The sequence below is a fragment of the Molossus molossus genome, unplaced genomic scaffold (genome assembly GCF_014108415.1).
Source record: "Molossus molossus isolate mMolMol1 unplaced genomic scaffold, mMolMol1.p scaffold_m16_p_1, whole genome shotgun sequence".
NCBI lineage: Eukaryota > Metazoa > Chordata > Mammalia > Chiroptera > Molossidae > Molossus > Molossus molossus.
Window position 1 is genome coordinate 185,769,369 of NW_023425344.1, and position 144,179 is coordinate 185,913,547.

The 144,179-nt window shown below is 42.1% G+C and overlaps 1 pseudogene; it reads left to right on the plus strand.

Annotated features, from left to right (window-relative positions):
- Window positions 1-38,555: 38,555 nt before the first annotated feature.
- LOC118621745 lies at window positions 38,556-96,628 on the plus strand (annotated as a pseudogene).
- Window positions 96,629-144,179: the final 47,551 nt, after the last annotated feature.

Consider the following 144,179-nt stretch of genomic DNA (forward strand, 5'->3'; position numbering starts at 1 on the left):
GTAGTATAACCTGAAATCTGGTATTGTGATCTCACCTACTTTGTCCTTTGTTTTCAAGATTGCTGTGGCTATTCAGGGTCTTTTTCATCCCAAATACTTTTTGAAGTATTTGTTCTAGTTCTGTAAAATATGCCATTGGTATTTTAATGGGGATTGCATTGAGTTTATAGATTGCTTTGGGTAGTATGGACATTTTGATGATGTTAATTCTTCCAATCCATGAACAAGGTATAAGCTTCCACTTTTTTATACTTCCTCTATTTTTTTTTCCCCCCAATGTCCTGTAGTTTTCTGCAAATAGGTCCTTTATATCTTTGGTCAAGTTTATTCCTAGGCATCTTACTTTTTTTTGTTGCAATGGTAAATGAGATTTTTTTTTTTTTTAGTTTCTCTTTCTGTGAGTTCATTATTGGTGTATAAGAATGCTGTTGATTTCTTGATGTCACTTTTATATCCTGCTACTTTGCCAAATTTGTTTATTAATTCTAGTAGATTAAATTTTTTTTCTTTATTGATTTTTTAGAGATAGAGGAAAGTAGAGGGAGAGAGAAATAGAAACATCAATGAGACAGAACATCGACTGGTCACCTGTAGCATGCCCCCCAGTGGGGATTTGGCCCACAACTTGGACATGTGCCCTGACTGGGAATCAAACCTGTGACCTCTTGGTGCATGGGTCAATGCTCAACCACTAAGCCACACTGACAGGGCAAATATAGTAGATTTTTATTGGAGACTTTAGGGTTTTCCATGTACAATATCACATCATGTGCAAATAATGACAGTTTCACTTCCTCCTTTCCAATTTGGATCCCTTTTATTTTTTCTTCATGTCTAATTACAGTGACTAAGACTTTCAGTACTATATTAAATAAGAGTGGCAAAAGTGGGCATTCCTGTTTTGTTCCTGTTCTTAAGGGTAATGCTTTTAGTTATTGCCCATTGAGTATGATGTTGGTTGTAGGTTTTTCATAGATGGACTTTATTATATCAAGATATGATCCCTCTATTCCCAGATTGCTGAGTGTTTTTATCAGAAATGTATGGTGGATTTTTTCTAGTGCTTCTTCAGCATCTATTGATATAATCATATGATTTTTATCTTTCTTTTTGTTTATGTGGTGTATAACATTTATTGATTTGTGAATATTGTACTAGCCTTGCATCCCTTGGATGAATCCCAGTTGGTCATGGTGAATAATTTTTTTTCATGTATTGTTGGATCCGATTTGCTAATATTTGTTAAGGATTTTAGCATCTGTTTTCATGAGGGATATTGGCCTGTATTTTCTTTTTTTATAGTGTCTTTATCTGGTTTTTGAACTAGAATTATGCTGGCCTCATAAAAAGAGTTTGGAAGTCTTCCTTCTTGAATTTTTTGGAATAGTTTGAGGAGAATGGGTGTTAGTTCTTCTTTGACTATTCAGTAAAACCCCCCCTTGAAGCCATCTGGGCCTGGGCTTTTGTTTGCTGGGAGAGCCTTGATTACGTCTTTAATTTCCTTAGTTGTTGTTGGTCTGTTCAAGTTTTCTATCTCTTCCCTGTTCAGTTTTGAGAGACTGTGTGTTCCTTAAAATGTGTCCATTTCGCTTAGATTGTCTATTTTATTGCTGTATAATTGTTCATAGTTTTTGTTAACAATCCTTTGTATTTCTGTGGTGTCAGTAGTTACTTCTCTTTTGTTTCTGATTTTGTTCATTTGGGTCCTCTCTCTTTGTTTCTCGGTGAGTCTAGTTAAGGATCCATCAATCTTGTTTATCTTTTCAAAGAACCAGCTCTTTGTTTCATTGATCTTTTAACTTTTTTTTTTATTTTTTGGTCTCTATGTCATTTATTTCTGCTCTGATTTTCACTATTCTTACCTTCTACTTGCTCTGGGATTTTCTTTTTGTTTGCTTTCTAGTTCTTTAACTTGTGAGGCTAGATAGTCAATTAGAAATTTTCTTGTTTCCTGAGGTAGGCCTGTAGTGCTATGAACTTCCCTCTCAGAACTGCTTTAATTGCGTCCCATAGATTTTGTGTTGTATTTTCATTTTTATTGGTTTCCAGGAAATTTTTAATTTCTTCCTTGATCTCCTTGGTAATCCATTTATTGATTAATAACATGCTACTTAGCCTCCATGTGTTCAAATATCTTTGCGTGTTTTTATTGTAATTGATGTCTAGTTTCATGCCATTGTGATCTAAGAAGATGACTGATATGAAATCAGTCTTGTTGAACTCGTAGAGATTTAGTTTGTGTCCTAACATGTGGTCTATCTTTGAGAATGTCCCATGTGCACTTGAGAAGAATGTGAATTCTGCAGTTTTGGGGTGTAATTCTCTGTAGATATCTATTAAATCCATTTGATCTAGTGCATCATTTAGAATATGTGTTTGCTTGTTAAGTTTTTTGTTTAGAGGATCTAGTGATGTCATTGGGGTGTTGAAGTCCCCTGCTATGATTATATTGCTGTCAATTTCTCCTTTGAAGTCCTCCAGAAGATTTTTAATATATTTTGGTGCTCCTATGTTGGGTGCATATATGTTTATCAAGATTATACTTCCTGTTGGATAGATCTTTTCAATATTAAGTAGTGACCTTCCTTGTCCTTAGTTAAGGTCTTCATTTTGAAATCTATTTTATCAGATATGAATATTGCTACCCCAGCCTTTTTTTTCTTTCCATTTGCTTAGAAGATTTTTTTTCCATTCCTTCACTTTCAACCTATGTGCATCTTTTGCTGTGAGTTGGGTCTCTTGTAAACAACATATATATGAGTCATGCTTTCTTATCCAATCAGCTTTGATTGGAGCATTCAGTCTATTTGCATTTAAGGTTATTATTGATATGTACTTATTTACGGCCAGTTTTGTTTATTGTGGTTATATTTTTCTTCCTATTTCTTCTACCAATTACAGTAATTTTTTAAACACTTATTGCAGTGCTGATTTGGTACTAATATATTTCCTTCACCTTTTTTTTTTTCTTTTTTGTCAGAGAAGCTCTTTATTTCACCTTGTATTTAGAATGATAGCCTTGCTGGATAGAGTAGTCTTGGATTCAAATCCTTGTTTTTCATGAGCTTGATTACTTCATGCCATTCCCTTCTGGCCTGTAGTGTTTCTGTTGAGAAGTCAGCTGATGAGAAGTCAGCTGATAGCCTTATGGGAGTTTCTTTATAGGTTGCCTGTTGCTTGTCTCTTGCTGCTTTTAGGATTATCTCTTTGTCTTCAATTTTTGGTATGTTAATTAGTATGTGCCTTGGTGTGTGCCTGTATGGGTTCTTCTTACTTGGGGCTCTGTGTGCTTCTTGAACTTGAATGTCTTTTTCCTTCACCAAGTTCAGGAAGTTTTCTGTCACTATTTTTTCAAATGTATTCCCTTGCTCATTTTCTTCTTCTTTGGGAACTTCTATGATGCAGATATTGTTATGTTTCTTATTGTCCCACAGTTCTCTTAAGCTGTCTTCCTGTTTTTTAACTGTTTTTTCTTTTTGGTTTTCTAATTGGGTGATTTTTTTCTAATTCACTGATCCAGTCCTTAGCTTCCTCTACTCTGCTGGTTAGTCCTTCCAATGTGTTCTTTATTTCTGCTATGTCATTCTTCATTTCCACTTGGTTGGTTTTTAATGTTTTTATGTCTTTACTCATGCTGTTGAGCTCTTACTCATGCTGTTGAGCTTCCTTATTATCATCCCTGGGATAACTTGCTTAACTGCATTTTATTTATTTCTTCTTCGGTAGAGTTCTCTTGTTCTTTCATTTGGGATTTGCTTCTTTATTTCACCATTTTGGCTGTCTCAGTGGGTTTGGGAGCCTGCCAAATTTTCCCTGTGTGTGTTGGTGTTCTGCTAATTGTGGCTCCCTCTACTGGGTTTGGATTAGTGTGATGGCAGGAGCCACGTTAAATACCATTGTCAAGTCTTACTTTCCTGGGTAGATTTGCAAGCCCAGGAAAGGTTCAGTTGTTCTCTAGCTTTTTGCCTCGAGGCTATTAGTCTCAGTTACTTGATGAGCCTTGGGTTGTAGCCCTGAGCTGAATGAAAACCTCACTCAGGTGTTCAGGGTAAGAGGATTTCCAGAGGGTGGGGCAGATGCTTGCTGGCTGTTAATGAGCTTCAATTCGCATTTCTCTCCTCTGGCTAGGTGGTGTTACATTTTTGAGGGAGAGGGGTTATTGCTTCTCCCAGGGCCTCTGAAAAGGGGCTCTTTGAGTAAGATGGCTACTCTCCTGTGAGGGAATGATTCAGCACAAAGCTCCCATTACCCTCTCACCTCTCCAAGCTCCTGAGTCTCCACACAGTTCCAGTTCAGTCTGCACTCCCTCTGCCTGAGTTCAAGGTGAGTAGCTGTAACTAATTTAGTGCTCTGTCCCAGCCCTCTGAGCTGTGGAGCTGGCTTGGATTTTTGACTCTGAGGGAGCTGCTCACAGCTAAAACAGCTGCTGTCTGTGGGCTCCCAGCCTGCCCTCTTGTGCCTCCACAGTTCCTACCAGGCTCGATTTAGTGTCCTTTTTCTGTCCCTGGTTATATGGGTCCTCTCCAGCTGCTTTTCTTTTGATTTTTACTGATGATTTGTTTTTATTTTAGTTGTAATTCCAGTTTGGTCCTGGGAGATGGTTTGTGTAGCTTCCATTCACTCCACCGCCATTTTGGAATCCAGTGTTTTGGATTTTTTTTTTTGGATAAATACCTAGAAGTGGTATGGCTGGGTTATATGGTAGTGCTATTTAAAAAATTCTGAGGCCCGTCCACACCCTTTTACTTAGTGGCTGTACCAGTGTGCAATCCCATCAGAAGTACAAACTGACAGTTACAGAATAGGCACAGGGATGTAAAGTACAGCACATGGCATATAGCCAATAATGTTTTAATAAATATATATGGTGCCAGGTGAGTACTAGATTTGCCCTGGGATCACTTTGTAAATTATATAAATGCCTATCCACTGAGGAACACACCTGAGTCTAATATAATATTGAATGTCAACTGTAATTGAAAAAAAAAAATTAATTTTAAATAAATAGAATACAGTAAAATAAAATGTAAAGCTATAATGAGGTCCTAAATGTAGGAAAACATGCAGCTGGATAATTTAACCACAGTAGTGGAGTGGATAGTTAAAATATATATTTATGTTTGAAATCAGCCAACTTGAATTTGCGTCCTAGTTTTGCCTTTTTCACAATTAGTGGCTTCCTTTGGCAAAACCGGGCAAAACTTATCCCACAAGATTGTCTTGAAGATTCTTTGTAGAATCATAAGTGCAACATAGGTGCTCGGTAACTTTCAGAACTACTCCCTTCTTCCTTACTTCCTGCTCAGGGTCTTCTTTTGCCTTCTTTGCATCCTGAAGCCTGGAACTTTTATGCCAGCCACTCTGTGTTTCAGGATCTAGCTGTGCTGGGGAGATAAATTCTTTTGTCTTTCTGGGACATCCCTCTGACCAGTTCTTCTGCATATACCATCCAGATGGAGCACTAGCAGTGGGAACCTCATGCCTCAGGCTAGGCCACTGATGGGGAAATTTTAGGCAACATTTCAGTATTATTTGAGTGGCATCAAAAGGGGTAAAAACATGGATGGACCTGGAGATCATAATGCTAAGTGAACTAAGCCAGTCAGAGAAAGACAAATGCCATATGATCTTACTTATATGTGGAATCTAATGAATAGAATAAATTGATGAACAAAACAGAACCAGAGTCATGGACACATGGTACAGTCTGACAGATGTCAGAGGGGAAGTGGGTGGGGAGGGCAGGATGAACGAAGGTGAAGAAAATAACCAAAGAACGTGTATGTATAGCCCATAGACACAGACAGCAATGTGGTTAGGGCCAGATGGAGGGGAGGACGGGAGGGTGGCAAAGGGAGGGAAAATGGGGGACATCTGTAATAATTTTCAACAATAAAAATTTATAAAAGGGGTAAAACCTCATTAAAGTAGAAGTCAGGAAATCTGGATATAAGTGTCAGTGCTCAGTGATTTCTGCAAATCCTGTACCTCATGGTATTCCTCATCTATAAAATGGAAAGATTGGACTGGAAAGTCTTTTATTGCCCCTTTCCATGCATACTTTAGTAAGAACCACTAACTGCCTGTCCACTAGACTGGCAATTCTGTGAAGTCAGGCACTCGGGCTGCCTGCTCTCTACCATGTCTCCCAAGGCCCAGCACAGTGCCAGCCACGCAGTAGCTGCCCAGTACAGATCTGTGGGATGAACGAATGAGAGTGGGCGCAACCTGGCTCCCTTGTATGTGCTTTTCTGTCACCGTGACCTTCACTCCACCAGCCTCCTGCACCCACTATTCCCTGATCACCCCCGCTACACCTTTTCCTTTTAGGAAGCACCAGAAACTCTTGCATTACAACGTTGTTTCATATTTTCCGTAAAGCTGGGCTGGAAAGCAAACTTTACTGTGTAATTATCCTTGTAACACTCTCCAGAAGACTTACAACTTAATCGAATTACCGAGATTTAAAAACATTAAAACAAAAATGAGCATGCTAGAGTAAATTAGGCTTCATAAATGTGTTCCCCTTTTATTAGAAAATATTGATTTCTGTGGTCGCCTTCTCTAAATTATTGAAATCTGAGTGACCTGCCTTAATTGGTAAGGAGAGATGTCATTGAGCAACTGCTATGAAAGCCAGGGAGTGGGTGTGTGGGGACGAAGAAGGAGACGAAGAGGAATGGGGAACAGAGCTGGCCACAGGATCAGGTGGAAGTCGTCATGGGGAATCTGACTCCTGCCTTTGTGAAGCTCTGTGAGAATAAGAAGACTATCATAAAATAATAATAAGTCTGAGAAAGGAGTGGACAAATAGAATGCTGAAAGGTGCAATATAAATAAAGAACCTTGGAGTTCCATAGCAAGAATGGGAATTCTTGTTTCTCAGGGAGGACAGTGTTTGTTTATGATACTACAGCTTGGCCTAAAAGCACTACCCCGGTTCTGCCCCTTTGCAGGATGACTTTGACCTCTGGGCTTTCAAGGTCCCGTTCTCACAGTCAGTGATGTCCGCTGTCCCTACTTCTCACGGGGCTCTTGTGTGGCTCGACCAGCCCCCAAACAACCCGCTTTAGACTCTGAGCTTCTTGGAGGTCATGGTAATCACTGTGGGGAAAGCAGAGTGGCCCTCGCTGGAGCCTTGTAACCACCAGTTTGGAGTGGCGAGCAGTGGCTGTGGCCAACCATAATGAAGCCCCACAGGGGCTGGTCGGAGGAGGCTGGAGGAGAGGCGGCTGCAAGCCTCGGAGTTGCTGCTGTCGATACACCATCATTCTCTCTCCCCCGGGAGGAGCCCCTTGTTACTGGAGAACTGGACAAGAGAGAGGGCTGAGTTTCTTGAATTAGGGCCAGTGGGAAATTCCAGAGGTGATGACCTCATGCTGCTCATTTGCTTTTGGGGGAAAATGAAAGCTCTCCCTCACCAGTAACCAAATCCTTCCGAGCCTGCTGAAATAGCCTGGCTTCTTTAGAAAACCTGAACATTGCTTCCCTTCCGTACCTGGATGAAGTTCAATGAGAAAGAAAAGATCCCCAGATAGTAATAACGACAACAGTAATAGTGGCTAACACGTAGCATTTCTTTACCAAGTGCCAGAAAATGTGTGAACTTTGGACGTGTTAACTCAGTTTATCCTTCCAAACCTTATGAGGTTGATACTATTATTGTTCTGTTTTTAAAATGAAGACGCTAAGGCACAAGAAGGTAACCTGTTCAAGGTCACAGAGCTAGGAAGTGTTGGAGTCTGACACTTGAACCTAAGTATTTGGTTTCGGAGTCTGGACTCTTCAGCACTATATTAAGAACAACCCCCCAAAACTGAACATTCGTGAAACACCTATTATGGGCCTAGCACAAAGCAGGCCTTGGGGCGGGGGGAGTTGCCTGTGAATCAGAGTTCACCTCCGGAGGTGGGTTAGGGGTGGGGAATACGTGCCCCCATTCGGGACTGGGTAAGTAACTGGTGGGGTTTCTGTATAAACGTGATGTAGAATGTTTAGATGGTGACATTAAGGCACACCAAGCACGGGATCTTTCTGACGGATGGCGCATGAAGCTGCCCCCGCCCCCACCACCCAGGAAATCCAAACCCAACAAGGCCTAGAGTACAAAGCAAGTAGCAGAATATCTGTAAAAGGGACGAGCCATGGGAGTGCTGGAAAGAGCTGGTTTCCAAGGTGAGGGCGTCCGGGGAAAGGTGGAGCCGGAGAAGGACCCCACGCAGCAGAGAGCAGAAGGCAGGCCTGCGGCCTCGGGAAGAAGGCTGCAAAGTGAAGACATTGTTTCCCGGGCAGGAGCCAGGATCCGCGGAGCGAGCAGAGCACATGCGCACTGGGTAGGCCTGGCACGCAGCCGTCCTTGTCCAGAGACGAAGGCTGCCCAAGGAGGCCCGGCGGGGTGGGCGAGGAGCCGTTTTCATACTTGCGGAGCTGCAGCTCCAAACCAGCCGTGGCTGATCCGTGGGTAGCGGGAGCCCAGCGGTATGATACGCTCCCGGCTTCAAATGACCATGGCCTGCACACTCTGTCTCTCAGTCTGTCACTCGAAAGAAGGGAGAGATCAGAGAAAGACAAGTTCTAAAGGAGATTTTTAGTTCTAATACACTAGATCCAGGGGGCTGCTCAGGGTCAACGTGCACGATGCTGGGGAAGGAGCAACTTAATTACCGGTATTTATAGCCCTGCCCTGCAAAGGTGGAATTTTATACAGCAGCTGTAATTTCCTTTCTCTGTAACCAGCATAGAATGTATTCCAATCCCCTGAAATGTGTTGCTTAACATGGAGAGTAGAACAGGCGGGAGTCATCTCTCCGCTCCAGGGGCCTCCCTCTACCGCCCCTCCCCCCATAGGGCTCACATCTACTTCCTGCCCCCTCTGGTCCTCTGCCCAGGACACAAATGATCCTGGTCATCTCAGAACAGTCTTGCTTGGTCTGTGTATTCTGGGCTGCATCTCAATAGGAACCGGGCACATCTGGCTACACAGCAGGAGTGCTACTACAAAGTGCAAAAATAAAAAACCACAAAAGATCAAAAGAAAAGCATCCTAGGCAAGAAATTACCCTTATCTTTATCTCCACGGAATCCATCAAGTGCAAGCATCTGAGAGATGGCAAGCAGTAGGATAACAAAAGGGAAGCTGGGAGGAAATTAAAAGCAGCCTCCAATCATTAGCCCCTGAGCTGGCCTGGTAAGGCCTAAAAGGCTCTGGGAAGGTATCCCACAGATAGATCCTTCATTAGGAATGGACTCGAGCAAAATAGACAACCTGCTGATCACCAGGCCCGAGGATGACAGCCTGGCTGAGCGGAGTTAAAGCAGGAAAGCCGATTTTATGTATACATTGCACACTGTTTCCCTCTTGCTTGGTGTGTGCTCTCTGCCTCGTCTTGGGGTTTGATGTTTTGCTTGGTGAAGTGTGGATAATCTTCATCTTTCTGCACCTACACCTAGGCCTAGAAACTCCTGCAGGGCGATGTCCCCACTGAAGCCCAAAGAACTCCTCTGTGGCCCTGTGACAGCTGTGAATACCTCTTCCTCTAATAGCAGTGTGTTTCTAACGTCGGCATCTAATCCCTTAACCGGGTCAAGTTTCTATGTATTTATGATGAAGCTAGCCTGCCCATGCTTAAGCAGATGTAGACATCATATTAGAAACAAAACCCACCAAAATTTTTCTGGAGTGTATTTTGTTTAGATTATGACCTGGGTCAGTTATGAGCTGATTAGACTCTTTGTAGTAGCAGTGTTTTATTCAAACTGGGATATAACTGATCATAAATGACAAAGAAGGTTTGGACTGGAGGTCAGAATGCCGACACTCTGATCTGTTATTTATATAGATGCCATGTGCTACCGCTGAGTCCATTTGTACCAGAGGCATCCACGTTTTTACAATCCTTACTGTTGATGCCAGGCTGCAGTGTTCAGTTGTGTAGAGAGTGCACAGCATGACCCCAGCAGAGCCATTCACATTTGTAAATGTTGTGGATGGCGCCCCCTGGAGTTGTGCGGTTTAAAATCTGCATGGTCATGTGCTCTGAGTTATGTCTGTTCTCATACAGGGACAAAGGCGTTAATCTATTCAGTAACATAGAGTAAGAATACAGAGGTGGCGATGCCACCGCTGCCTATCAAAAAGCACTCTGACAGAGGCAAATACATAAAGACAGAACTATTGCACTGACTGCCTTAACACTCTATTGGTGGTATGTAGAGAGGGCTGTTGGGAAACAGAAGAGAGTTATTAATTCTGCTTGAAGGAATGAAGGGAGACTTGACAGAGGAGATGACATTAGACCTTGGTCTGGAGGGATGAGTAGATATTACATAAAGTGAATAAAGAATTTCAGGCAGAGAAATCCCTGTGTAAAAAGATAATAAAGAAGACAGCTTGTAAAGGCCAGTGCTAGAAAACAATGAAGATGTGGGCACGGGCATGAAGGGGGGCGATGAAAGATACAGATAGAAGGTGGGATAGGGCTGGGTCACAGAGGACCCTTGTTGGACTGTTTGGACATGTAGGATAACATTTCATTAAGAAATAGATTCAATGCCGACTGCTTGGCCAGTTAAGCTCCAAGCCGAAAAATGACAGCTAATAAAGACTGTGTCTTGCCTGTGGAGGCAGTAATAAGAGCACAGGCACCGGGCTGGAAACGCATGTGTCATCACTCAAAGTTATCTCACCTCTGTACACTTCAGTTTCATTAGCTCTTAAAGGGGATTCATAACAGCGCCTGCCTCATAGAGTTGGTGTGAGTTTTACATGCGATAATCTGTGATGTAATTCATTTGCCACGGTGTCTGGTATTTTGCCATTGCACAGTAACTCTTCATTGGTCTTCTTATACTGTTGCTTGCTATACTGTTGCTGCTTTTCTTCCTGCCCTTACCCTCCCCTCTTCCTCTTCTGATTGTCATCATCATCATCGTCATTGTTGTACATTTCACAGAGCCTACAATTCAAATTTTCTCCCTAATCCTGCTCTGATTAGGTTATAAATAACTAGTCTCGTTTGAGTGGATGGTAAATCTCAGCTCATCTGAATATCTACTTGGCATGAGCAGCACTGAAAACATGAAAAACTAGGTAAATCCCAAGTATTTTTTTGCCTTCTCACATCAAGTAACACTGTTTTCCAAAGCTCCGCCCCCTGCTGGTCTACTCAGTGCGGGGCATGTGCACTGGTTACTGCTCACTGCTTTACCGTAATTTTATTTTATCACAAACTACAGCAAAAGTCAGTTTAAGCTATTTTGAAAGGAAATTTGGGGAAGGAGAACTGTTAATCTGGGATTTTGCCATTACTCTTCCCTTTGCCTTAGAGAGAAGGGGTCAAGGGAAGGGAGGGAGAGAGAGGGGGGGGGGGGATTAATACAATTGGCTTCCTTCCTAAGTAATACTACAATCCCTGTATTTAAACTGACAACACAGGCATCTCTCTGTAACATTTTAATGAAATAATGTTGGACCAAGTCTTTCTGCCTTTCTGATGACAACCCTTGGCTCACACTCAAAAACTCCCACTTTAGCTTTGACAAGATGAAGACACTTCTGAGAAACCAAGGACCCCCTGCCGCTTAGAGCTCCCTTTTTCTTTTCATGAGAACATTTGGTGTGTGACTTGAACATAATGTTTGGGCCCAACATAAAATGGCAGAAAGATAAGCCTTTCACCAGGCTTTCAGATCTCTTTCCAAAGGTGCACTCAACACGATATCTTTCTATTTAGAAACTAGTGTCCGTAATCCTAAAACCATTGCAAGAGTTACCTCTAAGATCTGATGAACCCACAGCTTATGCTGGGCTCCCCAGCTTTGACAAGCTGCAGACAGCTGGCCACGCAGGGGTTCAGGGAGGCAGCAGGGGAAGGAGATAGCTGGTGGTCAGAAACCCTTGAGTCTCGTGGCCATGAAGTCATTCCAGGAGTCCCATTCTCCAACAGTGCTCATTGAGGGGAGAGGGGGGTTGCCTGTATCATTTTCTACTTCCCTCACATGCCCACTCCACATACTGGGACCACCTTTTGGGGTATCTTCTCCCTTTGAACAGCCTTTACTGGATGTGCCAGGCACCTAGTAAGGAGTTCCACAGTGCCCTGACCTCTGCATCCAATGCCAGACCCTTTCATTTTCGTTTTTACAGATATATACTGGAAGCTGGAAGTTCATACCAGAGTAACTGAGAAATCATTGGAGTCTAGATTTATCCAATCAAAACTTTTGCCTGCTGCTACATGTCATCATTGAACGTTTCTTTACATTGCCCCTGAAGAGAGATGTGAGCTCCCTTAGAGATGGTTTTAGTCACTTTAGACTTTCAGGGACCACTCCGAGCAAACAAAACGATCTGTGGGTTTTTGACGGGGGAGCTACATCGTTGCTTTAGTCTGTAAGTGACTTGGGGGCTGCAGGATATGAGTGAGTGTTATAAACCAAGTGTGTGGAGCAAAGGAAGCCAGATGACTACCCTTTGGTTCCACTGATAAAAGTCCCCAAAGAGGTAGAACAAACTGATGATGTCAGAAGTCAAGGTGGCGGTTATTTTCCGCAGTAGGCAATGAAAGGGGCCCAAGGAGCTTCCAGGGTGCTGGTCATGTTCAGATTCATAACATGGAACTGGTGACATGGGGTTGTTAAGTTGGTGAAAATTAATCAAATCATCTACTTTTGATATATATACACTCTCCTGTATGTTTGTTCTAATTTAATAAAAACATTTTTAAAAGTGTATTGGGCTTAGAGCTCAAAGGGTTTTGAAGCAACTTCTTTGAATTATCTGACATTTTTATAATGTATTAAACTTTTCAGAGGAAAAAAAAACACAATACTAGTTTATGAAAGATAAAACACGTGAGAAAATTGCCCTCCGTATCTTCACGTTATTGCCATTGTATTCTACTGTGTTTTGCTCAGTGTGAAAATTTGAATCTCAGTCTGTTATTATGGTTTTAAGTCCTCCCGTTGAAATCCAAGAGTCACAATTCTCTTTTTTTCCCCCTTCTATTATATGACACCAATTATGATGGAAGTGGCTTGTTTTTTAACCTTCCTGATCATTATAGCAATCACTGATGCATTTTATCATATACATGAAAGGTTAGTACGTTCAAATTGTGTTGGATTACCAGCTCCTGCTAACGTAGGTGTTACTGCCGTAAGAATAAAAACAGTTTATACCCAAAAAGGAAATTTCCAAATATGTGTCTGACTAGAAAACCTCCAGACCAGGCAGTGGGTGGCTGCATCCTTTCTGGAGGCACTATCATACCATGAAAATAGCCTGCATTTATCGAGTGCTGATTATACACCAGACACTGTTGTGAGCATGTTGCATCGGGTTGGTTCCTTTATCAACCCTATGAAAGAGGTCTCTTATTAACTTTGCTTCACAGATGAGGAAACAAAAGCACACATGAGTTCTGTAACTTCCTTAAGACCACACAGCCTGTGAGAGATGGAGTTAAGACATGAACGTATTCAGCGTGGCTTCTGTCTTCTGTTCAAGGGCAAGTGTGTTATCCCCAAGGCTTCACCCCCTCACTCTCCAGTACCTAGAAAAGTCTGCTGGTATTTCAGGAATCGTTTAAAGGGAATAATAGGGAGGGCTTGACAGCCTTGAGGGAAGACAGGGGAGACAATCTCATAAATTAAAGGGCAGTGGCAATTCTATGAAGACAGTGTTGAGTTCATTTGATGGAGAGGAGAGAATAGGGGGGCAATGTAGGAGGCGGGAGAGGGAATGGCCTAACTTAGGGTGATTGTGTAAAGGACTTTGATACAGAAGGTGGGACTTGGGATGCATCTTGCTGCCAGGTAGTGCCCCCTGGGCAGGATCTGTTCACTGTGGCCAGTGCCAACCAAAACAGTGTAGGTCCAAATATTGTAGTCGGCCCAGGGTTCCCCTAATCCATGTGGACCTTCATTCTTTTTTTTTCTATTAAGGCCACAGTTCATGAAAAGCCAGTATCCACATGTTTTGTAAATCAAGTTCTTAGCCTAGGATGTCATTCTGGAGACCTTTTCCTCTGTAATGCTCATTCATCACAGAAGTGCCCCCAAAGTCCAGCTTCCTGCCAGGGGGTGACGATGAGCTCCTATCTCCATATCTTGCACGTGGGCAGAAAAGTCTGTGGCACGAAATAAGTGAACGATTATGTGATCGATTAATCAAACCCATGAATCAAGCCCATGCACCTGCTGACCATCCTGGTTGAGAAATCCTACATGCGTTTGCTACTCTCTTCCCTCAGTTAGGATCTGAACCAAATCTATGAAATCACATGATTCTGAAAAACACCCTTCTAGAAGTGTTGCAAATATCCGAAACATCAGGAAGAGTGGAATGAAGCCACGCTTCACAGACAGGACCCTTGGGTACGGCTCAGCGCTACTGTAGAGACCGATTCCCTCCTGCGCCTGTGGTGTCAGCTACCTTCTGAGTCTCAGGTGGCATTGTTTTCAGGTGACCTAATCACTTATAACTGGTGAACCACTAAAAAACACGTACGGACATCCTAAGCATTTGGAGGATAATGCTTGAGCCGCTACCACTTCAAGCTCATTTTTGCTGCTTCTTGCTGTATTGTGTGTTTGACGGTACTCATCACAGATAATATTTACTGAGTCCTTAATTGCTAGTCAGGCACTGCGTGGAGTGCTCTCCATACATTTTCTCAGTAACGACAACAGTCCTGTGAGTTAGGCAGTAATACTTCCTCTCATTCGTAGATGAGGAAATAGACCCACAACTGTCGCAAGTGGGGGTCAAGCTGGCACCCGCAGCGCTACCCGGGTCTGCCTGCGGCGATCCCAGGCCCTTGGTTCCCGTGTCCAGCTCTCAGCCCTTCACCTGTTGGACTCGGTTGGAGCTTGGGCTTCAGTGATTTGCACGTCAGAGCTCCCGCTCCGGGAGCACGCAGCCCCCTGCTTCCTGGCCCTACTGCCTGATGAAACCGAGGCCTGGCACCGCCGGTCACTTGGTTGGAACTACTTCCCGGCCTCCCTGGTCTTTAGGCAAAGAAGAAGTTAGACATACCCGGCCTAACATATGCCCTCGAACAAGAAATTTTAAAAGTTCCTATGTTTGAACGGACGGATGGAATAATATGGAAACTGCTTCTTTCTCTGTATTTGCAAAGGTAGGGCTGGACTTGAAGAAACAGATGGAAAGCAAAAACCGACTTCATATTTAGTTAGTCTCAAAATACACATGACCTAAGAGCTCCCTATTTAGCTCACCTCCCAGCTTTTGCTGCAAATGTTTGCTGATGCTGCAGCTTACCAAGTACAAATCCGCAGGGGCTCTGAGCCCCTCTGGTACACTCTTTCCCACGATTAGGTAAATGTCAGTGGAAAATCACCACGTATTTAGTGTTTTAATAAAACCACAATATTGTTTATTCTGTGGCCTCAGGTTCCAAAAGGGAAAGAAACAGCCACATTAAACTTTGCCCCTAAAACTCCAGCACCTTCCTCCAGGATACTTATAAATGTTATTCTGTTGCCACCCGAGCTATGTTTTCACTAGAACATCCTCCACTGCTAATTCTAGTCGATAATCATAGGACCGGCCAGGGTCATTTTCAGGCTCGAGGAGAGAAATAGAATCCAGATTGTGTGTCACCAGAAACATAACTTTAATTCCTAACTTCCAGCTCCTTGATGACAAGGTCACCGAATGCCAAACTTAGATTGCAGAACAGTAATTCCACCAAGAACACACAGGCATGAAATCCATCTCAGCTTCTATTTTCCTGCCTAGCCCTCAGCGGGCTTCACCACCACCTCCAACCTCAGTGTCAAGCACCAGCTTTGTGCATCACACTGTCTGGGACCCTGACAAGAATGAAGGGGTGAAGAACCCAGCGGTACATGACTTCACAGTGCCCGTCAGATCTGAGTGGCTCTGAGACATCACAGGTGCAGTTGATACAACTGTCCGCTTGCGCGTGTAGCAAGTTGTCACATAGACCGTAGGATCCTCACGGGCCAGGAAGGCTCCTCTGTCAACTCTTCTTCACCTGTTTTCTAGTGCTTGTGTGTTTGTAAAAGAAGTACGGACCCAATAATAGATACCTTGAAATGTAAATATAGCCTACATCTGAAACAGCACAAGGACATATTAATTCTCCTACATGACTATGATTAGCATCTTTTCAGAGAGGTTCTTTGTTAAGAAGGAAGAGAGAGCCCAATGGCTTTGAATATTGGAGACCTGGTGAGAGAGGAAAGGATCCTCACAGATGAGAAAGGGTGGAAGGGACGCGTTTTCCTACCTCACTTCTCCGACACACCTGTCCACGTGCAGATTGAATGCATGTGGAACAGGTGTAAAGAACATTGTAAGGTTTCTACATAGATGGTAAATAAATTGGGCATTCCCCAACCATGTGACTAAATGCCACTATTTAATTTATCACTTAGTTATTTACCTATTAATGTTCCTGATGCTTCCTGTTAAGTTCCAGGCTCTGCTTCATATCGTTGTGTATGTGTATGTGTGTGTGTGTTTACTTTTTACCAAAACTGTGTTTTCTATACTATAAAAGATCCCCTGACTTTTGAACAAAAGATTTAAATGGAAGACCTAACCATTTAGTTGCATAAAGGCATGTAATTGATCTTTCCCATTTTCCTGGGATTCTTAGGCATGGCCATGAGCAGGACAGGGCACAGGTTCACTCAGCTGTAAATATCTTGTCCATGTAACGACTAAAGACTGGACCACAGCAGAAATGAAGATCAGTGACAGAAACCAGTCTTTTTTTGCATGTGTGAGGGCACAGAATGCTGAATACTAGCAAATAAAAAGAAAACATTCATTGTGGCGACAAATATTGACTATCTTCCAATGTTAAGGACATGTAACCACCTCCCTGTATTATCCAGAACAAATTCAAGGAACTGGAACAGTCATTTGGAAGGACGGAAATAGAATCAGAATTAGGAAGTTGAAGGAGTGGGCGGGGGTGGGGCAGAGGCGGTGAGAAGTCCTCTCCTCTCTGCTTGCCCTTCCTCAGAGCTGTGAGCAATGAACCAAGCAGAACGTGGCGGCAGAGCTCATTCTTGGTTGAGGGCTGGGTCTTCTCCCCTCTTTTGGAGGAGCTCTTTAGTCAGCAAGACTGCAGTGGGTCTGTCTACTGTGTGCAAACCAAACACAAACTGACAAGATCCCAGCCCCCCAAACCCCACTGGACTCACTCTTGTCCCTCCACACGGGCCTCCCAAGGCAACACTGTCCTTTTCCCTCTGTCTAGGAGGCCTCTCCAAACCCCAGCTGTCAGTAGATGTGAAAGTTTGATTTGGCTGCTTCCACAACACCTAAGCCACACTTTTCAAGTATGAGGCTCTCCTGTGTGATGGCTGAGACCTTTTAGCACCTGCCCCAGGTCCAGGGTTATTGTGCAGACGTGACGGGCAGAGCAACCGAGGTAAGACACAGAGGTCCCCATCTCTGCCCCGCATGCCTTGCTTGTCCTGCCCAATCGGCATTCCGGGAACCTAGCGAAGGGGACACTGGCCAGATCTGGGCACCGGAAGCTGAGTGGAAACGGCGGGTGAGGACTGCAGCCATGTGCGCCCGCCTCCGGGTCAGAGTCAAGGCTGCTGCTGCAGCCCCGCTGCCCAGAAGCCGGGTGGGCAGCTGCCCGCCGCCACGTACTGTCGTCTCCTGTTCCCCACAGGGCACTTCCCACCTTTCACCTCGGAGCTCGCATAGCACTTGAAGTCTGGGCCACTCTCTGTTTCCTAACTATATCTTGTCTGCATTGCTCCTTGTGAAGTGTCTGGAAAAGCTAACTAACCATATTACGAGGCTGACAGGTGGAAGGCTAGAAGTCTCCAGGGGGTGCAGATGCTGTTAAAAGCAAAAATGTCCTGGCCCCCAAACCACAGGTCGGGAGGAGGCTGGGAGCAGCATGAGATTAATCAGAGGGTCGGGAAATGAAGGGAGACTTCGGTGCAGACAGCTGTAAACTCTCTGGAGGGCAGTTTTGAGCTGCCCTTTGCCAGCCAGGGACCCTCACTCCAACTTTCCCCTCCCCTCCCGTTTCTTGTCCTCCCTTCCCCCTCTGCTCCGCGTCCTTCTCTGCCTCTCCTGCCTCTCCACCTTTTTATTTTCTCCAGCACTCCATCTTCTCTTGAATATACCCCATCTATTTTTATTTTGTTCAAAGAAAATTACTTGTTTTAATTTTTTTCTTCCAGGTGCCCACTGCATTATAATATTGGTGCATATTTTAGTTACTTGAACTGGCTGGTGAGCAGAGAGCATGACTCCTGCCAGGCCAGAGAAGATTAAAAAAAAGGCAAATTCAGCTTCCCAACATTTCAACAAAGACTTGGTCTATTGACCCAGTTACCATTCCAATTCTTGTAAGACAAAGAGAAGGATGTGGATTAACAGATTTACAGAAGTCTGTTAAACATTAAATGAGCAGGGGTGCATAGCAAATAACAATTTCATTCCACTAAGAAATTAGGTGGAATAGGATCTAGACTGCGTTAAAAATACTTAAAAAAACAATAGACATTTTGTATCCATTTATGCTCTATTGTATTAATAGGAAAAAAATGAGTAAGAGTCCAATGCTGGTGTTTTATATGTACAAAAAAAGAAAAACCGAGTGCATTTCTGAATGAGTTTGAATCCACTCATGTTCCCAGCTGGTAATCTGTACTGTTCTCATTAATAATTGCAGGAGGTCACCCATGTATAGAAGGCAGTTGTCCAAAATGAATCTAGCACCGTGTCCTCAAACAGCGCGCATCATCAAAATGCACTTAAAAGTTTTGTGAATTTTTTTAGAAGAAAACTTTTTTTTTTTTAATTCTTACCCAAGGACATTTCTGCATCCATCTTCAGATAGCAGGGGAGGAAGAGAGAGAGAGAGAAACATCAGTGTGAGAGAGACACATTGAGTGGTCGCCACCCACATAACCTCCAGGGACAAACTGCAACCGAGGTACGTGCCCTTAGCAGGAACCTAACCCAGGTCTCTCTGGTCTGCGGGCCGACGCTCTAACCTCTGAGCCAAACCATCCAGGGCAGAAGAAAATATGTGTTGAACACCTGATCAGTTCCTCTCGGGGACGGGACTACCAGGTGACGGTGGAAGGCATAAGTGCTGCCCTGGCCGATGTATTCCCTTTGCTCAAGTTCCTCCTTCCAATCTCCACCTGCCCATCCTTGGACAGATCTGTCTTTTGGGGTGCATTCCTTTTAACTTCTTCTCTTCATCACAACCTTCATTTGAATATAATGAATTCAGCCTGCTGCTGGATGCTGAGCACAGCAAGAAACCCACATCGGCACCCCCCCCAACACACACACACTGCCTTCTACTTTCACGAAACTGAATGCCAGGCTGGTTTCACAATGGAGATGTTGCACACAAAAGTTGGCTCTGCCGCGGCGTCCACCCAGTGGTTATGTGAATGGTTGTTTATAACTCGTGTTCAGCTTTCTAGCCAAGCACTAGTGTCGCCGAAAATTGCTACTGTGAGAAAACCAAAATGCTATTTTGTAAGCCCAGACTGTTCATCTGAGTTTTGGAAAACTGCTCCCCTTTCTGCAGAGCTTGCTGCAGAAAGATAAACAACTCGACCCAGACAATGGCTAGCCGAGGAACAGTGACTCCTTATTCGGTCACATGTTACTGTGGGGACGGCGCTAGGCGTGTTTTAAACGCGGTTGCCTTCTTGTGGGGTGAAATATGTTAAATATCAGCAGTCTCCACAGATCCCCGAGTTGACCTTCTGTGGATTTGCTACTCAGAAATTGATCAGCCCTCTATTTTTACCCATGATCACATCAGAAGCATAATTTGGATATTACCCTCTATTGTTATTACGTTTTAATGTTCATTTCAACAACCCAGTTGGCTTAAAATGATCAGTAATGGGTGCCTGATAGCTGATGATCAGTGTCCCTGTTTCCCCCCTAATTATTTTCCAGACAACAACTTGCCTTCTAAAGAGGCTGCTGTGATGAGTAATTGAATGCCTGAAGATGTGTTAGGTTTCTGAGGGCAGAATACCATTTTAAATAATGTATTTGACCTGCCTAGAATTATTAAATTTCAAATGAACAAATTAATAATAAAATCTATGCAGGAGGATGGTAGTAATCTAATTTTTTCCATTTAGTCTGAATTTTGAATCAAATATATAATTCATTCAGTGATGATAAATCTGTGCCTTAATGACATAAAGTGATGCCAGGGATTGGCTGTCACCTTTGAAACCATCAGGAAATAGGTACAGTGGCCTCATGGGAAATTCAGTCATTCCTCGCAATGCAATCAGATGGAAATAGTAACGATGTCTGTCGCTGCTGCTGAGCTCCTCCTGGGCTGCAGGGATGAGAAATAGAGGGCAGTAGCTAGGGAAAGGAAACCAAGAAAGGATGTTTTATGGAGACTTAAGGATCAGAGCCTATGAGTCCTTGCAGGGAAGTGAAAAGGGTATGTGGAAAATAAGGCCTCATAGAGTGACAAACATTCCTTCATAAGTGAGAGGATCGGAAGTTGTTGGAAGATGTTCTAACCTCCTAACTAGTATGAGTGGATCCCCGAGTCAGGCAGGGAGGGAGCGGCTGGGTCTGAAAGTGGGAAGGGCTAGACGCCACCTGTACGACTGTACTTCTTAGACTGAGGGGAGCCCTGGCCAGTTTGGCTCAGGGGGTGGAGCATCGGCCTATGGACCGACGAGTCGCGGGTTCAATTCTTTTCAAGAGCACGTATGTGTCCCTCTCATGTCGATGTTTCTCTCTTTCTCTCTCCCTTCCACTCTTTCTGAAGATAAATCCGAGGGTGAGGATTTAAAAAAAAAAAAAAGAGTCTGAGGAAAAGATTAAGGTGTTTATGGACTGTGAGAGGAGTGAAGGTAAGTCCCAAAGCTGCTTAATTTCTTTTTGGTCAGGATGGTGTTGTCCTTACAGACTGATGTTTGAGAATCCTACATGGTTGCTGAGGCTTCTACATGTTTATAATGAAGTGTTTAGATGAAAGTTGACATATCCTGGGTACTTTCAATTGAATGTATTAATTGGAAATACCCTTAATGGGAGAAATGCTTAAAGACACACACCTGGGCCTTGAAAACAGTTTTAGAACCTCTCCGTAGGTTGATAATAGCAGCACAGGTCTCTCCTTTCTAGAAGCAGCACGTCCCCAGCAAGGGTGGCTACCAGAAGAACCGTGTTTAAAATAATTGCTGTGTTTCCTCTGCCTCCCTTTTTAAAACCAGACCCATGTTCTCAATGTTAAAGATCAAAGGATCCTCCTGAGCCAGCGTTTGGCCAACTGTTGGGTGTTTTATCCTGAGAGAGATCTGCACATCCTTGAACGTTTAGGGGCATCCAGTCTTTCCTCCCAATCTGCTCAATAATGCACTTGGCTGGGGAAGATAAGATTCTGCTAAATGAATACAGACTTGACTCAATCAATTCCGTAATCTGTAAAATGGGATCACTAGAAATGGTAGAAAAGTCTATTAGCATTACAACTCCGTTCCAACATTTAATGAGCTACTCACTGGGCCAGTTCCGGAATGTATATATTCTAGACAAACTGAACATTGTGGGAGCCATATTGACTCTGTCAAGTTAAGAAGTTTGTAGTCTTTTGGCAAGGGGTCTATCGGAAGACACACACCACATTTTCTACTATAATGATTCCCCTCTTCCTACAACCGGAGACTTTGTTTTAAAACAGATGGAAAGGGTGAATTGTGTTGGGGAGTCCTTCCTGGCTCTGTAACTGCCGTGGCCTGGGATATAATTTGCAATTCAGCTATGAAACTTTAAATTTATAAAGCCTTCACTGACACAGTTAAATGTGATTAAAGCCTCTTTCATTTTATATTGCTAATAAATTATCTAAATCTTTCACACTTTTTTCTGACTGAATTTCCTCAGCTTTAGGATACAAATAATGTGCTTGGAGGAACTACTTCGGCCTTTCTCAAAACTGGGATTTGCAAGGAAGAAAATATCTCTGTATATGAAATCATTTATTTAATCCATTCACTTAAATGTCTAAACTGATAGCCCAGTTTAGACATATCGGGAACCTCACTTTATAGAAAGTGCTGTCAAAGGCACTGAAGGAAATTTCAAAACAGAAAAGAAGCAGTCTTTGCCTTAGAAAAATGTATAATCTAGTTAGGGAAACAAGCCTAACAGATAAGAAAAGCATTTAATACTTGGCAGCATAAAACGAAGAAGCAATTGAAATGGGGGTAGAGTGAGCCCATATGTAATAAAGAGAGATAAAATAGAAAGGCAATTAAAATACAGATGCAACTAATCAGAGAAGCCTTCATGGAAGAGGTGAACTTTGGATGGGATTTTGATAAAAGATTAGTGGAGAGAAATCTTAAGTGGGATAAAAAGCCTTCACAACCAGAGACACGAAATGAAAAGTTCTGATGAGAGAACAGTTTTTCTTAGCATGGATAAATACCACATTTAGGAACGTGGTAAAGCCCTTTCACCTGGCATGTATTGGTTAACCAAAAAAAGAACATCAAAGAAGGGGATCATAAAATATGGAACGTATGCACCTTAAGCATTTTCACATAAAGCCTCTAACAGTACACTCAGTCAGCTTTTTTTTTTTTTTTCAACAAAATGACAGTGTGTTTTCTTGGAGATGGATTCAGTTGATTCTTCTTTCTAAAGACCCTCTTGCATTAACCACGCCCACATGTAGTAGTCTGTTTCCAGATTCAGTTTCTTAGAAGTGAGATTGGAACACTGAGACATTTGCTGACGAATATGATCACGTCCAGTCTCCTGCTGTGGTTTTTAGTCCCCCTGAAAATGTCTGCCGTTATCCCATCTACACAAAAATTGAAACTGTTTTTGTGAGTACACCTTCATAAATATCTGTACAAAACATCAGTGTAATTTCCCTAGCAACAACAATTCCCTTTATTTTCATATTCATATTTAATTGGCTAATTTGTTTGAATTCATGTATATAATTGTGATAATAACAACAATTATATTAGTGGGTTTAGGAATGTATGTGAGTGACTATTAGAAAGCAGTCAACTCGTTTTATGGGAGTGGAAGTGTATGGACTTACTAATGCTAACCTGCTGAATGAGAGGCTTCAGCATCTCATTATGCAGAGTTTAGAGAATAATGATAGGTTAAGTCAGTTAAGTAACGATCAGTTAATAGAGAGAGAGTCTATTGAAATAACTATTGTAACAAAAATTATGAAGGCAGGCTTAACGATGAGCCTAGATGTAGGAGTCAATGGAAAGTGACTCTAGGATTTGCAGTCAAAATAGCTGGAGGTCATCATATATCACTCATGACTCTAATCCTTAGTGATGATAAATAAAATGCTAAAAAGACAACGTTAAAATAGGTGCAATCAAAAAACAAGTTAAACATCTCTGTGGCCCAGACGCATAACAGAACTACAGAATGTGAAGTAAGCCAAGCTAAAGCTACCAGCCTGCTGGGCTCAGGGCCAAACATTCTTTTAGTAGATTTTACACATGGAACATCTGGTTCGACATTACTGCAACAGAGAACTCAGACTATGTCTACATGGTAAAAATCACAATGGATTATGGTGGATTTACAGTCTTCAAAATATATCATTTCAGAGCAAATTCACAGGTTCTGCCAAAAACTTGGGCAATCAAAGAAGTGGTATAAAATTCATTGGTTTAGCTCATTACTAAAAGCAGCCAATAAGAGCAATTTTTATTTTTAAGCCAAGATCCCTTTCACAGATCAGCCTGACCAAAGGCCTCATTCTGTGGGGTCACTCTCACCCAAATCAGTCTCTGGAGGGACACCTAGAGGATAGTTTCTATATCTAATCTAACCCGTGCCCCAGACTCAGGGATACACTAACCATACCTGTGTCACTGGGGCCCGGCCAGTGTGGCTCAGTGGTTGAGCCCAGCCCATGCACCAAGAGGTCAGCAGTTTGATGCCTGGTTGTGAGCCCCATCCCTAGTGGGGGGCATGCTGGAGGTGGCCAAATGATGATGTTCCCTCTTGATGTTTCTGTCTCTCTCTGCCTCTCCCTTCCTCTCTCTCTAAAATCAAAAAAAGAATAAAATTTTTTTAAAAACTCACTGGGAAGGTGATCTTTCTCTAATAGGGGTGAGTTGGGGGCTTTCTGAAAGATTTTGAAGTGCTATATGGAAGGTATCAGAGTTTATTGTAAATGAAAATGTTTTTTAGCCGAGGAAAGACAAAACAGTGACTACACTGAAAAAAGACAAAGCGTACATTGTATTTAAATGCAAAGTAGTGTGATATTAATACAAAATTAGGGGAGAAATGAGTTGCAAACCTCACCATGTTATAATCAACTTGTAGCCACCATGAACAAACCTTCTGAGGGGTGACTAATGAATCAGTGGGGAACATAAGGGCTAACTCCTCTCATGCGTGGTCATAAATGATCTTTGTCCTACCGGGCCCCTGTCTGTTCGTTCCCTCATGGAGGAGGTGTAGAACGTTTGCTCTGAGCTAGAGACTGTGCTTGAGGTTCGAGGAGACAGAGGTGAAGCAGACCCTGCCAATGTCCTGAGAATATTTTGCATTGTGTTTCTCTTTGGAAGGAAATAGTTGATGAAGTAGAGAGAGAACAGTTATCAAATCACTGCTGCCTGCTTTAAGGAGAACATTGCTAGATTAACAGAGCAAAAGAGACACAGGAATAGTATTATTATATAAACTCTCTTACAAATAAACAGTTACTACATGATGAATCAGGCTTTTAAGAGGAGATCACTGAGGCGTTTTTGCGCTAATGGAGATTTCTTTAGAAGTATAAACCGAGTCAAGAAACATTCATAGAGCTGTTATGAAACCCCTCCAAGTGCTGTTCAGCCCAGGTACAATACAGACATGGCTAAGACACGGTTTCTGTCTTCAGAGAGCCCACAGTTTGCTGGGGGGCAAGAGAAAAGCATGCGATTAGGACAACTCACATTGTACTTAACTGTTGCTTGGTAATGTCCTGCTACTATTTGGTGAAGACAGGTGACAGTCTAAATTTTACCTCTCACACTGATCCTGGGGACTGCCCCGTGTGCCTGTTTTGAGGAGAACAAAGTATTTTCCTCAGCCTCCTGCAACTCCTCAGCTCTGAATGGTCTTGGCTGATGCCCTGTTTCCAAGGACACGGAGTGTCATGATTCCCTGAGGTCAGAGAGGCCAGGTCCGAGTCTCCTCACTTCACCTCAGGAGGAGTTGTGGGCAAGGCTTGCAGCAGAGTTTCTGATGCATCTTGGGGATCCATTAGCTCAGATGGCACACACAGGAACTACGGGAGGATGTCGGGTAATAGTGCCTCCCACGCAGAGGTGAGTGGGAATCTGGGCTGTAACGGGTCTCGGACTCCTCCTACTGCCTGGCTACCGATTGATTTCTTAAACGCCAGCAGTGATGTTTCTTTAGGAGATGTAATCCTCCTCCTTGAGATCAAGCTTTCATTATTTTCACATGTGGCACTGGCCACGGCTCAGAACCCACAAAACTATAGAAATGCTTATTGAGTGCTTCCCTGTGTCAAAATAAGAGCTGAATGTTTTATTTGCTTTGCCTCACAAGAACCCTGCAAGTTAAATATTATAGGTATATCCATCTTATGAGGCGATGAAAATAGAAGCACAGAGAGGTTAACCCCTTCTCAGATTTGCAGATCTAGGGGTAAGTCTGGTCCAAACTCTGCTCTGTCCGACTCTAGAGGGAGAACTAACCACCACACTGAATGATCTCTAGCACACTAAGAAATTGTAGCACACGTTCAGTTTTCCATAACATTTTACCTTTGTTCTCAGAAGCATCTCTATGTATCTCATGATCCCAGTGCAGTCATCTGCTCCCACAGAGCACACACACAGACATATACACACTCTCACACATGAAGTCTATTTCCATGGTCTCATTTATAATAGCCTTAGTTATTTCTTATACCCAATTTCATTTGTGGCTGGGCCTTTACATGCTTTTATAAATGTTAAGAATTGCAGTAGCAGGATTTGTTTTCTTACAAATCAGAATAGGCACCTGCCAGCTTCCACACGGGGTCCCGCCTGCCAGCGACAGCAGTTGTATCAAAAGAACAGGAACGCCCAGTGTGTGCATGTTGAGCAGGACGCAAAAGGTGCTTTTAAACAGATTTGAAAAGAAACGAGCGCATTCAAAATATTTGCTGCCTTTCCGGGGCCTCTTCAGTACATGTGCTCAGGTTCGGGGCGGGGCAGCTCCCTTCTCATCCACCTCACCTTTCCCTGTCCCCGAAACGCCTTGATCAGCTTCCCACTCCTCCATCTGTCAGAAGTTCCCCTTCTCCTTTGAAATGATTTCTCAGCAAGCTGACCTCTGCAGATTTCCTCGGCCCCACCTGCTTGCACACGCTGTGACTCATTTGCACTAATTTGTGCAATGAGCAGGGAGCAGAGGCGGCAGAGACACTTGCCTGCAGAGGACTAATCAGCTACCAGCTGTGGCCGGAGGACGTCTGTGAGGAGAGCTAGGAGCTCCTCCCTCTGAGTCTCCTACCCCTGGGTTTTGATCTTGAATAAATGGTGGAACAGCAGACAACTCCAGCCCTGAGTCAGCCTCACACTGCCAAAAGCATACATAGGAGTGTACAGTTATTTTCCCATTTCTTTATTGCAAAATTAACATTCGATTACTGAAGGTTTTTTTTTTTTTTTCCCTTAGCAAAGAAAAAGAAATATGTTTCCTCTAGTCCTGGCAGATCATTTGTTGTTTTTCTCACCCCCCCTGCTTCTCCTGGGTGTGTTTGTGAAATGAGCGAAAGCTTATTTCTGGCAGAGATATTTCATGGCTTAGTTTCTCATCAAGATGATAAATCAGACTGGGTGCCTGAATAATTACATTCACGGAGCTGGACTGTAATTTTTTACTGCAGAATTCACGAGGCAGTGTTCTGACTCATTATATACAACAGTTTTCATAGCTCATGCAAATATTGCATCCAACTTTTGGAGAGATGAAGGGGTATTTTTAGGAATTTTCATCAATACTTAATAATGCAATTTTCACTACAAACAGAACATTGCAATAAAGAGTTCAGAGTGCCATTAAGTCAGGCAAGGGGCTCCATGGACCTGGTTTCCATTTACAATCCCGCGTCTCAGGGCACACGAGCATACATCTCTGTGTGGTCACCATAGACATGCACTGTTCTTTTCTGCTATAACGGCAACAAACGGGGCCCTGGCTCTGGGAACTGGGAGTACTGAATTCCACTCTAATTTTCATAACCGAATTGCTCTGTGAACTTGTAAAAATTAATTCCTTTATAACAGAGAAAAGCACCACCTGGGCTCGACTTGCTCTAGATCCTTCCTTGCAGCCTGCTTTGGCTTTGTCGGAGAAATGTAGCCATGTTCCTATGCCTCTGAACGGGGAGCATACAGGCACAGAGGTTCCTGCTCACTCCCCCAAAGGAAAAGAGCCATGTACATTAGAACTGCAGCAAAAAAAAAAAATTTAAAGAGAACTACACAATTAAGGTGAAGGCTAGGGAGCATCCCGAACCCCAAAGCGAAGGACCTGTGCCGCAGCGGGCACAGCATGTAGCTCTGCTTCCTAGGAGGTGAGGTACGAAACAGCACGAGCCAGGTAGCACTTACAGTGTCCGCAAGGGCTTTGGGCAGGGCCTGAATGGCAGTTTGAGAACAGGAGTTAGTCTACAACCGCAAATTCAAAGTCAGGTCTACTGCTAACTAGTTGTGTAGCATTGGGCGAGCCATTTAATCTCTCTGGGCTCCAATTTTCTCCTCTGGAAAGTGGAGTTGACCCTGTACCTCACAAGGGTTGATAAGCATTAAATAGATACGTTATATATGTAGAGCCCACAGTACAATGCCTGGCACAGGGGGATGTAATGTGTCAATAATTTTTGATGCCATATGTTCAAGGGGCTCAACATCTGGTCGAGCAGAAAAAATATCTGCACAGATAACCGTAATTTATGGTAAAATAACGTGTGTATCCGAAAAGGGGTGAAGATAAGACGCAACAGGAGAAGCCTCCAGCGGACATGGGGGCTTGGGGGAATCAATTATTGCTCCGTGGGAGAGGTCTGAGGGGTAGAATTAACAGTAAGCTAAGCAGCAAGAAACATTATAAATTGGTCCTTCAAGAAGCAGTGGCCAATATGAGATTAAATGTATGAAGATGTTATTAAGGGAAAGGCCTGTGAGTGGAAATGCAGGGAGAGGGGGAGGCTGGGTGGAATGGCAGACCTTGATCAAGACTGGCCCCAGGGAAGGAAGGTCCCAGACTGTTGTGCGGTCCAGTGAAAGCTCAGCAGAGCCGTCAGGAGTCCCGCAGCCCCAGCTGGGTGTTAGAGCAGTCTGCGTCTCGAGGCCGGGACCTGCCTTAGTAGCCCTGCCTACCCAGTCCTAGCCTGGGAGACACCTGGCCACTGGGCAGCCTGGTGCTGGGCTTCAGGGGTGGCAGCTGAGCGCCTTGTCAGTTACACTCCCAGCAGGTGGTGGAGGTCTGTCAGGTGTGTTCTTATGGCTGCCTCATCAGCAGTGGCACAGAGGCTAGAATTCCTGGGGTTTTGTTTGTTTGTTTTTGTTAATCCTCACCCAAGGATTCTTTTCCATTAATTTTTAGATAGAAGGGAGGAAGAGAGAGAGAAACAAACATCCATGTGAGAGAGACACATCAATTGGTTGCCTCCCACATGACCCAGACCTAAGCCGGGGATCAAACCTGCAACCCAGTTACATGCCCTTGACCAGGAATCAAACCCGAGATTCTTCTGTCTGAGGACCGATGCTCTAACTGCTGAGCCATCCTGGGTGGTTTTATCTATCGAGAATTAAATTACCCTACAAGGCAGCTGGGCTTGGCAGGAGGCAGGAACAGGTCTTGGTGAATCTGCAGACCTGCCATTTGGTAGCTCTGCGGCACTGGGCACGAACTCCAACTTCCTGAAACCTGTCTCCTCACCTGTAATGTGTACAGAATGAGAGCACAACCCTCGTAGGCTGTAAGGAGTGTGATAACTTGTTACCAAGTGCTTAGACCAGGACCTGCCTAAGTTCTGCTACTTAGAACAGTAGCAAGCAGTTGATAAATGCCATTATTATTATTTAAACTTTTGTGTTACTACTTTAAAGGTTGTTATTGTTCTGGGGTTGTACAAAGACCGTCTGGAAACAAAGCAGACAGGACGGTTGGAAAGGGAAGACTCAGGTACCATTTTCTGATCAAGTTTATTGAATGTACCACTTAAAAAAGTTAGAAGTGCTAGAGAATGTTAAAAGCAAAGAAACAATAAATATGTATCAGGGAAATGTGTTCTATGGATGTTATAGACATACTTTGCTTTTATGTGGATATTTTTTAAGGCTTGCCTGAGTCTGTTTACTTACTATTTATATCTACCTTTGTTTCATAAATTATTTAAGAAAGCTTACAAGATATATACAGTCCACCATGGTGTAAATTAAAATAGAAGTCAATGAGGAAAGTAGGGAAGGTGGACGCACAGCGGGTGAGGATACACAGGCACGGGAGAGATACAGACACCGCCACAAGCGGGAGACACTTGCTCCACACTTTTCAGGTGGAACCTCATTAGTTTCAAAGTCTGTCCAGTGAAAACCTGCCATTTACTTGGAGAAACACACAATTACTTGACACGAAACCCATCAGGTAAAATCCACTATTTCCTTAGAATAAGCACATTGATGATTTGATACAAAAGCCAGAACCAATTTCTTCAACAAGTCCAACCAAGGGACCTGTAGTGAATGAACACGTGTTTCAGCATCATCCTGACCACAGACACGGTGGATGCTACACAACTATGTTATGTGTTCTTAGGGGCAAGTTATTTAGCATCTCTGCCTCAGGTTCCTTATCTGTAAAACGGGGATGGTATTAGTACCTCCTTCGTAGAATTGTGAGGACTGTGTCAGTGAATGTATTCATAACGTGCCTAGAACAGGGTCTGGCACACATAAACATTTCATCAAGGTTTGCTGTTGCTATTGCTATCAATAGGGGCCTCAGGGAGGCTGTGACATCTCACCAAAGCCAAAGGCACGGCTCTTGGTGAACGTGCCCTTCTTCTACATTGCCCATTTCACGCCCTGCGCATGCGAAGGAATGGGCTCTCTGGAGGAAAAAGAGGCATCACTAAATCCTTTGATCTAGTTACCCCATTTCTAAAAAGGAAAATTAAATGTACTGAGAGGTTAACTATGGAGTTTTGGGTAAAAGAAAAAAAAAACTGGAAACAAACCAACGTCCAACATAAAGTAGTGACTACGTGATTTATCCTGTGCTAACTGGCAGCACAGCCATTTACACTATTCACGTGAAGAAATGGCGACATTGGAAGTCAAAAGTGTGTCACCCTGGCCAGTGGATTGAGAGTTGTCCCATGGACTGAGAGGTCCTGGTTCGATTCCTGGTCAGGGCACATGCCCGGGTTTCCGTCTCCCGTCCCCAGTAGGGGGCGTGCAAGAGGCAGCCAATCCATGTTTCTCTTTCACATCAATGTTTCTCTCTCTCTCTCTCCCTTCCTCTCTCTCTAAAAAATCAATAAAAACATATTTTTTAAAAAGTCAAAAGTGTTTTACTCTCTACCCAGTTATTTAGGCTGGGAATCTGGGAGGCACTCTTGAGTTCTTCGCTTTCCTTTCTCTCTGTATGTGACTCATTACCAAGTATTATTGCTTCTGCCCTCAAGATTAATTCCAAATCTATCCATTTTCCTTTTACTCTACTGCTACTATGATCTCCAAACGGACTCTTCCAACTGCGTCCTCCTTGCTTGGCCTCTCAGGGCAACCAGAGTGAGCTTCAATAAACATAATTTGTATCCTATCACTCCCTACTTAAAACTTCAGTTATTTTCCCAGGAGCTCTGTGAGATGATCCTCATATAGTCTTATCTGTCAGCTGTTTCCATAACAATGGTACCCTAAAGCTCAGTAGTGTAAGACAATCATTTAATCTTACCCAAGCATCTGCAAATCAGCCGGGGCTTGGCTGGCCCTGACTCCACGCTGCATGTTAGATCCATGTCTGGGACACCTGCCTCTCATCCTTCTGTTACCAGTGGGCTACTCAAGACATGCTCTTCCAACCCAGTGACAGCCTGTCCCAGAGCGAGCCTGATGGTGTCAGCGGGTTTTCAGCCTCTTGTTGCATCATGTCCGTGGATGACCCCTCGACCAGAGAAATGACGTGCTCCTGCCAGGGGAAGGCGGAAATGAACGTCTTCCTGAGGGTCATCTACCACACATGCCTTCACCCCTCCCTTCAGGTCCTCCCCTGAAACGAGCCTCATTGGTTTTATTCCGAGTTCTTCAGACAAGACAGGCTGTTTCCTGCCTCGGGATATTCTCTAATGCAATTTCCTCAGGCTCTCAGTCTTCACAGGGCTGTTCTTTCTCATTTTAGCTTAAATATCAATTCCTCAGAAAGGTCTTTCCTAGAGACAGAGATAGGAGGTAACCTGTGATTCTCTCAAGTATCCTTCTTCTATCATAACATTTTATCAGCTTATCTTTTTTTCCATTTTTACGGAAGTAACTTTGAGATCTTTCTTCCCTACTAGACCGATTTTTCCCTCCGACCTGTGCATTGTCTAAGACGTTAACTTACCCCTATGATTAGTAACGGGTGGTGGGAGCGGGAGTACTATTCGGATGCAGAGCGTAGGACTTTCGAAGGTGCGTGTGCAACTCGAGTTCTGCTGTCGCCCCGTTCTGTTCGGATCCTCCCCTTCCCAAGGGGGCTCGGCGGTGGTACGGGGGCTTTCTGTCCTGAATGCAGACCTTGCTTCCTCAGTTTACCACAGTCTGACCAATGTACCCCATTTTGTTCTGCTTCCTCTTCTGAATGTATTTCTTCTTAAGTTGTGAGATACTCTCAGTCCTCAACTAGACAGCCGCCGACCCCACTCAGCCACTGGCTGTCTTCTGCTCTCCGACCTGCTCTCGGGCCGGGGACTGGCTGAGCCACCGGCACACGGCCGGTCTGCTGTCTACCCTGCGGACCTTTCTTAAGATGGAAAACTTTCCAGATGCCGGAGTAGGTATGGCCTGAAGTTTATACCAGAGACCTCACTCAGCTCGAAATGTGTATGGTGCTGGTAATAATGAGCCTTCCAGTCTTCTCGGTGGACATTATGTGATGGTGGTAAGAGTCAATTCGTCAAACAGTGGCTCCTATTACTTGTCAAAAGACAATGTCAAGCGACTGCGGCGAGCCGACTCTCGCTGGAGTGCTTCAGTTCCCAGTCGCTGGATCGTAAATAAGCTCTCCCTGACTTGAATGTCCCGTCCACGCTAAATTGGACTGCACGTTTCACAGAGAGGCCCGAGATGAAATTTGGGGACAGAAACAACTATTGATTTTTTTTCTTTGTAAGAGGAGTGAAACTAGCTATTGTATGGTTTCTACACACACGCATTCTTGCTGGGTATTTCTTGTGGGAGTATCCGCTGAAGTATGCGAAGGTCATTAGAATAAAGGCTAGATTTTTTTTAAAGGAAAGAAAGGGAACTTTGATAGCTGGCATATTTTTGGAAGTATGGAATTTGGGGGCACCGACCATTTATATTCCCACTCGCTCTCACTGCTGTGGCCTCAATACCCCTGTCTTCGTAGATGTATTTACCCCTAACAATGCATTTTAAAATCACAACCATATGCTTTCTGAGCTCACACTTAATTTTCAGGGCTTACCCCTGATGCCTACTTCTTTATTCGATTTTTGAAAGAATTTGTAAAACTACTGTCGCTACAAACGTCTTCTCACCTGTTATTGAAGGCGCTATTCCCGGCAGGCCCTCCTTCCCCGGTCAAGTTCCTCCTCTGAATCACAGGGCACAGAAGATGCTGCGAGTGACAGTTTCCTCAGTTCTTCTGAGAGTGATGCCTAATTAGTACCATTCTAGTTGCACAAGGGAGAAATTAGTTTCTTCCAAACAAGGATGCCAGAGTAATGGCCTCCACCCAAAGATGTCCACTTCCTATCTCTGGAACCTGTTACAGTCCATGGGGAAAGGGACTCTGAAGGCTGATTAAGTTAAGGATCTGGAGACAGGGAGATGATCTGGGTTACCTGGGTGAGCCAGTCATCGCGGGTGTCCTGATAAATCAAAGGAGGCAGCAGGAGGGTCAGAGTAAGACACAGACGTGTGCTGCTGGCTTTGAAGATGGAGGAAGGGACCGTCAGCCAAGGAATACAGGCAGCCTGCAGATGATGGAAACCAGGGGAAGGAGTCCACCCGGGAGCCCCCGAAAGGAATACAGCCCTGCGGACACCTTGGTCTTAAGCCAGTGAGACACATTTCAAAAACGTCTGACTTCCAGGGCTGTATGATAATACACTGTGTCATTACAGCAGCAACAAGAAACGAATATGGATGGGTTAGGGCATTAGAGCATAATTCTGTCTGGGACACCCAGGGAAGAAGGCGGCCCCCAGGGTAAGCTAGCGCTTATAATGAAAATGAGGGGCATCTCTTGTTGCCATTGCTGTTCAGATGGCCACTAAATGTGTCTCTGGAGAGAAGTGTCTTTCTGGCAGGTCTGTGTTTTAATTCTCTTTGACCACTCCATGTGGCACATTGGGAAGTCTACTTTTATTAATTGATTGTAATGAAGAAACCTTGACTGACCTCCACATATGACTTCACAAGTTCCTAAACTTATCCGTAGAAGAAATGTCTCCCTAAAGGAAGTGGGAAAACATATATAGGCAGGGAAGAATTCTGGTATCTTATAAGTATTTCTAGTTGATTCAAAACCTGTATTATTCTAATGCCATCATACTCCTAGGCTTCAAGCACATGCTTTGATGTCCAAAACACTTAATTGAAATATTCTGCCATATTTACAAAGTGTTTTCTTGGACTCAGCTAACTATTCAGATCCCCAGGAACACTGTAGAAGATATTCAACATCATATTCACCTCAAAGGGCATGGAGGGAAACCTGGCCCCCCAGCAGGGCAGCCCTGGGGTTTCTCTTTGCAGAATTCTGTGCAGCACACTCCAGCTGCAAGGAGTTTAGGTCTGCGCTGGACAGGTTGCTCCAAAGCCTTATGCTGCCAAGAGCCAATAATAACAACAATATGGGGACAGTTTCTACAGTCCGCGCATGGGACATGTCAGTGACAAATTCAGCACATTCAGGGAGGCCCCAAGTTTTACCTTGTACCATGTATTTTATAGTTCATGTATGTACCTCCCAATCCAGGTGCACTTTATTAGTCATGGACCACATCACTGGTTAGCAGCAGCCGACACATCCCCCTATAACTGAGCAACCAAGCTGAAAGTTTAAGGCAGGTCAAATTTGCATGCAGAATGGAAAAGGTCTTGTTAACACTCTACCCGTAGATATGTTGGAAGCTGTCCAGTTTCCATGTGTAACACTGCATCATCATTTTTGTTATTGTACATAGCTGTGATTTTTGAAGATGAACATTTCTGTGAAGCCTTCTGCTTTACATGCATTGGCTTGTTCAGTCATATGAGCCGTATGAAGGTATAATTAATGCTACGTTTTCATAAGAACACTCATACTCAGAGAGGTTGAGAAAATTTCTTAATTAGCTTGCTATACTTGTATCCTTCTTATTGCCAAATCCAAGCCGTGGCCATTGTCAGAGACGCCTGTTCTGCGCCGAGGAGGACCTGCGCACCTTGGTGTACCAGAGACCTGCACGTCTGTCCACTTCGTTAGCCAAGGAGGGCACTTGCTGTGTAACAAATGTGCCCGTGAAACAAAGGCTGAATTTATACATGCTTGGTTTCTCAAACTCAAATGGAGTGTCTTTAGTGGTTTAAAAAAATGAAAGAGAAAAGAAAGGACCCGGAGGCATACAAACACTTCAGCGGTTTACAATGGTCTTTTCTGTTACACTCAGCACCGGGTGCAAGTATGCAGCCTGAATGCAGCCGGATCCCGAGAAGAGCGGATTTGTATCAAAGGGGAGTGGTGAATTGGTGGGGGGACAGCCGTAAACTTCCTGTGCAAAGGAAGGCTTCCACGTGCAGGTAGCGAGGGTCAGCGGCATGCACTAATCACTCCCTCACAAAGGCGGCCTTGGGTTCTTGCTGACATCAGTCGGAATCCTAAGTCCTTCTAGAGCATGTCAGCAGGTTCCTTTCCCAGCGGGATCACTGCCGTGTCCCCTCGCTTTTGAAATCTTACCGTCTTGACTAGCGGTTCGGTGGAGTTACACATGATTGTCTGGCTAAATCAACACGTGGCAAATCTCCCTTAGTTATAATTTGATTTAAATTAGCTTACCTTGGGAAGCTGGTCTCCGCATGTACAAATTGCCATAAAGAGCCTTCTTGGATGATTTACATAATTAAATGAAAGAATATTGAGACGTTACTGTGAAGGGGCAACCTATGATGCCTCCTTTTATAAGCAAAGAAAACGTGCCATTTTTGACTCCTTCCCTGTAGCCATGTTATACCAGAGCAGACTCATGGAGACTGCTGTGGGCTTACAGGTTCGTTGTCCTGAGACGCCAAAAATCATCACTATTCTTGATATTTTTTAAAAACTGAAAAATGATCAAATTCCTAAGTATGTAAAGGTAATGAGATATTACCATATATCTGATTTATAAAATTACATACATAATAGGTATTTTAAAATGTAGGACACCAAGAAAGACAAAGTGCTTCAATTACTTGTACTGTGGAAAATATGTTAGATGACATTGTTCCACTGAGCATGTGAGGGGGAAGAACTTTCCTTCCAAGAGTACTCTTGGGATTTCAAAAACACTTCTGCTCTGGGGGAGTGAGAGTTGGAAAATGTCATTGGAAAGGTGTGAAGTTTGAGATGCAAAATCTTCATTGGCTTTGACGATGAAGAAGTCAAGTGGAGCAGCTGGAGCCCAGGAAGCGAGCCCTGGTTTCCAACGGGAAGGCTGTGCAACGAGGCACACTGCGTGTCTTTTTACTGCTTCAGTCCCTCCGTGGATTGGCAGAAAGCTGTTTTATTCATTGTCACTTGGTATAAAAAGAGAGCATTCTTTTGAAAAAATAAAATATTTGGGTGTCATTCCCTTCTCCTGAGGAGAAGACACCTGCTAGGAAAGGCCCGTCCCGGAGGCACACGCCGTCATGTGCGGGACGCCTTGTTTCCGAGGTGGCTCTAAGTCCACTGCCAGACAAGCTACTCCAGAGGCCACGGAACAGAAAGGCCAAATGCCGGTGTTCAGATCAATTCAAAACATACAGCAAGAAGCCATGGTAGAGACACGGGCAGGTTAGCCCGACAGGGACGGGACCACACTCCCTGAATCTAATTTTTGTGGTGTTTGTACACCAGGTTGGCTACTCAATTTACTGGCCCCAGTACAAAATGGAAATCTGGGTCTCTTGTTCCAAAAGCAGGAAAAAATGTACCATAACAGGTACTAAAATACCAAGGTTTTCTTTGCATTTGTGCATCTCTTCTTCCCATACACATGCATCATTGCCTTGTTTGATCTCTCCTACAAAAGGCAGGTTCAGAGATAAAATTATTAAGAGTTTCAAGACAGTGACAAGAGAGCATGGGGCCCTACGGGTCCGCTCCTATTCCTCTGCCATATGAGCTTGTTTTCTTGATGGCCTTGAACAACTAGTAGAGGTTGGTGAAGGGTTGAGGGAAAAGCGGAAGAAATGGTTGACTCTGATTCGGACACATTTATTTGGGCCAAATTCCTAGGTCTCTGTGTAGACCAGCTTCTTAGGCCTAGCTGGGTATGTGGATCTCATGCTCATAGTAGAAATAAGGCTAGAGATATCATTCGGGGATTAGTCTGCATGCAGAGCTTCTTCAAAGCTATAAAGCAAGTAAAATCACATAGATATAGAGAGAAGAGAGTATAAATGAGAAAAAAAAAGCTAGATTGCAAGCTTCACAAGGGTGGATCACATGTTTTGATATGTTTTTGCAATTTGAGAAATGGGCAAAGAGCCTTACATGTACTAGGTGTTCGATACATGTTCAGAGAGTGAATAAACATGTAAGCAACAAGTTACTCAAAGGTACTGTTTTCCTCATAGACATTTCCCTAACTCCCTCTAATTTGGAGAGGGTTAACTTTCCCAGGAGAAATTATGCACGGATGTATCATATGCATGCTTATTAGAGGTGATTTTACTGTTTTATTTCTGTAAGTAATCAACCTGTGTCCCATGGCTTCCGTGATACTACTAGAGACTATTTAGTGTGGAATAACTCACTCGAATGTAACTTCAGCTTTTTCTAATTCTTTACCACTGTCATTGAAGATGTTGTAGCATAACTATGATATCATATCCATTATCTCTAGGAGAATCATGAACAATTTCCAGTGGCTCTTTGCTTTCCTGGTGAGATTTTGTTTGTCTGAAAAAAAATTGCCATTGCTGGTTTTCAATTCCTTGGGAAAGTGAAAAAAAATGTAAAAACAGAACAACAGTATTTTTCAAAATGTGCTTTACGTACAAATAGGCTGCTACTAGCTGATATCTCAAACTGTTACACCAAGTGAAAGGGCTTTAGCATCCGCTCTATCCCCAGCGCTAGCAGAAATCCCTAGCACTGTCTGTCTTCTGAAAAGTCTTTTCGTTCTAGCCATGGCATTTATAACTTGGCTAATTATGAAGGACAATTAAAAGATGATTAAGAACTTTTTCCCTCTTTGCCAGAATTCAGGAAGTGTTCCCTTTGTTCTCACCTATTTAATCATCTTTGCAGTCATTTCCAATCTAGCTTTGCTCCTTTTGACATATCCCAAAATAGCCTTTTTAATTCTGGCCGGAGATGTTCTTTCTTATCTGATCTGGCACTCTCTTTTGCTTTATTGGCTGCTATCAAATAAGATACCCTTTCAAACCACCTAAAGTCATGGGTGCCTCACTTGTGGTGCTATAAATCCCTGAACTCCTCCCGTCTTGGGGGAATCTTCAGAGCAGGACCCACAAACCTAGAGTTTGCATCTATGCCAATAAAATGAAAGGAGAGTTTTTTCGTTGTTTTTGCTTTTTAAGATTCTGTAATGCTAATGAAAAGCATTCCGGTTCCTACTTCCCATGCCCCTGAGGCTTCAGCTGAGTTTTATTTTATTTTATTTTATTTTATTTTATTTTATTTTATTTTATTTTATTTTATTTTATTTATTTATTTCCTTACCCGAAGATATTTTTCAATTTATCTTCAGGCAGAGGGGGAGGGAGGAAGAGAGAAAGAAAGGGAGAGAGAGAGACATCTATGTGAGAGCGACACATCAGTTGGTTGCCTCCTGCATGACCCCGACCAGGGCCGGGGATGAAGCGAAACTGAGGTATGTGCTCTTGGCCAGAATCGAACCCGCTACTCTCTGGTCCGCAGGTCGACGCTCCAACCAGTGAGCCAAACCAGCCAGTGCTGGCCTGAGCCTTTAAAGGAGTGAAGATATGGCTTGGCATGGGCAGGGAAGACAGCTTAATTGTAGATACAGGGAAGGGCCTGTGTGAAGACTCAGAAGTGAGTGCAGGGCGTGGTACCCAATGGCGCCATGGCCCTTGCTGCAGAGGTCCTGGAGGGAGGGGGTGACTGTGCGGCCATCATTCACCTCTCAGGAGCCCCCCAAGCCTTTGCCTTGGAAACTCAGGTAAGCCCCAGTGACTCCCTGTAAAGATTAGGAACCCTGGCTCAGGGGCTGCACTGCCTGGCCAAACGGACCAGAGCAGAACCTTGACTTAGGGTCTTTGTGCCTTAAAAATGGCCATTAGAGCACCTCACTGATAGACTGGGGTGACTGTGCTTTATCGACATGTTTGAGCCTCTAGTCTTGCCAACCATTTTCACATAAATACTCTACAGAAGAATAGTTTGTAAATTTGAAGATGACAACCCTCAGAAGAGGGGGTGGTGGGGAGTGGGAAGAGATAAACCACAGAACTTACATGCATGTATGCATAACCAGTGGACATGGACAACAAAGCTGGGGACGGGGGGTGGGGAATGGAGAGGAGGGTATCAATAGGGTAAAAAAGGAGAAACATCTGTAACAAAAATAAAATTAAAAAATAAAACTATGCAAAAATAAATAAATAAATATAATCTCAGCCAAAATATATATATATATAATTGTTATACATTTTCTCAATTAAACAATCAAAAAAAAAACCTCTTTGCAATTTTTATTACTTTCAATTATTATCTGCATTTTAGTGATGAAAAACATCAGAGAATAAAAGAGGTTAAGTGATTTGCTCAAGGTCACATAGCTGGTAATTCTAGGCCACTAACCCACAGGGAGATTTCTGGTCCAGTGAGATTTCTATGACAACCCGGCTCCCAACAATCTGCTTTTAATCAAGTGCCAAAGTGACATTCAACTTCCTGATTCTGCTACCAGACACCGTCCTGCGGGATCTCAAAGAACTGCACCAGACTCAGGGCTCGGAAACTACGCGTCGGCCACCTGCCCATCTTCTCTTCCCAGTCCTGGCCTCCTAGACCTCAGCTCCCTGGCTTCCTCGCCGGGCCTAGTGCTGATTTCTGATTGTCCAGATTTGTAGGACCGACAGAAAGGGTTTGCTTTTGCTCACTTGTGGTGACATTTCCAGCCATTCTCGGTTCCACTGTACTGTCGGCAGATTGTGCCCCGGCCCCTGTTAGTGTGGGTTCAGCTCCCGGTGTGCTGAAGCCCATGAAGTCAGTGGTTAGGAGTCAACTTGGAGCAGATTTGGGTATGTTTTTCCTCTAAACACTTGCCTCATTTCTCTTTTCTTGTTTGCTTTTTGACAGGATCCTATTTCCTAGGTATGCAAAACAACAACAACAAAACAAAACAAAACAAAAAAACGATGGGGGGGGGGTGTTTTGATGGTTTGAGAATATGTGCTTCCAAAAGCATCAGTTGCCATTCTCAGCAGGAAGAACATGCCCCTTGACCAGGGTGACACCCAGGCAGTGTGCTATGCTGGGAAGCCCGTGCCGCCGGCTGGCCAGGGCCCCGAGGAGGGCGAGGCCGCACTCTGAAGCAGGGGAACAAATGTGAGCGATAATTACATTACCTCACTCATCACAGTGGAAGTATGTGAGGATGAGCATCAGACTACGTGACAGAGTATCAGAGGAAAGACATTTGGAAGAACTTTCCTGAGAGGTGAGGTTTTTCTTGAGGTCAGTCAGTGTGGACACTGCCGCATTGGGCTCACCTGGGTTCAGGTATGGGCATGCACAGTGACACATTAGAACATGTCATTGAAATGGAATCCGAGAAGGTTTTAAAATAAAACGAGTTGGAGTTTTGGTCGTAGACTGAGATGTGTTTGTTTCGAAGACTTTGTCTATGACGCCTACCTCCCCATCCTTACGATGTCTAGGAGAGTTTATGTGAGTCAGGAAAAGGTTTTCCCAGACTCAGGTGGGAAGGTGATGCTTTAATTAGAAGAACAAAACTTTGTAGCAGCTAATAATCCTTCTCAATAAACACCTTCGGTGTGCCACGCACAGTACAAAACCCTTTCCATACATTCTCTTATTTAATAGTTCTTGCTACCCTCTGAGGCACTGAGTCCCGGTTTCATACGAGGCTGGTTTTTATGAGAGGTTGTCACAGGCTCGCTGTTATTAACAATACTCTGGGATTGTTGTCATGTTGGGATTATCCGAGGAGATTTTGAACCTTTCTTTGTAAAGAGACAAAATTTATCAAGCATTTACTCTTTCTATCCAGATGACCTTCTGTGGAATATTTCCGGAGCACATAGACTGGCTTACTGTCTGTTATGGTGTGAGAATGTTGTTTTGGAGATCTGTATTTAAATAAAATTATTTTGAAGCCATACTGTGCTGGGAAATAATTCAATATAAAATTGGGCACACTTGTGTCAAAAAAATGTCTAATAGTCCCTGGCCAGTTTGGCTCAGCGGTTAGAGCATCGACCTGCAGTCCAGAGAGACCCGGGTTCGGTTCCTGCTAAGGGCATGTACCTCGGTTGCAGTTTGTCCCCGGCCCTGGTTGGGTTGTGTTGGTGGCAACCACTCGATGTGTCCCTTTCATGTCAATATTTCTCTCTTCCTCCTACTCTATCTGAACAAAAAATGGAAAAAATGTCCTTGGATGAGGATTAAAAAAAAAAATGTCTAACAGAAGCAGAACAACCTGACAGTTAAGGGTGTAGATTCAAGAGCCAGTTATCTGGGTTCCAATCCCATTTTGTTACTTTTAGTTGTTTGACACATTATTTAACTTCTCTGTGCCTTTGTTTCCTCATCTGTCAAAGGGAGATAGTAATGCTAGCCTCCCTTGTAGAGCTGTGGAAAGGATTAAATGAATTCATTTATTTAAACACTTGGAATCATGCCTGATATGCAGTAATAATCTAAGTATTAGCCATTGTTTTTATATTATTGACATAGATAATTGTCATGTGTCTTATTCCTCTATACAATATAATCATTTTATTCCTCTGCTCAAATCCTTTCATAATTCCACATTCCACTGAAAATAAATCACAATAATTTCCATTTTTTATTATTTCACTTATGCCATGCACTGTGAGCACATGGTCTCACTTAACTCCATACAACAGTCATATGAGGTTGGCAGTGTTGTTAGTACCATTTTATAGATGAGAAAAATGGGATTCAAAGAGAGTTAAAATGTGCCAAAGGTCATCAAGCTAGCAGTGGCAAAGATTGCGTATAAACCCAGTTTGTGCATCACTTTAATGCTCTTACTCACAGTGTTGTCATTTGTAACCTCCCTCCCTCCCACCACCTGTTCACCAATATTCTTCAGTCCTCACGGCGTTGACTTGACCAGCCTGTTCTCATCCAACCCCCCAGAAGTTCACACTACACCCCAGGAACTCTGAATGCCCACACGTCCTAAGCTACACCCTGCAGAGGCTGCATGTTCAGTTCTCACCCACGCCAGTACCCTTTCTGCTTTGTGAAGTAGGAGAGTAGCTACTCATTCTTCAAGAGTCACATCATGTCACCTCTTCTTCGAGGTCTTCTCTTTTTCACACAAAATTCAGCTGTTTCGTCTGCCTGCACTCGTATCCCGCATTGCACAATGCCAAGTTTTTTCCTTTTTAAAAACAGTTGTTTTCCCCACTAGACTGCGAGCCTTTCAAAAACAGGTAACTTTTACTTTTGATCTTCACTTCCCCAGCAACCCAGAATTGAATCTTGTACAAAGTAAGCGAGTCATGACATTGTAAACCAAACGAATTGCTGAGTTACAGATTCAGAATATTTTCTAGAACAGCACCGTCCAAAAGAACTTTCTGTAATGAGGAAACTGTTCCATATCTGTTCTGCATGGCAGCCACGAGTCACATGTGACTGTTGAAGTCAAGAAGTTTGGGTGATGCCACTGCAGGACTGTGATTTCAATTCTGTTTTGTTTTAAGTAACTTAAATGACTACATGTGGCTAGCGGCTAATGGACAGCACAATTGTAGAGTTAGAGCTGGGCAGGATTTTACTGACGGTCTTGAGTCCTCCTCATCCACAATCCTGAGTTCTAGGCCGGACCTTGTCCTCCAGCAGAGTCAGGAGTTATGTTGGAGAACAGAGCTTTTCAGAGGCTGCAATGAGACAGCAGCACTCTTAGTGCACACAACGCCCCCTGCTGGTGAGATGATGGCTCTTCAGAGGGGAGATTCGAGCTCTGAGAGCCACCCAGGAAACTGCAGTGGTGATTTTTGTAGCAGGGTTAGCAGTCTTCACTGCCTTGGAGTTCACGGGAGGTATTCGGGACCTGAGGAAGACGTCAGCGTCAGATGCGTTCAGGTTCTCTACCGACCGGCAAATGGGCAAAGGCGTCAGCCTCTTTGTATCTGCATTCCCTGGGCCCCTCCAGCATTATGCTCATAGATCCGTTTCCCATCTGTCTTATTATACTGTTGTTATTTGTCCGCATTCTGTTTTCTCCCCATCTGGGTGACTTCATCGGGAGCCGGAGTCTTTTTCCTAAGCATCTTTATTTCCCTAGGACTTACCATAGCACTTGACATAAGGAAGGGGGTCAGTAAACGTTTGATGAGTGAATGAATGAACCTTGAATGGAGGAATGAGTCAATGTTCCTGGGACTCCAAGGAGCTCACACATCCATCACTGGAGAATGAATACCGCGGAGGGACACCGGCCCGCAGCCGTGCACCCCTACAGCGGGAGACATGTGGGCACAGAGCCCTGTCCTGTTTGCAGGGCCGTTACAAAGGGAAGCAATTATGCGCCCTCGGCCAGTCCAGGCAGTTAGATTGAGTGGGGTTTCAGTAGAGTTGGCAGTACCATCTTGCAGTCCACCTGAGGGAATTTGGATTTAGTGAAGAGAAAGCAACAAGAGGTTTTAACAAAAGACTTTTTTCATAATCCCTGGGTTGGCTAGAGAGCTTGCCCGGCCTCCCTGGGTTCTGAAATAAACTTGACCAGAAATGTGCAACTCTCTTTTTGCACAATCTTTGTCTGAAAAGGCCCGGGGTAAAATATGAGTGATGAGAAAACCCCAGAAAGGCACACGGCACACGCTCACGTAAACACACCCCGGGAAGACGCAGTGGCAAGTTAAATACTTAAATGGAGCATGAACAGGGCTTCATCCCCATTCAGTTTAATTTCGTTCAATAAAAATTTAGTGAGTATCTACTTTATGGGCAGATACATGGATAATTAAGGCAGTCTCTTCCTTTAAAGAATTCACCATCTAGCTCAGCAGTAAGAATTGTAAATTAATCATTTGTAGCAGACTGTGATGAATGCAGTACCAGAGGTGAGCTCGGTCCGGTAACACGAGGGAGGGGACAGTGAGCCCTGCTTTTGTCTGCCGTGAATGATGTGCGGGGATTCTTTAGATGTGTGGGTTGGGGAGGGATAGAGTGTGGGAAGGCAAGGGACGGGCCCTCTAATTAGAAGTAAGACCACAGGCAAAGATAAAAGTGTGTGGAAAAGCCTGTGAGGGTGTTGGGGAGACAAGCCTGGCTCTCCCACTGGGAGACTAACTGAGACGGTCATTCCACCAGGAGAGTCCTCTGCCTTCCTGGAGTTTGAGACATGATTCGCTATTATATACAGGATGGATCCACACGAGGAAAACCTCTAAAGAAGAAGGTCAGCTGGGAAGCTACCATAACAATTTTAGGGTGAGAGGTTTAGGGTCCCAGTTAGAATTGTGGCTGTGAAGAGAAAGAGCAAGACTTTCCGAGGTATATTCCAGAGAAGTGATTCTCAACCCCCTTTCTCTTTTGGTAATTCCTGAGAAATAAAATGTACAGCCGTCCATAGTAGTGATCGTACAGAACAGAAAGGTTTGTAGAAAAGAATGTGGGAATATAATTTGGAAAATCACCCCAGATGATTCTGGTCTACAAACCACATTCTAATCACCCCAAAAGGATTATCCCTTTTCTAAAGAAGAGCAGAACTTTGTGAGGGCCAGGAATTGGGCGAGGTTAAGGCTGAAAATGTCAAACATAAATGTTACCATTTATTGAGAGCCTACAATGAGCCTGCTCTTGGAAGCCATGATTTAATTTGATCTTCATACAACAGTCCTATAAGGTGGGTATTCGCATCCTCGTTTTACCCAGGAGGGGCCTGAAGTCTAGCCGGACTCTCAACCACGCTCTAGCTCCATTACTACTGGAGGCCATGCATGGATTGGAGCCAAGGGCTATTTGGTTGAGAAACCCGACTTCTTTGTAGCCCACAACACTGCCTCTCTCTGGGAGTTTTAGTACTGTGAGCTGAGAAAATCCCCAGCGTCATCACAGAAGGGTGTCATTTATAGTAAAGAAGAAATTGCCCAGAGAAATAGGTTTCGGGACAAAGATGTCTAGCGATACTCTGATCTGCTGCCTTCTCAAACTACCTCCCCCCCGCCCCCCGTTATCACCACTGGAATGTATCAAAGAATGATGAAGGATCATATGCTAATTTGCTAAAAGTATATGGGAGGGAAATGAGGAAGCCACTCAGTCATTTTGTTTTCCCCAACCAATACATATTTATTAGGCTAATATGTGTCAGGCACTTTGCTGAGTATAAAGGACAAAAAGCTATGTTTATAGGCATTGCTCCTGGCCTCCAGAAATGCATAGTTTTGTGCAGGTTAAAAATGTAAAGTATAATTCTAGTGGAGGATATGAAGTGGTCCAGTAGAGATATGTGCATATATGAATGGCCATTTTTCCCCTCAATAACAACACATTATTTTGTGTGAAAAATTGAATTTACTTTTTCACCCTGGCCAATGTGGCTCAGTTGGTCGGAGCATCAAAGGTTACGGGTTCAATTCCCATTCGGGGCACATGCCTGTGTTACAGGTCCGATCCCTGGTCTGGGCGCATGTGCAAGGCAACCGATCAATGTAGCTCTCTCTCATTGATCTCTATTTCTCTCTCAAATCAATAAAAATCTAGAAATGATTTTTTAAATCAAAGTATATTTTACATACAGTGAAATACACAGATCTTGAGTATACAGTTTGATGCGTTTTGAAAAACGTTCATGCCTGTGTGACGCACACCCTAGTCAGGTTATAAAGTATTTTTATCACCCAGGATCTCCCTGATAACCCTTTCCTACTTATTCCCATGACCTGCCTTCCTCATCCCAGCCAACTACTTTTCTGATTTCTGTGCGGAAGGCAGATTTCAAAAACCAAAACCTAACCCCTACCACTCACTGGCAATCACTGCCTAACCTTTCAGCAGCTTTTGACACACTGATCATTCTCTCTCTTGTACCCCATACCTTGAGTTGACTTTAAAAGTTTTGAATTCAATTACAGTTGACATTCAATATTATATTATTTTCGGGTGTACAAGACAGTGGTAACACATTTATATAACTTGTGAAGTGATCCCCCAGTAATCTAGTACCCACCTGGCACCATACATAGTTATTACACTATTACTATGACTTTGGAGGCATGGCACGCTCTTATTATTTCTCCCACTCGACTGGCTGCTGCTTCCCTTCTGCTTGGCTTAGTTCTCATCATCCTAATCTCTCACTGAACAGGGTCGACGCTTGGCTCCCTCCTCTTCCTGATCTGCACACTCTTCCCAGTGGTCCATGCTTTTCATGGGATCTGCTAATTGACTATAAAGAGTAACCTTTAAAAAAAAAACCTAGGTTATTCTGTTGAAATTTACTCCTGGGAGAAAATAGGTTTACAAGAGAGCAAACCTATTCGGAGCTGTACAAGAACCTCGTCCAGGGTTTTGCTTGTTCTAAGTGGCACCTTCAGCTGATGCTCCTAACAGACTGAGTTGCAGCAGTAAAAGAGGTAGAAGCAGATGGCGTGTCCCCTGGACTGTCATGAACCCAGAGAGCATAGCAAAGGGAATGACTAGCTCCTTTCTAGAGCTTTATAAAGGCTTCCCCTAGTAAGTTATGTGGCAGCTGGTTCTTGAAATATAAGATATTTGTCCAGCGGGAAAGTGAGAAGGGGTTCCAGGAGGAGGGGACAGCAGGGCAAAGGCACAGTGAACTGAAAATATTTTAAGAGATGCAAAACATTCCATGTGGGAGAGGTGAAAAGGGCTTTGTTGTATCTTCTAAGGAGGAGGAGTCTCAGCCTTGATTGTGGTGGTGATGCTGGCGCTGGAGAAGGGAATGTATAAGCGCGTGGAGGAAGGTGACATGAGCTTGGTGTCTCAGAAAGAAAAAAAAGAAAAATTGAGCACTAATGGGGAGACATTTGGTTGGAAGAGGATGGTGCCAGGAGAGCGGGATCAGACCCCAAGTCCATCTCAGGAAGACCCTGAGTCCACCCTGACTATCCCCTCCCCCACTTTACTCCCCAACACACACCTCAAAGGGTTCAGTAACTTCTGAGGTCAAGCGGGGATGGAGGAGCAATATTGACAAGCACTTGTTAGCCTGCAGAGTTCAAGGTTGAGAGGTGCATACCTACCTATAAAATGAATAAAAAACTCAAGGTCATCCCCATAGCAATGAAATTAGTCCTTGACACCTGAAAGGTTCTTGTTTCCTTTGTTCTGAAGGCTTTTTTTTTTTACCTGCACAATCTCCCCACCTAGCTGGGGGCTTCATATAAGCTCTGCAGTGCTGCTAATATCTGCTAGTGTCATCTCCAGCCCTACTACATCTTTCCCTCAATCATTCTTCAGAGCAGCTGTCACCTTGTGTAAATGAGTAATGAATCCTCCCGATTCCCAGTGGGCGACCCAGCCCCTTCCACGCAGACCCAGGCCTCTGGTCGCTCCATCCTGTGAGAAGGACATGACACATGTGTATGCGGAAACGCGTGCCTACTGTGTTCCCAGGTGCTTGCCACCTGTTCACTCACACAGGTGCACCTGCAAGGGGACCGGGGAACTGCTCTTTGGAAGGAAAGGTGCCTTCACTTTTTCTCTTGACCACTCTTCACTGTTCGTTTTGTTACCCCTGGAAGGAATAAGGACAGGCTTGTCCGAGTGTTCTCAGTAATGGATACGCAGCTTCACACACAAGTTGGCAAGTAACCACCAGTAGTTACAGGAGAAGGAGAAAAGCTACAGAGTTCAGCTCCCAGGAACATGAGGAGGGCAACGGTGTCGGCGGCCAGGTTTCTCTGACATACATCATTTTGCCTGGACAATCATCATTATGAGGAGTTAGAGTGAAGAATGTGGACTGGAAATTCCTAATAACCTGAATTTTTCTATATTTTAGAGTGTGATACAAAGACCAAAGAATGTCAGAGGAAAGCCAGGCATGGCCAGCTAGGGCGTCTGGAAGCCCAGGCAGAGAGGACACCTCTGGAGATCCTGTTACCTCACTTAGGTTCATGGTCAGAGTTTGATTGAGATTCTGGACTTTGACTTTTAATAAACCTATACTTGAATCTTAGCTGTGGTACTAACTTGTTATGTGACTGTATGCTCATCATTTTACCTTTTGTAGTAACTCAGATTCCGCATTTGTACGGAGATGATAGTATGTATCTCATAGAGTGGTTGTGAGGATTAAGTGAGCAAACATCTAACCTTTGAAATGGTGTGTGATGCACGGCAAGCTCTCAATAAGTACAGCTTTTATTGTTTTTACATTGTACATATCTCTTGGACACTTTGTTTAGTTTCATTTTCCTTATGTTTAAAATTGGACTAATAATAGCTGTTCTGTTCACATTAGGTAGCTTTTGTGGCTATGAAATAACAGTGCATGCATAGAGACTTTGCAAAGTGGAAAATTACAAAAAGTCAGAAAGTGTGGTTATTTTCATTGTTCTGGAGGCACTTAGGCTGTTACGGTTATAAGAACAGCTGGGGAAAGTCCACACAGTGGTGTGCAGAGGAACCACAGATGCAGTCACCATCAAGCCCAACGCCTGCCCACCTTTTGGTGTGAACATCTTCGAAGTGTCCCGTGTGTCTAAGGTGGATAGTGTTTGGAAATAAAGATTGGAAGGTCCTCTCTTCTATTTAACAGTGGCGTGAACAAGGTGGAAACCTGTGGTTTTACATTTTACAACTACTGAGTTGTTCTTACTCCTGCAGCTCAAAGATATGACGTGGTTGCCAAAGCCCGTCTGACAGGTCACCAGCCAGCAGCTCAGAGTCCTGCAGGTGCGGCCGGTTCTCATGGTTCTGCCCTTCAAGGCTGGCCGTCTCAGACCCATCTCCATCCTCTCTGCCCCTTAGCAGGGGAGGGATTATGGGTCTCAGAAGTAGGCAATGGACTAGCCCTTGACCAAGTTATCAGGGACCTACTGTTTATCACGGGGGCTGTCCCAGTCCCCATTCGTGGCCAACTTCAACACATTTCTTATTCCCATGACCCCATGCAGAAGTGGGGAGTGCGAGTGGGTAAGGACTACTGTGGGCACAGTCTGGCATCCTCAGAGATGGGTTTGAGCTCTATCCCCACCAACTACCCTGTGCAGCTGTTTTACCTGGGTTAACTCGCCCCCTCTGAGCCTTGCTTACTGCATCTATAAATGGGAATAACAATATATCTACTGAGCAAGAGTTTTCTGAGAATTAGATGAAATACTCCATGTGAAATATCTGGCAAAGAACATAGCATAGAGCAAGTGCTAAACACAAATATACTATCCTGTTCTTTCTCTTTGATTTGTAATAATTCATTAACAATGACTGTGTGACTTCCTCTTTCCAGACCACTCTTTCCCAACTGAAAAATAAAGTTAAACTCAATGATCTCTAATTCCTGAATTACAGAATTTCTACGGTTCAGGTGCTATAAGAGAGGAATACATAGGTTGCTCTGTACATTCTTAGGTTGGTGGGATAAAGTCATACAGGGAGATTGAGAACAGAGAATTGTATCAAGTTATTATTGGATAAGTAGGATTTTGATAAGCAAATTGGTATTGATAGAATGAGGGAAGACTTACAGAATCTAATGCTTTATTAGGTTTAATGAAAGTTGTTTGGATAAACTGATTCACATTAAGATAATAGAGATTCTCTCGTGAGCTGTGTTTGCAAATTGGAATGAAAACAACTCAAACGAAGCATGATCCCTGCTTTCAGAGAGGTGGCGGACCCAGCGTGCACGGGCCGGAATGCAACAGACTTTCCAGGCCCCTAGTTTCCTCCTGGACAGCAGCCTACGTGAGGGGGGGATCCAGTCCTGTGGTGCCAGGTGTACTTGCTAAATGTTGAACTCTGGAGGAGTATCACTGATGTACCTAAAATATTCATGTCTGAATGTGGAGTAGGATCCAGGAGAAGAGAACCTAGTGATCTTGTTATAATAGCAATTCTCTTGGAACGCTTCCCCGAGATACCCCAGAGCACTTTTGCAAATGCTGATTATTTTTTAAAGCTTGTAGACAGCATTTTCTTGCCTCTCGTACAGCTGTGAGTGTGGGAGCACAGTTCTCTGGGGACCTGAGCATATGTTTTCTCCCTGGGAAAATCTGGGAGAGAACCCCAAAGGACACATTGTACCCCTCTCTCAGCCAAAAATGGAAAATTTTATCTGAAAAACTCCCTCAGTCAATGAGTAAAGCTATACGCTGGAATAGAGTTTTATAAACTTGTGTGTGTGTGTGTGTGTGTGTGTGTGTGTGTGTGTGTTAGAATGAAGAATGAATTAATGTATGAGTCAGAAATCCTGTGTTCAGTTTTTGATCTCTCATCATAAGTATAGTATTGTAAGCTCTCTGGGCTTCATTTTCTCCCCCATAGGAGACTAGGTCAATGGACCTGGCAGGATACCTTCTAACTCAATGTTCCAAGTTTATCAGTATTTCCTGGGATTCTAGAGCTGGAAGGATACTTAAATGTTAAAAAAGAAACACTTTTATGTGATGTCATATGTACTGCCAAATTCCAAAGTTATTTTGGTTTAATAACTTTATTTGTGTGGAAAGCATCTCAACACAATGGAAACAAGTTTCGGTTTATATGCCCTCCCCCGCCCAAATAAGTATTACTCACCTGTTCTGTTTTGGTAGTTATCCCTTTAGATATCTGCTGTTTCTCTGACATGTACTTCTGCTAAATCCAATGCTCGCCTTACGTCAACTGTAAGCAAGATCACACGAGCAGGGCTGGCTAAGACAGAAGATGGTTTCTCTTGAACTGGGTCTGAAGGTGGCCTCTACTAATTCATTCTTGAATCTGAGGGCGAGGGTAATGGAAATCTCTGTCACCCTTTAAAATATGTAGTCCTGAGCCCCATCCCAGGCTTACCAATTTAGAATCATTAGGAAGTAAGGACAAATAATCTGTATTTGTTTTTTTGTGTATTTTTTTCAAACTCTCCAAGTACTTCTTATAAATACTCACACTTGAGAATTGTTTTCTTCAATATGTGCCCAAATATTTTCAGCCTTTAATAATACCAATCTAATAATAATTCTATCCTAAATGACTCTCTGGCCTTGGAAATGTTATGGTAGTGTATAATTCAGAGAGCATGTTTGAAATGAAGCTGTATTATGCTAAAGGTTTTAGTCTTCCATTTTTCAACCATAATATTTTGTCCTTCAGCTGAAATACAAGGAGTGGAGTCGCTGTGGCGAGGCTAGCGCCGCAACAGGCGCTGTGTCTGGTGGACAGACTCCGCCTCTGTGGCCTTTGCTTTAAGGAGGGTTCCCAGTAAACATTCTTATTTTTGGATTTACAATTGCATGTTTTCTTGTCGTTGAAGAATTATCCTCATAGTTCTGCTTTGTTTTTTCAATTATAAAAATATCAAGTGTATTATTCTAAGAAGTACTTCAGAAAATGACGATTATAAACCCTATATCCAGGCGCCTTCAGGGAGCTCCTGGGGATAACCATGCAGGTGCTCCTCACCTTCCTGTCTCCAGGATTTGGATCTCAAGTTCCTCACTGGGCTCACATCCCTCGTGTGTCTGTATCGCCGCTTCTGGGTTCGGACCACTCTATTCCGGTAGCAAGATTAGTCCGTTCCAGCCTCAACGCTTCCTCCCAAGAGCAATAGAGAGAACTGGGAAGCTTCCTTTGAACAGGCATATAGAGTGTTCTTGGGTACTGCACCAACTCGGTCGTGGTACTCAGTCGGAGCCCAGGTGCCCTGTACTGTCTGATGGTGGCCCAGAGGGTGCCCGCAGACTGCCCAGTCCCGTAAGCAATGCTGCATTGAGATTGGGTTTCTCCTCTTCCCCCAGAGACTATGTCCCTATTGCAGTTTATTAGAACTGCCCGTGCAGTGCTCCATTATTTGCCAGCTTATATGCATAAATGGCCTGTTCTCAATAGGAACATTCAGGTGGAGATAATAATCAGTCTCTTAGTTAGGGCAGGTAAAAAAAAATCCGCTGATGTCCTGCATTGAACTGTGTTTCGGAGGCCTCGTCGTTAAAGCAGCAGCAGCATTCATAAAGTGGCCGGCAGTGCTGGGCACGCAGGGCTAAAATAATTGTCCATCAGGCTCTGTCTCACAAATGTTTTCCTTTGACTTTTGGCAGGATCTCCAACCTGAACATATGCCAGTTGACATGGGAACACTGAGGCCAGCAATTTAAGGATTTTCGCATTTGCTTGCAGTGGTAAGATTTAAAGATATAACAATGAAGGACATCACATAGCATGGGCTCTGGATTTTTGCAGTAGATACGAAACTGAAGTGGTCTAGGTGTAATAGTTTTTGACCCAGACAGGTCTCTATTTAATTACCTTGCAAAACCACAGTAGACAAGAGAAACCTATAATCCATAAACATTGAATTTAGTAGTGTTGGGATCGATGAAAATAGGGGAACTCAGTAATATCAAGATTTCTATAATTTCTGCACTATTGGGCCAAGTGGGGGACATGGTTTCCATTTTGAACAATGAAAGTGCTGCTCTTCAGTAGACAGAGAAATGTTAGAACACAAAGGGGCACACAGTTTAAGATCAATGGAAAGAAAACAAGACAAGCAATTCTGTTTTGAACATCTGAAGGGGCAGCCCCGGCCAGTTTGACTCAGCGGTTGGAGCAACAGCCTGTAGACCAGAGAGTCCTGGGTTCAGTTCCCGCTAGGGGCACGTATCCAAAATATATATATATATATTTTTAAGGGGCAGTCATACTCTTAATGTGGGTCCAGGATGAGTTCCTAAAGGAACCAATCTGTAGTCAATTACGAGATTGCATACAAATGAAGAATACCAGATGCTTAAGGTATGGTGATACCCTGGACGCTTGCTTTCATCGGAGGCACAGCCATCTGATGTTTCTTAAAAAGGGAGTCATGATGGCAAAGATGTTAGCAGGTGGATAGCCAGCTGAGTTACTGGAAGATTGTTTTTAAAAGAAATGTTTTCTATTCTGTGTATTTACATATACGGGGTGGGGACAAAAGTAGGTTTACAGTTGTGAGTACACAAAACACGGTTTATTCTTGCATTGTCATTTATTCATTGTTGTTTTAGTTTCCATACTCACACCTGTAAGCCTGCTTGTGCGCACACACGTCTCTTAGACTGGAGACCAAGACTGATTGTTGAATAAAGTAATAATGCGCATTCTATTTTTATAAAAGAGAACAGAGACTTTGGGCACATTTCCAATGTGAAGTAGAACATGAACCGTGATGTGGTTCATTGGAGTCAAACAAGGGCACTGGGGTTTTAGGTAGAGTTTTTTGGACACTGAATTACTGAACTTAACAGATTAAATTCAGTAATTATAGCTATTTCATTCCCACCTTCAGGTTGGCAGATCTTCATAGGGTGAGACTGTATCAGCACATTCAATTCTCTGAGACCTACTGTTTTAGTACTTTTTAAACCTATGTTTGGGTCCCCATTTTCATGTGTTCTTGTGGCAGATGCATGTTACGTTGAACAAAATGTGACTTTTAGCCAAGGTCTTTGTCCATTTTTGTGTACCAGGCATGGCTATTTATCAGTGGATTTTCAAAAAATATATTTTGGCAAGTCAGCATTCATAGTTAGTCTTCTAAGTATATTCCTCTCAAATCAACCAGCTGCTTTATTCAGTTATATTATTGCGGTAACTTTTAGTTTAACAGCTTGTAGTCACATAATCTATTTGTGGAACAATGGAAGAATAATTGTGAAATAGCCTGGAACATGCATTACTTAAACTGATGCCTGGAACTGACCGTACAAATTCACACTTTTATATAAAAGAAAATGAATGAACCATTATGTTTTCTTTTATCTCCATAGCACGTTCCTCTTAAAAATTAAATTACTTTGCACTTGAGTTTTATTTCACGATTTAGATGTGCTTTCTAGGAACTACCACTAAACTGTTATTCCCATAATAAGTCATGTTTTTTCATATGTGCATAGAATTCAAGATAACATCCTAATTAGAGAGTCATTAAATCTCAGATACCAGAAGGGCCAACGTTCAGCTGAACAGGGCTTTTTAAAAAGCCCCAAGGCTGAGCAAGTTGAGGAGAAAAATAATAACAATAATAATAACAATAATAAGAGGAACATGCATGTGATTAGCCTGAATGAAACCACAAACCTCTAGGGAAGTGGTTGCTCTAATAATTCACTTCGGAACCACAGAGGTCATAGTTTTATCTGAGTTCTGTATGTTACATTAAACTTTCTGTTATCCAGAGTGAAACCTTCCCAAAGAAACTCAATAGATCATGCTAAACTGTTTTGTGCCATTTGAGGTATGAAAAGGTTTTCTTGAAACTAGGCTTGGAGCTCCTAATATCTAGAGAATCAGACAGCACTGAGTATTCTGCCACTCCTGCAGTATGAGAACACTGTTGGGCACACAGGCTTGTTTTGAGAAAAAATATATTGAGGCAAATGGTGTAATAGAAACAGCAATGATTTAGGAGTCAGCGGACCTAAATCCTAATTCTAACACTGGTTTCGCTAGATAAGGGTATTTATTTCCTTTCTGTTTGTTAGTTGTTTCTTTCTTTTTGTAATTAATTAATTTATTTATTTATTTTTGTTACACGTTTCTCCCCCCCCCCCACTGATTACCCCCTTCCCTCCCACCCCGCCCTGTCCCCAGCTTTGTTGTCCATGTTCATTGTTCATGCATACATACATATAACTTCTGTGGTTTATCTCTCCCCCACCACCCACTCTTCTGGGGATTGTCAATCTGTACCCCACTTCCACGCCTCTGAGACTACCCCATTCCTCAGACTGTTATGTTCATTATATTCCACAAATAAGTAAGATCATGTCATACTTGTCTTTTGCTGTTTGGCTTGTTTCACTTAGGGTAATACTTTCCAGGTCCCTCCATGTCATCTCAAAGGATAAGAGATCTTTCTTTCTTAGAGCTGCATAGTACTCCATTGTGTATATGTACCACTGCCTTTTTATCTATTCGTCTACTGCTGGACATTTGGGCTGTTTCTAGATCTTAGCTATTGTAAATAGTGCTGCTACAAACATAGGGGTACATATATTCTCTCTGATTGGTGTTTCAGGCTTCTTAGGGTATATTCCTAGAAGTGGGATCACTGAGTCAAATGGAAGTTCAATTTTTAATTTTTTGAGGAAACACCATATTGTTTCCCTTAGTGGCTGCACCAGTCTGCATTCCCACCAGCAGTGTATTAGAGTCCCCTTTTCTCCACACCCTCGCCAACACTTGTTGTTTGATGATTTGTTGATGGTGGCCATTCTGACAGGTGTGAGGTGATACCTAATTGTTGTTTTAATTTGCATCTCTCTGATGATTAGTGATGTTGAGCATTTATTTCTTCATATGTCTCTTAGCCATTTGTATGTCCTGTTTGGAGAGGTGTCGATTTAGTTCCTCTGCCCATTTTTTAATTGGGTTCTTTGTCTTCCTTTTGTTGAGTTGTATGAGCACACTATATATCGGAAATTAACCCCTTATCTGATATACCATTGGCAATTATGCTTTCCCATACAGTGAGTTGCCTTTCCATTTTGATGATTGTATCTTTTGCTGTGCAGAAGCTTTTGAGTTTGATGTAGTCCCGTGTGTTCATTTTCTCCTTTGTTTCTGTTGCCTTAGGTGATGTATCAGTCAAAATTCTGCTGTGTATGATGTCTGAAATTTTGTTGCCTACATTTTCTTCAAGGATTTTTATGGATTCATGAGTCACATTTAAGTCTTTTATCCATTTTGAGTATATTCTTGTGTATGGTGTAAGTGGATGGTCTAGTTTCATTTTTTTCTCATGTAGCTGTCCAATTTTCCCAAAACCATTTATTAAAGAGTCTGTCCTTACTCCACTGTATGCTCTTGCCCCCTTGGTCAAATATTAATTGAGCGTATTGCCTTGGGTCCATTTCTGGGTTCTCTGTTCTGTTTCACTGGACTATATGCCTGTTCTTGTGCCAGTACCAGGCTGTTTTGATCACAGTGGCTTTGTAGTATAACCTGAAATCTGGTAATGTGATCCCTCCAACTTTGTTCTTCTTTTTCAAGATTGTTGTGGCTATTCGAGGTTTTTTTTGGTTCCAATGAACTTTTGAAGTATTTGTTCTAGTTCTGTGAGGTAAGTCGTTGGTATTTAGATGGGGATTGCATTGAATCTATAGATTGCTTTGGGTAATATGGACATTTTAATGATGTTAATTCTTCCAATCCATGAACAAGGTATGTGCTTCTACTTTTTTATATCTTCCTCTATTTCTTTATTCAATGACCTGTAGTTTTCTGCAAATAGGTCCTTTATTTCTTTGGTTAAGTTTTTTCCTAGGTATCTTAATTTTTTGCCACGATGGTAAATAGGATTATTTTTGTAGTTTCTCTTTCTGTGAGTTCATGATTGGTGTATAAGAATGTCATTGATTTCTTTATGTTAATTTTGTATCCTGCTACCTTGCCATATTCATTTATTAAGTCTAGTAAATTTTTGACGAAGTCTTTGGGGTTTTCTACGTACAGTATCATGTCATCTGCGAATAATGACAGTTTCACTTCCTCCTTTCCCATTTGGATCCCTTTTATTTTTTACCTCTGAAATATTAACTAGTCAGTTAATAGTGGGGCCTTAGTTTTCAGTTTGTAAAATGAGGCTAATAGTCACTGTTCCCCTTTGTAGACTTCTCAAAAAATAAAGTAATACATGGGAAACACTCTGAGGAACTTAAACTTACTACACAGAATTTACTACTGCTTGCAAGTTGATGTCTTCTTATTAGAACTTGTCTTATTTAAAGTTATGTCAGCCCTGGCCGGTTTGGCTCAGCAGTTGGGGCGTCGTCCTGTGGACCAGAGAGTCCAGGTTTGGTTCCCTCTAGGGGCATGTACCCAAAGAGGGGGAGAGAGAGAGAGAGAGAGAGAGAGAGAGAGAGAGAGAGAGAGAGAGAAGGAAGGAAGGAAGGAAGGAAGGAAGGAAGGAAGGAAGGAAGGAAGGAAGGAAGGAAGGAAGGAAAGAAGGAAAGAAAGAAAGAAAGAAAGAAAGAAAGAAAGAAAGAAAGAAAGAAAGAAAGAAAGAAAAGTTATGTCAAAAAGCATCTTCACAGATCTTCATAGATGTCTTCACATTGCAAAAAAAAACAAAACAAAACAAAAAAAGCTTACAGTGCTTTGAGCTTTAATATACTTGGTTTTTCTCATTAAATCATAACATTAAAAGTCAAATATTATGACTGTCCCTGACTTGTATCTGAACCTGTCTCTGGTGTTTATGCTCCCAAATGTCAGTGTCTTCGAGTTCCTCTGAAAGGAGATTACAAGAGAGAATGGAAGTGTTTACAGTGCAATCCCTGTCAGCAGGACTGGATAGTTGGTCTCTGAGGTTGGTCTTTGAGGTGAATCATTCTTTCTCAGATCTCCCTCCCTCTAATTATTTTCAGACAATATGCTCTTTTCTAAACCAGATTCTCTGCTTATCTTCCTCTCCATCCTTTCCAGTCTCCTTTCTCCTCTCCTTTACACCTCAGACAGTCCTTTGCTTGTTTACAATCTGTTTTTTTTCTAGCTATTGACCCAGAGCCCTCTGCTTCCATAAATCCTGCTGTAAGTGTTTCATCTCTAAGGCAAATATACCCTCCATGGTCCTAGTTTACTCTCTGACTCTGTTTCATTACAGATGCTGAAGGCAATCAATGTGAACTTGAAGGAGGGTGGGATGTCTTAGGTCAAAAAACACAATTTGTTTGAACATACCATAACCCTTGTCTTTGCAAAGAACTGTGGCTCACGTGTCCTTTAAGAAGAAAGCCATAATTGTTGGAAACATTACCTAGATAATAAGCAGGAAATTCCAAAAATTATATATGTTATAGAAAATCTTCCAGAGCTCCTAGTTCACGTCCTAATGTTAGAAGCAATCAAGGACCATGAATAATGGATGAAGTTAAACATAGTGGTCCAAATTTTTATTCAGAGAGCTAGAGAAGAATGTTAACATAATGGATATGGGTCAGAGAAATTAGCCGACATATGAAATACCAACCCAAAGTATCATCATTTGAGTTTTTTAGGGATAAAATCTGAACACCATCCAAAGTTCACCATGTAGAGATGCTTATCTATGTGCACTACCTTCCTCTTCCCTGGTCCCAAGAGCCCCAGTTACAAGGAAGCATCATTTGTATTTGTTCTGACTCATAAAACTCATCCTCATTTCCATCAATTTATTCTCCCAAGAGAACAGAAATATCTAATGCTCTCTGCAAGCCTGAGTATAGTTCATTTTGTCCTCGAGTTAGAACCTAGACGGACTCTTCTTCGGGTCACCATTGTCTAAGACTTATCTGGGAGAGTAACCAAAGAAAGTTAAGATATAGAAATAAAGTGAAATATACAATATATTATCCTGGAATACACCATCCACATTTCCGTGTATTTATAACTGACCCAATTAGCCTGAACATGGTAGTTTTAAATCATCATAGCAGACCATACTGCTAACAATTCAATGAGCCAATTTTCTTGGGCTCTGGCTGATCTTGATACTTCTATTATTTCCAATGTTCCCAACTCAAAGGTAATTTCTTTTTTTAATCATTGGCCTCTACTTCTCTCAAAGTCAAAATTGAGGTGAGACATAATCAGCAACGAGGGCTCCTTAGGACCCTTCCCTGTGGTGGGATCATGAAATGATGGAAATTGACAGAAACTCAAGTAGGGCCTCTAAACTCTCAGCTACTTTTAATAGCATTTCACCAAAGCCCCAGAAAACTCTAAGTATTTTGTATTCCAGTCAGCCACTATCACTTTGCAGCTGATCAAAATAACCCATGACTAATAATAGGAACCACAGAACCACCATATCAGCAGTGGTCCCATCTATCACTCAGACATTTTTGGTGTAATAAAGTCAAAAGTGAATTTTCATCTGTTATTTTCAAGTTTTGCATCTAAAAAAATGTCATTAGAGCACAGTGACTTATGAAAAATTGGGGTAGATTGAATACCTCTGATAAAAGGCAGTGTTTATATCACTGAAGGGTTTTATTGAATTGAGGGGGCAGGGGAGAAATCGTTTTTAATAATGTGTTCTCTGGTGTCTTATCAACCATCTTCAAAAAATTCTAGTTACTATGTAAAGATATGTTATAAAATACATTATAAAGGCACAACTATCCTGGAAAAAATATAAACTTTGTTTGATGAGGAACGTCAGTTGTGTGAGCATACTGTGATTTCATCCTAATACAAGGCAAGAGGACATGCTCTGACAGCCTGTCCCTCGGTCGTGTACGTCATCTCTTAGACTCTAGCTGCTTATGTGGTGTGTGTGGTGGTGGTGGTGGGGTGGATGAATGTCTGAGAATGTACAAAGTGAAAAATGAATCTTTTACAAGTTACCTGAAAAAGCAAGACTAACCAAATATCTCTTTCTTCAAGGAGTGACAATTATTGCCGAGATTAAATATGTTTATTTTAGAAGTGTTCAAGGATTTGCTTTAATTCTTTTTTTTTTTTTTTTTTTTTTTATCCTCACCCGAGGACATTTTTCCATTTTTTGTACAGATAGAGTGGGAGGGAGAGAGAGAGAGAAACATCGATGTGAAGGGACACATCGAGTGGCTGCCACCCGCACGACCAACCAGGGCCAGGGACAAACTGCAACCGAAGTACGTGCCCTTAGCGGGAACCGAACCCAGGTCTCTCCGGACCGCAGGCTGACTCTCTAACCGCTGAGCCAAACTGGCCAGGGCAATTCAGGTTTTTTTTTGTTTTGTTTTTTTTTGTGGTATGTGCTCCAGCAGGAACCGAACCCGGGACTCTCTGGCTCGCTTGCCGACACTCAACCGCTGAACCAAACTGGCCAGGGCTGCTTTAATTCTTGATGTTTCTGTGTTGCTCAGTGAGCCATACTGTTCTATTGTCATGGCACCACTATGACAATGATTGTGTATTAGGATCCCTCTGAAATCTTGATTTCATAAACAGGAGATCTCATAGCAAAAATAGACATCTCTGAATATTATTTCTCCATCTGACAAATATAACTTGCTTTTTTCTCCTTTGCTGGTCATTCTTATACCCATTTACTTGTTGACTCATTCATTGAACAAATATTTATTGATTGCCTACTAGGCATTGCTAGGCATTATTTTGTGTACTGGGGATATTGAAGAAAACCCAACAGATGAAAAGTGTTGCCTTCATGGATTACTTTCTAGTGGAGGACATGAGTAATGAGCACAAATCTAAAGACACAAATCTAAAATATACAGTGTTTGTATGCTTTGTACACCCACGTGTATTTTATATATAGATGAGTGCTAAAGAGAAAAAATAGAGAAAGAGATATGAAATGTCACAGGGTCACGGTGGCCTAGTAAATAAAGCTTTTTTAAATGGTAGTCTAGTAAAGCTTTTTTATGTCAAAAACTTTTGAAAAAAGACTTGAGCAAAGTGAGGCAGCTATCCCCGGGGGAACAGTTTTGTAGGCTGCGAGAACAGGAGGAGAGGTAGCCCTGGGCCTGAGGTCAGAAGGTCAGGTGGAGCCAGGTCACGTGGAGCCCTGATGCCAGAGGAAGCTTGGCTCTCACTCAGTGAGATGGGAAGCCTACAGGATTTGGATTAGGAAAGTGGCATGGTGGATGTGACTTATATTTTTACAGGGATTATTCTGGCTGCCATGTTGAAAGTGGACTCTGGGAGGTAACATGTGGGGTGGGAAGGAAGCCATAGGTGGAGAGACCACTTAGGAGCATGCTGCAATAATTCCGGAAAGAGAAGGAAGGATAAAGTATTCTGCCTAAATGGAGAGGCTAACCTAGACTATGAGCACAGAGAACTTATCCATAGTACAGGAGAGATGTGGATGGGTGGGCAGACATAGTAGTGAAAACAGGTGGAGTTCTCTTTTGATTACCTATGACTACCAGTGCTATCAGGCTACATGAATATAGGTGTTGAGTGGTTGTTTGACTGGCTTTAATGAGAGTTAAGGGTTCGCAAAGAAAGTTCACCAAAGCAAAACAGGAGCTAGGATATTATAATAATTATTATCTACGGAAAGGAGGCAAGAGAGGATATTATTGGGGAGATATCTCAGGGCACTGAGAGAGTGGATTTTAGGTCCTCGTGAGATTGTAGAATTGTAGGATTTGGGGTTAGAAGGAGTAGACAGGAAAGATAAGAAGTCATGACCAGAGGAAAGAATATGGAACTGAGATTTTGCAGGGGCTGCAGTTATGGGTAACAAGAGGATCAAGAGAGCAGCTAGGGGAGTGAGTGGCTCGGGAATCGTGGCTGATGAAATCTTTGGGAAAGAGGAAGTCCAGGAACTGAGGGGCCTGGATATTGGGAGCATCATCCTATTGGATATGGAAATGACCAAAATTTAAAAAGGAATAATGTTAGAGAGCATGATCATGAGCGAGGCACCAAAATCTCCAATTAATTGAGGGGCAATGAACTGGAGAATGCGTGGAAGAAGCACTATTAGGGATGGAGGGTGATACGGCATGATGACCTAGAAGAAAAAGCTGGGATTTTGTAGAGGAATAAGGGAGAAAGGATTGGATGCAGTGATAAGCAAGGACACCCAGCATATTTTCTGACTTCTTGGTGATAGGGATCTGTGAGAAGAAAGCTACCTCTTGGAAGGGCTTCTGCAGAATCTGTTATTGTGGAGAGCCAGGTTTCAAGTACTGCAAAAAGTGAAAGGGAAGTTTCCAAAGGAAGTTGAGAATAATTGAACTTACTGGTGATTGATCTAAAGTCCTAGAGAGTGCAGAGAAATGGTTTCAGTGGGCTTGGGGCTGGGGTCAGAACCCAGAGTAAACAAAGTCCTGTGGAAATTAAAGAAGAGACAAGAGACGAGGGTGACACACAGAGGCCTATTCTGATAGTCCTGCAGGTGGCGGTGGTGAGGCTGTGAGGGGTGGGAACAAGGAGAGTGTTGAATGCAAGATTCAAGGGTGGTGAGGGAGACCTTTCCAAGAACATGAGAGTTCTAAGGTTCCCACTAGACTGTTGCTGAGGAAACAGTTGTCCTTCAAAAGAGCCATATGACTCAGAATACACAGATATTCTCTTGACTCGATCCAAATAGTAGTCTTCAGCAAAGTGGTCTTATAGAGAATGGACTGGCTCCCTCCGAGCTCATGTCAGAACCCAATGGCTCATCTTTCGTTGGAAGACAACTCCCCCCTTAAATTCTTGTATCAGCAGAGCGTTGTACTATTTGGCCCATCAGATACAGAGATACAGACTCCATTGGGGAACTCAGTGCACTTGAATAGCCTTCTTCTGGGATCTTTGCTTTAACTCTTTCCCATCAACCTACTTATGAATCCTTCCTCTTTTCCCTGTTTTTCTCCCCCAACCTGTTTTATGTCTTGATGCAGTGGGTAAATGAGTATCTGTCCACAATACTGTGTCCTCCATTTTTTTTAGAAGGGCTCTATTCTCTTATTCTGTACCTTCTCTGAAATACTGGTTCCCTCGCAGTTTTGCTTCTCTGGGATGTCATGCATCTGTACTGAGTGAAGGTGTGTGCTATGCCAGTTCTAGTGACCCTTTTCTCTGTCCTGACCTTCTGTCTGCGCAGAACTGAGTTGAGAGCTACAGCTGAATCATAAATGACTCTTAACTTTTCATCATTCCATCAAAAACGTTTCTAAAACCAACATTGTTCTGCGAAGGATGGTGATACACAGGTTTTTGAGGCACTGCAGATGGTCATTCACTCCATGGAACTAAAATGCAAGTTGTAATTAAATCTGAATCCTCAGGCCCAATACCTGTGAAAAAATAAAGCTGTTTGTGGCCTTCAGAGAAACTATTTAGTTCTCTCAAAAAGTAAAACATATGCACACAAAATTTGATTCCAATGGGATCACAATTAGAGACACAGACCATCAGTGCCAATGAGGTTATTATGAATTACAAAATTACTGATTTCTTTTTTTTCCCCTACAATGTAGATATATTGAAAGGATTTTAAAGTATAATATTTTTGTGCTTTTAAAAATTAAAATGTTTTAATGTTCACACTATTGCAATGTCCCCCATCCTTCCCCCTTTGCCCACCTCCACCCCCTTCTGCCCCCCCACCTTGGCCATCACCACACTATTGTCTGTGTCCATGGGGTATGCATATATGTTCTTAACCATAGACGAACCTTGAGAGTAGTATGCTAAGTGAAATAAGCCAGTCAGAGAAAGACAAATACCATATAATCTCACTAATAAGTGGAAACTAAAGAACAAAATAAATGGGCAAACAAAATGGAATCAGAAGCATGGTTATTTTTGTACTTTTTATGAGAAGCAAATGCTATGAGTCAGTGAAGAACACATGATTTAGATGAATGAACTTAACAGTTAAAATTATTCATTATTAATTCTCACCTATACCACTGGTTATTTCTGTATCCCCACTTCAATACTAAACTCAGTCTTCATATATTCCTGAATCTCCCTAATGCCCCCCACCATCTGCACTTATAGAGGGAAGAGCAGGGGACGTGGTATCAAAGGGCTGGTATTTAGAATTTTTTTTTTTAATCCTCACTGGAGGACATTTTTCCATTTTTTGTTCAGATAGAGTGGGAGGAAGAGAGAGGAAGAGAGAGAAACATCGATGTGAAAGTGACACATAGAATGGCCGCCACCTGCACGACCCAAGCAGAGCTGGGGACAAACTGCAACCGAGGTACATGCCCTTAGCGGGAACTGAACCCGGTCTCTGTGGACCACAGGCCGATGCTCTACCGCTGAGCCAAACCGGCCAGGGCAAAGGGCTGGTATTTAAATGCTGCCTTTGCTACTTACCAGCTGCACAATGTTGAGGAAGTTTGTAAGTGTATTTATTATCCTCTGTTTTCTTATTACAGGGTGGTGGTGGTCACTGCTCTGAGGTATTTGAAAGTGCTCAGCACATCACAACTTATAAATAGTAGATGCTTAATAAATATACATTGATAGTGTTTTATCACCTGCGCCTTGGTTTCAGGCTCAGGTCCTTGGTTAGCGTTCCCATTTTGAGTTTCTTGGCCACCTCCATTGTTGACCCCTTTTCCGCTCAAGCTTGGTTGCCTTTGCACTCCACTTGACCTGTGAGAGTGCCCTTGGATGAGCTTTGTGGCTGGGAAGGGGAGGGGTCAGCAGTCTCTTTTTTAGATAAGGGAGATCTGAAGGAAAGGTGCTAAGGACATGCATGACAAAAGGAAATATTTATGGAAGAGAAGGGAAAGAGATAACATCATGGGAAACTGAGTGTCAGCTGATGGTACAAAACTTTTGTAAACCAAACTTCTAGCTATATCTATGGTATGTTGAACTACTGAGGGGTAAAAAAACTTGCCAAAGAACATTGACAATCTTTTCTAGAATCTGTTAATCCATCAATTTAATAAAATAAAATTCTGTTGTTTTTATGGAATTATAGATGTGTACTTTTATGTTGTGAATTGTATTTCCTAACGTATCTTTTTCAGCACACGGGCATAGCCCAGCACCAGGAAGACTGTTAGCATGCTGAAGTCGGCAGACAGAAACTAGTCAATGAGCAGCAAGACCCAGTACTGCAATATTAAAGGGGGAGGGGTCTATATATTGATTTTTTTTTTAAAGAATGAAAATCCAAGAACAAGTGATTTAAAATAAAAACTTTCCTGTTTGGATCTTTTTTTTTTTTTTGCTGCATAATGTTAAAGTTTTCAATCATGTATCATTGAATTAAGAAAACAAATCTAGTAATCACTGTCCTTAGTGATGAAATAATGTATGGTGAAACTAAACAAAGAGACGATTGAAACATATGTTTCCAAGCCCGGTTTCTTGATTGATACTGTATTTTCAAAAACAATTGGGTATTCCAGGTCATTAAAATAGCCAGAGGAAAAGAGAATATATTCTGCCTGACTATGTGTCTTGGGCCATCTTTTCACAGTCCATTAGAGGCTTTCTCCAACGTTTGTATTCAGAGTTCATTGTATTTTTCCGGTGCTAGGAGAAACTTCAATGAGGACATGATGAATGTCCATATTAAACTGGGTCCCCCTCCCCTTTTTTTCTAAGGTAATTTACATTTAATTTTATAATATTACTTCAGTGAACCATCTGACTCCAGATGTTGGATGCACTTGTTTTTATTTCTCTTCCCTCATAATTGTACCTGTAAAAGATTTATAGCTGCAGGAGACATTTGGAGCCTCTGACAGCACTCTGGCTTACGTTTCATGGGTGATTGGTAACATGATCAATTAACATCCTGAAATGTTGTTCTGTCCCCCAGAATAGTTTTAATTGGATAAGTTCCTTAATTAGCTTGAACTTTAAACAAATAATCATCTTCAAGGAAATATTATCATGAAAATCACTTGGTTGAAACGGAAGGCCAGCCTGCAGAGGAAATTGGTAGCAGTGAGGAGAAAGGACGGTTGCGCCCAAAGAACCTTTAACAAAGATATATGCCTGAAAGGCGGGGATGGCTTTTTGCTAAAATAAGAGCTGTAAGCAGAGTTCCTGCTCCCCTGACCGACTCCGTGTACATTGCACCTCAGATGCTACAGAACCACGGCCATACCTCTTGAGGTCGGGAACGATGAATCCTGGCTTTCAGCGAGAGAACTCATGGAAGAGAACCACCCACGCAGCTCCTACTTGGTGGAAAACCGAAGATGGAGGTTCTTAAAAGAGTGTTTGTGTATTTAAGAAACATGGAGCTCCCTGCGGGCCTGGAACTTAGACTTACTCCATTGATACACTCTCTTTACCATCGCCCCCTGTCAGGCAATCTTAGAGCAACACAAAAGATTACTCGTAATTAGCCTTTCTTATTACAAGAATTATGTGAGCACTCACAACCCCTCTGAATCTGACGTCCTGCTCTCTTGGTCAAAGCATATCTAATAACATACTTGATAGCTCAGCTGGGACCCTGTCCAGTGAAATTCCTAGTCTTCGTCAGGATAATGTATAGTACTACAACTAAAGCCTTGGATGGCGTACTAAAGGAAAACAGCAACTACAAATCTACAGGATAAAAGAATCGATGTTTTTCCTCAAGTGAGAAATTATACGTCATGTGTTTGATATACTGTAGAGTGTCTTGATGTATATGAAATAGTGACCACTGCAGGAAACTAATTAGACTATGGATTTCCCCCCCAGACTTAAGGGATCCAGCAAGTAAGCTCTCTCCCGATTCTTGCACAGTCTTCCTTCACCAGGACAGGGGTCTGTGTGTGCTTTCAGGTGGGAGCTGGTAACGATGACCAGGGTTAGACGTGACTGTTTCTCCGTGTGCTTTTGTTGCTTTGAGTACTGACCAAGACTAAAGTCATTTAAAAATAACAACAGACTTTGAAACCGAGCAAAAGTTGTTTGTCCATAATTGAAAGACAAGGAAATCCCAGTCTCTCCTGGTTTCTGTTACAATAAAACAAGCTCATCGAAGGATTCTGTGATTCATAGAATTTTCCAACTTCAGTAAGTTTGAAATAAAAAGTCCTGAAGGCCTAGACATGGAGCAACATCTGAAGCAGCAAAATGGCACATAGCACGTGGTCTTATTAAACCCCGGTGGTCCCCAGTGTGTGTGTTTAGACAGTAACTGCACTCATGGGAGAGGACACGGGAGACACCCCACGTCTCGATAGAAGAGTGCTCAGTGGCTGTTTGCAATACCTTTCATTCTTGCTGGGAATTAAAAATAGATGTCTACCATGGAACTATAAATAGAATAATTTAGAGTATACATGGAGCTTTAACATAGAGCATGCATTTTAAGTAATAGAAGAAAAGGAAATTAGTTTCGAAAGGAATGTATTGTGCTTTCAATTGCTCCTATAGATCATTCAGGATGAAATAAAACAAATTTAAATGAAATAAAAAATTTAATCTACCATAAGTCTTGGTTAAATCACAACCTATTGGTTTAGAATTACTTGGAAAATGCATTCAGAATGAAGGTCTAAGACACTATCTCTTTCCTCTATTTTTACATGTTTACTTATTCCTCTATTCATTCACTAACCACGTGCTGACTACCACAGGGGCGAGGCAGGTGGTGGAGCTTGAGAACCTGGAAATGAAACTCGGGGCTGGGTCTCCTGACAAGGAGAGAGGGGAGCCCATAGACAGTTACACAAGGAATGAATCGGTCTTATAGAAGAGGTCAAGATGAAGTCTTTGTCCTTCTTTATCTTACTTAGACCCATTTTCTAAGGAAAGAGATTACTGTAAGCTGACTTCAGACACAGGCACCTGTTTTTAAACATTGTCTGCATGTGGTAGATGCCCTGCAACAATATTGATCAATGCTAACCCTTCTCATACTTTGGGAAATTGCTACCGATGCTGTACGCTGTAGGCAGAATACATTGAAATAGGGCATATGAAGTCTATCTTGAACCTCCAAGTCAGCCCATGAGGCTACTGAGCTAGCAGAGGCCTCCCTTAAAAACAAATGCAAGGTCTCTGTGCTGTGCTGTAGTCCTTTCCTGCCTTAGAATAAGGCCGGTGTGGTTTGATGCCCGTCACCTTGGATGCAACAGGAATTCTCTTCACTGGACTTACATAGCAAAGGGACCTTTTGCTTCCATTTCCAAGTTTTCACAGAATCCAAGGACACTTTGGGGGCTTTGCTTCAGTGTATAATCTAAAATCTCCCTTCTAATTTCCCAGCCCAATAAGCACCTGTTCTAATTACTTTTAATTATTCTCTGCTGGAGATTTTTGTGTGCTATTGGCTACGGGCGGGTGTCGCATAATAATTGGGGGAAGTAGCCTATTAGAGACTCCTTATTTGTGCTGTTATGTACTAATAAATGCTGCCTTGTCTACTTGTCTCATCCCTTGAAAGCCTTTCTGCAAGTTTTTGCTAGGTCCCCAAATTCCAGAAAAAATAAACACACTGATTTTGTATTACCTAGGACCTAAGATAGCTTAGTGCAAGGGTTTTAATTGCTATTTTTTTTTCTGTTTTACTTGATATTTCTGTCTAATGAGGCCCCATTTTACATACAGACCTGCAGAGCTTCTAGTGTAGAGGAGAACACAGTGTATTTAGTCTTGAGCATCAGTACCCGGCATGGGAGTATCTGGATTAATTGAACCATTTCTATTCTGATCCTATCATGTGGGACACAGGAGGATGTGGTCTTTATATACAGAAAGATAGAACCTTAGGGCCATTCCTGGTGAAGTCTGTCTTCCTAAGGGTTTCTAGTTAAAAGGCATAGGAATACAGAAGGAAATATTTGAAGATATATTTTGTTCTTTTATTAACATTTTTCTTTAACTTATAAAAGCATATTCCTGATGTGTATTCACTACAGGATATAGAGACTCAAATTCTTTCTTTCACACACATACATACACACATCTATATATTATATATACCGATTATTTTTTTGGCCAGGCGGAGCCAATATTTGCAAGAACTAGTTTCAAATGTGTTTAGTAATATCCTAAGGGCTGCTGTGATTCTTACTCTTGTTACCATTGTGGTAACGAATTGTATAAATTACCTGGTTTTTCTCTGCCAGATGCAAGTCATAAATCTGAAGGAAATATTTTCTGTTAAAAAGACATAATGATCATTTTACTGATAGGGTTTAAATGGTAGAACTCACGTGCTTCTTTATATGGATTACGCTATTGTAAAAAGAAATTAGTAAGTCAGGTGCCAAATGCAATTTCAAATGCCAGCAGGGTATAATAAGGCACATTTACATTTTCTTTTGTCATCTTATTGAAGTAAGATCCATTTTCAGTGTTGGCATCATTTCTTTTCATTTAAAGACATGACAATCCAGGTATCTACAATATGAACTACTTCAGGAGGGAGAAAAGAGGCATTGATGGAGATCAGTATTGCCCAGAGTGAGTGTCCTGGGACACAAGTCTCAGGAGATGTCAGTCCACATAATGGTCCCTTGGTCATACAAGTTTGAGACACTGCACACACCTGCTTTGTCCTGCCCCGCGGCCCATGGGTCTGGGAGATGCTGCCCAGTAGAATCACAGTGTACAACCACTCATAGCGGCCGGCTCAACGCCCTGAGAAATATAGCTGCTTAACATTTTTCAAGCGATCCCCAAACTTATGTGGGCTCCTTTTCTTGCTGTCACATTTTATAACACGCCCTGGAATTATGACTCTGGAAAACATTGGTCTCCGTGGTGTTATCCTTTACGTATCATACACGAATTTGTTTTAAAAGCAGGGGAACGATACAAGCGCGTCAAGATGCTGGATGTGGCCTTAGAAAACCTGTATGAGGTTCCTGCCAGCTCTTCCCTAAATTATATGACCTCGCGAATACCACTGAAGCTGGCTATGAAATGGGGACCGTGTTATCATCTCTCACTTACAGGGGGCTCTTGGACCCACGTTTCCTCATTAATGGTGTTATTAGACCACGAAGCACTCCATTCATGGCATTATTATTATTACCATCATCATTATTATTATGAACTCTAAGAGCTGTGTCTCAGAAGTAATAAAGAAAATGTTCCTTATCCTACCGGAGCCCTTTGTGATTTCCGGAACTTGCTCCCCAGCCCTACGAGGAGGCACCTTTCGGGTGAGGCAGCAGAAGGGCGCACTGTGCACTGAGCGTGAGCCCTGGGCTCTGCGGACGCGCAGCCGGGACGGGCACGGGGCAGCGCGCGCTCTGCTGAATCAACTGCGTCCCATTGTGTGGTCAAGGCCGCTCCGCTCTGTCTTGTCCAAGTCCACCAGTAACTCAAATGTTTCCAGAGTGCTTTTAAGATATATATTTTTAAAGGTGTCTATTCTTGTCTGTGGGAGTTTTAAAGCTCTCGGAGTTTTCTGTGACCAGACCAGTTGACCTTCCCAGTGATTAGATAATACAGACAGTCGGGGGTTGAGCGGATATCCACAGAGCGTTTCCCCTACCTGTTTGCGCCTTTCAATGGTATAATACAGCCAAAGCTGCTTCGTGCAGGTTGGCCTCGAGCCCATCCCTCTGTGGGACCCATACAGCTGTATCTGAAAGTGAGAGACTCCTACGGTGAGCTAATGTGCTTCCGACCCGCCATAGCAACCATTCCTGCGAGTACCCTCAGGTGCCAGACTTTTATCAGAGGGAGGAAAAGTAATACAAATACAGTCTGCCAGCAACGCTTTGAATTTAGCATTAAATCCTTCTTTCTCCTCCTCTCCCGCCTTACCTCATCCTTCAAGGAATCTCCTCTTTGGTAGGCCACACCATTTCTCTTGCCATAGAGGGACTACCTCTTTGCTAGCATTAGAACCCACAGCAGAACAGGAGGGGCGCTCACACTCTACCTAGGGGGCCCATTTTCACCTGCACAGTTACCACAAACCATCACTTCCTTGGGGTGTGTTTGTTTGCTTGTTGTCTGTGGTCATCCAGGAAGTATTTTTCTTTCTTTGGCATCTCAGGCTAGGGGCTCATCTGAGAAAATAAGTTATGTGTGCCTCCTTCAGTATAAACTATGTATGGTTTTTAATGAGGCCGATGGAAGGGCAGAAAGATGGAGACAGAGACCAGGAGCTGGGTGTCCCCTGTGGCAGGCCACAGTGTTCAGTGTGTCGGAGAATGCTAAGGCAGAGCAGGGAGCCTGGGGGAAAAGGTGTGGATGCTGGGAAGGAAAGAACATCCACTTCCCCTCAAAGTTCTAATAGGCTCCCTGATCTCTGCTTCCACCCCAACCCCCCACAGGCCCGAGGTAATGTCTCAAAACCCAGATGAACATTGATAGGATGTGAAGACAGCTACATGCTTTCTGAAACATATGTACATTTTCTAGTTGTTTGCTGTCTGTAAAACTGCAAAAAATTTAAGACAGATTGAAAAGTAGTGAATGACATCTCTTGGAGGACTACCAAGAATTGTCAGATTGCTACCACCCTCCTCACTCTTCACCATCCCCCTGACATTTCAGCAACGGCCGGGGTGGGGGTGGGGACCCTGACCTGGGGGAGCACGCTTGCCTGGGAAACCACAGCCACTGTGTCCTCTTCTGAAGCAAGTCACAGGGGCCAACCCTCTGGATCACGGACAGTGGTCATTTCTACAGCTATTACAGAACCAAGGACCTTTAAATGGATTGGACTCTGTTTGGAGATCCAAATACAATTTTCCCAATCTCGGTTGAACCAAATTTTAACTTTTTTTCTGAAGAACAGAGATGAAACTTGTAAGACTGTTTCCCTTCCTTTTTGCACCTTCACGTGCTGTAACGCAGTCAGCGCATCTTGCATGTCGGCCAAGAGCCCACATGGCTGTATCTGAGGCGAGAGGCTCCTGGGGCGTGGATGCCTGGCAGCAGCTACTTGCTGGTCTGAAGAGGTACCCAGGCCTCTGAGCTTTGGCATCGCTTTTCCCACTACTTCATTCTAGGCCTCTCTCTTGAGGATGGATGGCTATTTATGTGTGAGGCACTTTGTCCTGTGAGTCTTAAATGTCCTCTTTATCATATAGTTAGGTATTGTTATTTGATCCTATTAAATTTAATTTAATAAAATAAATAATAAACAACTTTTATTTGGAAGGATACCCTTCGAATTCACATTTCGAAGCACAGTTTTGCAGAATACCAGCTGGAACACAGTCTGTCTCCCCTTCTAATATTGCTTGGAGCCTAAAGTGTTCAAATCCAAATCTCTGCCTGTTGCTATGCCCTGGTGATGAACTACCCTGTTTTTGCTCCTCTTCCCGCTGTTCAGCAAGCCTACATCCTCCCACAGGGGTCCCAGATCGCCACATCTTCCTGGTCGGAAGGATGGAGCTGTGGGCTGGACGGAAGGCTGGCTGGCAGCATTGCCTCCGTGGACAGCAGGACCGTTTTGTCATTGCCCCTTATGTCCAGCACGAGGAGGTGATTGAATCACAGCCTCCATTCCAAGGCCACCCTCACAAGTGCTTCCCATGGGCTCTGTTTTCAGTGCCCGCTGTTGATTCACAGGCACAGAAGAAATGAGGAGTTTAGATTGCAGACAGTACAGTGGAAGGTGCTTCGACATTAAGGCATGTCTTATGTCACTAAAAGATATCTCTGTGTTTCTGTTGAAACGAGGGCTATAATTATAAATAAGCGTATACTTTATTTCATAAATCTTCTGCATAAGTACAACATGTTGCATTCATTGAGACGGTCTTGAAAGATGTTAAAAGTATCACTTCTTTTTATTGTTTTAAATGCCCACCGCAGCCACCAGCAATGGTGCATGGCTCAGCTGAGACACCGCTCCAGTGACTGAGCAACGCCGGAGACCACTGAGCCTGCAAAATGTTTTCTCATTTTAGAGGAGAGCTGTGTGAACAAAAAATTATTAATGAATCCAAAAATTTCATAGCAGTTTTAGACCAGCCAATGCCTTCATTGACCCCAACTAGCAGAATAGCCTATATCCACTCCATAAACTATATACATTTGATTCTTACATCTCTGTCTTTACAACATAGAGATAAGCAGAAAAGGTAGGAACAAAATGTACTTCTCTGAATAAATATGACATAAATAGGGATCAGTAAAAACAAAGAGCCATTTGTATTTAGGCTGGTGAATTTTGGAAGGTGAGATATGTTTTATTAAAAGCAGAGATTTTTCTGATGCAGTCCCTGCTCTCCCTTTTTCATTTTATATATAAAACACATATATGAAACATACATGTATATATGTGTATACATGTACACACAGTTAGTGAGCAGCTCTTCTGCCCCTGCCCAAAATAAAGTGAAGTGACTAGGCTTTGCCTGAGAGGAAGCAGAATTGGCAAATGTGCTGAAAACATCATGTGACCTCACTTGAGAAGAAAAAGCAACTCTAACACTAACCACTTTAAATTAGGAGTTGGTCTGAGCATCTGGGAAGAACTCTGTTTTCCAAATTACAACAATTTCATGTAGAAAAATGAAAAAGCTGAATGCTCCAATGTATGTCCATTTTGCTTTGGTGAGAAGTGTGAATTTTTGAGATGTGAAAAATTATTTTTAAAACTAGGCCATCAATGATTTGTCAAAAACTCAATGAGCTATTTGTAAAGAGTGGGTAACATGATTCACTTATTATTTGTAAATGGATCCTTCCAATGTTTGTAAGGTACTCAAAAAAATGAACTCATTCTACAAAAATTTCCTGAGCCTTCATGCCAGACACTCGGCTAAGTGCTGAGATACAGTGTTAAATCACTCTTCATAAGCAATACATTAACTATAATCTATCATTACCAATTGTGATCATGATACTGTTTCTTTAATATTTTAGATATTATCACTTCCTTCTTAATTATACTCTTAATGTCTGTTGGTTAAGCTTTTTTCATGGACAGTGTAAAAGTAGATTTGAATCAGGCCCTTGAGTTATTTGCATTTGAAATATTAATAGAACATTTTACATTTATTGATTCTTAGACATATAACAAAGCATCTTATTATAAAAGCTATCTATATACAACAGCTTGTGATGCAAATAACAGGAATAAATGCAACAATGGAGATGTCCATGGCTTTTCATTATCCAATCAATTTCTCTAGCTAAAATAAGGATTTTTGCCTCAAAATACTAGGGTTTATATTTTAATAAAGATAGACCCATTGTATAGATATTTGTGTGATTATTGTATTTCATGCACCTTTGGCTTCATTTTACCATATCTTTTTCTGTCAAACATTGCAACTCAGTGTTTTATGAATCTCACATTCTGGGGTTGAGGTGAATGGTTAATCAGAGGAAGAGCTCACTGCAGTTGTGGAGTAGATAGAAGATTTACATAGAAGCACACCATCACAACCTCGGAATCCCTGGATAACTCTTAGTCTCTTTCCAAAGCATAAGGGGGCAAACATGAAATATAGCTTAGGTGTGACATTCAACTCAATTAGATGTGGAAAAGATTAAGAGAAAGAAATCATTAGAACTGTGAGACTCACATTCTATCTGGAGCTCCCTTACGCTTTCGAAAATGCGAACTGCAGAATGGACATTCAGTAATTTCATCAAAATTCTAAATGTGAAGAGTTTTAACAAGGGCATAAACTAAGTTTTCATTATCTCAATAAATCCTAGCTGAAAGCACTCATGATGATGTGCAGGTGGCGGAATAAAAGTGAGGTAACCGAGTGCGAGGCAACGACAGCGCTCTAGGTATGAAATGATGGGGCCTCAGTTAAGAGGGTGGCATTGCTAATAGAAAGTGAGAAAGGGTGAGTGACAAAACTGCGCAGAAGAATTAGGTTTGGGGACTGAAGCCAAAGGGGAAAACAAGATAACTGTAGGCTCAGGTCTGGAGATGAATACTGAAAAGATTGACAGAAGAGGCAGCTTTGGAGGAATGAGGGTTCAGTCCTTTTGAAATGAGCGTGTTCTGGATCATCCAGACTGAAATATTCACCAGTCTGACAGTGATGGTGATCTGAGGAGCGAGCAGGGTCCCGGCTCTAAAGGAATAAACGCTGAATCGAAGCAGATGTGCTTCTCTTCTTCCGTCTCCCGTCCCTCTGTCTCTCCTTGATACGTGCTGTCCTGATAATTTTTTGTTGTCTTCCTCATTTTGGTTGCCCCCATGAGTGGTGATATATAAATATAACTGTTCCCCCCTCAGTCTTCATAATGATTGCTCAAAGGCAGATGATAGACTATTGGACTAAAGCTACTTTGTGAGTTGAATCTGTGTTTGATCCAACTTTGCACCCTACGCAGCACGTAAAGAGTGTCTGGGATATAGCATGTATGTGTGGTCCCACATGGCACAGTTCCCGCTGTATCGTATGTGAGGGCCCATTGACTTACCTGGAATCAACCCAAGGGCAGGACCTGGTGCACAAGAGGAATATGCGTGTTTATATCAGTGGGTTCTTTTAAGAAATATACAAGATGAGGAGAAAACGGGTCCTTCCTTTGACCTTTACAGGGAACTAAACACAGCTGGACATCAGAATCAACACACACACACACACACACACACACACACACACAGACCACAATTCTTTGACAGTTTTATCGTGATCCCAAAGGAAGATAATACATGTTAAAAAATAAATAAATCACTGGATTGCCAGGGAGTAGAGAATGACCAGATTTTAAATTTAACCACATTGGAAACGTTATGTTCAAGTTTCTGTCCCTTTATATACTTTGCCTTATTCTTCCTAGATTTTGTGGTTAGCAGTAGGGGGTGGGAGGCTGGGCTTTTCTTGGAAGGTCACACTTGAAAAGACCATTTTCCCAAATGGAGAAGGAAGTATCCTAAACATCAGCCTGACATTTCCATGAGGTCGCTGCAGTAGGAGCAGGCTGTTTGTCAGCCAGCGGTTCCTGTCCTGGACCCCACAGCCCTTCAAACTGTTGCCAACAGAGCGTGTTCTTCCTTCACTCTGTCTCCATCTTCCACGAAAAGCTATGTGGCTTCTTGGGATGGAGAAACTCTGTTTTTCCAGGTAAACCTTGTGTCCTGAAATAGGTACTCTCAAAGGCCCTGAGGACGAACAAGGAACTGCATTTGGCAAGTCTGGGTGTGTGTAGCTCCCAACCCTGTTGGGCTGGATTCCTTTCCTTCTGAGACCTTAGCGAAGGGAGGTGCTGAGGCTTCCGACCCTCTGCCTGCTCTGCCTCAGTGTGACCCATTCTGACCCGGCTCTTGAGAGAGGCAAGGGGCACACTGGGCGCTCTCTGGATACAAGCACTATTGACTGGAATAATTTGATCCTTTTATCTGACTTTTATTCAGAATTAGGAAGATTTTTATAAAAATAGTTTTCCACTGACTTCTGTATACGTTGTAAAGAAGAGTCATACTTTGGGTCACTAAGATCCTATTCTTAAGTCATAGTATTGTAGTTTTGTTTTCTTAAAAAAAAACCAAAGGATACTATGGAAAAGAAAAAGGATTCACCCAATATTTTTTGTATTTGCCAGTGTCCTTGCCATGTCGTAGGGGGATATGATTGGCTCTGGCCTGGAGGCTGTACGGGGGAGTGGCAAGAGTCGCTTTCAGGCTGAGCCGTAAGAGACCCACGCTCAGTGAACCAACCTCTCACCCCGAGGAGGCTGAGCGTCCCTGCACTTTTGCCTCTGACTTATTCTGGAGGGAAGAGCCCCCTACCTATTAGTACGTAGTGTCAATAAGAGTTGGACTTCTTGTGTTAAGGCGCGGAGATTTGGGTGTTTTTTGTTACCACATCCTTGTTAGCCTGGCCTGACTAGTACAGATACTCTTTGGGATGTTTTAATAGACTCTAAATCACTTAATATCTTTTAAATATTTATCCAAAGTGGAAATGTAATCTTTTGAATCCTATGCTGTAAAAAAATGCTATGAAAAAGATGATTGCTTTGGCCCCACATTAAAAACGGACCTTTGGGTTGTCTGTTTCTCACGGACAGCAAAGGGGATTCTCTTCCTCACTCTACAAGAAAAGTTGCCAGGGGTCCCTTCAGTCAGACATCTAGTTAGCCAGCTGCTGTCCCGTGGCCACTCTGCATTGTGTTATGTGCTCATTCAGATTATTGTAAGGAACAGCTAGCCTTCTTAGAAGCTTGGAAAGCCCATATCAATCTTGGGGGCAAGGGTCATATCTTACTATGTATTTTACCCCCACCACTAATACAATCTATAATCCATAGAAAGCAATAGTACATGTTGACTGTTGAATGAATTAATGTGTCAAAACCATCATCTACAAGCATGTCAGAAAAGCTTTATATACTCAATTCCAGTCTAACGGAAAATGAATTGTATAAATTTCCCTGCACATATGTGTGTACACGATATTAATCTTATTTCCTCATTCCAAGTCATTCCCTATCCTCAACAGTCTGAAATTAGCAAAGGAACAGAGCAGCGAATAGTTAGAGAGTCAGAAATGATCGCTCACCTTGGATACCAACCTCTTTGCCTGGCTCTTAATGCTCTTAATCACTTTCATTCCCTCTGACTGAAAGAGAACCTCCTTCAAGAGACCTGTAGAGCACTAATTTGAATTAGAGACCATGCAAATGATTAAGCTAGTTTGCTATAATTATAAATTATTTTCCTAGAGGTGAGACAAAATGAAAACGTTGGGACTGGCTTTTCTTCTAAACGATAGACTACATTTTTATTCTACTCTTTGTTTGAAAGCACCAAAACGAACCCCCTAAAAATCTCTTTAATTCATGAGCCAAGGGTAGAACTCCTTCTCATTCCATGCCCTTGCTGTGACTTCAACTTCTAGCAAAATCTAGGATGAGTGAAGGGGTGGCTTAGGCCTGGGGCTTCTAACTGCTAACTGCTAACAGATTTGGATAGTGTAAACAAATCGTTTGACTTCCCATGTTCTAAAGTTAATTTTCAATCTTTATCCCCAAACGTATTCATCTTGTAGCCTTCCCCATCTCAACTTCTCAGATCAACACACCTTGGAATGCCCAGGCCAGTTTGGCTCAGCAGTTAGAGCGTCGGCCTGTGGTCCTGAGAGACCCGGGTTCGGTTCCCGCTAGGGGCATGTACCTCGGTTGCAGTTTGTCCCTGGCCCTGGTTGGTCATGCGGGTAGCAGCCACTCGATGTGTCCCTTTCACATCTATGTTTCTCTCTCTCTCTTCCTCTCCCTCCCTCCCACTCTATCTGAACAAAAAATGGAAAAATGTCCTCAGGTGAGGATAAAAAAAAAAAAACTCCTTGGAATTATCCTGGACCCCACTCTTTTCTCACATCTTACATATAATCTTTTAGAAAATCCAGTTGACTTCATATTCAAAATATATTGGTAATCTTACCACTTCTGACCCCTTTCATTGCTACCATCCTGAGACAACCTGCCAGTATCTCTTGACTACAGTAGCCTCCTAAATTTTCTCTCTTCTTTCTATCTTGATGCCCTAGAACCAATAAGAGCTAAGCAGCCAGCGTGATCTTTTAATATATATTAATATCCTGTCACTCCTCTACTCAAAACCCTATAATAGACTTTCATCTCATATACATTAAAAGCCAAAATTCTGATACCAACCTAGTATGTCCTATGAGATTTGACTCTTTATTACTTCTCTCTTCATAAAATTTCTCACACCTATTCATTGTGCTGCTGTCACACTGGTCTCCTTGCTATTCCTGAAATCTTCCTGACATGCTTCTGCCCCAGGACCTTTGCACTGGCTTTTCTACTACCAAGTATGCCCCCCGCACAGATAGCTAACTCTCTCACCTCTTTCACATCTGCTCAGACTTCTTACTGTTGCCTATTCTCACTATTTGCCCTTGCCCTCACCCCAGTATCTCTAATTCTGTTTATCACTTAATTTTCTCCTTAATGTCATTTATTGTTTGTGTTTATGCTCTATAATGTAAACTTAATGCAGGAGAGGGTTTGTGTTGATTTGGCTCATTATTGGACCCTATGCTGAGAAGTGTTGGTGACACAGTAGATGTGTGTCAATATTTAGTGAATGAATGCCTTTGAGGTGGTGGTCTCTCCCAGCAGTCGGTGGGCAGTTGGAGTGGTGGAGTGACATTTTAGGAATGAGTGGAAGGAGGAAGAATGAATCACTGGAATCTACCAATTTAAAGAGAGAAGCTAAAAAATCATCTGAGAACTGGAGATTTTATGACCTTTTAATTTCTGATGTCTGTGCCATTAAAGAAGGGAATCACCTTGTATTCTTCGCATGTTCTAATTAAAGCTTTGTGCCAATGAATTTGAGCATATACTTTGGAAATTATTTCATTAGCAATGTTTTATTTCTGTAATCAAATAATTGCTATGTACCAAGAACTAAGTAGTTTGTGTACATATTTAATGATGTTTGTGAGTCAGTTCACTTCTACTTTAAAAACCTGTATAAAATTAATACTTACAGTCCCTGTATTTATACATATCAGTTCTCTAGAAGTCTTTAATTACAAACCGCTCAAGAGTCTGTGCTTCTGTTTCTATAGTTACTAGAAACAACTGATAGAATTCAGCCTGAACTCTGCCAACATTGTAATTTTGAATGTACTTTCTTCTTTGAATGTGTGCACTCTCCTTCACAGAGAGAATTTATCATGTGACCTAAGTGATGATATGATCTACCCAAGGTCCTCTTGGCCACGGTGTATCTTTCATTACAGGCTTTTCCTTGCGGGATTTCTCATTCACTTTGCAAAGGCAGAGCTCAAAAGTAGTGCTGTTGCTGTTCTCATGATGGAATGCTTTCTACCTAATTTCAGCCCTGTGGGTTTAGAGGCCAAGTTAAGAAGACGATAAAAAAGTATCTGTGAGGTCTCAAAAAAAAAAAAAAAAAAAAAAACACAGACTCACTTAAATCTTTAGAAATCCTTCACCAAGACACTACTAAAATTTTTCCAGATCGCAATTGCCAAGAGGAATTTGAATGCAAAGATGGTAGTTTCATTTGAAAAAGCATTCCAGGCAGTGAGGGAAACAATGTATCCAACAGAGTCTCAAGTGACAGGAAGTGTCACCCTCAAACTTTCATTGAGCACACACTTTATGGTGAGTCTGGAGAGCTACATAAAAGCTAGTTGCTCACATATATGTTAAACTTGGGGGAGGAAAAGGAAGGATGAAAATCAGGGGTTGACAAATACACTGGAGATAGGATGAAGACTGGCTTTTCAAACAGAAGAGGAACATCTGTAAGACATACAAGCGAGAAAGAAATACAGGGACTTGGCAGAATGAAGAATTGAAAGAGAGAACTTAAAGATATCCTCCCATGAGTAAGAACACAAGAAGGAAAGATTATCTTTACCATCAATAAAGCCAAACAACGTGACAGGAAAGTGGGTGTTTGCAGTAAACTGTGAATAGGAATTTTATAAGTAACTTGGCCGTGGTTATATTTCACTTGTAATTGGCAAGAAATTTGTGTCCCACCAAGCTATAGTCAGTGAGAAATATTAGGCGGAGGACCATGCTGGGAGTCAGATGCAAACATGTGTTGGTTGGGTGGGACTGTGGGAGTCAGTGGCTGGAAAGGAACAGAGCACCTAGGAAGAGGTACAAGACCCCCACCCAAGCTTTGGAAGAGAACCACCATTCATATGTGAGGGAGATGGGAGGGTCACTTGTTAAGAGTGACTTTGGCAGGCATCCAATGAGAAAGGAAAGCTAGTTTTTAATGCTTCTGAAGATAAAGCCAAGGAGATGATATTGAATGATGTCTAAATGGGAGTCTCGGAGTTCAAGAACAGAAGCTAGACGAATTGGTCAGGTCATTGGTGACCTCATAGGACATCTTTTTGATCTAAAAGAAATGTAGCCAGGTTGTTTCAGATGAACAAGACTAGTGGTGGGGACATGGAGGCGATTCAAAATATATGTATTCAGATAGTTTAGCCCATAAAAAGGATAATAGAAAAAGAAAGTGAGAATTGAGACAATTTTTTGTGGAGTCTTGAAGCACCTATTACTAGGACTCACATTTATAATTCTTTTCTTGACCTTTAGCAGACCAAACACTGCAACCAAACTCGTCTGTTTATTATCAACTTGTTCCTTCTTTTGCATTTGAAATGCCACCACCCACCAGCTCTCTGCGGCCCTGTGAGCTTGATCATAACTAGCCCTCTTAGCCTTATGACCCTCACGTTCCATAACACTACTTTGTATCTATTTATGAGTCTCTTTGGGTCTTTCTTAAGTATGTATGACCTGTGTCTCCTAAGTAGATAACATGCCTTTCAAGACAAATGTCCCTCTTTCCTGGAAAGCCATTCCTAACTCCCCATATATTATTATTATTATTACTATTATTTTTTACAAATTTTTACCTCATTATTGACATTTAATGGAAAAATACTCATATGGAAAGTGAAAGACAAGTTAAACAGAGGAGGGAAGTCCAGAACAAATGATATTGGGAAAAAAAACGAACATGGACAAAAGCCAGAGGGAAAAAGAAATTTGTAATGCAAATGAAGAGGATGGGAGCAAGAAATGACCTAGGCAAAGATAAGATGGAACATTCGTGTTACAACAAACAAGATAGTGATATGTTTATTACTGTAAAGAAATGTAAACACAGTGCTATTTATAGAATAGTTTGATACCCCTTTTGTCTTTTATATGTTTACGGGCAGGACTTTCGAAATGCACAGCTATCTTTGCAACCTTAGACGCTGCACGATTTCTGGCAACAGCAGATCTCAGTTGACTGAAAAAAAAAAAAAACTGGCCTTGGAAGATTCCATGTACTCAAATGTTTTCTGGAATCATAGCCAATACATTTTATTTTTAATAAGGTTGATTTGAATATGTTCCAAACCGTGATGTAGTAGGAATATCTGTTAATAGCCTTTCAATCCGAAGAGTAAAGCAAAGAACACATTTGCAACCTATGGCTGATTTCCATATGGTTCCTTCGGTTGGGAGGGATGGGGTGTGGGAGGGAGAATGCCCCATCTCTGCACTGAGAGGTCACCTGCAAACCCAAATCCTCAGTCTGCTACTGATATTAGTGTAACTGAATGAGATAATTAGTCAAATTTTTAACTCATGGATTCTTACCACTTTCTAGCAAGTTTATCACACCTCCATATAGTATACAATTTTTAGCATTATAAAGGCAGCTAAAATCCATCCTAATTTCACTCAATATACTATAATTGGAGTAAATAGCTTGGATAGAGATTTTGAATGTCTAGCAAACTTTGTATTCACAACACATTGACAACATTTTCACTGAAGTTTGGTTAAAATCCATTAATAATCTTTATATAGTACACATCAGATTCAGAGAATCGCCAGTGTTTCCAAGGTGTGTGACCTGCCTGACAGTCTTTGGGACGTTTGGAACTCCACAACTGCCCCCTTCTCCTCCTCTTCCTGAGGGAGTGGGCTCTGACCACACTTTCACAGGATACCCTCTTATCTCTGTGGCCTCAGAAAAGTATACATCCACTTCACTCCCAAAGCTGATCAGGAAGGAGCCCTAGTCTGCAGCTGGGGGTCCTGCTCTCTGTCACCAGCTCTCCACATGACCAGTGTCCCTTGATCTCTCCGTGCCTCTTCCTTTGCATCATTCCAATGAGGAAGACACCTCCCTCCCCTGGATAGGAGGCTGTATTACACAGAAACAGCCTCAGTGGAAGTGCAACCACATGTGTAAGGTTTTAAAGTTTACCACCTGACGCTGTTGGGTTAACAGCCACCTTCCAGGGAGGGAAGTGACATCACTAGCTAGCCGAGAAATGCCAGGACTGGGATGCATTTGCCTGGATCTTCAGCGGCAAGATGACAGCGTCATCTTTTCTGGTGATTCTCTGCATAGAAAAAGCTGCTCTCTGTGAAACGAAGAAATCTTGCTGCTACACAGCAGAACCCCAAACCTATAAATCTCTAAGAATTCCAAATGGACTCAAGTTATTCTTATTGGGACTCCCATCTGAGCCAGAGGGCGTGAGCGAAGGAGCATTCTGCGGCACCGAAGCGGACGGGCTGACCCCGCCAGGATCCAGGAGTGGTTGCGGAGTGTTGTGCAAGAGCACACTCACTAGGAAATTGGCTTTCTTCTGCCGGTGATGGTAGAACACTGCCTTCCGATGCGGCAAAGTAAAAGGGTTGCCAAGCACGTGGAATGCAACGATAGGTCTGTCACCTTGTGGCAATGGCATTTCTAACGATGGCCACAGCGCTGTCTCCAATCCCAACAGTCCTCCCTTTGAGAGGTGAGCTCTTCGCTCTTCTCTCTGAAACTGGGCAGGATGACTGTGGCGACTTGGGAGGCGAGGCTGTAATGGCAAATGCAACTTTCGCTTTGCTCAGTGACTCTTTTAAAGCCTGTGGAAACCATGTCAACTGTCTGACTGCTCTAAAGCCCCGATGCTGCGAGGAAGCCCAAACCAGCCCACGTGGAGTGACCACGTGGACGGGGCCGAGACTCTCTGAGCAGCCAGATGCCCCACCAGCTCCCGGTGCTCGAGCACCTGCTATCCCAGTTTCGGTCACTGTCTGCAGCCTCGCTGGAGAGTCCAGCCAGAACCAGCCAGCTGAGCTCTTCCCAAAGCCCTGACTCAGAAACCGTGGGAAACAGCAACATGATTATTCTCTTAAACCTCTAAATTTTGGAGGTGATTTTTATATAGTAATAAAAAATAAAAAAAAACTAGAATACACTGAAACAATATTATCAGATGCCCTTAAAGAAAACTTTTAAAGAGAGGTTTCCATCAAGATATAATCACCAAACTTTAGCAACTTTGGAACGTCTCAGTTGTTTGAAGGTGAAGGGGGATGCTCACACATTAGGAAGTTTTAGGTAATTAATTAATTATGGCAACCTACATTGGAAATGTGGCTTGGGACATCTAAAAACACCACCGCTTACGAAGAGCCCACTATTTCTTGACCAGGGTAAGTGCAAAGGGAGTAAGTAAGGATGAGAAACAACTGGATGATCTAGAAAACCGTGGCAGTGCCTTTGGGGCGTGGTCAGAACACCTGTCAGGGGCGCACTTGCTTTGCAGAGTCAGCCACGCTCTTGTTCGGGATGTGACCTGCACCTGGCTGACGCGTGGTGACGGAGCGTGCCATTGTCTATCTCATCAACGACTGTACCCCGGACCTTCTCCCCTGTGCCTGCTACTGCAAGCAGGACACCGAGAGGCGCAGTCCCGAGAAGTGTAACAAAGTCTCATGGAATTTTAGCATCAACACGCACACAGAGTTACTAACAATACAAAGCAGATTGTGACCCCAGAGAAGCAGTGTTGGCAGTTAGGCTGCGGGTGTTCAGAAAGGAGAGCGTTCGTACTGGGGGATGCGGAGGGATGTCTGGGCCTTGCAGATGGGATACAGGAGCCTTCGGCCAGCGCTCCTGAGGGAAGAGAGCGCTCGTGAGGGAAGAGAGCGCGGAGAGCATTGGGGCGGCTGACTTCCTTTAACTACACTGACTCCCGATGATGGCGGGGAACTTTCGGGGGTGGAAGGATGCTTCGTTCTCAGTCCTTTGTAAGTGTGAGAAGTGCATGTCATCACACAGATAATGGGGCAAATGGTCAGGTACATCCAGCATGCTATGGATCCATTTATTTGTTGGAAAAAGTAAGTACAAAATTGCTGCATGTCAGACAACATTCCCGTTTGTGTCTCAGATTATTACAGTAGTTACATGTTTATGTTTTTGTCATGATATGATCATGTGATGATACTGTCAGGTCATTAAAGAAAATTTGTGGAGCATTGGAAAAAGGAAAAAAATAAGCACAGCTCACAGATGGTCCCACCACAGTAATACATTAACTCATTGTGGCATGTGCCTCCCTGCTCAGGGCTTGGCCATACCCACTTCTGTTTCACACATTGGTAACGGTGGTGTATACCAGTTTGTATTCTACACTTGTTGACTTAACATAGTACTTAGTTTCTTAGTATTAATTTTCTTAGTACTAATTTAGCAGCTGCCTAATATTCTCTCTTTCTATGCGTTACTGTTACAGCAACAGTTCCCTTTTGCAGGATGTTTAAATTATTTCCAGTTTAGTAAAAGGGTTATTTTTTCACTTTTTAATTTTTTTCTATTCTGGTTTATATTTTCAACTTAAAAAAACAACCACCAACAGATGGCATTTTAGAAATCAAGGCATGTCCTGCTTCCCACTAGCGTGCGTTCATGTACCCCATTCAAGCTCCATTACGTGACACATATCGCCTGTTTCCAACGTCACATTCAAAGTGGGAGATGGCTCACCTCTGACACAAGTTACATCGAGCACATTCTGGCAACAGAACACAGACTTGTGGGATGGGAGGTAACGTAGGAAGTGCTTTTGGATCCACAAAGAATGCACAGTGTCACGTCCCTCTTCCTCTCCCGTAGAGGAAATGCAGTCCTTGTGAGAGAAAATAGCTGTGCACGACTGTTTTCTTTCTTACATGTACATTTCCTGCATTCCTGACCCGCCCTCTGCTCTTCATATTCCTCACTTGCCCCTGGGTGATCAGCCCTGCTAACCTACTTCTCACTCACAGCCTGTCACCTGCTAGGTAGAACAGGGAGGCACTAATCATTTCCAGGAGAGGGGTGACGACTCCTTGAACACTGGGAGGGTGACCTGGGAGAAAGGGCCATGAGCCTTGGGGGATGCCAGCCTGTACCGCTGGGGTGTTTGTGGGATGTTCTGTTCTTTGAAGTTCCAGGGGTGAACATGAGTGTATTTGCGTTTGTGTACATATTCTCATGTTCTGCCATTGCATTGCTAAGTTGCATGTACACACTATATAGAGAAATTATGCATACACTTCAGTTCTTCAGTTAACAAATTGGCTGTGTAGACACTTTAAGATAGGAACTACCAGTGCACGTATGTGTATAAAACAGTAATGGTCACTCCTTATCATAACCCACTGGTAGGTCGCAGTCTGGTGGAAAGCAAGTGTTTAGTTACAGTAATTCAGTAGGGAACTTCACAAATGGTTTATTTTTGTTGCAATAGTATCTTTATAATAAACCAACCCTCTTTTGCTTGGAATCAGACAGGCTTCTTTCAGAAAAAGAGAGAAAGCAATGGAGTTACAGCTAGTGTCCAGGAAATTAAGCAGAACATCATCAACCATGGTTGTAACGATGTTGCATGCGGGGATATCATGTTATGTGTGTTGCAGTGAATTTGAGAACTCCTGTGTTGAAATACTCAGCAAAGTGATGATGAGTTCAACAGGCCCGATCCAATTCCCACTTGTGTACTGATAACGTCCGGAAATCTCAGCGTGGCATCTGACCTCCCATGAGTTCTCTTCCCTGCATGCCCCGCCTCTTTCTCCAGCTGTTTCCGTGCACGCCAGGCTGCCGACAGGCCCGCATTGATGCCACGCTGTTGGCGTGTGGTTTCCTCCGGGGGATTAGCTCACACCTTTCCACATACCGGCACTCACCCCGCAAGACGCTCCACTCGGTCAGTGCTTCCTTGGTGACACCTTCCCATCTAGCATCATTGATCTCTCTTTCTCATTTTCCTCAGCTGAGCATGACATACATCTACGGTCACACCTCTCTCTGTTGTTATCAATGTAAACGTCTGTTGCCCCTAAATTGCTACAAGGTTCTTGTAAGCTGGGCATGTGCCTTATTTGCTTTCCGCCTCTGATACCGTTCAGGGTTAAGAGAAGCATTTAGCCCTGGCCAGTGTGGCTCAGCTGGTTGAGCACCGTCCTGTACGGGAAAGGTTACTGGTTCAATTCCCGGTCAGGGCACTTGCCTGGGTTGCACGCTTGGTCCCAATAGGGGCCACGCAGGGGGCAGCTGGTCGGTGTTTCGCTCTCACATGGCTGTTTCTCTCTCTCTCCCTCTCCGTTTCTCTCTCTCTATCAATCAATTTTAAACATCTAAGAGAGAGAGAGAAGCCTTTCAGGGTGGTTGATGAATTAATGACCTGGCAATTGAGCTGGATCTGAATGACTCCCACAACCCACCCTCTCCAAGCTACATGGACTATTTCCTTCCCTAAAAGAATATGCTCAGTGTTGTCCTCTCAGGATGGGGGTGAAACTGTAAGGCACTCTAAGAAAAACCAAGAAACGCACCCAGTTACCAATGCTTCGGGGGCCGCGGAAGCCGCACTTCGCGCAGGCTGCCTCGCTGGCGTTGCCCGCGCCCCTGCTCCGCCCCTGCACCTCCTCTCACTCCGCGTTCCCTCCTGCGTGTCCCCAGCCCAGGCTTTGTTCCCCGTGGATATGAACGACGTGAGGACCGTGGGGACTTCATGTGACCAGAGACGGGGAAAGGTTGTAGAAAGGAGCGATAGACCTGAAGGAAGAGCCTTGCTTTGGAGTTTCGCCCTGTTCACAAGAGGATGCTCATCGCGAAGGCACCTATTTTGCCCGTAGAAGCCACCGAGGTCGACAGCTTCCTTCAGTGAGAGGACTTTGTTCTGCGATGGCCCCTACCAGAGACTCACGCAAGGGGGTGTGGCCAGGCCTCTTCATCTTTCCCCCTCACCAGCTTTTCCGGGGGTCATGGTACTTTGTCCACCCAGAATTTTATTCTAGCAAGCGAACAGGTGGACAGTCGGCCTCTGCTCCATCCACAGCGTCTCTTGTGGTCAAAGGGAATTGCTGGCGTGTGCCGCTATGGCCCTGGGCTGTGGCTCTCTTCTGTGCTCATTTTGAAGAGACTGTACTGAAGCAAGAGGTGTCCTACACATGCTTCCCTGTCCAGCGGACTTCTCCCAAACCAGGGACCCGGGGATTTATTGAAGTGTGGAGAAAAACATCAGCACTTACACTCATGTTTTATTTAAAAATTAAACACAAGTTAATATTCAATATAAATGGCTTACAAGTTGATGAATAAACATATACTGGAGATACATTTACAAAAATATTTCACTAATGGAGTACTCAATAAAAAATGCTGGTGTCCATTGCTCTAGACAAATGGTAAGGTGTACGGTGCCCTGGGCTAAAAAGGTCTGGCTAGGGGAGGGGCTGCCGGATCCTAGGCAGGAACTCCCTGCAGTCAGCCATCTGCATCTAAGAGCGGGGTCCATCCCCCACCTAGAATTGTGAGAAGGCTCCTCTTACAGATTGCTTCGAACCCGAATGACCCAGTTCATGTGGATTGAGTTTGCCCACTTATGGGCTGACATGTGAGCAATTGTATTATTGCATTATTTATAAGAACAACAAAAAAAGAGTCCTTAGCCCCTCACTACATACCTTGTCTTTATGAAGAATGGGGCTCTGCATCGCAGGTGGAATTTGAGATTCTCCATGCCTCACTGACTGTGTCTCATTACCATCTCTTATCAGACATCCTGGTCTATCAGGAAAATATCATGAATTTTTTAAGAGAGTGAACACGTGTAATGCAATAGAACACAATCCTTCCAAAGGAGTTGTTATAAAGAGCTTTATTCCTTGTAAGAAAATCCCTAAATACATATTTATATTATGTATTAGAAGTCTCTAAATGCATATTTAGATGACAAGTTATAGGTTTAGCTGTCCCAGAGTACTTATTTTAAAATGTTACAAGGAATTAGGGAAACTCCCAGAGACACATCATAGTCTCCACAACTCCAAAGCCAAGGAAAGTGTTCTGAGAAGTGGCTGACCTCTTGGGCACAGGGGACTATTTGGCACTGTTTTCATTGTCTTTTTAAAATTGGATTCGAAATTAAGTGAATAGAACAAATTCAGTGCCCATCGTACAGGCAGAGAACCTCCCAAGTCATGCTTAGCTTAAATGCACATTTAATAAATCAGATAGTCCCAGTTAAAATAAATTAAAATACCTAACACATCGATTCCCTGTTCCCCCTTCTGTGCCCAGACCACGTAACAGAATGTCCCTCTTTGCATGCATCTGTTCTAGACATATCCGCTGGGGCTGCGTTGTTCCTTGGTATAGCTCTCACCCACGCACCCAGCATGCTAGTCACAGACATCACCAGGTTTGTCAATGTCACCTTGTTCGTGTGTTTAGTCAGTTGGTCCCTAAAGCAAAGCACTGTTTTTCTGTACACCCCCGTGAAAGGGGGCATCCGTGAGAGAAGGGTGAACGGAGGTGGGCTGGCCTCCGGAACAGGCTCCTGCTGCCATTGATATTCCCCATCACTTCTTAGTTTTCAGAGATTTTCAAATATCTGGCTGTTTTCAGGTGTATGCTGGATATTTTATAAGGTGGCCTCAAGTGTCCAGAATACTTATTTCAATTGTAAAAGAAAAAGGGTAGTTTGACTTAAGGGAAGAGTGTATGGAATCCTAGAATATGGAGCTAAAAGGCATCATTTAATCCAGTCCCTTCTCGTTTGAAAGATGAGCATATTGGGGATACCCAGAGGAGTCTTACTTTCTGAACATTAGACCCACAGCTAGCGGGGGAACAGGACAAAAGGAACCCTGGCCCTGTGTTCTCTCCACATGTCGCTGCATTGCCTTTCAATAAGCCACATATCAGTCCTTCACCACACACGTCTTTCTGCAAAATGTCACCTTCTGTGTAAAGTGCTGAGAGGTCTCTGCCTCAGACACGATGGAGAGCGGTGTTATGAAAGCCAAAGCCATGCTTTCCAGAGAAGGTGCTAAGGCAGGACTTAGCAGCTCCGGTGCAGAGATCTTCCTGGTTCCTTTCGCAGAGTAGGAGGTATTTCTGCCTGGTGTGCCCAGAGCAGGCAGCTGGAAAACACAAGGTGTGGGAAGGTTTGATGCTGAATACCAAGGACATCCGTTGGATACCAGGAATGGGTTTGGGGGCCCTGTGGACCACCTGACATTGAATGCAGTATTGTATGTGGAGGTGCATGTTACTAGGGAGAGGATCAAAAGCTTTCTCAAGAGGTCTGTGATCCCCCACCCCAGAAGTTAAAGAACTACTTGAGTTGAACTTTGAGTGTGATTCATGGACAGCCAGGATGGCGGGTGAGGCTACCAGCGTGGTCCAGGTTGCAGCTTCTCAATACAACAGGGCTCTGCAAGTGGCGTTTTCCTCCTATATCTAGAAGTGATGGAGGGGACGGAGGCTGTGATGAGATCTGGGGTGAGAAACCAGGAACGGACTATTGGGAAGAAACAGGGAAAGAGAGCAGGTGGCCGTCTGCCCCACAAACCCAGCCCAGTGTTCTGCCTTGCCTGGAAATTTGGTTTAGACCAAAACCTGGAATTCTACCAAGTGGGAAATCCATCTGATTTAAGTCCTCCTTTTGTTCTCTCTACTCTCCCACGTTTTAAAAAACCTGCTAGGTGCATGGTTGTAGGAGGCCAAGGGTGGGGAGGGGATTGACCGCAGAAACGCTGGAGAGAACTTGTGGGGATGATGGAAATGCTCTTGGACTTGACTGTGGTGGGCATTGAACAGCACTCTGAAAATAGATATATTTTATTGTATATAAATTATACTCCACTATAGCTGACTTAAGGGAAAAACCTAAGATTGAATTGTCTGTTGTTCGCCCCAGCTGATCGTTGCTTTTTGTGAAGGCCACTGGTGCCCTTGCTGAGCGCATACATACAGACACCTCTGTCACTCCATCCTTTCCTGGCTTCCTCCCCTGCTGGCTCTCAGTTCAAGGTCTGGTGCACCACGTGCTCTCCGCGCTCCTTCCCGAGTTCCCCACAGCGGCACGTGGACGGCAAAGAAGTCCCGTCCGCGGTGGTAAGGAGGAGGCCCCCGAGCAAAGGGAGCACTTCCTGTTGCCCAGTCACATGGAAAACTGTCTCCCTTGCGTTGTTGGCTGGAACCGTGCAAGGGTATTTTCTTGATTCACCAAAAAGTAGATTTGAAGTCATGTGACTCGTGTTCAAGTCCCAGGTTTGACATGTAATTTGGGCAAATGACTTCACTTCTCTGAGCTCCACGTTATATCTTTAAATGGAAATAAGGAAATAAGTCTTATCTCCCACCTCTTTAGGAGATATATATGGAGACGCCTCCGCAGATTATAAAGCTCTACACAATTGTTGTTTTTATAAGGTATAATTATCTTATAATAAAGTTTCTTTTATTTAAAAAAGTTGAGGTTTTAACAAAAAGTGATCTCCATTATTGAACTTTAACAAGAAAAGTTATTTTAAATATTTTTAAGATATTTCTTAAAACTTCTGAAATACTTTTATTATGTGATTATGGGGTCAAACATGGAAAAGTATTTTAAGTTATAAACAGCAAATTATCTTTAATAAATTTCTTTATTTTGGCATATTTTGGAGATCTTGATGTCATGACCATTAGTAGTTTTAATTCAGCCTGCTCGAGAACAGATATTTTAATTTCTGTTCAGTGATTGTGTTTACCAACATCAAATAATATTTATTCAATGGCAATATGAACATTTTTGCATTTTTAAATGAGCGTATTTACAGTTGAAATCACCCTCAAGGGTGTTTTTTGTTTGTTTTAGTAGGTGATTTTATGACCTCATTATTTTCTACATTCATATTTACCTTCTCCTTTGTAATTTATTTAAAAAGAAAAAGCAAAGCTCATACCACGGCAGATAAGTACCCAGAATCATTATCATTTCCTGTTTCAAAGTTAAAGTGATTTTTGAAAAGAAATCTGTGCTTTTTCAACTTTGTTCAGTATTTAAAACAATGTCAAATGTTTGCCAAGCTGGAAAGTAAAATATTAGGAGAAAATTTAATTTCCAAGTTCCAAAAGGTCAGGTTGAGGCAAATGAGGAAGATAAATTTAATTAATTTCTTTTAAATAAAAATGACTTAAGTGCCCTTTAGGGAAAAAAACCATTTCAACAAATGTGTTCTAAACGGAAGTGACAATTTCTATCGCTTTAGGAACAGATAAAAAAAAAAAAAGTAAATCAGCAATGCTAAGCCCCACATAATAATCCACAGTGAGTCAGTAGAGGTTATGACAACAGAGGCCTGAAGGGTACAAATCAGCTATTAAAATGTCTGAGTTCATTATGTGCACAAAAGCTTTGTATCCTACTGAGAGAACAGGGCTAGGAATGGTACTTAGGGTCTGTCTGTATTTCATGTTCAGAGAAGAGTCCAATTTTAAGTAGTAACTGCACGTCTCTAAGTTTTCAGTTTTATTTCATGAACTAAAACAAATAGCCCCACTCCACAAAGAGGCAGAATCAAATGTCACTGGTTTGATCTATTTCAAAACATCTTGCTTTATCACAGAAACTACTTCTGATAACTCTTTTTCAGAAAGATGGCACAGGCGGGGAATCAAGAGCCCGTGCAAGTCCCATGCTGTGGCCGGAAATTCTGACAGGCCATTCACAAGCCTGGAAGCAATTGCAGGTGAAGCAGCAAGGGAGAGCGATCCCCAAACACCTGTTGGAAATAGGAGCGCTCATCAAAAAGGCCCAGAGAGCAGTGCTGCTTACCAAGCTCATTCCCTATAGATGTTCTCTTTGGCTATGAGTCTCTGACACCCCAGTGATTGTGGCAACCACTGCTTCATAGGACAAAGGAACAAATGAGCAAAAGCATGTTGCTGCTGAACTCGTGCCCTAAGTAATGCCAGACCCGTGGCACAGACAGTGGACAATATCTAGTTTAAGTCATCATAGATTTTTCTCATGCACTCAGAGAGCATTTATTTTTAATTATATATACTAGGATTCGTGCTGGCAAGATTCAAATATGAACCAAAGGCTGTGAATCTCTGCCTTCTTAGACTTTTAGAGTATGTTTTCGCATACACTTTATGCACTTATGGTCTAGTTTTGGTAACTGAGTTCTTGCCCATTAGGGTTCCTTACAGTGAAGCATTTTGTTTGTTTGTTTGTTTCCTGAATGTAGCTTAATTTCTAAGGTAGTTTCACAACTTGTTATTTTGATGTCTCTTGGTTTTATTCCTGGTACCAGGAATTTCTTTATTCCACAGATGTGTATTGAACACCTTTTGCTAAGTAATTATCTGGGGCAACAGATAGATTGCTATCCATGAAGATTACCCAGCAAGAAAGCAATGAGATATTTTGAGATGGGGCTTTGAAGATGCCTCACAGAGAGAGTTCACCATTCCTGTGCGCGCGCGCGCACACACACACACACACACACACAGGTTTTTATTCTATTATTTACACACAGGACATGCTGAGGATTATATATATGATTTGTATTCACCTCAGTCACCTAATATGCCACCCTTTTATTTATATTTTTTGATTGCTGAAGGTTTTTCATTACAGAGTGACTTTATTTATTTATGTATTTATTTATTTTATTGATTCTAGAAAAAGGGGGAAATATATAGAGAGAATGAGAGAGAGACATTGATCTGTTGTTCCACCTACCTATTCATTCATTGGTTGATTCATTTATGTGCCCCAGCCAGGAATGAACCTGCAATCTTGGCATATCAGTAAGATGTTGCAACCAACTGGGCTACCTGGCCAGGGATAGAGTGCCCGTTATTTGTTTGTTTATTTATTTATTTATTTATTTATTTATTTATTTATTTATTTGTAATTTATCTTTATTGTTGAAAGTATTACAGATGTCCCTCCTTTTTTCTCCCATTGACCCCCCCTCTTCCCCAGTCCCCCAGCCCCCTCCCCCACCTTCATTGCACTATTGTCCGTGTCCACTGGTTGTGCATATATGCATAAAGTTATTTGGTTTACCTGTTCCTGTGCCCCCTCCCTCCTTCCCCCTGAGATTTGTCAGTCTATTCCCTACTTCCATTAAGAGTGACCCATTTCAAAATTCAGATGCTGCCTCGGCCAGGTGGCTCACTTGGTTGGACCATCGTCCCATATACCAAAAGTTTGCGGATTTGGTTCCCCAGTCAGGGCACATACCTAGATTGGGAATTTGATCCCTGGTCAGGCATGTACGGGAGGCAACTGCTCGCGGGTTCTCTCACATCTCTCTCTCTCTCTCTCTCTCTCTCTCTCTCTCTCTCTCCCTCTTTCTCTAAAAATAAAAACAAACAAACAAAAAAAACCCAAAACATCCTCGGGTAAGGAGTAAAAAAGTAGGAATAAAATAAAATGCCGATGCTATCTGAACAAATCACCTCTGCATTTTATTCCTACTACAGTAGGGTGGTGTGGTGACTAAGTGGTTTTGAGCCCAAACTCTGGAGTCAGAACGCCTCAGTTTGAATCTTGGCTGCCCTACTCATGCACTGTGTGACTAGACTTCTTTTCTGGATCTTATGAGCATCAGTTGACCTACCTGTGAAATGAGAATGACGATAATATTGTGAGTTTGTGTAAGGACTGATGGAGAGGATACAGTTGAAAACATCCTGGAGCCTGGCATGTATAGTAAGCACTCAGGAACTGTTGGTTGTTATTATTATTAGCAGCAGCAGCATTATTAGTGATCCGCAAACACCTCAGTTGGAGGACAGCTGTTGGTCGGGCAGCTGGAAAGGCACTAAAGAACCCCTGAACAGACTGCTTTCCCTGCTCACCCCATATTGAGAAAATATTTGACTCAGTAGTTAAAATTGTTAAATTTGTAGCAATGTCTGGATTCAGTGTTTTTTTATTATAATATTTTACTTTTTTTTTTTTTTAATTCTCAGAAAACCAAACTACATTAATATTTTGAACCAGTTAGGGTTAGGGTTCGGGTTAGCATCCACTATGCACAATTGCTTAGTGATGGCAGCAGAGTGGGGAGCACCAGAGGCAGGGTTCTCTGCTCTCCATGTCCCCTGTCACTGGTCCTCTCCAGTGCACCTGCACATGTCGGGAACATGGAAGACAAATCCCTCCGGGAGTCAAACATTCTGCACGGGCTCCAGAGTTCCAGGCCAGGCCTGGGAGTGGTTCTCCCCTATTTCACCAGCCCTCCACACTTCCCTACACCGTGACCTCCGCACTAACAAGGACAAAGCAGTTGCTCTGGCATTGGGAATAACTGGTAAGAATTTCAGAGACGAGGAGGAGGAACATGCCAGTCCAAAGCGGATTTACCATGAGGTTAATGAGCGTAAGTTTCAAGAATCATTACTTGCCTTTCAAGGCTCTGGGAGAGATCCTAGTAATGGGCTCAGATAGTGATACATTTTCATAAAATTGGCAAAGGGCAGACATTTTATTGATTTTTAAAAGGGGAACTTTATATTATATAGCTTCAGTTCAGTCAACACCCCCCTCCCAAAGTGGTCCTCCACCCCGTGGTGATGATGATGAGTAATCGCTAATGTTATTGTTATGAGCTTTTTGGGCGCCAGGCACACTGATAAGTGCTTTACCTATGATCCCATATAATCCTGTTGTTCCTTAGGGCCTCACTAACAGTGAAGATATAACACTAGCAGCCTGAGAACTGAGGTTTTGAGGTCGCAAATTCTGGGAACCATGACCTGATTCCCCAAATAAAAAAAATTAAGTTTCCTTGTAACAGTATTTTTTAATCCTCACCCAAGGATATGTTTTTATTGATTTTAGAGAGAGAGGAAGGAAGAGAAAGAGAAGCATTGCCATGAGAGAGAAACATTGATTGGTTGCCTCTGGTATGTGCCCCGACTGAGGATAGAACCCTAAACCTAGGTATGTGCCCTGACGGGGAATCAAACCTGCAACCTTTCAGTGCACAGGATGACACGCCGACCAACCGAGCCACCCGGCCAGGGCCTTATAATATTATTTCTGACCATAGGGTCTGTAGTTCTCCATGATGTTCATGGGCAATGCAGAGTTGCATGAACTTAGATAAGGAAAAATATATCTTCATTTTCACTAATCTCTAGCTGAAATGTAACATCCCTTTCATTATGAATGCAGGATCCAAATCTCAGTAGGATTAGCAGTTCTTGTGATTTTGCTATCAATAGAAATGACAAATGTTTTCATAATGCATACAGTTGTGGCAGGAATCTGGAAATATTATTTATGCAAAATATTGCTTTAGAGTTTAGTAATTATTAGACCTGCTGCTAGAATTTTTTAAATGTTTTAACAAAGAAACACATTTGTTACAGCAATGCAATTATTTAAAAATATCTCGATAAGTGTGTTTCAGGATAATTGGTTTACTTTGTTATCCTACCCTTTGGTTATATGAACTTGATAAGACTATTCTGAGAAGAGTGCGTAGATTTCACCAGACTGCTAATAGAGGCACTGGCACAAAAGGAAAAGATGCAGGATCTTTGTACACTTCCACTTCTAGTAATGATGAGGGACCAGAGACTACACTTCTGAACCCTCAAACAACTAAAAAACTAACAAAATGTATGAAACAACAGTTTTAAGATATTAGACAGTAGGTCAGCTAAGACAATGAGGCCTATGAAAAGCCAAAAATGAGGCAAGCCCTATGATTGCCTCCGCTTACTGCCTCAAGAGTTTCCAGGAAGGGGGACCTCAAATGGATCCCAGTATGTCCCCTGAACTTCGGAGATGGAATTGAGAATTCGGGGAGGCCAAAGACGTGGTGCTCGGCTTTGCCGAGTTGGAAGGGTACCTCCAAAAGCAGCCCTACTTTGGAGCAGTGGTTGCCAGGGTGGTCAGCTGAATTGCCAAAGGAACATTCCCATTAAACAGGAAGGAGTATGATAAGTTGGCCATTAACGACAGGCCCAGCAGTGGGCACGGAGGAGTCAGAGGGTTTGATGAGGACCTCTGGACTCCTCAGGTGCTACACATGGTGTCTAGTTGTCATGAGTCAGTCCAGATGGTGAGCAGGGTTACACTGGGGCGTCCAAAGTACGAGAAACATACAGGCTGGATGGTGGGGAACTCATGGTCAACTACTGAGCACAGGCTAGTCAGACCACACCAGTCAACCTGACCAACCATTATTCCAACCTGGAGGGCCAGGGTTTCCTGACTGGATGTGACCATGAAGTCACTATTGAAGCTGATGCCTTTTTGCCTGTGGGTGAAACCCTGATTCCTACAGAAGTTGTTCCAGTGCAAGAAACTGCATTTGACCCGAGGAAGCCAGGAGAGCTTGGGAATACTGCAGGAGTTCCACATCAGTGGCTTTAACCACGCTTTCTGTCTGAAGGGACCGAAGGAAAAGCATTTCTGTGTGCAGGTCCGTCATGCTGAAAGCAGGTGGGTACTAGAAGTGTACCCCACCCAGCCCAGGCAAACTTCCTGGACCAACACTGAAGGGCAAGAGTGGATCAGTCTCTCCCAAGCACCCTAGTTTCTGCCCCGAGCCCCAGAACGGGCCTGATGCAGTTAATCATCCCCACTTCCCTCCTGTGCTCGGAGGCCTGGTGAGAAGTATGGCCACTCCACTTGGTTCAAGCTTTCTGTGGCTGATGGGACTGTGAAGACATTCCTGCTCCAGGGCCAGGTTTGGAGCCTTTTCAGCAGCCTGGCTCCTATTCAGAGACGAGGTGAAAATTTAGAGGCTTTAAAAGGGATCCTGAGAATTAAAATTATACAAATGGTAGCTGTCATTATAACCAGTTTGAATATTGATCTCTTTTCCAGTGACTGGCTCCAGGCTGTGTTCTCTGTGTAGTTACAAGGATCCAACCACCATTCATCATCCAAGCCCTAATCCTAGCCCAGAAATAGTACCTGACCCCTGTTTTGTTGGCTCCATCTCTCCAGCCTGCCTCTTTCTTTTCTAGTTTTTATCCCTCCTGTCTTTGAGCCTACTCTCTCATTGCTTTTCTTTTTTTCTCCTTCTCTACTTCAAACTACCTTGCCCTTGAGCATCACTTTGGAGTTTTCAGAGGTCACATTAATTCATTCAACATGCTGGCCGATGGACCTCTCTACTTTGATAAGTCAGATTGATAAGTGAGGGAGCTGAAACTTAAAGAAGGTAAATGACCCACCTAAAGGCACACAGTTAGGAACAGTTTTAGCCAGGACTTGAGGTCGGGTCATGTGAAATAAAGTCCCCTTCTTTGCTTCCTCTTCTGTCTGTCAGAGCATTCCTAGGGTCACTCATGTGCACAATGGGCCCTGAGCCTTATCCAATAGATCCCGCCTTTCTTCCCAGGTTCACTTTTATAAAAGCATTAGTCTGCGGCTGATTAAATGTCTCTGAGCCTTTGAAGTGGTGTGACTTAAAGTATAAGAAAGAATCTGTAATTTGATTCTCTGCCTTTGAAGTTCACTGAAAAAGCCCAGCCTGGCCAAGGTGTGGAAGAAAGGAAGTCACTGGAGTTAGGAGCTGTGTCAGTGTGAAGAGAAGGCCTTATCTGAGGATCACACATTGCACCTAGAACATGTTGTGTTATGTAGATGAGACTGGGGCTCCCTCTTTTTCTGAAGAATTGAATCATTGCTGATGGGTTTGTGTTGGTGGTTTTTAAAGAAGTGTATCTTTTATATACTAGCAATCAGTTGAAATTAAAGGGAAAAACAAACAAACAAACAAAAGAAACACTGCACCTTCAAAACCAATACATAGGATGTGATTATCAGAATTTTGGACACTACAGAAGAAAAGATTAGTGAATTTGAAGACATGACAATGGAAAATAACAACAAATACATAAACAAACATCAGTGAAGTGTATGAAAATCTCAAGCACCTTATGTATTTGTTATTGCAGTTCTCAAAATGGAGAGGAGCATAGAAAAATATTTGAGGAAATAAATGGTGAAAATTTATAAATTTTATTGAAAATATAAACCTAGAAATCCAAAAAAATATTTTTTAAAAATTAATAATCCCAGGCACAAGATTATAAAGAAAACTATACCATGGTATATACCATAATCAAATTGCCAAAACCAGTAATAAAAAGAAAAGGTAGCCAAAGAACAAAATGACACAGCTCCTATAGAGGAAAAGTTAAGAATGACTGCAGATTTCTTATTGGAAACAATGCAAGGCAGAAGACAGAAGAGCAAGATCTTTAAAGTACTAAAAGAGCAAAATTGTCAACCTAGAATTATACCCAGCAGGAATATTTCTAAAAAAAAAAAAAACAAAAAAAAAAAAACAAGAACAATAACAACAAAAAATAAAGACTTTTTCAAGTAGACAAAAACTGAAATCTAAATCTACACAAATACATGAAGAGCACTGGAAATGGTAAACATTAGGCATATTATTGAAATACTTTTTCTTATTTTAAAAATCTCTAAAATATAATTGATTGTTTAAAGCAGAAATAATATCAACATATTGAGGGCTTTTAACATATACATAGTATTAAAATATATGATAAGAAAACAAAAGAATGGGAGAAGAGAAATAGAATTATCTGTTGTACTGAAGTAGCATATTATTACTTGAAGTTAGATAATACTCTAAATATGTATATACTACAAGTCCAAAGCAGCCACTATGAAAAAATGAGGTATAGTTAGTAAGTCAACAAAAATATAAACTAGAATAATTTTTAAATTAATTTAAATAAAAGGAGAGCAAGAAAAAAAGTATCTCTTAGTCTGCTCAAGATGCCATAACAAAAAACCATAGATGAGGTGGCTTAAACAACAGAAATTTATTTCTGACAGTCTGGAGGCTGGGAATTTCAAGATCAAGGTGCTGGCCAATTCATTTCCTGCTGAGAGCTTGCTTTCTAGCTTGAGGATGGCCATACCTTCGCTACACCCTCACATGTCTTTTCCTTGGTGTGTGCATACGGAGAGAGGGAAGGAGATCCCTCTCCCTTCTTATTCTTAAGGGACTCCATCATGAGGACCCCCAGCCTCCTGACTCAATGTAACTCTAAATATCTCCCAAAGGCCCCATTTAAAAATGTCATTACATTATAGGTCAAGGCTTCAATACATGAATTTGAGAGGGAACACGTTCAGTCCATAACAAAGGAAAAAAGGAAAACAAAGAAAGAGATGGGATACATATACAACAAAGAACAGCATGATAGATTTATATCAGAGAGATGTAACTTAAAACCACAATGAGGCCCTGGCTGGTTTGGCTCAGTGGTTAGAGCGTCTGCCCATGGTCCAGAGAGACCTGGGTTCAGTTCCCCCTAAGAGCACGAATCTCAGTTGCAGTTTGTCCCTGACCCTGGTTGGAGTTGTGTGGGTGGCAGTCGTTCGATGTGTCTCCTTCACATTGACGTTTCTCTCTCTTCCTCCCTTTTTCTCTCCCTCCCTATCTGAAGATAAATGCAAAAAAAAAAAAAAAAAAAAAAAAAAGTCCTCGGGTGAGGATAAAAAAATAAATAAATAAAACACGATGAGATATCACCTTCCATGTGCCAGAATGGTTGCCATCAAAAAATTAACCAAAAACAAATGTTGGCCTGGATGTGGAGAAAAGACAACCCTTGTGCATTTTTGATGGGAATACAGACTGGTATTTCCACTGTGGAAAACAGTATGGAGTTTCCTCAAAAAATTAAAAACGATACTGCCTTTTGACCTCAGAGATCCCGCTTCTAGGAATATATTCTAAGAATTCCAAAACACTAATTCTACAGAATATGCACCACCATGGTCATTGCAGCATTATTTACAAGATCTGGAAACAAACCAAGTGTCTATCAGTAGATGAGTGGATAAAAAAGCTGTGGTGCATTTATACAATGGAATACTATGTGGATGTAAAAAAAAAAGGAAATCTTACCTTTTAGACAGCATGGATTGACCTGGAGATTATTATGCTAAGTGAAATAAGCCAGTCAGAGAAAGACAAATACCATATGATATCACTTATATGTAGAATCTAATGAACAAAATAAACTGAGGAATAAAATATAAACAGAGAAATGGATGCGTGTAACAGACTGATGGCTGTCGGGGGTGGGGGTGGGGGGTGAGGACTGGGTAAAAGAAGGTGAAGGAATTAGCCAAAAAACATATATACATAACCATAGACACAGAAAAGAGTGTGGTGATAGCCAGATGGAAAAAGGGTGGGGTAGGTGGAAGTGGGTAAAGGGGGGTAAAAGGGATGGAAAGAGAATTTGCTTGCGGTCATGGGGGTATGATGCAGTGTGCAGATGATGTTTTATTAAGTTGTACACTTGAAACTTGGATGGTTTTGTGAACCAATGTCACCCAAATAAATACAATTATTTAAGAAAAGAACAGCATGGTAGATTTAAATATCATGATATCAGTAATTACATTAAATATAAATGGTTTAAACACTGAATTAAGAATGAGAGATTGTCAGACTGAATAAATAAGCAAGATATAAGATATACCGCCTGTAAGAAACTCACTTAAACATAAAGAAATAAATTGGTTAAAAGTAAAATGATATAAACATCATACCATGCCTGGCCAGTATGGCTCAGTGGTTGAGCATCGACCCATGCACCAAGAGGTTGCTGGTTTGATTCCCAGTCAGGGCACATGCCCAGGTTGTGGGCTCAATCCCCAGTGGGGGGCATGCAGGAGGCGGCCATTCGATGTTCTCTCTCATTGATGTTTCTATCTCCCCCCTTCCCTTCCTCTCTCTCTAAAATCAATAAAGAAAAAAAAAATAATGCATGATAAACCAATTAAAAGCTGAGTAGCTATGTTGATCATAGAAAAAGAATATGACCAGAAATAAAGAGTATGATTTTATCATGACAAAGAGGTCAACACATCAAGAGAACATAATCCTAAATACAGGGTGGAGCAAAAGTAAGTTTACAGTTGTTTGTATGTAAAATAATACAATAATTATTAAATAATACAAGAATAAACTGTTTTGTGTACTCACAACTGTAACCTACTTTTGCCCCACCCTGTACTTCTGAGCTGAAAAACTGAGCTTTCAAGTGCATAAAACAAAACTGATGTAAGAGGAGAATTAGACAAAGCCACAGTCATAGCTGGAGATTTCAAAAATCCTCTCAACAAACAAAAGAAAATATACATTAAATAAAGATATAAAAGACTTAACCGTGTCAACCAATTTGACCTGGTTGACATTTATGGAAAAATCAACCTAATAACAGAAGGGTACATGTTGTTTTCAAGTGCTCATGGAATATTTACCAAGATAGACAACATTTTGATCCAAAAACAAGCTTCTTTAATATAAAAAGGATTCTAAACATGCGAAGTATGTCCCCTAGCACAGTGGAATCAAGTTAGACCTCAGTAACAGAAAGACACCTGGCAAATCCCTAAATATGTGGAAACTAAACGAACATCTAAATAACTCGCGTGTCAGAGAAGAAATCAAAGGAAATTCAGGATGTATTTCGATCTGAATGAAAATGAAAGTATGACAAATAAAAATGTGTAGGATGCTGCTTTCACAGTGATTAGGAATGAAGAATGGTCTTAAATCAATGGCCTGAGCTTCCACCGAAAGAAACTAAGGGGGACAGCAGCAATTTAAACCAAAGTAAGCAAAAGAAAGGGAATAACCAAAAACAACTGAAAAATAAAAAATCTATAATGAAGACTATTAATTAAAATATGACAGGCAGCCCCTCAGGTAATCCCCATTGATTCCCACCTTCCTGTGTTCAAGCCTTTGTGTCATTCCTTCCCCTTAGGTGTGGGTGAGACCTGTGACTTGTTTCTAACCAATTAAATACAGTAAAGGTGACAGGATGTCTCTCCTGTAATGAGATTATATCATGTGGCAATGATGATGGGATGCAACTCTCATCATAATGTTACATTATGTAAAACTTGGTCGTAGCAGTCTTGAGCCAGAGACTTGTCATAGGCTCGATGGAGTAAGTGGCCATGTGGGAGAAACCTATGTGGCAAGGACATATAGACGGCCTCCAGGAATTTCTGATAGCTCTATGACCCAAGAGCAGCCTTCAGCCAACGCCAGCAGAAAGGTAGTCCCCTCCGTCAAACCTTGTCAAGGAAATGAATTCTGCCAACAACCTGAATATGCTCGGAGTCATATTCTTTCCATTTGAGCCTCCAGATGAAAACACAGCCCAGCCACTCCTTGATTGCAGCCTTAGGATGTATTTTGTAGATTGTGTCAGTAAGACTTGCAGTTGGATTGGATACAGTTGAAGGAGGGTTTGAGAGAGGGAAGAATCAAGAAGGATCTAGCTTGATTTGACATTGAGTGCTTGGTGATTTGCTAAACCAGGAAAGACCATGTATTAACAGATGGGATGATGAGCAAGGGAATCAGAATTCTGTTTTGACTATGCTAAGATTGAGATACCTGTGATATCTGCAAGGAGAAATATTTAAATTTTAAAACTTGTAAAAATAAAAACAAAACAAAACCTCCTAAACCATCAGTGGATTTTATTTTCCTCCTTTTCCCCCTACAGCCTTCCACTTAAATCAATACTAGATCACAGTAACAATTTCTGATGAAAACTCTGTTATAAAGGATTCCACCTCCGTGGCAATACCAGATATAACTAGCTGAGGGAAAATGTGGAATGGTGAAGAATATACTGTATTTGATCCTTCTATTTCAGTTTCCTAAATAACACATGAATTTATGAAATAAAATCCATACCTAAAAATCAATTCCACTAACTCCTCTATTGACCTTTTAAGCTCTCTAAATCCCTATTCAAATCCACAAGTTAGAGAATTTTAAAATCTTACACAGCGACTAAGAAAAACGTCTGTTTTTTAGGTTTTATTAAGACATATTTAGAGAGGTGAAAGTCTTCTTGGTAGCTATCTTATAGCTGTGTCTTTCTCATTTGCAACCAATGGACACTCAACTAAGAAGAGGAATTCTCCTCCTGTGAATTCTGAGAACTTATTTAGAAATTACGCAGAATCTAATTTTTATACCCAGGGAGCTTGGTAGGAAGGAGCCAGGCTCATTACTGCTTATCAGAAATTACCTTTCATCTCAAGTCCTTTTTTACCCTGAAAGGCCAATTCTGATAAGAAGTGAAGATCTGAGTCAACGAGGGGAAAATCGTTGCAAGCGGTGATCAATGCGGCCCAGTTAGCCAGGCTTATTCAGAGCTGCCAGAAATGTTCTTGTCAATGACCAAAACTTACAAAATAACAAGTACCCTACTCTAAATGTGCTTTGAAATTACTAAAGTGAAATTATATCTCTGCTATGATTAAAATTACATCATGGTTTTCTGTGCCTCAGGACAAAGGAGCAAAGACATGGAAAATAGGTGACTTGTGAGCAGTAGGTGGTTATGGGCTTTTTCCTTCCTTTTCCAGCCTGTTTTGTGGGTAATATTGTGAGGGGGAGAGGGGAGCATTAAAATGTACTGCAAAATTCTTTTTTTTTTTTTTCCCTCACCCGAGGACATTTTTCCATTTTTTGTACAGGTAGAGTGGGAGGGAAAGAGAGGAAGAGAAAGAGAGAAACATCGATGTGAAAGGGACACATCGAGTGGCTGCCACCCGCACGACCCAACCAGGGCTGGGGACAAACTGCAATCGAGGTACATGCCCTTAGCGGGAACCGAGCCCGGGTCTCTCAGGACTGCAGGCCGACGCTCTAACCGCTGAGCCAAACCGGCCAGGGCCAACATTCTTTTTCTTTAAATGTTTCTTTGATTTTGTTTTTGTTTTTTTTAGAAAGAGAGAGAGAAAGGGAGAGAGAGAAACATCGATTATCTGCTTCCTGCATGCTCCCTACTAGGGGTCAAGCCTGCAACTTGGGCATGTACCCTCACTGGGAATTGGACCAGGACCTCAGTCCATGGAACAGCACTCAATCCACTGAGCCACACTGGCCGGGCCATATTTTTTATTTAACCAAAATAGAATCACCAAACTGTGTAAACAACAAATTTCAATATGGATAAATGTTATTTTTTAGTAAATGTTGCAAATACCTATCTAAAACGTTTGGTACCAATGATTATCTTAACACAGTGGAGAAGACATAATGATCTAGAAACTGATTCAGCCAAATTTGCCTTGATCTTATGAAATTACTATTAATTTTTGCCCTACGCAGGTATATCCAGTCCTTTCCATGGCCCACAGGACCCCATGTGGTCTAAGTCCCACCTCCTTCCTCTTCCTGCTGCTTCCCAACCTTTTCTTCTCTCTCACTCCGCCCCAGCCCTGCTGGTCTTCACGCTTCTTCCTGAGCAAACATCTCCATCCTCAGACCTTTCTACTTGTTCTTCTCTCTGCCTGGACCATTCTTCCCTTGGTCTTCATTCAATTCATTGCTGCTTCCATCCAGTTTGTAGTTTGAATGGGACCATCTCCAAGAGGCCTTTGGTGGCCACACTGTCTAAAATCACCACACTCTCATTTCCACCACTCAGGACCATCACTGTTCATCTCAGCACACCATCATCATGTCAAAGCAGCAGGTACCTCACAATCTGAATCCCCTTCATTCATTGAATTACTTGTATATGCCTACCTCCCCACAATACACACGCACATGCGCACACACCCACAGAAATGTAAACTCCATGACCACATAGACCTTGTCCCTCCCCCACTCCGCACCATTACACCTGCATGCCCGAAGCATCACTCGGTGTACAACAGGCACTCTGTAATACTTGCTGGGTGTGTTGTTAAACTGAATGCGGTGGAACAAGAATCAGCTTTGTCCGATTTGGTAATCGCATGACAGTGTTACAGATGGCATAATTAGTAATAGTTGTAATTATTAATATAACAACTCCTCTAAGTAAATTCTTACCGATAGTGTGAGGTATATAGAATGTTAGGAAGAGGCTTCTTCTTAGAAATTTAATTGCTTTCTGTCCTTGGATGAGTCATTCTATTTGGAATGAAAAATATGGTCCTCGCATGTTAGTTTAAGGATGAGCTAAGGTCATCCTTAGTCACACAAAAATAACCCCAAAGGGATAGAATCCATAGGACTAGAACTTCTGCAGGCAGAACACATGTGTAAAATACACGAGGGATGTCTGTGTTCTGTTTGCGTACTCACGTCTCTGTCATGTTGGAAGACAGGGCCATAGACGCGCATTGGCTCCCGCCAGCCCGTGCAGATCGGATCCTGCCACGTGAGCAAGGCAGTCCTTGTGCAGCACCCGAGGTTATTGAAAGGCACCATTTGGTGGTTTGGGATATTAATCATCTTCTTCCTGGCCTTTTACATCCATCCAGCATGATTCATTTCAAATCTTGGTACTACCACAGAGTTTTTCCAGACCACTTTGATATGATATGTTCTCTCCATTTCTCTGATATCCTGTAGCACTTATTGATAGTTAAATGTGTTTCTGTCTTGTGCCGTTTTTGATGTCTCAGACTCTTTCTTGGGGTTCTTTTTGTTTTGACTGTTTGGGGCTGTTATTTAAAACTTCAGAGGTTGTGTCTCATCTACCTCACCAGATTTTCAAGGCAGAGATGACACTTTAAACCTTTTTTATGTCTCGCGGATGCCAGCACTGTGCCTTACATAGCAGGAAAAAATCCAGATTTTGCTTGACCAGCGATTCTGGAGCATGAATGCTGCATTGCTACACACCCTGCCGTGCCCCATCTCAGCCCCTTTTCTCGGCGGGAAATGTATGGCTGTCTGTGCGAAAACAGAGCCTCTTCCAACAGCGGCTGTGGGTATTGATCTGGAGCGCTGCTGCTGCTACTCGAGACACAAATGTATTTCTTCTCTCACATCAGAGATTAAATCCTTGGCTGTAATGAACTAGAATTAAGACTACCCGGTTCTTTGGGTTCTCAGATAAAATGAAAACCACATTGGTTGTGGTGGTTTGTTACTGGTTTTCTTTTCCTGTTTCTGTGAGCCATAGCAAATTGTGATTACTCTGCTCCCGAGGCATAGATAAAAGACCTTCTCCTTTTCATTGTTAAGGTTAGACAAGAATGCAGGTCATTTTATCTCTTATAAAGATTCCTTAATTCACCTTTAATAGAGAGAGGGAAGAGTAAAAGTAAAGCTAAAACCTGTTCTTCAAGAACTTGGCCCTGGGTGTTTGCTGCAGACCTAGATTTTAATTTGTTAAACCCTTTAGCAAAACAGATGGCATTGAAAGAGGCACTCGGGCAAAACGAAAAAGCCTGACCACAAAGAGATGTCACTACAGGACCAATTCAATAATACATTTGGATGTGGGAAATTTTTTTTTTTTTTTTTTTTTTAAGAAAAGGATTTTCAGTAACTAAATAATATCTCAGATTCCAGAAGGGATAGTAACAATCCACCATAGCAATAATGGAAACAACCAGGATCTAAATCTAGTTAGCTTTTCACTTCAGTACGAGACTTTCTGTTGTAAACTGTACTCTGCATGGGGCTTGTCGTTTTCCCCTTGAAGCATTGCTCAAGCTGTCCAATTACATGCTCCCTTTCCCCCGCAATCCCACGTCTTCTCCTCCATAAACTTTTTCCTCATCATCTCTGCCCATGACAAGCTCTCTTGACTCAACTCCTGTAGCCCTTACTGCATACTTCTCATTTAAATCTTCACAAATCCACCAGTTTTTAGTGCATTTCCAAATAGAAGGTGGTACTGATGAAGCAAATGCTACATGCCTTTCAGAGAAAGCCCAAGAGCTGTGGGTTGAGGGCATACCACAGCCATCCCAGAGGGGCCCAAAGAGACAGATTTTACAGTCAGAGAGCTTAAATCTGAAACATGTCTTTTCTTCTCCGGTGTTAGTTGTGTGACTGTATCAGTTTCCTATGGCTGCTGAAACAAATGATCCCAGATTGCGTGGCTTGAAACAGAAATGTGTGCTCTCATAGTTCTGGAGAATGGAAGTCTGAAATCACTCCTCTGAAGGCTTCAGCGAGGATCTGCCTCTTGTCCCTTCCAGCTTCCAGTGACTCCGGGCTTGGGGTCCAAGCTGTACTGCTGTGTTCACATGGCCTCTTCCTCTTCTGTGCATTTTCTGCTGTATGTCTGTCCCAAACCCCTTTTCCCCTTTCTTACAAGGATACATGTGATTACATCGAGGGCCCACCTGAATAATCCAGAACAGACTTCTCTTCTCAGGAGTCTTAACTTAATCACGCTTTTTGCCCGATATGGTAATATTCACAGGTTGCAGGGGTTAGATCATGGGCATATATTTTAGGGGTCACCATTCAACCTATACAGTGACCCTAGCAAGGGATTCCAGTTCTTTTGAGCTACAGTTCCTCATCAGTAAGAGGAGGACAATGACCTTTCATTGTCATGGCTGTTTAAATATATTGTCCACGTAAAACATATTTCTCAAGGTCACATACATGGTAAAAAGTATTTCTCTGGATGGATCACCCACTGCTTCATAATAAACTCAGCCCCTGCAGCACCCTGGCCCTCGAGGTGTCTCATTGTACTCATTAAGAGATGTATTCACATGTCATATGACATTAGCCTTCCTCCCCACCCCATCCTGCTCTATATGCCCTTGGTGACACCTGTCCTCTCTGCTGCCAGCCGAGCCACTGCTGTCAGTGTCCAGGTCCACGTGCAGGGCCAAGCGTCCTGAAATACCCTCTGTGTATTCCACAGCAAGGCCCGGTGTTCACTGTTCTGAGCTTATTGGTTTGAGGAGCTGTTGGAATGATGCCACGGGGGGGGGGGGGGGGGGGCGGTGTGCTGCCCCCGCTGTGACATGGCTGATTGACTCACGCTCTTAATGGTGCCAGCGTTGTGTTCTTTGTCGTCTTCCACGTCTTCCACAAGCCACCCTGCCCCCCTGCCAAAATCGAACGACTCTCTTCTCTCTCTCTCCTGTTTAATGTAAATACCTCTTTAATTGACAAGTACCAGATGTATGAGTCCATGTACAGTTTGGTCAAACACAAATCAGGGTTACAGTCCCATAGAGTGTCCTACCCCATTGATACATGAAGGGCTGTCGTGGACCATGTGGGTTTGTCTGAAGTAGTACTCTCGTAAGAAGTCCTTAAGTTCCTTGAGCAAATAGATAAGCGCACAATTTTGCCAAATATATGTGAATTCCAGTGATACCTACAGCTGAGACTCAAACTACAACACTCCATTCCTCTCTCCTACACTTTCTCTCCCTCCCTGTCACCCCACTCTACCCCCCACAAGCACCTAGTATATGGTAGGTGCTCAATAAACGCAAGACGTTCTTTTGTCTGTACCCATAGCACTTTACATAGATTAAGTAGTCAGTAAATATGCTTTGACTAGTGAATAGACGGGTCTTTATTATACAGGAAAAATGGAAATAGCCCTCATAAAATTACAATCACTTAAACTTGCCTTCTAACTTCAACCTTGACCACTGTTAATTACCTTATTAATAATAAGCCCCTAAACATAGACATTTGTACACTTATATGCATGTAAGTAATTGTCATTTCCTAAAGAGTTGCTTTGCAGTATTGCCACTTGTGCTAAACTCTTTTATAACCTATAAAGGTGAAAGGTCGCTGACTTTATGTTGTAAACCTATGGGAGAATCTTGCTAATTCTATATTTACATAGTGGTTTTCCTCTAGGGGAACACATGCTATTTTTGACATACTTTTTAAAAAAGCTTTGTCGATGCTAAAATGCTCATATTTGCATGGAGAAAAAAAATAAAGATAATAATGTTGATCATTGTTTTATAAATGAGAACCCAAGGACTTAGAAAATCGTAACTTGCTCACATCCACATGAAGGCCCCGTGTCCTCCCTGATTCAAAGTCGGTCGTTTCCGAAGCAGTGTGCCAAGTTTCAGCGTTGATTGAGATTCATGTTTCATGGACCAACAATCATCTCTTAACCCTGAAATCATTCTGGAGTGACACACTCCAGGTCTGGTTGGGGCCCAGGGAATTAAAATGATTATGATGTAAACATATTCGTATTTGTGCTAATACTTGCTGGAAAATGCAACCTCAGGAAGGTGGATTGCCCTAAAGCCCTGCACCCAGTGTGTTTTCATCCAACATTTGAAGGCTGAAAATACAAGAAGGCTGGAAAATTTGTGAGGGAAAAAATAACTTGCAAATGTTAGCTAAATGGCAGATTTAGCAGTAGAGAAAGGAATGGAATTTTTTTTTTAAAAAAAGGCTATTTAATTAGGGAAAAACTTGTAAGAGTTGACCTGGATATATGGGAAATTGGAGTAGGGTGGTTTCTCTACCATCCCTTTCACACATGATGGCATTTTGCCTGGGACACTGTCTCTTTTCTTTCTCTAACAGGATGCTAAGAAAAAAACTGTTGCAGTTCTTTAACATTATAGGTTTCCGTAGGGCCTAATCTGGCAGCACTGATGACATTTAATAGATGTTCCTGGTAGAGCAGCCAGTCATAAGAAGACGAGTTTGAATCCCTTCCCCTACTAGCGATGTGATCTGGAAAAAGTCTGTTTGCATCTATGGGCAATAATAATATTGACAGGGTTGTTATGAGGTCCAGATGAGACAGTTTATGGAACAGTGCTTGGCTGGTACACGTGTCATATAAATAACGGGCTGTGCACTGTTTATCACCTGCTGTGCTAGGCCTGACGTCTTCTTGCTGGAAATAGAGTACAACAGAGGAAGTTAGCAACTGCAACCTCCTTTCTGATGAAAATTATATGCGGTATTATATATGCATGTGTATATTCCTATATATGTGTGTGTATGCATGTGTATGTACATAGATATTTTTTCATATCTACGTTACTTCTCTGTTGAAACATTGGGTGGTGCAGACAGTGATTTCCATGATTGGAATTTTCTTATGGCAGCAGATTTGGCTTAAGTTACCAGCGTTAGTGGAAATGGAGACTGCTTCACTCCTTGTGCCTGAACAGGGCATTCAGTGGTCTGGAGACAGTGGTTTAAACCCCGAGGATGACTTCAGCCAGGAAACTGGCCACGAGAAGCAAACATCATCAGATTCATGCTCTTAGTTTGAGGGAATGATCTCTGGGATCGGAGGAGGGAGACAAGCCAGCGGACTCACCGCCAGCCAAGGGGAAAACTCTGGAAGAGGTTCCACTCGACATGAGGTGAGCTGGGGTACAGCCGCCAAGTTCAGAGCAAAGAGGCAACTTCTCAAGAGCCCCTGCTCCAAAGCCTTCCCTCCGGCTGCTGACCGACCACAACCCCTTGCTTTATACTGGTCACAGCTGATAGGCGGCAGGCATCAAAGCAGCAGCACTTTCTTTGGTTATCTTCTGAAGTAATGATATCAACAAAGCACAGGTCTATTACAGTATTCGATATCCAGGATTTGAATGGAACACAGGAAATTACCGCACAACCGGTAGACACTCAGACCAGAGGAAGGGGTCCTGCCCCTGGGCTGTATCCATTTACCTTCACCAACACACCGGACTTCGTTCAGAACAGTGCCCAGGACCACCCCCTTCTACTCCTCCTCATCCAGGGTTTTTCTGAGGAGACCTAAGATTTCCCTAGATTTCCTTTCCCATTAACCCTTAACGTCTTGAGATCTCTGGGTACAAAACATCTGTCACTGGCAAAATCCATATCAGCATAATTTCTCACTTAGTTTAGGTAAATAGCCCATAATTTCTAAACCCAATAGTGTACCAAGTTGGGCGATGGAAGCTATCTTCCTGGTGGAAAGTATTTTGTCATTGACCTAGCTGAGGATTGTCAGTGTGTGGTGATGATAAAAAATAGATCGGCTTTTAGTCAGATATATTACTGGTTTTACACTCTGTACAGCAGGGCCTACCCTATTGTCTAAATCTCAGGCAGATCGCCTGGCTTGGAATACTGTTGTCTTAACCCAGAGACTTTTGGAACTATTGCTCTAAGGTTGGTTTTGGGGGCTGAGGGGGCAGGTGTAAGACATCAAAATGGCCTTTAGTATTTTGCTTTTATTCTCTGAGGAATTTTCTTAAGTCAAGATGTTTAACCTGGTTGGCGTGGCTCAGTTGGTTGAGCACAGTCCCATGCACCAAAAAGTTGATGGTTTTGCACATGTCCAGGTTGTGGGCTTGATCCCCAGGAGGGGGCGTGCAGGAGGCAGCCGAACAATGTTTCTCTCTCATCTATGTTTCTGTCTCTCTCTCTCGCTCCCTTCCTCTTTCTCTAAAAACTCAATAAAACATATATTTTGTAAAGACATTAAAATACGTTCAGTTATACAGTCATAAGTATTCGTGGAGTGCTGTGAGACCAAGCCCTGTATTAGATGCTAGAGATAAGGTTAACATAAAAATACTTGATAGTCTTGATACAGTATGTTTACCTCTCTTATTTATATCAATAGACACAAATATAGTCACCTAATTATTACCTTCATGATGGTTCCTGTATTGGTATATCAAAAGTACTATTATTTACTTAGTTTCTTTAAATTGATAGTTTTAAATTTCAAACCATTTTGAAGGGGACCACTTTGTCTCTAGGTAGGTAAATGGAAATTCCTATGGCTTGTGATAAATATAATATATATAAATATAAATACAGTGGAAACAAACCTGATTAATAAACTATAGCTGAATCTTGTGGACTGCCTAGCCCTCAGTTAGCTAAAAGAGGTTAGCAAAGATGAGGGCATACTTTGACCAATAGAAGACTTTTTTCCCTTAAATTTATCAAAATTATTGAGAAGAAAGTAGCATTATTATGTGCCTTGTTTCACCGAGCAGGGTCTTGTTACCTACCTGTTAACCACATGGCATGCCTTCTAAGACTTTGCTGCCTCACCTATTGCTTTTGTGTAGAGAAATCTTTTTTGGTCAAGGGCCTGGAATGCTTAGGTAAATACGGATTGTGAATCTAATTCCAATTTATTTTCTCTTTCTTTAGCCATTTGTAGGCAGTGCTTTTCACCACATGTGTGGCTGTCCTAATGTCTTTTTGTTCGTTTACTTCTCTGTTTACTTTAGAATGCGGAGTCCTGCATTTCTCGGCCGTAGATTGACAACCTGGAATTCTAAAGATCAAGACGCCTAACGGTAAGGCTTGGCGCCTCTGCCAAAATGCCTCTTCCACGTGGGATGGTACTCCTGTCTGAATGAAGTTTGAACTTGGGTGATTCATTCTTCTTTGGGAATTTTATATCATCTGCTCTGAATTTTTGCTTCAAAGTGGCACTAGACATGCTTAACTAAGTGGTCAGGATAGATTAGCTTTTCAGATTGTATTTTTGATTTAGTGTGGAAAATTCAAGATTCATTATTATTTTTTAAACCCTCTTGGCCAGTTTGGAAAAGCATGATAGGATGAGAACAAAGATAAGTAAGAGAAGCACTTGGAGCATGTCATTTGAATAACAATCTAGTTCCCTTTGCTGCTTGCCATACTCTGAAAAAGCTTTATGGAGGTGCTTCCAAATTTTAGTTCAGGTAAAGTGTATTGTTTCAGTAACCAGATATACAGACTGTAATGACCATACCTGGCAAGGGTTTGGTGGAGCAAGGCAAGCTGTGTGGGGTGTACAGAGAAAAACTCCTGATTTTTACCAGGTATTAAGAGTAGAAGTGACTGAGTATCACAGAAAGATTGTTGATTGACTGGGACATGTGACCATTATGCCTCGTGAGTACTTGCAGATGCTGGGTCAGGGTGGTGAGCAGTTCTGTTCAAGCAGTGAGTGTGTGGTTGACTGAGTGAGTACCACGGCACCTGTGAGGGGCTGTACGGACCCTGTGAGCACCCACAGCCCATCCTAGTGATTGTGTGGAAATGATCACTGATTCTTAGTGCAGTTTTAAGCCTGTTAGTCACTATAAAAGTTTCTCCAAGATTCTAGTACTTTTCAAATTTCTGTTTCCCTATAAAAGAGATGGGACTTTCTAATTCAGGATTCTTCTTTCTTCTAAGTCACTTTTTTTTTTTATTTCTTGAATCAAGTGCTGATGTACTCCTTGCTTAAACTATAACTCGTTCAGTCATTCCCTAGTTCTTTTCAACCTTCATGTCGTGAGCCGTCTGTCACAAAGACGGCTATTCTGGTGAGCAGGGCCCTTCATGTGTATCTCTGAGTGTCTGTCTCAACCACAAGGTTGATGCTTATAAAAGCTGACCCACCATGCGAGAGCAGCCGGAGACAGGCCGCGGAGCCTGGCAGACAAGCCTGTATTACATGCTTAGTTTTTGAGCCAAGCTAGGGGCTGGACCTAGTGGGAGGAGATAAATGACCAAGGTAAGCTGCTTTTGATTTTGTTTATCTGGGAATGCCTTTCTGAAGAGGGAGCTAGGCAGAGCTGTTAGGGAAAGTCCCTGATAGTAACATCCAAGGTCAATAAATAAAGAGAAAGAGAAATAATTCCTGAAATATACCAACCTCAGGTGATCAGTTATGCCTGGTGGTCACATTCTCTCTCTCTCTCTCTCTTTCTCTCTCTCTCTCTCTCTCTCTCTCTCTCACACACACACACACACACACACACACACAGATTGATTGAAAGGGAAGGAAGGAAGGAAGGAAGGAAGGAAGGAAGGAAGGAAGGAAGGAAGGAAGGAAGGGAGGGAGGGAGGGAGGGAGGGAAGGGGAAGGGAGGGAGGGAGGGAGGGAGGGAGGAGAAGAGAGAAAGAAAGAAAGAAAGAAAGAAAGAAAGAAAGAAAGAAAGAAAGAAAGAAAGAAAGAAAGAAAGAAAGAAAGAAAGGATGAGAGAAGACATAAGAAGAGAAGACAAGGGACATACATGTTTTATCATTGGGAAGCAAAGCTAAGTGAGTTCAGCAAAAAACCAGAAGTCACTTGTGACTGATGGGGAGCCATTTAGGACCCCTAGGCTTTGTGACCACATATAGGCATTGCATCCTCCATTTTTTTTTCTTTTATTGATTTTAGAGAGAGAAGAAGTAAGAAGGGGAGAGAGAGAGAAACATTGACTGGCTGCCTCCTTCATGCCCCCCCCCCACCTGGGAATTTGGCCCACAATCTGGGCATGTGTCCTGACCGGGACCAAACTGGCAACCTCTTGGTACATGGGTCAATGCTCAACCACTGAGCCACACCAGCCGGACTGCATCCTCTATTCTTCAAGGGGCCAAAGTGCCAATGGAGTAGACACTAGAGTAAGTTCTAATATCCTGTGTATTTTAAATATTCCCTATTTAACACAGAAATCAGAAAATGTTAAAAATGGATGACATTTTCAAAAAATGCCATGTTTCAGCCCTGAAGGTGACATGTTTTGACTTGGTTAACTAGTGACAGTGTTAGGGTTAGAGGTTCACTATCCTAATTATGAATAGCTTATCTTTTTAAAACACAAGAGCAGGAGAAATTTGTAATTTTTTTCCAAACAGAGAAGATATTCAAAGAGTCTAGCCATGGCCGATTTGGCTTAGCGGTTAAAGCATGAGCCCACGGACCAGAGAGTCCCAGGTTCGATTCCTGCTAAGGGCATGTACCTCGGTTGCAGTTTGTCCCCGGCCCTGTTTGTGGTCATGTGGGTGGCAACCACTCGATGTGTTTCTCTCATGTCAATGTTTCTCTCTCTCTTCCTCCCTCTCTCCCTCCCACTCTATCTGAAGATGAACACAAAAATGTCCTCAGGTGAGGATAAAAAAAAAAAAGAGTCTGAAACTTAGTCATTCTAATTTTTCTTAATTAATATTTTGTCTTATAAAACAAAATTTGGGCCATTAGGCAGTTCTTGGTATTATGTCAGGTTGTCTATTAAGTTAACTTGGTAGTCAATTCATGTGCCACAGGATCCCTCAGAAATTGTATCCTTAGAGGATACATCAGTAGTCATATCATTCTTTCTTCACTCTTATTTTGTTCCTAAGTAAGAAGTCTAAAAAAGCAGGACACCCGGTGTCGTGTTCTGTGTTCCAACTTCCCTTATCTTCAAGGAAAACCTTTTATGAAACCTCAACATATGACACAGGTAAAGCAAATTTGGCAGAGAAAATAAGGGTGCTAGCATCTTACCTGCTTCCCAGCCATGCTATCCTCACCATCAGAATGGCCCCAGGAATACACTGGAGGAATGTGTGTGCCTTGGTACGGTCAAGGGGCTTTGTAGCTCGAAGCAGCTGGAGTCAAATCTTGCCTCCATCGTTGATAATCTCTGGGACACTCATCTTGTTACTTAATATGCCCCGAGCTTCCGCTTCCTCACCTAAAACATAGGAATCACATTGATATAGTAAACCTGTGTTGACGATTGAATGAAGCACACATATGTATACAGGAGAGCTGGGTGCAAACTGAACTTGACACTGTCTCTGCTGGGAATCACTGGTTTGGTGATTGGAACTGGATTCTGCAGCCTCAGTAGGAAGGCCGATTCACTTTTAGGGTTAAATGTGCTTTTGTTCCGTCAAGAACCCCTTGCCAGGTTGCCGATAGTTATGCAGACACAGCATAAATGGAGATCCATTTCTGGAGGAAGAGCCTAAGAGGGTATTTTGCCTTGTCCAGGAGCTAGCATTGGAAGCTGGAGTAAATGAAGTTAGACAGTGCTGTGCCCACAGTGTCGTGGGAGCTTTCTAGGAAAACCGAAAGGGGGTGGAGGGATTCAGACAGTATCTGAAAAGGGATTCAGCCTGAGAAAAAACAATACTAATATTGTTGGTAACCTCGGAACCTCGGGCATGGGCTCAAGGGTGTGCAGAGGAGCCAGGCAGCCCTCTGTGGCCAGGTGGGGTGGCCCCACTGGCACACGGCTCGGGCAGACCTGCTGTGCACTGGGCCTCTCCCCTCAGCTCTGCGGAAGCCGCTTTGGTGCCAGATCCAAATGGCCCAGGAGATGTGTGGCTTGTGGAGCCCTGAGGACCCCTGATAAGTCCAGGACAAATCAGGGGGTCAGCGCCACTTGCAAGAGGTCTGTGCCTGGGTCTGGGAGACTCCTGGGCCGAGAGACAGGAAGGCCAGTCTGGGGAAAGATCCACGTCACGGGCTGAAGGCAGGGACCGGGCTCCAGGCCCCTGGCACACACTAGCACAGTCGGGAGGAACGAGTGTCTCTCGCTGCCTTCTCCCCAGGTCCCAGCAGGTCTCTGCGTGAAGCAGAGATCTGGTACCCATGTTCGCGCCTCTTCATTAAGGATGAACTTAAATGGTTTATGCATTAGAGAATTGGGGTTGATACTCAAAACGAAAACTTCTCATAAAATAAAACTAACAACGCGGCTCTGAACAGATCTCAGAAGCAAGGCTGCCAGCCTGCCTGGGTCTCCTGGAAGGAAAGGCCTTCTCTGGTTGTCCGCAGACTTTGGGAAAGCAGCACCCCACTGCTAGAAACTTGCCACTTTCCTCCTCTTGGACCCGTAAACTCTTTCTTTCCTCCTTGATCTCAGACCTCTGTTAGTGACCATTCTGTGACAGCAGCTTTGTAACCTCCCAGCTCTGGCTCTTGAGTGGCGCTTGGCGAGCTCAGGGGTCTGGACAGGCCGCCCCTTTCCCACCGGCCCGGGAGCCGGAAGCCTGAGAGGCGGCCGCGGGCGGGCGGGCGGGCCAGGGAGCCGGAGGAGGGGCTGAGGGCCCCGCTGGCCGGCCTCTGACGCCGCCTCCCCCTTGGCTCACGCAGCACAGTGAAAGGCCAGGAATCCTGGCTCCGTTCCTGTCAGCTTGTCGCCTTGTTTGCAGGTTGGTGGAGTGAACTGAGTCCGGAAGGAGCCCGAGGGCTGCCTGAGAAAGGCTTCTAACAGCCTGGAGGAAGACAGACCCTCCCTGTCGCCAGTGGGGTCAGCTCTCTCAGCCAGAAGCCTCTCTCCTTTGTGTTTAGAGAAATGGATGGAGGAGTAAATGACCTAATTAGCCGTGGAATGTTTGCTCAATACATTGGGGATCTTTTCTATTTTCCCATGAAATTACCGCAAACGTAAACTGAAACTGCTTTTATTTCTAAGCATTCCCAAACCTTATCACACTCATCAAGAGTACATGGCATTAAGTCTCACATTTGTGAATATATATATATATAGGTGTGTGTGTGTGTGTGTGTGTGTATATATATATATGTATATATATATATATATATATATAGTGCAGTAAATGTTACATTACTTCAAAAATCATCCTAAAGTATGATTCTTCTCAAAGAGACTTGTTTGACCTCGATGTAATGCTTATTTATGCAACATCAGTTTAATAGGTGCTGGCTTCATTAAAACTGTTCAATGTCTATGTAACATGTTACATACAAGATGGCACTAAGTCTTAATCATTTTTGTTTCTCCAGTGCTTAACAGAGTATTTCTTTACAGTTTTATTGAAATATAACTGATAGACAAAAACTGCACATTTGATGAGCTTGGACATATGCCCACATTCATGATATCACCACCAACACCAGGGCAATAAACATATCCATCACCTTCCAAAGTTTCCTTGTGTTCCTTTGTTTCGTTTTTGCTTTTGTTTATAGTAATAACACTTAACATGAGATTTGCCCTCTTAAATTTTTAAATGCACAATATTGTATTGCCAACAATAGGCATTATGTTGTGTAGCAGATCTCTAGAACATACTCATCTTGCATAACTGTAACCTTATATCCGTGAACAACTCCCTGTTTCCCCTCCTCCAGTCCCCTGGCAACCACCCTTCTGTTTTCTTCTTCTACACATTTAACTAATTTAGATACCTCATAGAAGTGGAATTATACAGTCCTTATTCTTCCCTGACTTGCTTATTTCACTTAGAGTAATGTCTTCCAGATTCATTTATGTTGTTGCAAATAGGATTTTCTTCTTTTATAGGGCTGAATGGTATTCCCTAAATGTATATATCACATTTGCTTTTTACATTCATCCATTGATGACTATTTAGGCTCTTTACATATTCTCGACTATTATAAATAATGTCACAATTAATATAAGTGTGAGGGTACCTCTTTGAGATCCTTATTTCAATTCTTTTGGATGTATACCTGGGCATGGGATTGCTGGATTATAGTAGTTCTATTTTTTTTCTTTTTTGGAGGGAATCCATACTGTTTTCCATAGCAGCTACACCATTTCCATCAACAGTATATAGGTATATAGGTTTTCCATTTATCTAAAACCTCACCAACATTTATCTTTTTTTTTGATGCGAATCATTCTAACAGGTGTAAGATAGTATCTCATCATGGTTTTGATTTGCATTTCCCTGAGTTTTATAGTTGTGTGTTACACATTTAAGTCTTTCGTTCATTTCGAGTTCGTGTTTATGTATAGTATTGGATAGGGGTCTCATTTTATCCTTGTGTATGTGGATATCGTTTTCCCAACACAATTTGTTGAAGAGACCACCCTTTCCCCATTGTGTGTTCTGGGCACCTTTGTTGGCAGCCAGTTAACTATATAGGTGTGGGTTTGTTTCTGGGCTTTCTACTTTGTTCCATTGGTCTTTACGTTAACATGTTGTCTTAATTACTGTAGCTTTGTAATGTATTTTAAAATCAGGATATGTGATACTTCCAGCTTTGTTCATTTTCTTCCCCCAAGATTTCTTTGGCTATTCTGAATCTTCTGTAAATTTTAGGATTGTTTTCTCTATTTCTGTAAAAAAAAAAAAAAAAAAAGATATTGGTAGTTTAATGTGAATAGCATTTAATCTGCATTTTGCTTTGGGGCGTATGGACATTTTAACAATATTTTAACAGTATATTAAGGCAAAGATGGTAATGTTCAGCATATATTCTTCCCCTCCCCCCCCATGTTCCTTGACCTCTTTGCAGTTAGGCAGGGCACAGTGAGAAATTCTGGACAGTAACTTGTGAGTGGGAGTGATGAGTGTGCCACTTCACAACCGAGGAGTCAAAGCCCAGGTGCAGCTTGTCATGACTTTATGGTATGACTTTGTGGCATGCTTGTATGGAAATCAAGCGGGCATTTGTTCTAGATGGCATAGCGGTAAGTTGATGGAATCTTCATCAGCTTGCACTCCTGAGTGACTATGTGGAGCAGAGTTCCCACATTGGACATCAAGTATGAGCAAGAAATTGCTTTGTCACATTAAGTTGCTGAGATTTGGGTGTCAGTTTTGAGACTTGCATAATGGGGCTTATCCTGACTAATACCAGTGCCAAGCAAGTAGTGAGTACTTCCCGCAAATGGCTTACAGTGATGCTTCAAAATGGAGGGAAGGGGGCGATAGTGGACAACGGGGCAGAGTGTGGCTAGAACTAAGAGAATTGCTGGGCAAGGCTTGTACTACAGAGGAGGCATGTTCCAAGCAAGCAAGATAGGTAGGGCATTCTAAGCAAAAGCACAGAGATAGGGAAGGTTTCTCTATTTGAGATGCCGATGCTTCATTCATTCATTGATTTCATTGATTCGTTCAGCTCTTCTTGACACTGCTCATTAGTTGAACACAGATTTTATGGAAGGATTGGTAGAAAAATGAACTGCAAAAGTTATTTAGGATCAAGTTGGGAGGTGCTTTGTTTATCTTACTTCATTTAAGAAGAACTTTGAATAACATTTATAATCTTAAAATATACGCTTTAATGTGATGAAAGGAGATGGACTTTATTGTACTCATTTTATGTAAGTGCAGAATTTGATAATTTGATATATATTATTCTCAGGTTCAATTAAACACAAATCAGTGGTGGAGTTTAGAAACATCCTCCAAAAACACAGACAGACAGACAAAAAACGTGAAGTCATATTATTGTATTTTTGTTAATCTTCACTGGAGGATATCTTTTGCTTTTTTTTTTAAGAGAGTGGAAGGGAAGGGGAAAGGGGAGAGAGAGAGAGGGAGAGAGAAACATCAATGTGAAAGAGACACATTGATTGGTTGCCTCCTGCACATGCCCTGACTCAGGCAGATATAGAATCTGCAACCAAGGTATGTGCCCTTGACTGGGAATCAAACCCACAACCCTTTCAGTGTGCAGACTGATGCTCTAATCCCTGAGCCACATCAGTCAGGGCACCCCTGAAGTCATTTGAGAAACAGACACTGAGAATGGGGGTGGGAAGCATGGATATAGACTCGAGCTAACACGCCACAGCATGATCTGACTTAATCCAGCCAGTGTTTCATATCCTGACCATGGATTCATCCCATTCACCCAAGCCTAAGATGATTCCTGCTCCTTCTCAGATGTTTTTCCTGACTTTTATCCATTCACTTCCTTAGCATACCCTTACCCTTAAGAGGCCTTGAGCAAATGATATCTTTAAGTACAAATTTATTTTTTATCCAAAAATATCTTGGCATTTGAAGACGGAGGAGACAGTAATACGTAGTAGTCATATAAGAAAGGTCATATTGTGTGATTAAAGTTTTATGTTGTGGGAATAATGTGAATGAATCAGAAAACTGACATTTTATAATGTGGAGTATATTTTATTTTCCCTAGAATATTAATTTATTCAATCAAAATTTATTGACTAGATTCACAAACTAGATTTTTCCAAATTTTCAGAAAAATACATCTTTTCTTTGGAATAAGTATTTGGGTTTTTATTCCCCCCAAAAGATTCGTGTCTTCAAACACCACATAAACTCCTACAAGAAGTGGCATGCAAACTGTGTTATCAGTTCCAAACGAATAACCTGGGTAGATAGAGTACGCAATGAAGAATGCTGGGGTGCTAATGACGACACCTTGGGCTGACCTGGATGGGGTAACACATTTATATTTGCCTACTCATAGCTACTGAGAGGTCCCAGGCTCAGCCGTGGCCAGCTTTCTCTCCAGTTCCGCCATTACTCTATAGCAAGGAAAGATCGTGAATGACCTGACATAACCTATTTCACTATAAGAAAGAACTCAAATCCCAAATTCCAGTAATGAGGGATTAATATCACCATTTTGTATTTGGAGAAAAGCTTAGTGCTATCATTACAAATGCATTTTAGTACATTTAATGCTTTAATAGCAAGAAAAGTATTCTGGAAATATCTAAACAGCCATAAAATGTAGTGTTTTTTTAAAAAAAATGTTTTGTGTGCATTGATACAGTGAGAAGCATCTAACTAACCATTCTTTACCCAATTTGTTTTCTCAAGTTTGCAGTGGCCTTCATTGGTAAAACTGACCAAAAGGAGTTACTAGAGAGTCTGTTTTTGTACCATATACTGTGATGTAATCGAGGAAACTGTGGCAGAGAGAATATCGGCTCAGTCTCCTCATAGTTCAGCTCTCTCTATGTAAATGCCCAATCAGGTGCTCATAAAACTGAAATTATGACCTTCATTTTCTGTGGCTTGAAGTTAGAGCAAAAGTGTTCCATCAATAAAATCTTCAATGGTTTTTCAATCTTCATAATATCACCCAGCAATTCTCTCTTTGAGTTGAGATAATAGCAGCAATTAGGCAGCTTTTATTTCTCAACCCCTTTTAACTTTGCTGTCTTATAAATGAGTGCGTGGCATACATATGTAACCTCTATAGAGAGAATGCCGGCCAGTATCAGGAGCAGGGAAAAACAGTTGGTCCATTCATGAATTATCTTTTATTTTTCACTTTCGCCCCAGAGGTTAAATGTAAATGTGCTTAGTTGCCTCACTTTCTATTTTGACCACAAGTGAAAGCTTTGATGGAGTTCTGCAGAGAGTAAGAAAAGTAAAATTTGTGAAAACCAAACACACTTGCATTTATTAATGGTCACTAATGGCATGTAATTAAAGTGATTACAGGAAGGCAAACAGACAATTAACTTGTTGGAAGTGTCAAGGAAGGGCAATAACAGAGTTTAAAGTTCCTGTTTGTCTGGTTCATCTTTTAAGTCCCCCAAATATCATGAAGAAAGAGTGATGCTAACCAGAAGGGACAGGCTAATATTAGGCCTTTTCGAAGCAACCGTGGCGTCTGTGAGGGGAAAGCAAAGGGCCAAGGGCAACGTAGCAGGATGGGGTGGGATCGGAGGAAGGGAGCTAAAATCATCGGCTTCATGAAAGATGGCGCCTTAATCAGAGCTTGGACAGGCATTAGCTACAGCAGACAGCAAACAAAGAACGATGAACGTGTAAGTCTTTTCCATTATTCTGTGTGCTTCAAGTATGAACCGCATTCTGCAGCCCTAATTGGTTTTGGTCAAAAGTCACGTTTTGCATATATTAATTTTGTGTGGCTAAGTGGGTTAGAAGCTCTTCAGGGACAAAACTTTCATTTCAGGAATCTTGCATGTATTCTGCCATGCGCCGTCCAGAGCAGAGCATCATTTAATGAGTAGGGGTCTCCTGAACTGCCCATCCAGCATCCCTTCCCCGACCTGTTTCGGTATGCCAGGTTCAGGGAGGGGCAGACATGATGCTAAGTACTCAGAACTCGATCTCAGTTATTGAGCTTGACCTTCTATGAATCATAACACAGCCACTGACACACAAGAACCCTGCTAATAGTACTAATAAATGTGTATGCATCAATTATCTTGTATGCACTACACACTTTATTCTTTTTTTTCCCTCACCAGAGGATATATTTTTTTTCTATTTATCATCAGATAGAGTGGGAGGGAGGGAAAGAGAGAGAGACAGAGAGAAACATTGATATGACAGAGCCACATCAACTGGCTGCCTCCTGCACAACCCAACCAGGGTTGGGGATGAACCGCAACCAAGGTACACGTCTCTGACCGGAATCGAACTTGAGACTTATTGCTCTGCAGGCTGATGCTCTAACTTCTGAGCCAAACCGGCCAGGGCTTTATTCTTATCTCATCGGAACAACTCTATGAGGTTGTCTTATAAAGGGTAGTGGGAATATGATTTCTAGTACTTTTGTGTAAAATAAGTTGAAATTTGAGAGTAAAACTTGGAAACCAACCTTTAGGATGAATACTTTGGGTGTTCTTTTATTATTAACAGAATGATTGCAATGTACTAAGTCTAAGAGTCCTTTGCAGTTAAGGGAGTGTAGGGATAAGAAGAGAACCCCCTCCCCACAAATGAAAACCATGCCTAAAGACAAATACAGGGGGTTTGCAGTTCTCTTCAGTTATACATTGCAACATTCCTCAAAGTCATGATTTTCTCATCATTATTTCACTGCCTGTGATCTTTATTTCTCACATAGATGAAAACAGCACTTTCAACGCAGCTTCCTCAATTCCATCTCTCCCCATCTCCAGTGTATTTTATGTTTTTCTCCTACTGTATGGGAAACGGATCATATTACTGTCCCACTCAAACACCTTCCGTAGCTCTTCATGGTCTACCTGACAAAGTCCAATCACCTCTTCCTGACAGTTACAACTACCCACCAGCTGGACCCAACTTGCCTTTGAAACCATCCTGCATTCCTCTGCTGCAGACATCCTATATTTCAATTTAGATACATTTCTTGAATTTTCTCACCTCCATTTCCTAGCTCATGCTATCTCAACTATTTCTCCACACTGTGGTCCTGCTTTTATTTCAAGACCTACTTCACGGGTCCCCTTAAGGACACACCCTTCCTGAAATTTTCTCCCTGCCCTCTGCTTCTGCCTTTGAACTCCCAAAATTCTCATTGGTACCATTTTAACGTGTATGTGTTTATTCATATATCTACCTCATCTCCACAATAGCACTGTAAGGTCTTTGAGAAGATTCACTTTGTCCTACTTATTTTTGTATCTTCATAATGAAAACATAATACTTTAAATAAACACACTTCCCTCAACTCTTTATCTTCCTTGACTTAGTGAACTCCTACTTAAATAGTAAGAGCCACTTAGAACATCACCTTTTGCAGAAAGTCCTTCTTAAACCTCCAGGTTTGGATCAAATGCACCTTTGTGCTTCCTTGTCTTTTGTTCATACTATCATCTTGAATCTATGTCATTGTAGATGGAATTATCTCATTATAGGTTGTCTTCACTGTTAGACTTAGCATCTCCCCAAGGAATTACCTAGTATTGAATTCCCTGAGTCTTGATTCATAGCTGCCACATGGTAGGTGCTCAGTGTATTCTGAAGGACTCTTTAAGAGCTCAAATCCATGAAGTTTTTCTGATAAGGCTGGAGACAGTAGACGAGGACAATTTAGATAAGATTAGAGAGCCCTTTTTGAGGTGAGCAGCTGTAAAACACTTCCACTTTCCAAGGCCTAAAATTATGTTCAGCCTGGGCTTTGTCATCTTGGACTTCACAGCTGCCCCCATTTACAGCCACAGAGTAGCTTTGTACTTAAGTGCATGAAGAGGGTAAATATCTTGGAAGATTTTAAGAGTTGGATGGATTCCATGAAATAGTGAATGTTTTAAACTCTTAAGCTTTTTTAGACACCTGAGCTCCAGTTATTTGCAATGGGACACTTCCTATGGTTCTTCTCAAACCCAGTTTCGACTGTTTCCAAGAATTTGAGAATGATAGATACAAGCCTGTTTTAACTCATGACCACTGTGGTTTCCACACACGTGGGCCTGAAGATGGGCCACTGCCAACTCCCATCACGTCCAACTTGCAGATCCATTAAGCTCCGTTACTGAGTATGTCTGCAGTGCTCTGAGCAGGAGGGGAAAGTGGTATGGCTATCATTGTGGACTGTTCCCTCTACTGAACCCAGACAGACTGCTAGGAAGGAACACGGGCACATTCTATGTATAGTTCAATCGTGCCTGTTTAAGATATAGCTCTGTGGGTACAAAATCCTATCAAAATAAGAAGTAAGGTTGCATGCAGGAGTCCTGAGGAGTGCTGGAGAGGCAGTGTGATCTGTCGGGTTTTGTTAATGAGAAAGCTTATTGGAAGAAGTTATTTCTCTGAAACATGAGGGAAGTATTTGAAGGAGAGGGAGGGCAACCACTTCAGGTGCAAGATGCAGCACGGTGTAAGGAAACTTGGACAATGTCAAGCAAGCTGTGCAAGGAGAACAGGCAAATCCTTTGGCTAGAGCAAGGATTCTGAGTAGGGAAATCATTAATGATTAAATGTATGAGAATGGGGGGCTTCGCAGTGATCTGCCTAGAATTTAGGTTAAAGATATGATGACAGAAGGGAGCATTATAAATTATTGAGTGAGGGGAAAGAGCATGATAAAATATTTTTGAGGATAAATATTTTAAAACTTTTATATTAAACATATCAAAGAGGAAAGGACTAAAACTGGGGCACTGTGTGAGTTGATGAGGGCTTAGACCAAGGATGACATGCCATCATCACCTGTTCCACGACAGGTGTCCCTATCAAATGCAGAATGCTTTCAGAATGGCAACAGAACCCTCCTCAACACAACCCTCCAGGACACCTTTGCCAAACAGTCTGGGTTGGCAAGCTAGGTGATGCCTGAATGCTACTCCTGTTCTAGACCACAGTGTAACATGTGCAAATAATTTAACAGGGACCATTATGCAAAAATCTCATGTAGGATGACATGGACACAAAGAATGAGGGAAAATGAGGAATAGAAAATGACTGAAAATGTGGAAACCTAAGGGACTACACAGAGTTATTCCAAGAATGTAATAGAAAAATATGGGAAGAAATCTTGTTTAGATAAGAAAATGAGTTATTTATGAATTCATTAGGCTTAAGTCCATATGAATAGAATTAACTAAAAGGACATGGCTTAGAGAGATGATGTGATGTAGTATTGGGGTTCATGACTTTATTCATTCAGCCCTTATTTTATCTGTATTGTTGAAAGTAATATAGATGCCCCCCCCCCATTTCCTCCATTGACTCCCTTTTCCTCATTCAGCACTTTTAATAAATATATTTGGAGCAATTACTCTGTACTGGGTCCTTTTTGGGGTGCTTGGGATACACTAGTGAACAAGCCTGGGACATGAAATCCAATGAGAGGAGACCGACACCCAACAGCAGATACAATAAATAATCACATAGTTTATTAGAAGATAAGTATAGTAAAGAAAGATTTACAGCAGCATAAGAATCATTAGGAATCCAGGTGGCGTGGAAGACATTACGAGTCATTCATTTATAGACCCTCATCACTTGACCTAACATCAGAATATTTGCTAGGTCAACTTCATTCCACAAAAGAAATATTAATTAATTATCTTACCTCTGATTATAGAGACTCGCTGGCCACAGACCCTTCATGCTACAGAGGTGGGTGCTAGGACTTTTTAGGAGACCAGGGAGTTATCATCTTGACTCTTACACTGATCTTGTTGCCTTCTGGGAAAGGAAAGATATGTCCAGGTAACCTCAAGTGGTTGAATAGATGTACCATATGGCCTATTGGATTTTATGTGTTGCTTTCATGGATAAATCTGTGCTTCAAAGAATAGGGAGGACAGATTATCTAATTTTTTCCACTCAGAATACCTGAGTCTTTACTTTAATAGTCAAGTATAGTCTATCAAATTTCTATCAATTACAATACCTGGAGGAGATTTCAAATCAGAACTTTTTGAAGCCTATAGAAGGATTTGTAGAGGTATTACACCTAGTCTCTGGAATGGGAACTAAATGGATTTTACTGTCCAGTTACCATGGGTCCACCTTTACTATTTTGTTTTTCTTTATTGATTTTTAGAGAGAGAGAGAAAAAGGGACAGGGAGAGAGAGAGAGAAACATCAATGAGAGAGAACATCAATTGACTACCTCCTGCATGCCCCCACTGGGGATTTGGCCCACAATCTGGGCATGTGCCCTGACTGGGAATCGAACCAGTGATCTTTTGGTGCACGGATCAGTGCTCAACCACTGAGCCATACCAGCCAGGCATACCTTTACTGTTGAATAACCATAAATATCACTCAGGGGTGTTTAGGCTTCCATCTTCATGTCCTTCTTAGCAAGGATTTGTTATAAATCTCTAACTCTCATGGCAGAGGAATGGTATCTGTGCTAGCTCACTGTGAGCTCTCTCCTCTATTGTTGGTTCTGTTTCATGGATCCTCTTTGGTTTATTGCAAATGTCCTGCCTTGTTTCTCATACTGGGATGTGAGTTTCTGATTTCTGGGTCCTTATTAAGAGTTCTTGGGCTTCCTATCTGCAAAAGCTTCAAGTTCACTGCACATTGAACTTTTACAGAGATTTTTTTTGTTTAGCTCACCAAAATGCTGGCTGCCTGCTTTGCACATTAGCCTCATAAATGACTCTGGTCTATTTGCTAGGCCCAGCAACTCTTTTCACGCGGGAGGGCTTCCTCCTTTCTCCATTCGTTCATGGTGCAATCAGCACTTTCTCTGCGTTTTGTAGCATTCTACACATACTCTGGCAGCAGGAAGGGTATTTTCAGTCTCTTTTGGCAATAGGAGTCCTTTTCTGCCTGGCACCAAGCTGAAAACATTCCCCATCGTGAAGTGCTTTGACATTGTCTCAGCAGTAGCAGTGTAGAGGTACTTCCTATGTAACACCATTAAATGTCCCTGTCCTATCACCATTAAAAGCCCTTCAGGGACATTTTCTGTGTAGCACTATTGAAATTCCTTCCCCATCAGTAATGATACAGAGGTACTTCTTTGGTACTTTAGGCACACTGCCTACGTAACATCATTATAGTCCTTGAACCAAGAGGAGAGCAGGGATGCTTTTGGTTTTGATTATATATTGTGTTGCAATGCCACATAGTACCTCGGGATCCTTAATATTTATTTAATTTTCAACATTGTTGAAGTTTTCCCACAAACATATAAAATACTGTTATTAGGTAGTTGATAAAGCTAATATTTTATTCCCTTGTCAGAGTCACTGAAGCCATGATCCAATCACGTTTAAGGCCCCTCTGAATTATAATAGCATTCAAGAAGGAAGCAAAGCCTTATTCTATAAATATCCTGAGTGTTTTTGACTCTTCGCCCTTTAACCATAAACAACTATATATATATATAAATCCAAACCCTATCATTGTCAAGAGTAGTTGATTCAAAAAGCAGTTTCAAATTGTACAGTTGTGGGGATGAGAGAAGAGAATGCCATGTGATTTCCTGTGGAACAGATCCTGACAGTGATCGATTTGAAAAGTCGTTTATTGAAACTTTGCTGTTTATTCATCACAGGCTGCACAAGGAAGCGTACAGCATGTCACATTGGACAAATATACCTGAGAATAGTGCAGTGATTTATGAATATTTATCAATATTCAACCTAGATGAAAATTGGAATTAGTGTGGATGTGTTTTTATGCTGGGGAAGACATAGATTCACTCTGTGCTTAGAGGACATAAACGCCATGTCTGTATCACCATGACTGAACTGAATATGATGAACTCTGCTCAAAATCTGAGTCACTGTGACCTGCACAGCCAGCAGAAGAGAGATCAGTATTTCTAGGTCCATGTTAAGGTAATGGGACACAATGAGTGAAACCAACCAACATTTTTGGGGTCACATCTATATTTCTCAAGGTATCTAACATGGTCTGCTCTTAGAGAAGTGGTTAATAATACCTTGGAGAAAGGAATAAACACAAAATGACCACAATTAAACACAAAGCCCTCACCTCTCAAAAAAAAAAAAAAAAAAAAATGAAAGTGAAGGTCACTAGGAACAAGTACATCAAAACATTCTGCAGAGAGAGGGTGAAATACTCTGGCTTAATTACAATTAAATCTATACCAAAGGGAGTCGGACAATATTTAACCCAAAGGACATTTTGTCAGGCTTAATTATGTGACATATCCAGCTTTGGAGAGTGTGGTCATTCAGTTGGATTAGCTTGACTACTGTACCGATCTAGTGACACACGGAGAGGAACAAGGCATAAAACCGAAGCAAGTGGTCATCAATCTTCCATGAGAGTGGCAGACAGGCATGACACGGAGCCTCTGTGGCATCACAGCTCAGTCCATGCCAACTTCCATGTGGCCAAGAGATGTGGCACTGTTCTCAACAGTGCCCCCTACTTTGTAAGCTGTTGCATCGGCCACAGTCAGAATGAGAGAAGACAATATTGTTTTCCAAAAGGAACCAGGAATATTGAGTCCTCCAGACCAACAACACTGTTTGTTCTACACATTACTGGACTGTGTTTGGGTTAATAATAAAAGGAGGAGATCTCCCAAAAAACAAACAAACAAAAAACCACCTGCTTTGTATTGAACTGAAATAGGGCAGCAGGACCAGGTAGGAGGAGATGGTTAGGAGAAATAAAAACCAATGTCTATTGAAGTCCAGAGTTATGGCTGCTGAGAAAATGGGATTTTCAAAACTTAGTGACCAGGCATCAGAACACATTTTTAGTTAAAGCACAAAAACAATATACAGGGCAGAGTTGCAAAGAATATCAGACTGTGTAAAGGACAGCTGCAGTCAATGTTCCCACTAATATTTTCCATCCGTGTACTGAGTGAATTTGTAACGTGCAACTTAATTCAAGAAAACAAACAGATGTGCACCACCAGCAGGAACAACGATGAAGAACTGAAGGAGATTTTATGAAGACTGCACTCTTGGTGGTGTTTCTGCTGGTGAGAGGGCATGGCTGGAGAGGGTCTCCCATTTGGAAAGATGACTTCTGTTCAGGAAGATGAGGATGTTGGTATGGCCCCAAAAGCTAAATTGTTTAGGGTCCTTTCTGGTGGATCTGCATCAACTCTGAAGCACTCTCTAGCCCATTTCCATTGTGAGCACCAGTGCAGGGTGCCAGACAGCTGGACGTGCGCCACATGACGAAAACAGGCCTGCCAGAGAGTCACATCTGTTACCTTGGCCTTGTATGCACCCTGCTGAAACCAGCTATTCCACGTGGCCAAGCAAAGAGGAGAGTACAATTACATTTTAATGAATTCTTGACTAGAAAACTAGAACTGAGTTTGTACATTTTTATAGGGAGAATTTGGACTAGAAATTTAATTGATGACGCTAAGGCTAAATCTATACTATCATTGGCTATGAGTGTATTGCATGGCTTAAAATGCCCTTTGTAATGTGCTCCCTACATGCTCATCACCTTTATTAACCCTGCCATTCCCTGAATCACCCAGAGCACCTTCCAGTCCTGAAACCTCCAGTCATGGTAAGTACCGTACCCTATGCAGGTGTACCATTTTTTTTAACTTTATTGTTGAGAGTATTACAGAATACCTCCCATTTCCCCCCACTGCCCTCCCCCACTCTGTTCCTGTCCCAACCCCAGGCCTTCACCACGCTATTGTCTGTGTCCATGGGCAGTGCATAGATGCATATACATTTTTTGGTTAATCTCTTCTTGTTCACCTTCCACCTTCCCTCTGAGATTTGCCAGTCCGTTCCATGTTTCCATGCCTCTGGTTCTGTTTTCATTCATGTGATACTTGCCTTTCTCTGACTGGCTTATTTTGTTTAGCATAATCATCTCCAAGTCCCTCCATGCTGTCTCAAAGGGTAATCGATTCTTTTTAAGGGATGCATAGTATTCCATTGTGTACTGTACCTTTACTATGGTTAGATATAGAAATAGTTACCATTGCATTACAGTTGCCTGCATCATTCAGTACAGTACCATGCTGTATGGTTCTGCAGCCGAGGAACAACAGGTTATGCCATCTAGCCCAGGCATGCAGCAGGCTGTACCATCTAGGTGTGTGTCAGTACACGCTGTGATGTTCACACAATGACGGAATCACGTAACAATGTATTTCTCAGAATGTATTCCCATCTTTAAGCGGTGTATTACTGTATTAAAAATATGTTATCTGGTATATTCTTATCATATTTGTAATCATTTCACTTAGCTCTTTTCTCCATCTGAGTTTCGGTGAGGGTATTAGAGGCAGGGAGCTATTATCTGCCTCTCCCAAACCCTACCACCACATCACCGCCTCTTGCCTCAGTGCCACTTATTGACGAGAGAGCTCCTCTGTTCATGGCTGATTTGAGAGGCCACCTCTACCAAATACGGAACCTCTGCCTTCATTCTGTTCTGTTGACCTGTTTGTACGTTCCTGAATCAATATACTGCTTTTCCCTTCCTTTAGTTCCTGTCAATACTATTATTTGTTACCCAAGTAATACATAGTATTTTCTTTGCACGTGCTTCAAAGAGCATAGAAATATTGCAAGAAAACAAGAAAGAACCTTTCTCTTCCTTCCCCTGCCCTGCATCCACTGTCAACAGGTGGCTGATATTATTCTAGTTTCCTTGTGTGTTTCCATATATACATGAAGCTATGTAGCCGTATCTGGTTTTGTTCTTATTATTAATACAAACGGGATCATGCTGTACGTATGATTTCAACTTGCTTTTGTCATTTAACACTTTTGGAGACCTGTTCATATTAGTGCACACAGTCAGACCTTATTTTTTTAAGCAGTTGTGTAGAGTTCATACACACACACACACACATATGTATGTATCACACACAGACATGCTATATTTATCTATTTTTTTTCAAGCACACTGTTTTAATTAGTGCAGCTTTATAGTATGTAAATGTGTAGGGCAATTGTAAGAAAATTTTTATATTTTTATGTGGGGATCAGAGGAGAAAGCCTGAGATCGAAGAGCGCAGAGTTAGTTGGGGGACAGGGAGGCGGGCACCCACAGGCAGGCGCCAGCATACAAGGCCCGGGCGTGGCGAGCAGGGCCTGGGAGAGGCTAAAAGAAGGCCTTTGTGGCCAGAACACAGTAAGTACGCAGGGGAGCGAATGAGTTAGCCCGGGGTCAGATCCTTAGCGTCTTGAAGGCTTCTCTAAAAGAATTCATGTTTTACTCTAAAACAGTAGATTCATTGAAATATTTCAAGCATGGAAGCATTCTATACTGGGTTGAATTATAGGCCCAAAAAAGATAAATCCAAGTCCTGACCACTGGTACCTGGAAATATAATCTTACTTGAAAAAAAAAAAAGGTTTTTGTGGATGTAAGTAAGGGAAGAATCTCAAGATGGGATCATTCTGGATGATTTGGGTGGGCCCTACATCAATCCCTAGTGTCCTGATGGAAGGAGGAAGCCACGGGGAGGAGGCCACGAGAAAGGGGGCAGAGATTACAGTTGAAGAGCCAGAAGCCAAGGGCTACCGGGGGCCACCAGAGCTGGAGGGGATGCGGAGGATCCTCCCCTCGATTGGTGGAGGGACCACGGCCCTGCAGACGTCTGGGTTGCAGACGCATGGTCTCCAGAAGTGAGAACAAGCTTCTGGTGTTTTAAACCACCAGCTTTGTGGTACTTTTTACGGCAGCCCTAGGAAATGGGTAGATGTGGCTTCCTGTCTCCTTTTATTCATTCTCTCAGATATTCAACTAAGGTCTATTAAAAGGGCTCACTATATATCAAAACTGTTCGGAGTCCTGGGGTGGGGCAGTGATGAGGCGCGCACACACAAGTCCCGCCTTGGCAAGCCTAGTTTCTTCACGACACATCGCCTGTCCATGTGGGACCCGGGAGCAGCAGTCTTTGAGGCCTCACTTGCCACAGCTGGGAGATTTTACTTGCAGTTCTCACCACGGATTCTTGTCAGTGTGCCTTGGCGTGTGCTGATAAAATCTGTTTCCCACGGTTGTTAAATAGTAGCTCAGATAGTTCATCCACTTTCATGAAGCATCCTTAATGGTCCTCAGTGAGATCTCCCTGCTTCTACTACAGTACGTGTCCCACTATTTTATAATCATTTACTTGCCTGTCTTTCCCACTATGCTCTGAGCTCCTTGAAAGAAAGGGTTATATTTTTTGTGTCCCCAGGGCCTGGCATAACCCATGCACATAGTGAGTATCCGATATTTGTTTAATTTATTAAAAGTGTGCATAAAAGAAACGATTGATACGTTGTACTTTATTACATTAAAAGCTTCTATTGTCTAAAAGACACTTTAAAAATTAGAAAGACAAACCACGAACTGGTAAGGTGATGAAAATGACAGCTGACAAAGGGTTGGTATTCCAATTTTATAAAAGACTCCACGAAGCAGATAAGAAAGACACAAAACACACAATAAAAATGGATTTTAGAAATACTCACTAGGAATTTTAGAGCAGAATAAATACATTTGGTCAATAAACATATAGTAGATATGCTCATTCTCATTAGTAATAGAAAATGCTAATTTTCAATATCATTTACGCCCTTTCAACTGAAACACATTTTGAGAAGTTTGACAAAATCAAGTACTGGAGAAAACATGGTCAGGGAGGTGTCTAACATTACTAGTGGAAATGCAAAATGAAGTAACCTCTTAGGAAATATTTGGCATTACTTCATAAAGTTGAATATTCATATGCCCTATGATCTAGCAATTACACACACATACATACACACACACACACAAGAAGAAACACTTGCACATATGCACCATCAGGAGCCGTGTACAATAATTTTTCAGCAGTAAAATAACAAAATATTCTTCATCCCTGCCCCCCACCATCCCTTCTCAAATAAGCTTGTAACTAGAAACAAGATGTCTTTTGATAAAGGAGTCCAACAAGAGACTGGATAAATAGCTTGTTATATATTCTCACAATGGTATATTGGGTGGCAATGGCAATATGTAAATTCGGGTTATAAACAATGCAGATGAGTCTCATAACATGACATGGAATAAAAAACAAGTCCCAGAAACTGCATGGCATACGATATCCTTATAACAAAGCTCAAAAATATACAAAACTGAGCAAGATTTTATTTATGCACAAATACTTGTGACTTTAAAATGTTATTCTCTAAAACCAAAGCAAACTATAAACACAAAATTCAAGATGTTGTTTGCACCTTGGGGGAGGCAAGGCATTAGGCGGTGCTTACTCATCAGCAGCTGTCAGTGAGTAGTGATACTGGACAGGTGGTGAGTTCGTTACTCATTTTGTAAAGTGCTGGGTCTTGATCACAAGTGCAGGGCATTAGGCTTCGGGGATGTAGGCTGTCATGAAATGCAAAGTGGAAATTCAAGAATGTGACAACTTCCCAGTTTTGTTTATGATTGCAGTTAAGACAGGTCCTCTTAACCTGAGAAAACACATGAGTCACTTTGGCCCAGAAGCATAAGAGGATTCTTATTAGAAATGTCCATTTCAAGGGCACTCAGAGTTTTTGCAGAGTTCTGGCCACAAAGGATGGTGGCCAGTGTGCTCCTTCTCAGAGCTGTGGGGAAAAGCAGCAGCCCTCCCCCCCTCCCCCCAGGAGATTCAGCCTTCCCAGGTGAGGCAAAGAAATGCAAATAGAGGCTCATTAATAACCAACATCTATCCCACCCTCTGGAAATCCTCTTATGCAGAACACCAGGGCTACATTCCAAGGCACTGAGTAACTGAGACTACTAGCCACAGGAAAAAGGTAGAGGATAACTGAACCTTTCCTGGGCTTGCAAATCTACCCAGGAAAATAACACTTGACAGTGGTGTTTAACATGGACCCACCCAAGCTCATCCAAACCCAGTAGAGGGAGCCACAAACAGGGAAAATTTGTCAGGCTCCAAAACTAACTGAGATACCCAAAATGGTGAAACAAAGAAACAAATCCCAAATGAAAGAACAAGAGAACTCTATCGAAGATGAGATCAATGAAATGCAGTTAAGCAAATTATCAGAGTTAGAGTTCAGAGCCATGATCTTGAGGAAGCTCAACAGCATGAGTAAGGACATCAGCACCGTGAGTAAAGATATAGAAACACTGAAAACCAATCACGTGGAAATGAAGAATGACATAGCAGAAATTAAGAACACTTTGGAAGGACTAACAAGCAGAGTACAGGAAACTGAGGACCAGATCAGTGAATTAAAAGACAGGGTAGAAAAAACTCAACCAATCAGAAAACCAAAAGGAAAAAACAATTAAAAAACAGGAAGACAGCTTAAGAGAACTGTGGGACAACTGGAAATGTACAACATTTGCATCATAGAAGTCACTGAAGAGGAAGAAATGGGCAAGGGTTAGAGAATATATTTGAAGAAATAGTGACAGAAAACTTTTCTAACTTTGGGAAGGAAGAAGGCATTCAAGATCAAGAAGCACAGAAAGCCCCAAGTAAAAAGAACCCAAACAGGCCCACACCAAGACACATAATGATTAAAATGCCAAAAATTAAAGACAAAGAGAGAATCCTAAAGGCAGCAAGAGATAAGCAACAGGTTACCTACAAAGGAAACTCCATAGGGCTATCGGCTGACTTCTCAACAGAAACACTACAGGCCAGAAGGGAGTGGCATGAAGTAATGAAGTTCATGAAAAATAAGGATCTGAATCCAAGACTACTCTATCCAGCAAGGATATCATTCAAAATATAAGGTCGAATAAAGAGCTTCCCAGACAAAAAAATAAAAAAGGCTAAGATATGCAAAAAGGACTGCTGTAATTAGTAGAAGAAATAGGAAGAAAAATAGAACCACACTAAACAAAAATGACAATAAATAAATACATATCAATTATCACCTTAAATGTGAATGGTTTGCATGCTCCGATAAAAAGGCACAGAGTAGCTGACAGGATAAGAAAGCATGACTCACATATATGTCGTTTACAAGACACCCACCACACAACAAAAGACTCACATAGGTTGAAAGTGAATGCATGGAAAAAAGTCTTTCAAGCAAATGGAAAGCAAAAAAAAGCTGGCGTAGCAATACTCATATCTGATAAAGTAGATTTCAAAATGAAGGCCATAACTAGAGACAATGAAGGTCACTACATAATACTGAAAGGATCTATCCAACAGGAAGGTATAACCTTGGTAAACATATATGCACCCAATTTAGGAGCACCAACATATATTAAAAATCTTTTGGAGGACTTCAAAGGAGAAATCGACAGCAATACAATCATAGCAGGGGACTTAAACACCCCACTGACATCACTGGATAGATCTTCTAGACAAAAAATTAACAAGGAAACACACTCTAAATGAAGCACTAGATCAAATGGATTTAATAGATATCTACAGAGAATTAAAATCCAAAACCACAAAATTCACATTCTTCTCAAGTGCACATGGGACATTCTCAAAGATAGACACCATTTTAGGGCACAAACTAAGTCCCTACAAGTTCAAGAAGATTGAACTCATATCAAGCATCTTCTCAGATCACAATGGCATGAAACTAGATATCTATTGCAACAAGAACACTGAAAAACATTTGAAAACATGGAGACTAAATAGCATGTTATTGAACAATGAATGGGTTACCATGGAGATCAAGGAAAAAATTAAAAACTTCCTGGAAACCAGTGGAAAGGAACACACAACAACACAAAACCTATGGGATGCTGTAAAAGCAGTTCTGAGAGGGAAGTTCATAGCACTACAGACCTACCTCAAGAAGCAAAAAAATTTCTAATAGACTATCTAACCTCACAACTTAAAGAACTGGAAAGCAAACAAACAAAAAGAAAACCCCAGAGCAAGTAGAAGGAAGGAAATAGTAAAGATCAGAGTAGAAATAAATGACATGGAGACCAAAAAAAAAAAAAAAAAAAAACAATTCAAAGGATCAATGAAATAAAAAGCTGGTTGTTTGAAAAGATAAACAAGGTTGATGAACCCTTAGCTAGACACACCAAGAAACAAAGAGAGAGAACCCAAATACACAAAATCAGAAATAAAACAGGAGAAATAATAAGTGACACCACAAAAATACAAAAGATTGTTAACAAATATTATGAACAATTATACGGCAACAAATTTGACAGTCTAAGCAAAATGGACAAATTTCTAGAAACACACAGTCTCCCAAAACTGAACTGGGAAGAGATAGAAAACTTGAATAGACCAATAACAACAAAAGAAATTGAAAATGTAATCAAAACTCTCCCAGGAAACAAAAGCCCAAGCCCGGACAGCTTCACAGGGAATTTTACCGAACATTCAAAGAACGAATACCCATTCTCCTCAAACTATTCCAAAAAATTCAAGAAGAAGGAAGACTTCCAAACTTGATTTAGCGGCCAGCATAATTCTAATTCCAAAACCAGAAAAAGACACCAAAGAAAGAAAACTACAGACAATATCCCTGATGAATATAGGTGCCAAAATACTGAACAAAATACTAGCAAATCGAATCAAACAATACATCAAAAGAATTATTCACCATGACCAAGTGGGATTCGTCCCAGGGATGCAAGGCTGGTACAATATTCGCAAAGCAAAAATGTGATACACCATATAAAAAAAATGAAAGATAAAAATTATATGCTTATATCAATAGATGCTGAAAAATCATTCAACAAAATCCAGCACCCATTTCTGATAAAAATGCTCAGCAATCTGGGACTAGAGGGATCATATCTCGACATAATAAAGGCCATATATGAAAGACCTACAGCCAACATCATACTTAATGGGCAAATATTAAAAGCATATCCCTTAAGAACAGGAACAAGACAAGGATGCCCACTTCTGCCACTCTTATTTAACATAGTACTGGAAGTCTTAGCCACAGCAATCAGACAGGAAGAAAAATTAAAAGGGATCCAAATTGGAGAGGAGGAAGTGAAACTCATTATTTGCAGATGATATGATACTATACATAGAAAAACCCAAAGACTCCATCAAAAATTTACTAGACTTAATAAATGAATTTGGCAAAGTGGCAGGATACAAAATTAACATCAAGAAATCAATGGCATTCTTATACATCAATGATGAACTCACAGAAAGAGAAACTAAAAAAACAATCCCATTTACCATTGTGGCAAAAAATTAAGATACCTAGGAATAAACTTAACCAAAGAAGTAAAAGACCTATTCTCAGAAAACTACAGGCCATTGAAAAAAGAAATAGAGGAACATATAAAAATGTGGAAGCACATACCTTGTTCATGGGTTGGAAGAATTAACATCATTAAAATGTCCATATTACCTAAAGCAATCTATAGATTCAATGCAATCCCCATCTAAATACCAATGACATACCTCACAAAACTAGAACAAATACTTCAAAAGGTCATATGGAACCAAAAAAGACCTTGAATAGCCACAGTAATCTTTAAAAAGAAGAACAAAGTTGGAGGGATCACATTACCAGATTTCAGGTTATACTACAAAGCCATTGTAATCAAAACAGCCTGGTACTGTCACAAGAACATGCATGTAGACCAGTGGAACAGAACAGAGAACCCAGAAATGGACCCAAGGCAATATGCTCAATTAATATTTGACAAAGGGGGCAAGAGCATACAGTGGAGTAAAGACAGCCTCTTTAAGAAATGGTGTTGGGAAAATTGGACAGATATATGCAAAAATGTGAAACAAGACCATCCACTTACACCATACACAAGAATAAGCTCAAAATGGATAAAAGACTTAAATGCGACTCATGAATCCATAAAAATCCTAGAAGAAACTGTAGGCAACAAAATTTCAGACATCATACGCAGCAGAACGTTCACTGATACATCACCTAAGGCAACAGAAACAAAGAAGAAAATGAACACATGGGACTACATCAAACTCAAAAGCTTCTGCACAGCAAAAGATACAATCATCAAAATGGAAAGGCAACGCACTGTATGGGAGAGCATAATTGCCAATGATATATCAGATAAGGGGTTAATTTCCAATATATAGAGAGTGCTCATACAACTCAACAAAAGGAAGACAAAGAACCCAATTAAAAAATGGGCAGAGGAACTAAATAGACATCTCTCCAAAAAAGATATACAAATGGCTAAGAGACATATGAAGAAATGCTCAACATCACTAATCATCAGAGAGATGCAAATTAAAACAAGGAGGTATCACCTCACACCTGTCAGAATGGCCGCCATCAACAAATCATCAAACAAGTGTTGGCGAGGGTGTGGAGAAAAGGGGACTCTAGTACACTGCTGGTGGGAATGCAGACTGGTGCAGCCACTAAGGAAAACAATATGGTGTTACCTCAAAAAATTAAAAATTGAACTTCCATTTGACCCAGTGATCCCACTTCTAGGAATATACCCTATGAAGCCTGAAACACCAATCAGAAAGAATATATGTACCCCCATGTTCATAGCAGCACTATTTACAATAGCTAAGATCTGGAAACAGACCAAATGTCCATCAGTAGAGGAATGGATAAAAAAGCAGTGGTACATATACACAATGGAGTACTATGCAGCTGTAAGAAAGAAAGATATTTTATCCTTTGAGATGACATGGAGGGACCTGGAAAGTATTATCCTAAGCGAAACAATCCAAACAGAGAAAGACAAGTATCATATGGTCTTACTTATTTGTGGAATATAATGAACATAACACTCTGAGGAATGGGATAGTCCCAAAGACGTGGAAGTGGGGTCCAGACTGATAATCCCCAGAAGAGTGGGTGGTGGGGGGGAAGATAAGTCACAGAACTTAAATGCATGTATGCATGAACAATGGACATGGACAACAAAGCTGGGGACAGGGCAGGGAGGGAGGGAGAGGGGGGAATCAGTGGGGGGAAAGGAGAAACATCTGTAACAAAAATAAATTAATTAATTCATAAAATAAATAAATAAAAGAAATGTGCATTTCAAATTTGACTGAAAATCATGTAAATCTAAATTTCACTGAAATTAGGATGTGGGGCGGGGGCATGTTTTTCATATATTCTCACGGAGCCACAGTATTGAACTATAGAATAATCTCTCTACAATTTCTGGCCAAAAAAAAGCAAACATAAAGCTGAGATTCATACTTAAAAAGTTCTCTCCCACTCTGGTCCACGAGGGAGGAAAGTACCCATTACATTTCTGAGGCAGTTGTAGAAAGTGCTTGTCTAAGGCTCTGAACATCTGATCTTCAGCTAGGACCTTCATGTGAGTATGTATCACAAGGCCCTGTCTGTATTTTCATACCTTTCCACGCAATATAGAAAGTTGTTTTGAAAACTACTTGACAACCTGAATGTGGATTTGTTTCTTTCAAGCATTTTTAAAACTCTGGAAATACTTAAGTGCATTTTTAAAATACACTCCTATAATGATGTTTGGAATAGCGTGTTCTGTATCCATACTTATTTTGTAGGTAGCTTACAGTGCCTGGGTATGAGCAGTTTTATGGTGAAAACATTGGTATAGCTCTGACTGGTCTCCCTGGAGTAGAAGAGCACAGTGGTATAAAGTTTACAACAAACATTTAAAGAGAAAGACAGAGTCGACATTTGGCATACAGTTTTGATGGTTGTCTTGTTTCCAACTTGGGTTCACATGTGTGCCAAGTGAGAATGTTTTGAAGAGTCCTCGGGGCATTACATTCTACCATGTCCATTACCAAGGTCTCTGAAGCAGGGAGAACAGGAAAAGCAACTCAGACCCCACTCCTGCCTCAACCTTAAAGGCTGAGCTTGGAGAGAAACACACTTGGATTTCAAATAAAAAAGGATTGACTGCGGAGCAAGAACTGAATTAGTATAAAAATTAGCCTCTTGAATCAGACTCTCCAAATGTCTACTGAAGCCCATAAGAGGTTCCCATGCCTCACGCTTGGCTCCCTGTGACAGGGGTGGTCAGGTACATTGGAGAAAGGTGCAGGTGAACAGTGGCCTATCCTCGATGTCTGGTGGTTTGCACAGGGAAAACTGTGCTGCCTGAAAACGTTCCTCCATCAGAGAAGTATCCTGTGTGAGGTTTTGTTAGCGACTCTCATCTCTATCAACCTTTTCATCTTGTGGTCTTTCTGTTGGCAAGTAAAAGCATCATCAGGATCAGACATGGAGGTTTCTCTTTAGAATTGGAAGTGTACACTAGCACACTATCTTGGCTGGAAAATCACATTATAATCTCAAGCACTGGGCATTGGAGACAGAGTAGTCTAACCTCACCATTCACATAAACCCTTCATAGGAAATCAGTCTATAAGCTGAACAATAGTTCACAGAAAAGGCCTTGGTATGTGTGTGAGTTCGTAATTATACTAGCTAAGAGTTCTGAGTGTTTTCTATTTTCCAGAAACCCTCTTACCTGTTTTGTGTGTATCATTTTATTTATTTCTCACTCACTATATCCCTGGGAGATAAAACACATAATGATTCTACTTTAAAGGTGAGGAAACTACAAAGCTCAGAGAAACCAAGGCAGGTGTCTAAGGCCAGGGAAGATTTGATCTCACGTCAGCTTCATCCAAATTTGATCCTCACAATCGTTCTATTATTCTGCCTCGCCTAGACTTTCTGTTTGAACATACATTGAAGTCCTTTATAAAATTCATGGCCAGGCTGTTGGAATTGGAGGGCAGTTTATAAAACTTCAACTTCAATAAAATCTGCAATGGAAAATTCAAGCCTCAAACTTATGCACCATGAAGGCTTCAGTAAGACTAAGAATGTCAGCCAGGATGGTATTTCATGTATTTCTGTAACATGTTCTTCCAAGTCCGTTCCATTCCAAAGAGCAAAGGAGCTGCTCGCTGCAGAGTTTATGGAGCACCCAGGTGCCCGCTGGTTCAGGCCATCTGCAGCTGCCAGCGTGCAGGACCAGTTATTACAGTGGCCTGATGATCATCATGGCGCCATCTCTGCAATTCACAAATGCCTGTCAAACAGTAAATAGTAGGAATTACTATAAACAGCGGTGGTGCAGTTTCAATGACTATGGCTCTCTATATTCCAGAAATGTAATCTTACACTCTACCTTAAAATTGGATATAGCACATGAACTCCTTCAACCATGCAGAAAGTGACAATGTGTATTACAGAGATCGCTGCTGTCCAGAGAGCAGCCGGGGAAGAGTCACAAAAGAAGTTACCGATGCCCTGAAGAAAATTTCAATCAGCATTAAAATCACTTATTGGGAACATGTCAAAGTCTTGGTGTACTAAAATCGAGCCTTCACAAGTTTTTGTGTTACATTTTATGCATCTTGGACATAATTTATTGATGTATCACTTCAAGAATTTTCAATATATATGACCAGTGAATAGTCACTATAACTTATTTTACATGATAAACAGCTGCTGGAGGATTTGCCAGTATCTTCTATTATAATTTAAAATACTTGGATCGTTTCTCTTATTTTTATTCTTATCCCCAAGGTGCAATATAAAATCTGCAGAATACACACACACACACACACACACACACACACACACACACAGGCCCTAATGCTGAATCATTCTGCACAGGGTAGCCGGCCATTGTTTTGATTGCTAGCATTTATATTTGCATTTCATTGTAAACACAGTTGTTGGAAAAGTAATGCAGTTCCTTGTGGGTGGAACATTTGGCTTTGGGGTTTTGTAACAATGTTTGACTATTCCCACACTTTGATAATCACACCAGTATCTCAGGGGAAGAAAACACAATGGATAGTCAATACAGATACTGAATTTTTAAAAGGTCACCTACATAAGGGATCAAGTTTCAGAGGCCTTACCTTTCTTATTTTAAAAAATCTGTTCTAAGTGGGAAATAAAAAACCTGGAAGCCATTCTTTCAGCTGTGAGTAATTGAAGAAATTGTGCAAATAATAATCCTTCTTGCAACAGGACGTTCACAGAAATAGTAGTGTTCCTCACTATAAATTATTATTTAAAGGAAAGAAAAGGTAAAAGAAAAACTCCGATTTTCAGTTTACTGATGAGTGTTATTTTCCCTTAAGTCCTACATGATACCTTGGTTATAAATTGAGACTTACGGAGTTGAATAGACTTTGCACTGAAGTCTAAGAACTTACTTTCCCAACTGAAGATACAGAGATGGAGGGGTTAGCTATTGCCTTTCTAAGATTGATTTTAGCCCTTCCCCCTGGTAACTCCATTACTATTTATGGTAAAACTCCTGTTAACAGGTTGTGCTCATGAATCTGTACATCATAAATGGCCTGACGTAGAATTTGGAAAAGGAACAAGGTGAAGAGGAGGAAGGTTCTGAGACTCCGTTTGACTTGTGTTTTCTATCAGCCTCTATTCTCGCCTAGTGTGGTGTGTTATTCTCTCCATGAATATTTAAAAACAATAAAACAGTCATCAAGTTATTTTTAATTCTGAGTAACCTTACAAAATAAATAAGGTACAGAAAGAATAAAACATATTTTAAAACTTTAAATGTTAACGTTAGTCTTATCAGTAACCAATTCTCACAAATTTCTGAAGGATGTAAAGGGTGCCCTTCGTTGAACATAAATGTATTATTCAGCTTTGTGTAGTTTAAAGACCTACCTAATGCTCTTAAAAGGTTAATCAAATTTAATGAGATTGTTAAACTAATCAATGTTTCTTTTATAGACATCCTTTTCACTTGGTCTCCTAAAAGAAATTCCCCAAAGGACATGGAACAATGTTCCCCAGAAAATGGAATATAATGAAAACACTAGGGACTTGCCTCCATTTTTCCATTAAACTCTTTTTTTAGATTTCTGATTACTGATGCTAATGTATCCTAATGGAACACTGAAGTTAAATTATTATACTTTCAGATTCAATATTTTCTCCAGCTGGCCCAAGACTAAGCAGTACAGTGACTTTCCATAATTCCCATGATTTCATCAGAACCATATTTTGTTGCCTCTGTCAGTGCTGATACTGTCTAGTCAGGGCCCGTCTGCCTCTGATCCGCTCACTAGAGGCAGGTATGTTTTTTGAAATGCATGCTCTGCATGTGTCTAACATCTTCTCCATGATTTCTTTGAAGACTCACCAACACTTTCCCAATGTCCCCAGTGCCCTCAGAACTTAACTCTTCGTTACCCTCTTTAATGGGAGCTTACCTTCCCCCCTAAATTTAATAGCTGCACCTCTGTTTCTCAGCTCCAGAAAACAGGTTTTTATTCTACCTCAGACACCTGTGGCCCAGTCAACACTTTAGATCTCATCGTATTTGAAATGGTCCTAATTCACCTCACACCTGTCAGAATGGCTATCATCAATAGATCAACAAACGACAAGGGTTGGCAAGGGTGTGGGGAAAGGGAGCCCTCGTGCACTGTTGGGGGGATGCAGATGGGCCCAGCAATGAGTTTAAACACTCTGCTGTTTTCCAATCTGTCTCAACTCTTTCTCCACACTTTCAGTAGATAAGCTCATTTCTGACAGAGTTCCCTAAATTTTCTGTCGAATGCTTCTCAAGTTATCACTGATTTGCCCTCTCTTCCTTTCTTGGTCTGTAAAACAGAATGGAAAAGGGGGGAAAGGGTTTTATTTCAAACTTGTTACCTTGCCTCCTTCCCCTCAGTGTCAAGCAAAATCTATACCTTTACTCCCTTCATTCATCTTTTTTATTGTGATAACTTGCTTTGTCCTCACAACCTTGACACTGTTATTTGGTTCCTTCCTGACATGTCTACACTCCTGTCATTGTTGTTTTCTGGTCCTCTTTTGCCTGCCTTTTCTCCCGTAAAATATGCACTCTCTCATTCAGCAAAGTAATCTATTTTTTTTTCCCATGGGTGACCCTTAAGGATATTGGTATAGCTTCAGTTTCCTTACACAACTCCAAATCTCCATCCCCAATGCTTCCCGACCAATTCTGTAAGGACCTTCAGCACCTCAACCAACATGTGCAAAATCAAGCCTATTTCCCACTGTACTTACAGCCTTTGCATTCTGTTTACTGTAGTCCCTTGCTCTCAGTCAACCACTACTGAAGCCTTAGAATCATTCTAAGCTTCCTTCTCTCTTTCTCATGCTTCCCTCTTTGGCCTCAGGTCAGTCTCCAATAGGTTATACTTCTGCAGAGGTTGACTCCGTCCGTCCTTCTAATACTACATCAGTACCTCAGGGTTTCCCATAGA